Source organism: Natrix helvetica (assembly GCF_964273705.1).
Source record: "Natrix helvetica genome assembly, chromosome: 13".
NCBI lineage: Eukaryota > Metazoa > Chordata > Lepidosauria > Squamata > Natricidae > Natrix > Natrix helvetica.
Window position 1 is genome coordinate 5,624,259 of NC_138557.1, and position 127,194 is coordinate 5,751,452.

General features: G+C 45.9%; 8 protein-coding genes across 15 annotated transcripts in view; 3 read left to right on the forward strand and 5 right to left on the reverse strand.

Moving 5' to 3' along the window:
- Positions 1 to 1,355: 1,355 nt before the first annotated feature.
- VWA3A (von Willebrand factor A domain containing 3A) lies at positions 1,356 to 33,877 on the reverse strand. Of its 3 annotated transcripts, XM_081965690.1 has the most exons (33): positions 33,710 to 33,877; positions 32,460 to 32,586; positions 31,209 to 31,333; positions 29,981 to 30,046; positions 29,671 to 29,725; positions 28,941 to 29,039; positions 28,464 to 28,570; positions 28,096 to 28,221; positions 27,031 to 27,139; positions 26,283 to 26,348; positions 25,117 to 25,242; positions 24,865 to 25,003; positions 24,344 to 24,447; positions 23,894 to 23,974; positions 23,201 to 23,295; positions 22,294 to 22,413; positions 22,011 to 22,085; positions 20,874 to 21,018; positions 16,995 to 17,190; positions 16,255 to 16,325; positions 15,207 to 15,371; positions 14,472 to 14,550; positions 12,658 to 12,759; positions 11,715 to 11,797; positions 11,435 to 11,587; positions 10,318 to 10,426; positions 9,105 to 9,249; positions 8,469 to 8,613; positions 7,406 to 7,557; positions 6,723 to 6,849; positions 4,705 to 4,802; positions 3,616 to 3,679; positions 1,356 to 2,534 (listed from the first exon to the last, which is right to left on the reverse strand). In XM_081965690.1, the coding sequence occupies exons 1-32, from the start codon at positions 33,742 to 33,744 to the stop codon at positions 3,631 to 3,633; spliced, it is 3,474 nt and encodes a 1,157-aa protein (XP_081821816.1). In that variant the 5' UTR covers positions 33,745 to 33,877; the 3' UTR covers positions 1,356 to 2,534; positions 3,616 to 3,630. The 3 variants fall into 3 exon arrangements, 1 of the variants encoding a protein (XP_081821816.1); XR_014176423.1 differs by lacking the exons at positions 1,356 to 2,534; positions 3,616 to 3,679; positions 4,705 to 4,802; positions 8,469 to 8,613; XR_014176424.1 differs by lacking the exons at positions 1,356 to 2,534; positions 3,616 to 3,679; positions 4,705 to 4,802; positions 6,723 to 6,849; positions 7,406 to 7,557 and having other exon boundaries at positions 8,479 to 8,613; positions 9,046 to 9,249.
- A 1,661-nt stretch (positions 33,878 to 35,538) lies between these two features.
- On the reverse strand, positions 35,539 to 62,066 carry MOSMO (modulator of smoothened). Of its 4 annotated transcripts, none has more exons than XR_014176426.1 (4): positions 61,640 to 62,066; positions 44,490 to 44,702; positions 40,291 to 42,667; positions 35,539 to 39,296 (listed from the first exon to the last, which is right to left on the reverse strand). XR_014176426.1 is itself a non-coding variant. In XM_081965729.1 (3 exons), exons 1-3 carry the CDS (start codon positions 61,743 to 61,745, stop codon positions 42,483 to 42,485), a joined length of 504 nt encoding a protein of 167 aa, XP_081821855.1. In that variant the 5' UTR covers positions 61,746 to 62,066; the 3' UTR covers positions 35,539 to 42,482. The 4 variants fall into 4 exon arrangements, 1 of the variants encoding a protein (XP_081821855.1); XR_014176427.1 differs by having other exon boundaries at positions 35,539 to 39,824; XR_014176428.1 differs by having other exon boundaries at positions 39,701 to 42,667.
- A 2,001-nt stretch (positions 62,067 to 64,067) lies between these two features.
- Positions 64,068 to 69,413, forward strand: PDZD9 (PDZ domain containing 9; the record flags this gene model as incomplete). The annotated part of the gene is made up of 5 exons (XM_081965496.1): positions 64,068 to 64,143; positions 65,589 to 65,642; positions 66,251 to 66,466; positions 68,152 to 68,341; positions 68,430 to 69,413. 5 exons carry the CDS (start codon positions 64,068 to 64,070, stop codon positions 69,007 to 69,009), a joined length of 1,116 nt encoding a protein of 371 aa, XP_081821622.1. The 3' UTR covers positions 69,010 to 69,413.
- Positions 69,414 to 69,553: 140 nt separating this feature from the next.
- On the reverse strand, positions 69,554 to 82,529 carry UQCRC2 (ubiquinol-cytochrome c reductase core protein 2). The gene is made up of 14 exons (XM_081965569.1): positions 82,383 to 82,529; positions 80,654 to 80,737; positions 80,402 to 80,551; positions 79,027 to 79,091; positions 78,469 to 78,525; positions 78,193 to 78,317; positions 76,789 to 76,886; positions 76,109 to 76,166; positions 75,913 to 76,008; positions 74,875 to 75,074; positions 73,847 to 73,927; positions 73,561 to 73,637; positions 70,934 to 71,087; positions 69,554 to 69,775 (listed from the first exon to the last, which is right to left on the reverse strand). The coding sequence occupies exons 1-14, from the start codon at positions 82,416 to 82,418 to the stop codon at positions 69,692 to 69,694; spliced, it is 1,365 nt and encodes a 454-aa protein (XP_081821695.1). The 5' UTR covers positions 82,419 to 82,529; the 3' UTR covers positions 69,554 to 69,691.
- A 1,009-nt stretch (positions 82,530 to 83,538) lies between these two features.
- Positions 83,539 to 90,055, forward strand: CRYM (crystallin mu). Its single transcript, XM_081966166.1, has 8 exons — positions 83,539 to 83,998; positions 85,093 to 85,231; positions 85,442 to 85,504; positions 86,728 to 86,829; positions 87,056 to 87,239; positions 88,250 to 88,371; positions 89,044 to 89,128; positions 89,652 to 90,055. The coding sequence occupies exons 1-8, from the start codon at positions 83,562 to 83,564 to the stop codon at positions 89,714 to 89,716; spliced, it is 1,197 nt and encodes a 398-aa protein (XP_081822292.1). The 5' UTR covers positions 83,539 to 83,561; the 3' UTR covers positions 89,717 to 90,055.
- Positions 90,056 to 92,403: 2,348 nt separating this feature from the next.
- Positions 92,404 to 96,831, reverse strand: ANKS4B (ankyrin repeat and sterile alpha motif domain containing 4B). The gene is made up of 2 exons (XM_081965336.1): positions 96,614 to 96,831; positions 92,404 to 93,584 (listed from the first exon to the last, which is right to left on the reverse strand). Exons 1-2 carry the CDS (start codon positions 96,775 to 96,777, stop codon positions 92,534 to 92,536), a joined length of 1,215 nt encoding a protein of 404 aa, XP_081821462.1. The 5' UTR covers positions 96,778 to 96,831; the 3' UTR covers positions 92,404 to 92,533.
- Positions 96,832 to 99,726: 2,895 nt separating this feature from the next.
- Positions 99,727 to 118,565, forward strand: ZP2 (zona pellucida glycoprotein 2). The gene is made up of 18 exons (XM_081965706.1): positions 99,727 to 99,845; positions 99,940 to 99,998; positions 101,617 to 101,703; positions 102,395 to 102,489; positions 103,759 to 103,926; positions 105,043 to 105,087; positions 106,226 to 106,414; positions 107,849 to 107,945; positions 108,477 to 108,658; positions 109,680 to 109,812; positions 110,036 to 110,217; positions 110,849 to 110,940; positions 112,891 to 113,015; positions 113,848 to 114,037; positions 115,161 to 115,299; positions 116,633 to 116,729; positions 118,009 to 118,089; positions 118,411 to 118,565. Exons 1-18 carry the CDS (start codon positions 99,808 to 99,810, stop codon positions 118,539 to 118,541), a joined length of 2,130 nt encoding a protein of 709 aa, XP_081821832.1. The 5' UTR covers positions 99,727 to 99,807; the 3' UTR covers positions 118,542 to 118,565.
- Positions 118,566 to 120,753: 2,188 nt separating this feature from the next.
- Positions 120,754 to 127,194, reverse strand: part of LOC309398865 (melanin-concentrating hormone receptor 1-like) — an 8,195-nt gene continuing 1,754 nt past the window's right edge. Inside the window, exons 1-2 of one of the 3 annotated variants that reach the window (XM_081966119.1) lie at positions 124,587 to 125,077; positions 120,754 to 122,933 (exon numbers count right to left, since the gene is read on the reverse strand). In XM_081966119.1, coding sequence (XP_081822245.1) covers positions 121,942 to 122,933; positions 124,587 to 124,671 — 1,077 coding nt within the window. In that variant the 5' untranslated portion in view covers positions 124,672 to 125,077 and the 3' untranslated portion in view covers positions 120,754 to 121,941. Of the gene's footprint in view, positions 122,934 to 124,262; positions 124,357 to 124,586; positions 125,078 to 127,194 lie in introns of those variants that run through there. The other 2 variants (XM_081966121.1, XM_081966120.1) reach the window with 2 other exon arrangements.

Here is a 127,194-nt window from a genome sequence, read left to right on the forward strand (position 1 = left end):
CAAACACAATCGAGTTTGACAGCTGTGATTGTGAGGATAGAATTCCTTCCCCTTTTTATATACGGATAGTGCAATGTATATAGAAAATGGATGTGGCCACAGTTGCTATCTTAGTCATCCCTGCGTTTGGACGTCATCCCTCTTCCCTGGATTGCAACTACTAGCACAGGTGGCCATTTCGAGCGTGACGAGCTTTTCTTTATCGTGATTGTTAATTGAGTAACTTTCCTATAGCAATGCACAACAGGGCTACCTGGACAAAATGGTGGAGAACTCAAACGGGTGTGTGTGTGTGTTAGAATGTTATTTATTTATTTATTATGACATTTATATTGCCGCCTTTTGGCCCATGGCGACTCAAGGCAGCTTACTGAATGTTAAAACGACTTCTAAAAACAGTAAAACTAATTTAAAAAATCAAATAAATTAACATAATAAAATCACACGCACCCCAACCTCCCGCCCCAGCCGATCACACAAGCCATTTCATGGGTTCCATCCCACTCTGGGCTCCCCAGGTCTGCTGGCAGAATCAGATGTTCAGCACCCTCCGGAAGAGTGTCAGAGTGGGGGCCGTTCTAATCCCTGGGGGAGGGGGATGATGTTCCAGAGAGAGGGAGCCACAATGGAGAAGGCCCTTCTTCTGGATCCCACCAGGGGTATTTCCCTTGGAGATGGGACCCACAGCATTCCCTGCCTCCCCGCTCTGATGGGTCAGGTAGTTGTGACCGGCAAGAGACGCTTCCTCAGATCACCTGGTCCCAAGCCATGAAGGGCTTTAAAGGTGACAACCAGAACCTAGAATTACACCCGGAAGCAAATTGGCAACCAATGCAGCAGGAGAGGTGAAACGTGCACACCAGGGTATGGACAAAACCCCGAATTCAATGCGGGTTGCTTTTCGAAAGGAAGGAAGATGAGAAGAAGATGAAAATGTTCGTTTATGGTTTAAATATTTATGATTTTGGTCCTGGGGTGAGTTCCGGCTGCTGGTACTGCTGGTTTGCTCAGGGACGTGCTTTTCGCGTGCTTGATGCATTCGATGCACGGATGCACAGTACCATAAAAAATTCTGCGTATGCAGATAATACAATACAATACAATAGTAGAGTTGGAAGGGACCTTGGAGGCCTTCTAGTCCAACATTTTCATTCATTTCATTTATTCGATTTATAAACCACCCCCTCCCCCTGCCTAGGCAGGAAACCCTATACCGTTTCAGACAGATGGCTATCCAACATCTTCTTAAAGACTTCCAGTGTTGGGGCATTCACAACTTCTGGAGGCAAGCTGTTCCACTGATTAATTGTTCTATAATAAGATAAGAAAAAAACAGTACTACCTACTCGTCGGCCAAACCGGTCCGAATCGGTAGGAACCCACCTCTGTTTTGGTCTCTTGGGCACGGCTATGTCGAAGGATTGACCCTGGGGCACCAATTTTTAAAGCTAGGTTAATCTAACCATAGGCCAGTTGGTGGTGACGGGAGCTAGGAGAGGGATGAAGAGAAGAGGCACACACGAAGGGGGAAAAAAGGATTAAATCAAAATTATTTGCCAGCAGAACTCTTCTGCAACGTTTATTGGCACCGAAAGGGTCATGGCATTTGAAATGTTATCTCCTCTTGCCAAAAGAAAAGTGGTGATGGAGCAGTTGATTTATTCTTCCCTTTTAATCAAGGAGATTTATAATTGTAGGGTGTCACACCAGCAGAATGTCAAAACATGCATTTTTTTGTTTCTTGAAGGTAAAGGTTCGCCTCGCACATATGTGTGTCATTCCCGACTCTAGGGGGCGGTGCTCATCTCTGTTTCAAAGCCGAAGAGCCAGCGCTGTCCAAAGACGTCTCTGGGGTTATGTGGCCGGCGTAACTCAACACCGAAGGCGCAAGGAACGCTGTTACCTTCCCAACAAAGGTGGTTCCTTTTTTTCTACTTGCATTTTTCACGTGCTTTCGAACTGCTAGGTTGGCAGAAGCTGGCACAAGTCACGGGAGCTCACTCCGTTATGCGGCGCTAGGGATTCGAACCGCCGAACTACCGATCTTTCTGATCGACAAGCTCAGCATCTTAGCCGCTGAGCCACCACGAGCAAGCCCCAAATACAGAAGATGATGGGAATTGTGGGAAATGAAGTTCCACCCCCCAAAAAAAACAGCTTCTGTTGACAACCTCTTTCACCTTCTAAAAGTGTTGACTCCATAAACAAGCTTATAAAAGTATAGTGATGTGAGCACCTTATTTTTATTGCGCTTGGCAAAGCTGGAAAGATTGTAAATCGATCCCAGATGAATAAGATCACCTAGGATCCATCATTTGGGGGGGTGGGGCGGTGAAGAAGAGAAGAGATGCTGTTGCGAGTTTGGGAGCGATGAGATTATTTTCCTGGTCACATAAAGAACGAGAAAAGTCTAAAGATCATTTACGTTTCTTTGTTTTCATTCTTGAATTCCCCTGGGATTGGAGGAAGATTTGCCAACCGGGATATTACAGCAGCGGCTTATGAAAAAATAAAATCAAACTTGTTTGCCGGGTCTGTTGAAAGAATGACAAGAGAGTAAGGTTTTAATAAAAAGACAATCGCTGGTGTAATTCACCCATATGATAATTCCACTTGATTCTGTCCAGGTGAGAATGAGGCACAGATAATCTTCAACTGACCCCACCCCAACCAACCCAGCCCACCCCATTATGTTCCAGGGAACTAAAGATAATCAGTTCTGAAATACTCAAATTTTTATTTCATGTCTGGATCCAGATTTTATTCATCAAGCCATTGTTTAAGCCAGGGATCCCCAACTTTTTGGACCTCAGGGATCACTAAATTCATAATTTTAAATCCCGCGGGCCACTAATATGAATCCAGCATGCCGCCCAGACTCCCAGTGACGGAATGGGTCGGTCCTTCAGGCACTTAGGTTGGCCGCCTGTTTCTGCAACTTTAAACACTTAAAGAGCCATTTGGACCCATTTCCCACAAAAAAACAAAACACCCCCCCCTCTCTCATCTCATCTCTTTTTCTCTCGCTCTCATCTCTCTCTCATCTCTTTCTATCTCTCTTTCTTTCTCTCTCTCATCTCTCCCTTTCTCTCTTTCTTTCTCTCTCTTATCTCTCTCTTCTCATCTCTCTTTATCTCTCTCTTCTCATCTTTCTCTCATCTCTTTCTCTCTCATTTCTCTCTCTTTCATCCCTCCCTCTTTCTCTTTCTTTCTCTCGCTCATCTCTCTCATCTTTCTTTCTCTCTCTCTCTCTCATCTCATCTCTCTTTCTCTCGCTCTCATCTTTCTCTCATCTCTCTCTCTCTCTTTCTCTCTCATCTCTCTTTCTCTCTCTCATCTCTCCCTTTCTCTCTCTCTCTCTCTCTCTCTCTCTCTCTCTCATCTCTCTCTCTCTCATCTCATCTCTCTCCTTCTCATCTCTCTCTCATCTCTTTCTCTCTCTCATCATTCTCTCTCTCATCTCTCTCTTCTGGTCGTAAGTCGAGGACTACTTGCATATATGGCCACGGTTGGTGTTTTTTGAAACTTTTCACAGATTTGGAGTCGATACCTTGCTGAAAAGTGCGCAACTGTTTAGCACGAAAGATCAACAAGCAAAACATATGTACATTCTACCTGGAAGCAATTGTATTAAGGGAGCCGGTTCTTCTCGTTTATGTTCTTTTTTTCTAAAAGCGATCTAGTAAAAAGGAAGATACAAAAAAAGATATGATTTGTGTTGATCTCCTCATTTTATCTTTACGGCATCGGACTTTCCTTTCACCACCAGATACATCCACAGCCAAGCATGCTTTTGGCTTTGGCCCAGCTGCTACACTCTTCCTGGTGCAACTACTAGCCCTCTGCTCTTCCCCATTAGCATACTGGACAACCTCCGACCTCAGGGACTCATCTTCCAGCATCATATCTTTCTGCCTTTTGGTATTGTCCATGGGGCTTTCATGGTGAAGATACTGGGGTGGGTTGCCATCTCCTTCTCCAGTGGATCACGTTTTGTCAGAGTTCTCTGTTATGACCTGTCCGTCTTGGGTGGCCCTGCATGTCATAGCTCATAGCTTCGTTGCAATGGATGGCTGTGAAAGTTGGACCATAAGGAAGGTTGAGCGCCAAAGAATGGAAGCACTCCATTGAACTCTGGTGCTGGAGAAGACTCCGAGTCCCTTGGATTGCAAGGCCACCCAACCGGTCAGTCCTAGAGGAGATCAACCCTGACTGCTCTGTAGAAGGCCAGATCCTGAAGAGTCCCTACGGGGAGAGGGGGCGGTCTATAAATTTAATAAACCTTAAACCTTAAGACTTTGGCCAACTAATGAGAAGGAAGAAGGACTCCCTGGAGAAGAGCCTCATGCTGGGAAAGATGGAGGGCAGAAGAAGAAGGGGACGGCAGAGAAGGAGGTGGCTGGATGGAGTCACCGAAGCAGTCGGCGTGAGCTTAAATGGACTCCGGGAGATGGTAGAGGACAGGAAGGCCTGGAGAAACGTTGTCCATGGGGTCGCGATGGGTCGGACAAGACTTCTAGACTAACAACAACCTAATTTTATGCAGCAGCAGTTACCCTGTGACCTTTCCCCCCCTCAAAATATAATTAAAGGAAGGCGAAAACCACTCCCCAAAGAACAAGCAACAAGCCACCAAACCCTTCAAATGAAGAAATAAGAATGAGGGAAATCAACAAGTCCAGAACCCAAATATTAGACATTCACCTAAATAGCTTCGCTTGCGTTAAATATTTCCTAGCTTTGTCTATTTCTTCAATAAGCTTCTTCAAATCATCACCTTCAAACAAAGGGAAAACAGGATCCTGGAGGGGAAAAAAAAAGCAAATGAACCAAGAATGCAAGTTTTGTTTCATTTGTTTAAGCACAGATCAATTGATCATTAAAGGAAAAAAAAGGTCGAAGTTCAAGCAACGTCCCTCTTCCCAGGAAGCAAGAAATCTGTCCTGTTAAATGTCCTTCGGCCCACGTGATTGGGAAAATATTAGACTATGCAGAATAGGTGAACCCTTGAAATCAAAGAGTAGGAACAATCTGATTATTACAATATATGGGAATTATTGTATCCATGGTTAGAGAATAAATATGAGAAAAGCTGAAGAGTGAAACAGAGAAAACTGTTTTAAGAAAGTTAAATAAGTTAAGAAGAGGATTGTTGTAGTATTAGGTATGGTATATATCAGGGGTGTCCAAACTTGGGAACTTTAAGACTTGTGGACTTCAACTCCCAGAATTCCCTAGCCATGCTGGCTGGGGAATTCTGGGAGTTGAAGTCCACAAGTCTTAAAGTTCCCAAGTCTGGACACCCCTGGTATATATTAATATTAGTATTAAGTGAAGAATAGATAAAATAGTAAATATGGCTGTAGTCTGTAATTGCTATTGTATAAAATATTTGCACAAAATATATGTCCACAAATAACACACCGTTTAATAGAAGGGGTTTGAATTAAAATTAAAATAAAAAATTTCTATTTAAAAAAATGTCCTTCTGCCCATATACAGGTAATCCTTGATTTATGACCTTACTACTTTATTTATTTACAGTCACAGACCAAAACACGACCACTACAAAAGAGACACAGCAGCCAGTCACCAAAAGCCCAACTAAGGGAGGTTACAGCTCTCTCCTCTAATGGTCACAGCTCTCAAGAAAAACCTGGAAACCTGAGAGGTGATGTACGAGGAGACATCCCCAAGGCAATGCACAAGCAAATCACAGCCATCAGGTCCAGGAGGGACGATTTCAGGAAGAGACAGTAACCTAGATCTGTCCGCGCTATACATAGGGCAAAATAGAAGGACATGCTCCGCTGTCTCAGCCTCGGCTCTGTCACAAGGGCACAGCTGCTTATTAATCAGGAGCCTCTTTTAACGACCATCCAGAAGTGCTGAGGGCAAGACATTGAAGCGAGCTAGGGAAAAAGCTCTTCTATACTTGGGAATGGTTAGGGTATAAAAATAGGAAGCCATCCTCAATCCATAGTTATTAACTTGGTTGAGAGTCAGGGGGGAGCAAGTTTTATTGGCTCTGGCTCGTAGATATTGTAAATCAATGCCCACAAGCCGTTGGACTATCCTAAATTGGGCATCCTTGAGGTCGTAGTTTCCCAAGGCATCCTCCGTGAAACCTAGCAGATGAAGTTTCTTCAGCGGCTCTTTCTCCCAGCGAGAAATATAGATAGACCTTACTTAATAATAATGACATTACTTAATAATCCGTTGACATTACATCAACATAAAGCACTTCCAGCCATCATAAAATATTGTCCTGCCCCCTGTTGGTCACATTTCAGGCCTCGACGATTGGCTCATACCTGCTTCTGGTTGCAGCATCATACGGTCATCGAAATTCTTTTTCTTTTTTTGCCAATTTTGGGTTAAAAAAAAAAACCCTTTGATTTGGGAGAATGGACTTCGCCACTACGACCATGTGATTCACACTTACGATGTGTGATTCGCTCAACGACTGCCATAAAGACGGTTGTAAAACCAGGGTCCAGTTAACATGGGTGCAATAACTTACAACCGTCATGGCTTACAAGGGAAATGCTGGCCCTGATTGCATCATAACTCGAGGACTACCTGTGAAGCTCTTATATCAGTGTTTCTCAACCTTGAAGTTGTGTGGACTTCAACTCCCACAATTTCCCAATCAGCAGGCCATCAAGATTGATAAACACAGATTGCAGTGACCTCATTGTAAAATTATTGGTTCCGAGTACCTCCTCATCTTTAAAACCTTGCGAAAGCAATTGGTACGCGGCCAACTGTCCGTCCGCATCGCCATGGCAACGATGGTAGCGTCCGCCGGTCTGGAAGGCGAGTTTCTTGAGAAAGTTGTTGGCCACTCTGTCGGAGACAACAAGGAGAACGTCCCAAACTGGGAGTCATTTCAGTTCGTTCCTCAACGTTAAGTTCTAAGGGCAGTGGTGGGATTCAGACGGTTCGCACCTATTCGGGAGAACCGGTTGTTAACTTTCTAAGCAGTTGGGAGAACCGGTTGTTGGAAGAAATCTCCTTTTGTTTTTTTCCCCCACTTTACAGGGCTAATCCTGTAAGAAAGGCAGGAAGGAAGGAAACATTCTGGTGTTGTTTCTAGCCTCATCTTTATCGCCCTGCTTACAGAAACTGCCTCTCCGGTTAACCCTCGTGACATTGTCACCGCTAAGGCGAAGCGCCCGTCGACCTGAGTGACGTTGAGTTGGCCACGCCCATACAGTCACATGACCACCGAGCCACGTCATTAGGGCAGAGAAAATGGTTGTTAAATTATTTGAAACCCACCACTGTCTAAAGGTCAGGAAGACTCAAGAGAAGTTGGCCACTTGCTAAATTGGCCATGGTGCAGAACCTTGCTCTCATGTTGACCCGGGGTTCAATTTTTGAAAAATCAAGTGTGAGTTACCCGTCCGTGCAATTGAAAGAAATGGTGTGGATGGTAACGGCTTGATTCTTCGTAACTGCTTCGATTTCTTGGAGAATTAAGCTGCAACTGGTGTCAGGTTTTCCATCGGTCAAAACGTACAGGGCTTCCACATTTTCCAGACTAAGTGCTCTCTGAAAAACGACAAGAAACACACCTTGAATTAAATCAGAGCTTAGGCACGGCAATCATCATCTTTTAAGGACTCCATAATCCCTGGAGGGATGGAGTCTGGGCAATTGAATGGAGCTAAGGTAAAAATAAAGGTTCCCCTCGCACATATGTGCTAGTCTTTCCTGACTCTAGGGGGCGGTGCTCATCTCTGTTTCAAAGCTGAAAAACCAGCGCAGTCCAAAGACATCTCCGTGGTCATGTGGCCGGCATGACTCGACACCGAAGGCGCACGGAACGCTGTTCCCTTCCCACCAAAGGTGGTTCCTATTTTTCTACTCGCATTTTTTACGTGCTTTCGAACTGCTAGGTTGGCAGAAGCTGGGACAAGTCACGGGAGCTCACTCTGTTATGCAGCGCTAGGGATTCGAACTGCCAACCTTTCTGATCGACATGCTCAGCTTCTTAGCCACTGAGCCACCTAGAGGTGGAGCTCTTATCTCACAATCAGGAGTCTGTGAGTTTGATCCTAGGTACAGGCAGATATTTCTCTCTCTGGGCACACTGAGAATATATCTGCTGAACAAAACTCCGCATTGACGACAGGAAGGGCAATCAGCCATTAAATCACTCTGCTAGCTCTATTCAAAAAACTCCCACTAAATATTCCCGCAAGATAGGATTGGAATCCAGAAAATCAATAGGAGATTATACGGTTTTGAAGGGGAAACCCATTCCCTATGCTGGGACCTTCAAACATGGCAGCTTTAAGACTTGTGGACTTCAACTCATCAAGGGTGGCTGAGGAACTCTGGGAGTTGAAGTCCACAAGTCTTAACGATGCCAAGGTTGGAGACCCCTGCTCTAGGCCATTGGCTCCAGGATTAACGGCAACACTACTCAACCGCAAAGCTTTCCGTTCAACTAAACCAACCCGTAAAGCCTTCAGAATGGATGTGCTCCCATGAGCCTGAAAGAGAGACACCCACTGGGCAGCGTCATGGCACGTCTCATCGCTGGCCTCCACAAGGCACTCCTGCCAAAGTTGGACCTCTTCTGCAAAGGCGATGAGGTTGAACCTGGAGAGAAAGCGAGATATCTATCAGCAAGCCACAATCAACATTGGCGAGGATCATATTGAGATGCTGCCGCACCACCCAGTTAGAGCTCTTATATCATCATCTTCTTCTTTTAACGATCCCATAATCCCTTGCGGGGTGGAGTCTGGGCACCTGAATGGAGCGGAGTGTTTACTGGCCAGATGCCGTCCCTGTCGCCAATGGGGAGTTTTCTTTCCAGCAGATATATTCTCATCGTGCCCAGAGAGAGAAATATCTGCCTCTACCTAGGATCAAACTCACAGCCTCCTGATTGTGAGGCAAGAGCTCTCCCTCTAGGCCACCGCACCACCCAGTAAGAGCTCTTATAGATCAACACAAAACAGAGAGCTGAATTCTGATCCCTTGGGAGAAATTTTTTGGGGGGGGAGCCTGCTTATGAGGACAACTTACCAGTCTGAGACTGGTTGTCCCTGGAATGAGGTAAGCTACTATCCCTGCAGCTTCCTTACTTGGTGGCCTTCTTCCTCAGCTGTTCCCAGATCAGGGAGGTGAGCTCTTTGGCAATCAGACTCAAGGAGTGCCCCATGGAACCAGACGTGTCGATGAGAATGCAAATGTTCGCTTCCAAGATGACCCCAAAGAATCGGCGGCTGCCTAAGGAAGAGAATTGTTTGCCCGTTGACACCCTTTCATCTTACTTAGCACGGGGTTTAATCTAAAGAATCGGGATAAAAGGGAGATGGTGGCCAGGAATCCCATCAAACCGAGCTTCTCCAGGCTGCTACCTTTGGGATATATGATGCCATCGTCTAGAACAGGGGTCGGCAACAGGCATGAAATGCGCACACATGCACAGAACCTTCTGCACATGCATAGAGCATCCGTGATGACGTTTGGACGGGTTCAATTCTGGAGCCAACCAGAAGTCCGGTTCCCCCACCATAGAGTCTCCTCCTGGTGCGGCGTCCTTTTTCCTCTACCTGTCCTAAACGAAATCCCTATCACTTGTGGAGCCGATTGGCGACAGGGAGCCACAGCCGAAGGATGAAAGAGCCACATGCAATTCCAGAGCTGTGGGTTGCTGACGCCTGATCTAGAATTCTCCATGCATGGTCAGGCCAAGGGTTAGGGAGGAGGGGAATAGACATAGTTGAGGTATTATGGTCAAAACAAAACACTTTCTCTTGGGAACCAAGGTCATTTCTGCAGGTGCTCGGAAGGAGGGGGACTGATGTCACCTGGCAACTGTACTGTATCCTGATTGGGCCATGTGGCTGGCTGTTTCGGGAAAGTGACAAACGTTCACTTTTAACTACGTGAAAACCGCAGGAATATTCAGAGTCGGTTTTCGCCCGCCTGTGCCAATATGACATATCCAATAAAGTTATTCTTTGAGGAATCTACCTGCCTCGGAGTTTTGCTTGCTATGGGTATGTTACTTGGAACCCTGACATGGAGCAAGTTTCTTGGACAGTGTCTGGAGCAAGGTGGGGTTATGGCATGACCCAAACCCCATCCTTATATTTTTGCCTCATGACGTGAGTTTCATCATAACGCCCCCCCCCTTCCCGCGCACTTGTTATGGGGCCTGAACTGATTCAAAGGAATTTGTTTCCCTCCCAACTTTGGGACCACGGGGGTCCAATTCTGAAAGCAAAGAGCATAGATAGCTCTAGCCAAGATGGTTAATCGTGGGGCTAGTCCTCAGTCGGATAGACAGACCCGAGAGAAGCCACTGTAGTCTTCGGACGTAGCATCGCAACACTCTCTCCATCTGCTCGATGTAGTCGTCCAAATCTTTGGGTTGAATCTGCAGGTGCTTCACCAACCCCTGGGAGACAAGATCACAAGATCTCAAGATGTCACTCTAAGAGTGGCCATGGCCAATGTAAGCTAGGCTAAGTAACCGAAGCCCTGTAGGTCTAAGACTATTTTTACTAGAAGGGCTGTTTGGGGCAGAATCTTGTACATATGAATGTGTCTCCGCCTCCCTCGTTTTATCTTTATGCAAATTAGGCTCATTTTCTCTTGTCTCTTTCTATCTATCATCTATGTTTGTTTCTATCTAGTCTATCTAGCTATTTCTGTCTATCTACCTAACTATGTAGTTACTATGTGTCTATCTAATTTGTCTATCATTTTTATCTGTCTGTCTTTCTGTCTGACTTTCTGTCCGTCTATTTCTCTATTTCTCTATCTATCTATCCATCCATCCATCCATCCATTTCACTTATCTATTTATCCACCCATCTCTCAGTCTTCTGCCTGCCTGCCTGTCTGTCTGTCTACCTGTCTCTATCTATCCCATCCCATCCCATCCATCCATCCATCCATCCATCCATTTCACTTATCTATCTATCCACCCATCTGTCAGTCTTCTGTCTGTCCATCCAACCATCCATCCATCCATCCATCCATCCATCCATCCATCCATCCATCCATCTATTCACTTATCTGTCTAGCTATTCACCCATCTGTAGTCTTCTATCTATCTATCTATCTATCTATCTATCTATCTATCTATCTATCTATCTATCATCTATCTATCTATCATCTGCCAGTTTTGGAAAAAACCATGACCCTTAAAAGCAGCCTATAAATAATAACAACGGCAAACAAAACAAAAAACAAAACCAAGAATGAACATCGAAGGCTAGTTACAGGTTGCCGAAATATTGCTATGATTACTTATATCGCAATCTTGGCTTGGGACCTCTGGGAATTGAAGTCCACACATCTTCAAGGGGCCAAGGCTGGGAAACACCACCGTGCACAATCAGGATTACCGAAGACACATGTCAGGTTCCCTCCAAAAGCACCAAAGAGGGTGGGGACTTACTTGCATTTCTACACTTGGGAAAATGTCGCAATATTTCGCCGAAACTTTCTTGTGCAACGATTCCACCCTCTCCTTCCGATGGACGCTGCCCGGTCCAAAAACGACAGTGGGCAAATCTAGCTTCAGCTTTTTCAGGCTCCATTTCCCGAGCCACTGTTGGGAGAGGAGACAAAAACTGGGAGGATTGTTGTGTGAATGGGGAAACGCACCGCAACTGAAGAAGCATTCAATGATTTAACCATCGTTCTGTTCAGGCAGCGTTTTTACGGACAATACATACTGTCTTGGTGGAGCAGATTTCTTCCTCGTTTGGCAATACCACCGAAGGAATCAAGCTTTTCCAGCTCTTTTTGAAAAGTGCCTCTGGAGGGGAAGAAAGTCAGGTTATTCTTGCTTCTGAAATACACCTGGTTGTTGTTGTTGTTGTTTTTGAAATCATCTCTTTAAATAGTCCTTCTTGGAAGGAGGGAAATATGAATTTACAAACGGCACATCTAGATTAGACGAACAGAGTTGGAAGGGACCTTGGAGGTCATCTACTCCAACCCCCTGCCCAAGCAGGAAACCCTACAGCATTTCTGACAGGTGGCAGTCCAGTCTCTTCTTGAAAGCTTCCAGTGATGAGCTCGCACAACTTTTGAAGGCAAGCTTTAACAGATGAACAGTGTTGGAAGGGATCTTGTGCCGGTATAACAGAGTTGGAAGCAAGGGACCTTGTAGGTCATCTAATCCAACCCCCTGTTTAAGCAGGAGACCCTATGCCATTTCTGACAGATGGCAGTCCAGTCTCTTCTTGAAAGCTTCCAGTGATGAAGCTCCTGAAGGCAACTTCTGTTCCATGGCTTCATTGTTCTCACCGTCAGAAAATTCCTCATTTCCAGGTTGAATCTCTCCTTGGTCAGTTTCCATCCATTATTCCTTGTCTGGCCTTCAGGTGCTTTGGAAAACAGCTTGACCCCCTCTCCTCTCTGTGGCAAATATTGGAAGACTGCTATCATGTCTCCCCTGGTCCTTCTCTTCACTAGACTAGCCATGCCCAGTTCCTGCAACCAACATCTAAATCTAAATCCAACCTAAATCTCTCAGACAGAAAAAAATACACCAATTCTGTAACCAAAGGGAAGGGAAAACAACCTGTTACGCACCTTAGGATGCTAAAAAGTTTTCAAACATCTCTGTGGGGGGAATAAAGAGTAATTTCCCCATTACCTGAAGACACTCACCTACGTTTTTGCGATCCAGCAAAGAGACTGATGTCACTGGCTGTTTCTTTGCCTTGGAGTTCAGTTTCCTTCTGGCCAGGAAAATCTCTTTTATGGGCTGAACTGTACAATAAATCAAATCATCATCAACTTCTTCATATAGAATCAGATTACCCCATCCCTTATGAAAAGAAGCACTAGGGATGACATGATAGCAAGATTCCAATATTTAAGGGGCTGCCACAAAGAAGGGGGAGTCAACCTATTCTCCAAAGCACCTGAGGGTAGAACAAGAAGCAATGGGTGGAAACTAATCAAGGAGAGAAGCAACTTAGAACTGAGGAGAAATTTCCTGACAGTTAGAATAATTAATCAGTGGAACAACTTGCCTCCAGAAGTTGTGAATGCCCCAACACTGGAAGTCTTTAAGAAGAGATTGGATAAACATTTGTCTGAAGTGGTGTAGGCTTTCCTGCCTAAGCAGGGGGTTGGACTAGAAGACCTCCAAGGTCCCTTCCAACTATTCTCTTCTCTTCCATTCTAATTCAACTCTACTCTACTCGCTGGACACGGCTGGCATCCCGAATAGGATTAATTCATCCTTTTTCTTCTTTTGTTCCCCTCTGTATTTATTTTTTTTTCTTTTAGCCTGCCAGCCAGATGTGTGTATAATCTGTTGCTATTTTAAGACTCTGATAAGATCATTTGGGTGAGTCCCATCCTATAAAAGGAAAAGGGAGGGATATCAGATCGCTTAGCAGCCCTCCCAGTCCCAATCCTGAAAGGGGTCTGGAGACTATGTTACGTTGCGGAGGGGGGGGGAGTATTAAACACATGACTGTATTTTAACTACTGGCAAACAGACGGATAGGTAAATAGAGAACACACGCTCTTGTTCACCTGATCCTGTAAAGTTGGAGTCATCCAGTCCTCTAAGCCAGGTGAGTCCAACTTTGCCAACTTTAAGATGCAGGGACTTCAAGTCCCAGAATGCTCCAGCCAACATGAACCCTAACTTTAAAATACAGTTGATTTATATCAGGTGTATGTATCCAAGCTTGGCCACTTTAAGGCTCATGGATTTCAACTTCCAGAATTCCCCAGCCAGCAAGTATTCTGGAAGCTGAAGCCTACAGATCTTGAAGTTGACAAGCATGGACATCCAAGCTACTCCAAGGTATAGTGTAAATTCTAAAGTGCGTATTCTAAAGTGGGTATAATCAAGGCTACGGTTTTCCCAGTTGCAATGAGTGGCTCTGAAAGTTGGACCATAAAGGAAGGCTGAGTGCCAAAGAACGGAGGCCTTTGAACGATGGTGCTGGAGAAGACTCCTGCATTGAGTCCCTTGGACTGCAAGGCGATCCAACCGGTCAGTCCTAGAGGAGATCAACCCTGACTGCTCTTTAGAAGGCCAGATCCTGAAGAGGAAACTCAAAGACTTTGGCCACCTGATGAGAAGGAAGAAGGACTCCCTGGAGAAGAGCCTCATGCTGGGAACGATGGAGGGCAAAAGAAGAAGAAGGGGACGGCAGAGAAGGAGGTGGCTGGATGGAGTCACTGAAGCAGTCGGCGTGAGCTTAAATGGACTCCAGAGGATGACAGAGGACAGGAAGGCCTGGAGGAACGTTGTCCATGGGGTTGCGATGGGTCAGACACGACTTTGCAACTAACAACAACAATTCTAAGGCAAATCGAAGCAAGTCGTATTATGACTTAAATTAACCATGGCAACTTCAACGTAGATGGGCATCAGCTGACTGTGGGGCTTAAATATGACTTGAGTTATGGAAACACCCTTCTTTATCCCATGTAGTGGTCAGTTCACTTCTACACACCTGGTGGGATTTCCGCCTTGCTACTCGGAGGTCGCCACGAAAGGGCTTTGGGGCTACCGATCCTCTCGCCATCTTGGTGCTGTCCTCGGAAACCATAAAGAGAAGGAGGACAGATAAGAAAACCTCTTGTTTATGGAGTTTCTCATTCATCCAGGTCACGGCTCTCCCGAAGGTCAATTGCATCATTAATCATCATCCCCTTTTAATGACCCCATAATCCCTTACGGGGTGGGGTCTCCCCCTCTAGGCTACCGCACCACCCAATTAGAAGCTCTTATATCATCATCTTCTTCTTTTAACAAGGCCATAATCCCTTGCAGGGTGGAGTCTGGGCACCTGAATGGAGCGGAGTGTTTACTGGCCGGATGCCCTTCCCTGTTGCCAATGGGGAGGTTTTTTTCCAGCAGATATATTCCCATCATGACCAGAGAGAGAAATATCTGCCTCTACCTAGCATGGAACTCCCAGCCTCCTGATTGCGAGGTGAGAGCTCCATCTCTAGGCCATTACACCACTCAATTACATTACTATTAATAATTTTTTTTTAAAAAAAATCTTGCATATTTTGGTTTCATCTTGTTCCTGCTCCAGCAATTTTCCTTCTCCGGCAATTTTACCAAAGGTTTTTTTTTTTTTTACTCAAAGACCAGAATTGGTAATTGGAAAATATCAAACAAAGGAAGGAATTTGATAATGTAGGATAGAGATCATTTCAAAATATCAGCACCAACTTACCATCCTGGCAAGGGTGAGGGCCGTCGGCTTTGGAAATGGTACTTTGGAAGATCTGGTCTTATTTTCCCCCTTCTTTAGGGATGAGAGGTCATCTGCTGTGGAAGATGACTGGTTCCTTGAAAGGTTTCCTGACTTCTGCCTTAAAGACTCCACTAACATGGCACACTAGAAACAAACCCACAATCCCAAAAACCATGGAGGTTTGCTTTAGAGTTCAGATTTCGTGGCAGAACCTTAACCCGTAGCTCCTAACGGGAACAAATTCAAAAGGAAATCAGTAGCAAATCTTTCCCATTTAAAGGGAGATTCGTAAAGTGTGTCCCTCTAACATCAAGGGCCGTGGGGGCGCAGTGGTTAGAATGCAGTACTGCAAGCTACTTTGCGTGCTGCCTGCCTGCAATTTGGCAGTTTGAATCTCACCAGGCTCAAAATTGACTCAGCTTTCCATCCTTCCGAGGTGGGTAAAATGAGGACCCAGATTGCTGGGGGCAAATAAGCAGACTCTGTAAACCGCTTAGAGAGGGCTGTAAAGCACTGTGAAGCGGTATATAAGTCTAAGGGCTATTGCTATTGCTAACCTGGGAACAGACCAGAGCAAAATTCGTAAATGAATTCCTGTTCTCCACACCAAAACCACCCATATAGACATTGGTACATTATCTCTCGGAGTATGAATTGTTGCTCTTCTTTAAATCTATTTCCATGGATGGGAAAGAATTGAGATTAAATAAATTAATGGGTTCTGAAGTCTGGGTCTACTGTAAATTGGGAAACATGCTTCTTGATCTTACTTTGGTATTTTATCACCCATTATGATAACCAGATTTCTGCGGCAAAAATCCCAACCACCACTAGAGGGCCACAAGGAGTGAGAGATTTCACGGTGCCTTTGCTGCCATCTTGTGGTCGTTTATATTTACCTAGCTCAAATCTAGTAAATCCTAGAAACTGACATGGGGAATGCAAGTTGACCTCAATGGTTGTGCAAAATGCTACATCCAGGTGATCAAACCACTGCATCCTCCTCGTGGTAAAGAGACATAGCTACCTTGTGTGAGTAATGAACTGCTTTCTCCATTTCTGATAGGATAAGGCTGATGTCATCACTTTCGTTGATACCTCGGTATCCGCAAGGCAAGGAGGAATTAAAAAAACAAAATATAAACTCCTAAGTTTTGAAATTTGATGCAATCCAATTTTTACAAAAATGGTTAAGAACACACAACCACACAGATACACATACACACAACACCTTTTGGGACATTTTAGAAGGCTACAATTTTTTTTGATGGAGGCTAAGAGAGATCAAATTCATGTAATCCTTGATATTTTACGAGAAATATTCGGACAGTGAGGAGGTCGGGGAGGAAGATGGGCCAGTCCTGGAGTCTGGGGAAGGCTCTGATGAGGGCTCTGTGTTGGAGGCAGAGAGGAGGGCTTGGCCATATGCCAGTTATCAGCTGCCTTCAGAGTCAGACATCAGTGAGGCAGACGAACAGCTGGAGCCTGTTCCCAGTGTGCGCATGTGCAGAGTTGCCAGATGAAGGGAAGAGCTAAAGAACAGGGGTCGACTTGGGAGTAAGGCCACAGGTGGATGATAAATGGCCCCTCCCAGAGGAAGGGCCACAAGAAACAGGAAGAAAGAGATCAACCCTTGAAGAAGGAAAGGTCTACCTCAGCAAGATTAAAGAGGTGACTATCTCCTCAAGAGGTCCAGAGACCACTTGAGAGGATTCCCAGGTGGCACCTTGAAGCGCCTTAAAAATACCCCCAGAAATTCTACCACACCTGTTTCTCCAAACCAATGAAAACGTCCGTGGGCGGCCTGCACCATGTCTTTGTAAGCGGCGGCGGTTTCTTCGGGACTTGCGTAGCGCGGGGGCAGGTCGTCTTCAAACGAAAAAGTGCCTACACTGAAGAGGCAAACATGGAGTTGCAAATCGCAGCCCCCACAGACTTCAACCAGGTAAGAAGAGATGAGGTGCTGAAAGTGAAGGAGGCAGGAAAGCCAACAAAACGGACAGCATCATTTGACACGAATTGCATTGGACGCTTAGACCACATTGCTTGAGTCCTTGCTTGAAAACAGGGTTTCACGTCCATTGAAAGAACCAATTTTTATAAAATTCATGGGGCGATAGGTGGATTTGCCCTCCAAGGGGATTTCCCCATGTATTTTGCCAGGGAAGATACATAGGGCCGGCTGGAAAAGTCGGCACCCTCCTAACCATAACAATGTTCTCCGAATCCATTGGCGATGTCCATTTTGCTCCCCAAATTCATGGGGAGCTAACCCTAACCCTAAGTGGGTTTTCCCCCCAGTGAGATTTCCCCATGTATTTTGCCAGGGAAGATACATAGGGCAGGCTGAAAACGTCGGCACCCTCCTAACCATAACAATGTTCTCCAAATCCATTGGCGATGTCCATTTTGCTCCCCAAATTCATGGGGAGCTAACCCTAACCCTAAGTGGGTTTTCCCCCCAGTGAGATTTTCCCATGTATTTTGCCAGGGAAGGTAGATAGGGTGGGCTGGAAAAGTCGGCACCCTCCTAACCATAACAATGTTCTCCGAATCCATTGGCAATGTCCATTTTGCTCCCCAAATTCATGGGGAGCTAACCCTAACCCTAAGTGGGTTTTCCCCCCAGTGAGATTTTCCCATGTATTTTGCCAGGGAAGATACATAGGGCCGGCTGGAAAAGTCAGCACCCTCCTAACCATAACAATGTTCTCCGAATCCATTGGCGATGTCCATTTTGCTCCCCAAATTCATGGGGAGCTAACCCTAACCCTAAGTGGGTTTTCCCCCCAGTGAGATTTTCCCATGTATTTTGCCAGGGAAGGTAGATAGGGCGGGCTGGAAAAGTCAGCACCCTCCTAACCATAACAATGTTCTCCGAATCCATTGGCGATGTCCATTTTGCTCCCCAAATTCATGGGGAGCTAACCCTAACCCTAAGTGGGTTTTCCCCCCAGTGAGATTTTCCCATGTATTTTGCCAGGGAAGGTAGATAGGGCCGGCTGGAAAAGTCGGCACCCTCCTAACCATAACAATGTTCTCCGAATCCATTTGCGATGGCTATTTTGCTCCCCAAATTCATGGAGAGCTAACCCTAACCCTAAGTGGGTTTTCCCCCCAGTGAGATTTTCCCATGTATTTTGCCAGGGAAGGTAGATAGGGCGGGCTGGAAAAGTCAGCACCCTCCTAACCATAACAATGTTTTCCGAATCCATTGGCAATATCCATTTTGCTCCCCAAATTCATGGGGAGCTAACCCTAACCCTAAGTGGGTTTTCCCCCCAGTGAGATTTTCCCATGTATTTTGCCAGGGAAGGTAGATAGGGCGGGCTGGAAAAGTCAGCACCCTCCTAACCATAACAATGTTCTCCGAATCCATTGGCGATGTCCATTTTGCTCCCCAAATTCATGGGGAGCTAACCCTAACCCTAAGTGGGTTTTCCCCCCAGTGAGATTTTCCCATGTATTTTGCCAGGGAAGGTAGATAGGGCGGGCTGGAAAAGTCAGCACCCTCCTAACCATAACAATGTTCTCCGAATCCATTGGCGATGTCCATTTTGCTCCCCAAATTCATGGGGAGCTAACCCTAACCCTAAGTGGGTTTTCCCCCCAGTGAGATTTTCCCATGTATTTTGCCAGGGAAGGTAGATAGGGCGGGCTGGAAAAGTCAGCACCCTCCTAACCATAACAATGTTCTCCGAATCCATTGGCGATGTCCATTTTGCTCCCCAAATTCATGGGGAGCTAACCCTAACCCTAAGTGGGTTTTCCCCCCAGTGAGATTTTCCCATGTATTTTGCCAGGGAAGGTAGATTCGGCGGGCTGGAAAAGTCAGCACCCTCCTAACCATAACAATGTTCTCCGAATCCATTGGCGATGTCCATTTTGCTCCCCAAATTCATGGGGAGCTAACCCTAACCCTAAGTGGGTTTTCCCCCCAGTGAGATTTTCCCATGTATTTTGCCAGGGAAGGTAGATAGGGCGGGCTGGAAAAGTCAGCACCCTCCTAACCATAACAATGTTCTCCGAATCCATTGGCGATGTCCATTTTGCTCCCCAAATTCATGGGGAGCTAACCCTAACCCTAAGTGGGTTTTCCCCCCAGTGAGATTTTCCCATGTATTTTGCCAGGGAAGGTAGATTCGGCGGGCTGGAAAAGTCAGCACCCTCCTAACCATAACAATGTTCTCCGAATCCATTGGCGATGTCCATTTTGCTCCCCAAATTCATGGGGAGCTAACCCTAACCCTAAGTGGGTTTTCCCCCCAGTGAGATTTTCCCATGTATTTTGCCAGGGAAGATACATAGGGCCGGCTGGAAAAGTCAGCACCCTCCTAACCATAACAATGTTCTCCGAATCCATTGGCGATGTCCATTTTGCTCCCCAAATTCATGGGGAGCTAACCCTAACCCTAAGTGGGTTTTCCCCCCAGTGAGATTTTCCCATGTATTTTGCCAGGGAAGGTAGATAGGGCGGGCTGGAAAAGTCAGCACCCTCCTAACCATAACAATGTTCTCCGAATCCATTGGCGATGTCCATTTTGCTCCCCAAATGCATGGGGAGCTAACCCTAACCCTAAGTGGGTTTCCCCCCCAGTGAGATTTTCCCATGTATTTTGCCAGGGAAGGTAGATAGGGCCGGCTGGAAAAGTCAGCACCCTCCTAACCATAACAATGTGCTTTGAATCCATGGGCGATGTCCATTTTGCCCCCCAAATTCATGGGGAGCTAACCCTAACCCTAAGTGGGTTTTCCCCCCAGTGAGATTTTCCCATGTATTTTGCCAGGGAAGGTAGATAGGGCGGGCTGGAAAAGTCAGCACCCTCCTAACCATAACAATGTTCTCCGAATCCATTGGCGATGTCCATTTTGCTCCCCAAATTCATGGGGAGCTAACCCTAACCCTAAGTGGGTTTTCCCCCCAGTGAGATTTTCCCATGTATTTTGCCAGGGAAGGTAGATAGGGTGGGCTGGAAAAGTCAGCACCCTCCTAACCATAACAATGTTCTCCGAATCCATTGGCGATGTCCATTTTGCTCCCCAAATGCATGGGGAGCTAACCCTAACCCTAAGTGGGTTTCCCCCCCAGTGAGATTTTCCCATGTATTTTGCCAGGGAAGGTAGATAGGGCCGGCTGGAAAAGTCAGCACTCTCCTAACCATAACAATGTTCTCCGAATCCATTGGCGATGTCCATTTTGCTCCCCAAATTCATGGGGAGCTAACCCTAACCCAGGGGTGTCCAAACTTGGGAACTTTAAGACTTGTGGACTTCAACTCCCAGAATTCCCCTGGCTGGGGAATTCTGGGAGTTGAAGTCCACAAGTCTTAAAGTTCCCATGTTTGGACACCCCTGCCCTAACCCTAAGTGGGATTTCCCTCCTATGGGATTTTCCCATGTATTTTACTGGGTGGTACTGAATGAGGGCGAAAGAAAAAGTGGACGACAGAGAATGAGGTGGCTGGATGGAGTCACGGAAGCAGTTGGCGTGAGCTTAAATGGGCTTCAGGAGGCCTGGAGGAACGTTGTCCATGGAACCCGATGGGTCAGACACGACTTCGCAGCTAACAACAACAACAAAGTCTTTTGACGTTTCTTATTAAGAGTTCCGCACATTGCCTGAACTGATTTGGGAAGTCCACTTACCGTCTCCTGATCAGGCACTCCAGCTGCCAATAGATATAGGCCCTGAGACTTGTGCTTGTCTTTATCTTTAAAGTTCACCTCCACAGCTCTTTTCAGGGCCTTAAGAACATTTCTGGAGCCCTTGCAGCGTAGACACAACACCCATCTAGAAAAAAACAACCACACATCAGCCGTGCGTTCCTTGGATATTCCACATCTGTTTAGTGGCACACAACGGTTGAAGAGTGGGACATCAAGAACCAGCGGCACCATTCAAAGGATGGAGGAGGTCAAAATGGTGGCTTTGATTGGACCGTTGAGGACAAGTTGCCAAAGGTTGGACATCCCAAGTTTTGCTCATTGATTTGGACTGAAGAAAGTAGAAAAATATATAGATGTAGCAATAGCACTTAGACTTATATGCAGCTTTTCCAGTGCTTCACAGCCCTCTCTAAGCGGTTTACAGAGTCAGCCTATTTGCCCCCAACAATTTGGGATGCAAGGCTGACTCAACCATGAGACCAGCAGGATCGAATTGCTGGCAGTCGGCAGAGTTAGCCTGTAATACTGCATTCTAACCACTGTGAACCATGGATGGATGGATGGATGGATGGATGGATGGATGGATGGATGGAAGGAAGGAAGGAGAAAAAGAAGAGAAATAGCAATAGCACTTAGACTTATATGTCGCTTGAGAGTGCTTTTACAGGCCTCTCTAAGCGGTTGACAAAGTCAGCCTCTTGCCCCAACAATCTGGGTCCTCATTTTACCCACCTCGGAAGGACGGAAGGCTGAGTCAACCTTGAGCCTGGTGAGATTCGAACTGCCAAATTGTAGGCAGCTGGCAGTCAGAAGAAGTAGCCTGCAGTACTGCACTCTAACCACTGCGCCACCACGGCTCATCAGTCTAGTCCCAAAGATGCTTTTTTTTTTGTCAAGAGGCAACTGGACTTCCTTGTGTTTCTTTGAAGACGTTTTGCTTCTCATCCAAGAAGCTTCTCCACAACCTCCAGAAGCTTCTTGGATGAGAAGCGAAACGTCTTCAAAGAAAAACGAGAAAGTCCAGTTGCCTCTTGACAAAAAAAAAAGCATCTTTGGGGCAACCGTGACCTTGGATGATAAGAGAATCTGCGCAGACATACAGGCGTAGTCCTTTACCTCCAAGCACTCTGTAAATTGTCTGGATGAGGTGGGACCATTTCAGGTTGCCAAGCCATAACTTCGCTTCCAAAGCTGCAAAAGAAATACAGAATCAACCAACAGCTATGACTTGTTGGAAGAATAAATCCGTTACCCCAAGTTCTCCTGCGTGAGCGGGGGGCTGGACTAGAAGACCTCTGAGGTCCCTTCCAGCTCTATTCCCTTCTAGGGAATATTTATTTCCTGAAAAATATGATCTAGTTAAAAATAAATGATCAAAGCGGGGAGGGAAGCCACTTACGCCAGGATGTTGAATAGTTCCTTGCTTGCCATTTGCTCTTCCAGCAAAAGGCGTAAAGAATGTTGGATATGAAAGATGTAAGAGGAATTCGTTTTGGAGATGTCTACCAAGACCACCACCCTAAAAGGAAAAACCTGTTAACGTTTCCTCGCTCTTCTTTTCTTCTTTCCAAAACCTGTTAACGTTTCCTTCGCTCTTCTTCTTTTTAATCATGTTAATTTTCCTGTGTTTCGTTTCCCTTTTCTGCTTTAAGCAGCCTTGTGAGACCAAGGAAGGTGGAAGATAAACCCTGATATGTTCCCCTCGCACATATGTGCTAGTCGTTCCCGACTCTAGGGGGGTGTCTGTTCATCTCCGTTTCAAAGCCGAAGAGCCAGCGCTGTCCAAAGACGTCTCCGTGGTCATGTGGCCGGCATGACTCAATGCTGAAGGCGCACGGAACGCTGTTACCTTCCCACCAAAGGTGGTTCCTCTTTTTCTACTTGCATTTTTATGTGCTTTCGAACTGCTAGGTTGGCAGAAGCTGGGACAAGTCACGGGAGCTCCTTCTGTTACACGGCACTGGGGATTTGAACAGCCGAACTGCCGACCTTTCTGATCGACAAGCTCAGCGTCTTAGCCACTGAGCCACCCTTTGGATGTGTTATACATTATAATAAATAATTACTGTATTTCCTCAAAAGTAAGCCCTAATGCATCTTTTGGATTTAAAAAATGAATATAAGACCTGTTGTTCTTATTTTGAGGGAAACATGGTATTATTTTAGCACATGCGCCGGGAAGTTTCCCTCCTATTAAACCAGGGTGTGAAGTATTGAAAAGGGATTGATCAAGAGGAACAGATAGATGTAGAAATAAAAGGCAAGATGGCCTTTGAAGTGGATGGAAGGAAGTCCAATCTTGGTACCTGTTTTCACAAACTGTTCCCCAAATTCTTCTGCTGGAAACAGACAGCCAATCAATGCGTCTCTCGTACATCTTCACCGTGTGCCTGAGTTGCTTCTGTGAAGCCAAGGAGAAAAGATATCAACTGAAGCTATGGGCTCGTGAGGATGCAAACGTTTCCGGCAGCAAATAGTAGTAACTGTGAGAGGGATCTTGGAGTCCTAAATATGAGCCAGCCGTGTGCAGCAGCTGCCAAAAAAGCCAACACAGTCCTAGGCTGCATCAACAGAGGGATAGAATCAAGATCACGTGAAGGGTTAATTCCACTTTATAAGCCCTTGGTGAGGCCATACTTGGAATACAACATTCAGTTTTGGTCACCACGGTGTAGAAAAGATGTGGAGACTCTAGAAAGAGTGCAGAGAAGAGCAACAAAGATGATTAGAGGACTATTCTATTCTATTCTATTCTATTCTATCCTATCCTTCATTCCATTATTCTATTCTATTCTATCCTATCCTATCCTATCCTATCCTTCATTTCATTATTCTATTCTATCCTACCCTATTCTTCATACCATTATTCTATTCTATTCTATTCTATTCTATTCTATCCTTCATACCATTATTCTATTCTATTCTATTCTATTCTATCCTATCCTTCATACCATTATTCTATTCTATTCTATTCTATTTATGACATGCAGTTTATTCACCTGGTAATTGTATAATATCGGGGGATCGACGTGAATGTTTTTCACGCTCCCATCGTGCCATTCAAACTGCATCATGGCTTTCTGCAAAGAAGAGGAGAGCACAAAATCACAAAAGAGATTGCGGGTATCCTCCCCCAGACTCCAGGACTGGCCCAGGTCCCTCCCCAACCTCCTCACTGTCCAAATCTGCTGCCAGCTCCCCCGGCCACTGGCAGGCCACAAGAATGAACTGTTGAAAGTTGAACTGTAGACTTTGGAAGGGAGCTTCCCACTAGCTGGATTCATGGGGGCTAAACCCATTGGTTCTGGACGAGAAATTTAAGATCGAACCTGCCAACCTGTTTACCGGATGGGGTTTCCTTGGTTTCCCCGCTGAGTCATCGCAGGAACGAGCGATTCCCACAATTCCCCCGACAAGCAACCCAGATCAGTTCCACGTAAGGCGCCTACCCCGTGCAGAGTGGACGAGACTGTTTTGCAAAGGACCGGCACAAATTCTTCCACGGGCGAGAAAGCGTTGGGGGCTAAGACTTGGTACAGGCTGAGCTTCTTGGCTGCAGGAAGGTAAAGAAGACAACCGAGTCCAGCAACTGGTCTGAATTGGTACCGTTTCGGAGGGAAGCCTTGGGGTTCTGCCCAGGGGTGGGTTCCGTCAGGCACTACTGCTGGTTCGCTCATGTGCACACTTCATGCGCGGCGGATGCATGCTGCGCCTCGCATGCGCAGTGCAATTAAAATTGTTCTGTGCATGTGCAGAACTGAAAAACAAGACCGGTTTCTACCGTACTGCTGTAAAATGGCTTCTACTGTGCAGCAGCAGTGAGTCGCCATAGGCGCCGCCCGGAGAACCGGTTCGGTGGCGTGGCAGGCCTGGGTCACTGCCAGTTCCAGCGACCCAGGCTGCCAAACCACTACCGGTTCAGACCAAATCTATCTGAACCGGAAGGAATCCACCCCTGGTTCTGCCTTACCTCGCAATCCATTGGTTTTCAACCACTCCGCGGAAGATTTGGCCAGGAGGTTGGGGATCTGGATTGTAAGAAGGCGTTCGTGCTGGAAGGGTTTGGACAGTTGCACCAGAGATGACGACCTCATGCGCTCCGCTGAACTCTGAGCAGAGACAGAGCCAACATGTCCTCCGTCAAGAACAGGGCGTTCTTGTCCGGCTGTTGTATGGGCTGCAGGCAGGCAAGCGAAGGCACTGAAAGGAACCAGGGACTTACGTCTGTCACTAAATTGAAGAGCGAGTCGCCCATCTTGCCCTCGTAGATCTCGTTCACGATCTCGAGCAGGCTCTCGGCTTTCTGCCGCTCAGAAAGAACTAGGTGAATATCCGTGCCGTTGCAACTCTGCTTAGGCGGTGTCAAATGGAGAGACAGAGAAGGGGGGGAAGGGAGGGAGAGAGGGAGGGAGGGAGAGAGGGAGAAGGAGAGAGGGGAGAGAGGGGAAAGAAGGGAGGGAGAGAGGGAGGGAGGAAGGGAAGGAGGAAGGAAAGGGAGGGAGGGGGAAGAGAGGGAGAGGGAGAGGTAGAGAGAGGGGGAGGGGAAGGAGGGGGAGGGGAAGGAGGGGGAGAGGGGGGAGGGAGAGAGAGGGAAGGGAGGGAGGAAGAAAGGGAGGGGGATGGGAGGAGGAAGAGAGCAAGAGAGAAAGGGAGGGAGGGGAAGGAGGGGGAGAGGGAGGGAGGGGAAGGAGGGGGAGATGAAGGAAGGAAGGGAGGGAGGGAGAAAGGGAGGGAGGGGAAGGAGGGGGGAGGGAGAGAGGGAAGGGAGAGGAAGAGAGAGGGAGTGAGGGAGTGGGGGAGGGAGACACACACACACACACACACACACACACACACACACACACACAGATTACAGGTAGTCCTCAATTTACGACCACAACTGAGCCCAAAAGTTATGCCAAGTCATCTTAAGTGAGTTTTGTCCCATTTTACGACTTTTCTTGCCACAGTTGTTAAGTGAATCCCTGCCCTTGAAAAATTACTAACACAATTACTAGTCGTGGCTTCCCCAGGGACTTTGCTTGCCCAAAGGTCGCAAAAGGGGATCACGTGACCTTCCGGATGTTGCAACCGTCGTAAATATGAACCAGTTGCCAAGCATCTGAATTTTGACTGTATTGGTCATGGGGTCCATGCTACAACGGTCCTAAGTGTCAAAAGTGGTTCATCATAAGCCACTTTTTTCAGTGCTGTTGTGACTTTGAACCGTCATTAAATGAACCATCATAAGTCAAGGACTACCTTGATTGTCTTTCCTTCCGATCACTTTAAAAAACAAAAACCACAATTCAAGCATATTTGGGAAACTTGAGAGACCATAGGCAGTCCTCGGGGTTAAGACGGCACATCCCTGCTTTAAAGTACCGCGCCGTAAGTCGAAAAGCCTACCTCCATTTTCCCTGAGTAGCAATGGTAGCGGCCTCTCACCTCTTCCGCCAAGCTTTTGAGGATGGCCTAAAGGAAGGAAATGAATGGAAATCTGTGGCTGTTCCCTCTGACATCTGGTCATTTGCATCCTTTTAAAGAGCCATTGAGGCCACTTGGAGGTTTGTCTGTATCCTCAGGGCCACCTGAGTGGTGCAAATGGACGTGGAGCCTTCTTGGAACTCAAGGATAAATCTCCAAGTGGCCTCAACGACTCTCTTAAAAGGATGCAAATGACCAGCTGTCTGCAAGGGAAACAAATCCTCCCATTCCCCATCATCCAGCCTGAAGAGCTGAAGAAGCAGTGGTGAAATCTAATACCACCATCCCCCCCCCACCAGTTGTGTGGGTATGACTTGACATGTATGCGTGATGTGACAGGGTGAGCATGACCAACTTTTTTTTCAGCTATTTTTTTTTTTTAAGCTTTTTTAGCTTTTTAAACCTGCCGGTTTGCCTTTTAAAAACTTTTTTAAAAAAAGCTCGGCGGCTCAGCGATCGTCGGAAGCTTTTTTCTTTTTTCTTTACTACCGTTTCGCGGAACCGAGGACAATTGACCCTACTGGTTCAGCTGAACCGGGAGGATTTCACCCCTGCGAAGAAGTTTCTTGAACGAGAAGTGAAACAAGGAAGTCCAGTTGCCTCCTGAAAAAAAAGCACCTTTGGGGACTTCCGAGCCAGGGACTTCCCTTCCCACAACCCGGAGACTCACAGGAGGCGCCTCGCTGCCGCAGTTGTAAGCCACAGCGTGTACCAGCAAACGTCTTCCAGCCAAGTACTGTTGGATGTAATCCGACAAAATTTCTGGAGCCTGGTCTGGGCTGGTTTGGAAAACAAGAAAGGAGAAAGGGTTGAGAGTTGGGAGAGAAGGACGAGCTATAAGAATGAGATAGGAAAGAGAAAACTGTCATCAAATACTAGAGCAGCGATGGTTAACCTTATCCGGACCAAGTGGGCAAAGTACGCACGCACCCAAACCCACAAAATACAAAAAGCTGAGATTGGAGTGTGTTTATCTTATACTGGGCTAGGAAGAGTTTTGGAAGTCAATAGCCCCTTTTCCTTCTTCTTCTCTTCCCCCTTGTATTTCACACCTCCTTTCTCCCCGTTCCCTTTCCTTCTCTTAATTTCCTAATTCCTTTTCTTTCTTCTTTTCGTATTGGATACAATCAAAAATGGACAAAAAGAACAATCCTGTTACTAACTGAACAACCGCAATGATTCGTTTAGCAACCGTAGCCAGAAAGGTGGTAAAAGGAGGCAAAATCCATTTAACAACCATCTCGCACAGCAGCAAACATTCGTGCGGTGGTGAAATTCTAATTTTTTTTTTACTACCGGTTCTGTGAGCGTGGCAGGGGAAGGATACTGCAAAATCTCCATTCTCCATTCCCATTCTTGGGCACACGTGCCATAGGTTTGCCATCACGGATATAGATCTTAGAAGGATATTAGCAGTGGTGGGATTCAACATTTTTTACTACTGGTTCTGCGGGCATGGCTCGGTGGGCGTGGCAGGGGAAGGTTACTGCAAAATCCCCATTCCCTCCCAATCAGCTGGGACTCGGGAGGCAGAGAATAGATGGAGACGGGGCCAGCCAGAGGTGGCATTTGCCGGTTCTCCAAACTACTCAAAATGTCCGCTACCGGCTCTCCAGAACCTGTCAGAACCTGCTGAATTTGACTCCTGCATTTGGGGCTCAATTGTGATCATAAGTCAAGGACTACCTGTACATTTAACCCAAAGCCAACACCTGCCTTTCAACAGGGGACCTACCAGGTTCCAACTATGATCGCCAGCGAATCCAATTCTTTCATCTGCAGAACTTTCTTTAAAGCTTTTAGCAAATTGCAGCCTCTGGTAGGCTCCAGCTCCTGGACCCACTGCCTGGCTTCATTTAATCTAGGGGAGGGGGGGAATAAAGAAAGTAAGGAGGACAAAAACTTACTTACTTTCCTCTTCAAAATCTTGGTGCATCTTATACACCGGTGCATCTTACAATCCGAAAAATACAGTATTATTTTGTAGTGTATATTGGAGGTGGCCACCCATTGAGAGCTGTATGCAATGGAATTTCATGATAATGTACATATGTGCTGATTAGTGTACGTTCAAAGTCACAATAAAGCAGTTCTAAACCTTACCGATCCCCATTGACGGTGATTGGTTCCTCCCACAGTGCTGAGGTCTCACTTCCGAACGAAATAAAGTAGAGTTTTTTCATGTAATGCAGCTGTTCGTTAATTAATGCCTGGGAGGAAAATAATCAGAGTTCAGCTTAATCTGAGTCGACCGCATCAGAGACAAGAAGAACCGACTCTTATAATATACGCATTATTCCAGTGGTGAAATCTAAACATTTTTCCTACCGGTTCTGTGAGCATGGCTTGGTGGTGGGGGTCACGTGACTGGGTGGGAGTGGCTAGGTAGTCACGTGACTGGGGGGGTGTCAAGTCCACGGATTCACTGAACAACCGTGTGACTAATCGAATAATTTCAGTGATTCGCTGAAGAAATGTGGCAAGGTAGGTCGTAAAACGGGGCAACGTTCACCGAACAACCGCCATGCGTAGCAATGGCTCGACTGCCGCCGTAAGCCGAGGACTGCCTGTAATACTTACCAAGAGATCCATTTGGAGTCCTTGCAGTCCTGATCCATAATCTACACTGGATGTTTCGATCAGGACTCCAAGTTTGTTTCCTTGAATGACGCCAAACAACTGGAGTTGGGAGGATGAAAAAAGAAAAAAAGAAAGAAATGGAAAGACCTTACAACATCATGTATGTATGTGTGTATGTATTCCTTCCTTCCTTCCTTCCTTCCTTCCTTCCTTCCTTCCTTCATTCATTCATTCATTCATTCATTTCATATGGAATTAGAATCTTTATGATGTTGCAGTAAACCACTTTGTTCTGACCTAGGCTTCCCAAAAGGACCAATAAAACCCCTTTTATTTAGGCAAAATCCCGGCCAACAGTCTTTCAAGAGATTTCACAACCACAGACCTTGATCAGACTTGGAGAGCTGCCAGGCCGATATCTTCCAAACGCCATGCTGTAGCAGCAATTACTTGGCAAGAAGTCAGGAACAGATCTTCACCCGAATGAATTGAACTAATTGTCTCCTGCAAACTCCACTCCCCTTTCGCTCCTCTTTTATTCCCCTGTGGGAGGGGCCATTCACCGTCCACCTGTGCCTTTACTCCCGAATCGGCCCTGGTTCCTTAGCTGTTTCCTTCTCCTGGCAGCTCTGCGCATGCGCACCCTGGGAACAGGCTCCAACTGTTCTTCTGCCCCACTCTTCCTCTAATACTAGAACTATCATTGAACCGGTTTTTTTAAAAATGTTACCTTCTTGGAACCTCGGAGAAGCCAACGCATCCTCTTGTCATAGAGATTGATAGCCCTGAAGATAAAACATAAGACACCCCCCCACACACACACGCAAATATAAGCAATGCATTATAAATATAGTCACCTCGTGGTTCAGTTGGGTGGCAAACAAATCGGAAAAATATATAAAATATGCTTATGCTAACTTACTTATTTCGGACTTCCCTGAATCAGTTTGGCAAGAATTCTGTCTTTCGGTGGGGGACTATAAAATAAACGGCTCTCCATATCTTTCTTGGGGTTCTTTTTTTTTAAGTGGGATACTCACATTTGCAATTGAGATTCAAAACTGTTGACCTCTTCTTCAGTAAACTCCACCGTATTCTTCGCATCCCTAAAGGAAAACATCCCACGGTGAGCCAGGAGGTGGCACCGTCACGCCCCGTCGGAGCCTGAATCCGTGGAGGAGGAGGAGGAGAAGGAGGAGGAGGAGGAGGAGGAGGAGGAGGAGGAGGAGGAGGAGGAGGAGGAGGAGGAGGAGGAGTTGAGGCGGATGGAGGTCGAGGGGTTGGCCTCGTTGACTTTGGAGAAACGCTGGGAAGAGCAAGGCGAGGCAGCCCCAAGCCTCTTGGGCTTGGGACGGCTTGCCGGCAGGGAGGAATAGGGGCAGGATGACCGAGAGAGGGCAGGCAGTGGAAATGAGGAGCGATGGGGCTCAGGCGAAGAGCAAGGATTGCCCCCTCCTGATTCCCATGCTTTGAAGACATGGTGCTCACAGCATTTTGCTGGACTACTCACAGCCAAAGGCTGGTGTGTGTGTGTGTGTAAGAGAGACAGAGAGACAGAGAGACAGACACAGAGTGTTTGGGGAACAATTGGAGCAATAAAGGGGAGTTTGAACTATCAGCTGACTGTGTTTCCTCTGTGCCTTGCCCCAGGTCATCAGAGGGGCAAGCAACTGTAAATGAATGGGACTGCTTTGACCGAGGCTTCCCAAGAGCAGGAACAAAACTCCTTGTCCCGACAAAAACCCCTTTTATTCATTGACTGTGAATTCCTCTCCTTCACATCCAGCAAAGTCTTTCAAGGGAGGATTTACAGTCACAGACCTTATCTGGCTTGGAGAGCTGCCAGGACGATATCTGCAAAACTTGGCAAGGAGTCTCAGAGAGTCACAAACCAATTAAGGGAACTAATTGTCTCCTGCAAACTCCACTCCCCTGTCGCTCCTCTTTTATTCCCTCTGGGAGGGGCCATTCATCCTCCACCTGTGGCCTTACTTGTTCTTTAGCTGCTCCCTTCATCTGGCAACTCTGCGCATGTGCACACTGGGAACAGGCTCCAGCTGTTATTCTGCTTCACTGATGTCTGACTCTGAAGGCAGCTGATAACTGTCAGATGGCCCTGGCCCCCTCTCTGCCTCCAACACAGAGCCCTCATCCGAGCCTTCCCCAGACTCCAGGACTGGCCCATCTTCCTCCCCAACCTCCTCACTGTCCGACTCTGCTGCCAGCTCCCCTGGCCACTGGCGGGCCACAATAGGGACTCACACTTACGTGGTAGCAGTGCCTTTCTTCATCAAATCCTCAAGGGAGAGTTGCAAGTTTGCCAAGCTGTACACCTGAATCCAATCATCGGTGGCTTTTAAATTAGCAAACATCACCTCCGTGTCCTTCAGCCGCTGTGGGCAAACCAGGAACAAGTAAAAATAAGCTCAGGTGGTGATTTTTTTGTGGTTCCCGGGGCGGAGTAAGAGAGCGTGCACTTTTGATTGTGAGATTACAGGAAGTCCTCGACTTACAACCGCCGTTGAGCCCCAAAGTTGTGCTGCTAACTGAGATGCTAAGTGAGTTTTTCTGCCATTTTAGGACCTCTCTTGCCACGCTGGTCACGTGGATCACCGCAGTTGTTAAGTTAGCCACGCGGTTGTTAAGTGAATCCAGCTTCCCCGTCGACTTGGCTTGTCGGAAGGTTGCCAAAGGGGAATTGCGTGATGCGGCAACCGTGATGAGTCAGTTGCCGAGGGTCTGCATTTTGACCACGGGACCATGAGGATGCCGGTTGTTAAGCGTGGAAGGCTGAGTCAACCTTGAGCTGGTGAGAATCGAACTGCTGGCAGTTGGCAGAATTAGCCTGCAATTCTGCATTCGAACTACTGTGCACCATGGATGCATGCATGGATGCATGGAGAAGGAAGGAAGGAAGGAAGGAAGGAAGGAAGGAAGGAAGGAAGGAAGGAAGGAAGGAAGGAAGGAAAGAAAGAAGGAAGGAAGCAAGGAAGGAAGCAAGGAAGGAGGAAGGAAGAAAGGAAAGGAAGAAAGAGGAAGGAAGGAAGGAAGGAAGGAAGGAAGGAAGGAAGGAAGGAAGGAAAATAGCAATAGCACTTAGACCGCTTCACTGTGCTTTACAGCTCTCTCTAAGCGGTTTACAGAGTCAGCCTATTTGACCCCAACAATTTGGCTCCACATTTGACCCACCTCGGAAGGGTGGAAGGCTGAGTCAACCTGCAGCCTGGTGAGATTCGAACTTCAAAACTGCAGTCAGCTGGCAGTCAGCCGAAATTGCCTGCAGTACTGCATTCTAACCACTGCACCAGCGCGGCTCTTCAAATGTGGCAAAATCAGTCATTAAAATGGGGCAAAAACTCACTTAACAACAGCCTGGCTTAGCAACAGAAATTTTGGGCTCCCTCACGGTCGTACGTCGAGGGCTACCTGTAGAGTTTGACAGCGCAAGTCTGCTTCTAACCGGTTTCTAGTTTCACCCATGTGGTACGGCCTTCCTCACGGACAGGAGTGTCCACTTACCATTAAATCATGTGTTTGGTTAACATGGGTGACTAACAATCCATGGTCATCCACAGGATCGGTGAGAAGGACGTCCTGCCATGATTTCTGCTTTTTGGGTGACCGGGCCGTTGAGTCTGGGTTTGCGCTGCAAAAAATGAACCATCATCATCTTGCACTACAAGTGGTGGAGAGTATAGTGTAGTATAGTATAGAAAATAAAATAGAAAATAATAGAGAATAGAATAGAATAGAATGGAATAGAAAATAGGAAATAATAGAAAATAGAAAATTCCTTCCTTCCATTTTCATTCTTTCTTCTTCCTTCCTTCCATATAAATTCCTTCTTTCCTGCCTTATAGCTAAATTAATTCCTTCCTTCCCTCTTCAATCTACTTTCTTCTTCCTTCCTATACCTTTCCTTCCTTCCTTCGATATAACTAAATTCCTTCTTTGCGGTCTTATAGCTAAATTCCTTCCTTCCTTCCTTCCTTCCTTCCCTCTTCCTTCTCCTTTCTTCTTCCTTCCCCTTTCCTTATCTTTCCTTCCTTGCTCTCTTGCAATCTTTCCTTCTTTTTCTTTCCTCTTTTCCTTTGTCCTTTCCTTGCATGCTCAAATGCAAAAGGGGAAGAAACCTTTCTTCCTTTTATTTTGTTTTTCGTTTGTTTCGCTAGACCTCTGCCAGCAAAAACAGAGCTCTGTTTTCATTGACAAGAGAGCTGTACGCCTTCGCGGCTGAAAACTGACATACGTCCCTCCCGACCTCTATTTCGGCTGGCAGAGGCACGGCGGGCCGGTCCTTTGCTGTTTCCAGGACAGACGCATAGGAGAGATGACAGACCACGAGCCCTGAGTTTGACACCCCTGATCTAGAGGGCACTCAATCCGTCTATTTAGTCTAAATTGACCAGATCGACAGAAGTTTGATTGCAGTTGTTGATCGATGCAAGCACCTTCCATAAAACGAATTTTGCAACTTTCCCCCAAACTTGGCAACTTTTAAGAAGTATGGACTGCCATTCCCAGGATGCCCAAAACTTTTGAGTTGCAATATTTTTTTTTAGTTGCTAGGACTCTGCAGACGCAGTTTTGCAACCAACTCTGGTGCAAGGCTGCATCGGTGCTTGTAGGATTCTCCTCCACTTTCTAAGTGTTGAAAGTCAATAAAAGTCACCCCCCCTTTTTTTTTTCATAGCCCTGAAGCCAACGGCAAGCTGGCTTCTTCCCACTCATCGTCCCCAAGCTGAGGTTCTCCAAGACATGGGACTCACCGGGCGTCTGCCATGCTCTTGCACACCTCTTCCATGTGCAACTGATGCTCCTCGGGCCTTTGGGTCTAGTAGTCTCTGGCTGGCCCTGTGTTTTCTATCTCCAATAGCAACGGAAGCAACCATTCTCATCAGGAAGGGAGGGGGGAAAGGAAGAGAAAGGAAGGGAGGGAGGGAGGAAAGAGGTGCAAAGGGGATAGGAGAAATGAAAGGGATGAAAAGGAGGGAAGGGAAGGATAGGAAGAAAAGGAGGGAAGGGAAAGGAAAGGAAGGAGGGAAGAGAGTGAGGTGGAAGAGGTGAAGGAGAAAGGGAAGAGAAAGGAAGGAGGGAGGGAGGAGAAATGTGCAAAAGGGGTAGGAGAAACAAAAGGGATAAAAAGAAGGGAAGGGAAAGGAAAGAGGGAGGAAGGAGAAAGAGGTGGAAGAGGGTTAGGAAAAAGGGAAGGGAGAGGAAAGGAAGGAGGGAGGGAGGAGAAAGAGGTAGAACAGGGGTAGGAGAAAGGGACGGAAAGGATGAAGAGGCAAGGGAAGGATAGGGAGGAGGAGGGAAGGAAAGGGAAAGGAAGGAAGGATGGAGGAGAAAGAAGTGGAAGAGGAGAAGGAGAAAGGGAAGGGAAAGGAGGAAGGGAGGGAGGAAGGAAGGAAGGAGAAAGAGGTGGAAGAGGGGAAGGAGAAAGGGAAGGGAAGGGAAAGGAAAAAAGGAAAGGAAAGGAAGACTGGGCAAGGACTGGCCCACCGAAAAAGCTCCAGGAAATATTTTCATAAATTGTAAACAGAGCGTGGAAAATCCTTTTTTCTGCCCTCCCTGCACGATGTAATCCTTTGCGTACAGTATTAGTACTGATTTATTTATTTTTTAAAGGAAGTCCATTCCAAGCAAGAGTTTGAAACCTCGGGCAGTGTTTGCAACTAGGACACACGGTGACACAAGGGCCAACTTTTGTGCAAAATGAGGAAGGAGTGGGGGGGTGTCACAGGGCCTGGGGTAAAGAACTCACGTATGTCTCCCTTTGCTTTGAAATGTGTGTTTCATTGAAGAGAATGAATAGCACCTTCCAGGTATCTGCTTCAGGTTGCTGTGGCCTCATGAAGGATGACTGCACAGGTAAGTCCAAAAAGGAGATCACGTGACCTCAGAACATGTTGACTGCCATAAATACGAGTTGGCTGGTGAAGGGCCTGAATTTTGATGATGTGATTGTGGGGATACGGCAACGATCAGAGAAAGTCTGTGACAAATGGTGACAACTGGTGGCTATCTATCCATTTATCTATCTATCCCTCCATCCATCCATCTATCCCTCCATCCATCCATCCCTCCATCCTCCGTCCATCCCTCCATCCATCTATCCCTCCCTCCATCCATCCATCCATCCCTACATCCATCCATCCATCCATCCCTACATCCATCCATCTCTACACCCATCCATCCATCCATCCATCCATCTATCCCTACATCCATCCATCTATCCCTACATCCATCCATCTATCCCTACATCCATCTATCCCTCCCTACATCCATCCCTCCATCTATGTTGGGGAAAGAGGAGGGAAGCTTTGAGTTCTGTTTTCATTAAAAACCGGAAATCCACTTTAAAACAACATCAACAACCTACCAGATATGTATATAATTGGAAGTTTCGTGCGCTGCTGCTCCATTTTGTCAGAAAGCTCTTAGCGTGTCTGTTTTAAAGCTTTTCGCCCTCCAAAAGCACCTCAGCCCCGAGGATGGGTTTGTCACAGGCAACCGTCGGTGTTTTAAAAAATAAATAAATAAATGGTGTAGGTGGGTGTGTAAAAAGCAAAGCAAACCAAGCCGGGTGGATTTCTTTCAGTAGAGAATTTATTTTGATAAACTTGCTCGATAACAAAAATACAAGTGAGGAAAATCATGTCCGTTTTATACAGTCTGTATTAACAATTTGTTGGGACGTTAAACCGCAAAAGAAAAGAAAAAACAAACAAACAAAAGGTATGCAACCCTCTCCCACCCACCCCCACCCCCAAACCGATTAGAAAACAATTGTTTTGGAGTTGGCAGGATGGGAAGCAGTGGAAGGCGGAGGGAGGAGGGACCACTGCAAAGCCCACGAATTTTGAAATCGCCCAGGGAAGCAAATCTCTCAGTGAAATGCCATTTTCCTTCAGGTTTGGGGTCCTTCACAACGTTTTCAGACTTCTAACAAACAGCACACCGAACAGCAGCCGACAGGGTGGGGAAAAGTTTTGGCTTTCTCCAAAATGCCCCCAGAAAGTGAAATTTGCAACAAAAAGGCCTAGAGGAGACTTAACTGCTGCAAATTTATATTGGATGCACGTTAGCGTGGCTAAATTGGTCAAATAAGGGAATTTAAAAATTGGCTTTCCGAAATCTCGGAACTACAACTCCCGTCACCTGGTCCAGCCGCCAAACTTTTGTTTTAAGGATGGTTGGAAGCTTGATATCAATTCTCCAGAACGGGGGTCGCAGCAGAGGGATGAAAGTTGCTGACCCCTGCTCTAGAAAAAGCCACCTGGGAGAAGGTTGGCTGGAACTTGCTCCCCGAAAGGGGATATTAAATAATTTGAGAGCAAATTCTGATTATTATTTTTTCCCAGGCGTTGTTGAACAACAATTCTCAAGCGGCCTTCACTGACTGGAGTGAATGGGGAGATGCTGTTTCAGCCACTTCTGGATAGATGCCAGTCTTCTTACACAAACACCCCCCCCCCCCCCCAAAAAAAAGTCTTGAATGCCGCTAGGATTAGAGACCGCGAGAAAAACTCAGGTTTGTTTTTGCAGACTAATCCAATTTGAGACACTTCGATGGGAGACACACACAAAAATAATGCTTTAAAAAACCAACAACCCTTGGCTGCATAGATAAGAATCACACAAGCTTGTCAAAAAGTGAACGGACAAAAAGAACATCTGATTGCACCATAGCTGGGAAGTGTGTGTGTGTGTGTGTGTTTTAAAATAAACATTTGATTCCCCCTGCGAAGACGTTAGATGTTGAGGCATCAACGAAACAGCTAACTCTTCCCCAAGGTTAATAAATTCCCTTTATCAAATCAATCTGGCAGTTTTCAAAAGACTTGGTAGTAACCTTTTCCCCCTGTTCATATGAATTGCTTGGGACCAGAAAGTTAACAGATAGCAAACAGAGCCAAAATGAAAGGGGCAAGACGTTTAAAATCCAAATAAGACCTGTTGTTTTTATTTTTATTTTTAAAAGGAAAACATATCCCAGAGTTTCAGAGGAACGGGGCATTAATTCATAGCACATTTGACTCCAAAGCTTTTACACGCTGCCTTCTCATACCTGGTGCTCTGCACAAGCTGGGGTGGGGGAAGGCTGAGAGCAGTGAAAAGAAATGCACACGCACGCACGCACACACGGGGGGATCAGAGGTCCCCCATCCCACCCCTCCCCGAAACACCCAATGCAACAGACAGAAAAACCGACAGGACGTTTGCACTATTTTTTTTTATAAAAAAAAAACAAAAACAAAACTGCTTTATATACAGTTTTACAAGATATGGCCTTTCCGCTATAAATTAATACTGCACACTTTTGAAATTCTATTTAAAGCGAGAGTTGATTCCCACCCACCCTTAAACTCCCCGCCTGTCCTGTCCTCCCCCCCTTTTTTTGGGGGGGAAAATAATCACGGGGGTTTATTTATTTTCCCTTCCCTTCTGAGAAATGGCTTGGTGTCACACGAAAGCCAAAAGGTTTGAGGCCTTCTGCCTGATGCAGCTCTGGCTTGAGACATCCCTTCGGCTAACAAGGATGCGATCCAGGATCGGGGCGGGCAAGCAAGCGTCGCGTGGATTCCTTAGGATTACGGGCATGGTCTGAGCGCTGCATGGTTTCCAGCCAATCTGCTTCTCCGGTTTTATAGGCAGGGTTGTGGAAAAGTCACACACACACACACACACACCGTAATAAATAGTATTTTTTTAGGGCGTAAAAGAAGTCATCTTTTATCGCGGTTCTCGGTTACTGCAGCAATGTGTTATTTCTCAAACTCGACAAGACGAGCTTTCTTAAGAGCCATACAAGGAGCTTCAGGTGAATTGAGTGGCGGGGAGTCCATCCACTCTGGCCCCCTACTCTGCAGAGGATACAAATCCACAAATATTTGTGTGTGTGTGTGTGTGTGGATAGCGTCCTAATGTTAGCTCAACCGCTGTTTGTCAAAGACAACTAAGGCCCTTCCCCTGGCTAAAATTCTCTACAAGGCCCGCTTGTAGGATATTGTAGGTTAGCTGGTTCTCCCCTTTTCTTAGGCATTTCTAAAAGCAGGGTTGGGGGAAAAAATGGGTGGCTTTCTTTCTCGAGACCCATCCTGGTTGAAAATGGTTTCGGGAGTTGGGTTTTTGCCCCACTGCTCTTCGTTTTACGGAAGTGGGGCACGAGAGTTGGATAACGCCTAAGGGAATGGACCGAAAGATTAGATTCCCTTTGTTGTGCCTCGCCGGCTGCCAGCAGAACTGGCAGCAAAGTCGGACAGTGGGGAGGTTGGGGAGGAAGATACAATACAATAGTAGAGTTGGAAGGGACCTTGGAGGTCTTCTAGTCCAACCCCCTGCCTAGGCAGGAAATCCTATACCGTTTCAGACAAATAGCGATCCAACATCTGTGTGATTTCAGCATGGGGGGGGGGGAGGAACATACGAAAACGACGGCACAAATGCTAAAAGCAGCACGAAGACCTCATGTCCATCCAACAAAACCGAGCAAGACTCACATATACACACAAACCTACAGAGAGAAAAATCCCAGCCTCGTCCACCCGTGCAACCTATTTTGTGCTGTGTCTCGACCGCCGTAGCCCTTATCCTCCCCCTAAATGTTAGCCCTAACTCTTGACCTGCAAAAGGTAACCTGCTCTTGTTTGCAGCCATTATTTTAACTTAAAGAGTTCATTTTTGTTGTTGTTAAAAAAAAAAAAACAATCCGGCATCTACAGAACCTGTTCTGTCTGCAGAGATAAATGTCTTCAGGACTCCCTGCTAACGCCTGGCGGAAATCAAGATGCTTCACCTTAAACTGAACGTGATTTCACAAAAACGTTTTTTTTTAAAAATATATATATTAAAACTCGCCCGTTTTGCGAGAGGAGGGGGAAGGGGAGGAATTCTTCCGCCCAACTGAAGGGACTGAGAATACGCTCCAACAACGAAAGAAAACTCAAAGTCTATACCTATATTCCAGTTTTGAAATGGAATTGTCATCCACAAACTCAGTTAAGGAGAAGCGCTTGCAAAGATTAGATTAGATTAGATTTATTAGATTTATAGATTTATAGACCGCCCCCTCTCCCCAAAGGGACTCGGGGCGGTGGAAGCAAGTGGTGGGAGTCAAGTAATTTAACAACCATTTTCTCTGCCCTCATGACCAGCTGGGTAGGCGGGGCTCGGTGGCCATGTGACCGTGTGGCCAACTCAACGTTGCTCAGGTCGACGGGCGCTTCGCCTTAGCGGTGACAATGTCATAAGGGTTAACCGGGGAGGCAGTTTCTGTAAGCAGGGCGATAAAGTTGAGGCTAGAAGCAACACCAGAATGTTTCCTTCCTTCCTGCCTTCCTTACAGGATTAGCCCTGTAAAGTGGGGAAAAAAACAAAAGGAGATTTCTTCCAACAACCGGTTCTCCCAATTGCTTAGAAAGTTAACAATTGGTTCTCCCGAATAGGTGCGAACCGGCTGAATCCCACCACTGCTTGGAAGTGCTTCCTTTTAGCACTTCCTGTAGCTATCCACAAGATAGGATCCTCAGTGTAGCAGCCAGGATGCCACTGCCAGTATACACACACCCCCTTTAGCTGCCAGTTGCCCTACCACGTCCCTTTACCGCTTTTTTCAACATCAAACTGAACAGAGCTAAAACGGACGCAAACAACGGATGGATTCATGGATTCCAGGCAAGGCCCGTTGACCCTTTGGGGAGAAGAATCGATGGGAGTGGGGCCCTAGCCCCGCTTTTTTACGGAGTCAAAGGACCCACCTGCCCTGAAAAAATGGGGATTGCCGACGAGGGTCCCTGCAGGGCATGGAGAAGGTAGGGACCCATCCAGTACAAGGGTCAAGCCAACTTTGGTAAGCCATTTCCTTCGACCACAATAGGCTTCCTAAAAAATAAAAATCTGCATTATCGAAGTGAGATTCCTTTGGTCTGCAGGCATTCCTTGATTTGTTTGCAACAGGGAATTTTTTCCCCACTGTGTGGCAGGGGAAGTCCTCAGCGGTTCCTTCAACCATGGGCATTGGCCTGCAAGCAATGAGGAAGAGGTCCTCAACTAGGGTCTGCTTGGGGGGGGGTGGGGTTGGATTAGATGACCTACAAGGTCCCTTCCAACTCTGTTAATCTGTATCTTTGATGATCAGATGCAGGATTTCTAAGGCAGGACCCTTGCATCCAGCACAACAGATTCGTAATGTTGCTTAGCATGTTTTGCGTGATGGGTGTTCCCCCCTTCCCCTGCACCCCATGCTGCAGTATGCCCAGTTTTGGTTTACGTGGGTCAAGTGGCAGAGTATTGGACATAAACCGAGGAGGGCAGGCCTGTCTCTGAATCAGGGGTGAATTCAACTGACCTTCGCTACCGGTTCACAAAAGTAAGCACCTCCGTGCATGCGCAGAGCATCAAAATAACGTCCGGGCGGGTGGGCGGAGCCTGCTACCGAGCGTGCCTGCAAAGGTAAGTATAACAGTGGGGTGGGGATATTCTCTGTGCCACGCGATTTAGATTTAGCTAGAAAACAGGAAATCCGACAATTCTAGCTAATATAAATCGCGCGTCACAGCTGATCGTCGGAAAAACTGGTTCACCGAACCGCTAGCATTTCACCCCTGATCTGAATGTTAGCGATACTATTTCCTGAGAGAATCTGTCGAGAAAGAGAAAGACGTTACCTGCAAAACAGACAGGCCATTAAAAAAAAAAACCTACACCCTTCGTTATCCAATAATCAGCTTGTTCTTTTGTGGAACGACAACAGAAGAGTTAATACTTTCAAAGTGGGGAGGGGGAGGGAAAGGCCTGGGCTTCCTTTGCTGTAGCTTTTGGGCGCTGTTTGGGGTCTACTGTACCAGAGATGCTTGTGGCCGATTATCTGGGCCAAAAGATGTAAAAGTGATGTAAAAGAACACAACCTCTAAAAGAGGAGAGGCTGCCACGATTTACACAGCTTAAATTAGGCGTTCGATTGCTGGGCGGAATTTCCCATCGCTTGGGGCTTTCAAAAAGAAGACATGATTTCATCTTTGACCATCAAGACTCAGATCAAGGAGGCTGAGGAGGGGGAGGAAGAGGAGGAGGAAGAGAAGCAGAAGGAAGAGGAGGAGGAGGAGGAAGGGGGAAGAAGAGAAGCAGAAAGAGGAGGAAGAGGAACAAGAAAAGCAGAAGAAGGAAGAGGAGAAGAAAGAGGAGCAGAAGGAAGAGGAAGACGAGGAGGAAGCAGAAGGAAGAGGAGAAGCAGAAGGAGGATGAGGAAGAGGAGGACGAGGATGAGGAGGAAGAAAAGCAGAAGGAGAAGGAAGAGGAGGAGCAACCCTCTTAGCTTAACTTAAAATTGCACCTAGGAAGGCATGGAGTTATTGGTTCCTATCATAAAAACCTATCAAAAGCAAAGGGCTGCTACAGCGAATGAGGTATACTGAAGACTTTCTCACTTTAAAGAAATGGCTTTCTTTCTTTTTCTTTCTTTCTTTCTTTCTTTCTTTCTTTCTTTCTTTCTTTCTTTCTTTCTTCTTTCTTTCTTTCTTTCCTTCTTCCTTCCTTCCCCTTTGCAAGCCCTAGTGTTGCACACCGCAGTGTCTCGCTTGTGTCGGTCGGCATGTACAGATAGGCGCATGCTTGCGTGTGAATGCACATACATAGACATTCGGTGTACTGCATCATACATATAAATACACACACGCACACACACGGATGCACTCACACAGGCACACGCATATAAATACATCTGGAAGAAATGCTCAGCCCCCCACCTGGAGTCCCCGGGAGGAGGTCACCGTGAGCGAGCAGACGGATCTTCGTAACAGATTCCCCCCAAAAACGTCTTTTTGATCTAACCGGCTTCAGGATGCAGCTAACGTGAGACCGATGACTTGTGTGCATGGAGGGGGTGTCGGGGGGGGGGGAGGAGGGAGGAGGGAGGCAGAGGGAAGGGTTGATGGCAAATGCTTCTTGCCTATCATAGAAGGAAGATGCTAAATCTCTAAAGGTCGGGTGAGGCCCAGCCCCACCCTTGGCAAACGCCGGTCCAAAGTGCATAAATACTTTTTTGAGACTTTCGATATTGTCAGATCATTTCGAAGGGGGGTACAGTACGGTGATGCAGGAAGGGATGGGGGGGGGGGAGAAGAGGTGATTTAAAAAATGGGGGGGGGGATAATGCTGTAGAGTGCAGAAAAAAAAACAAACCACCTTTTCTTCCACACGAGGTCCGATCACAGTGCACACCTGACCACGTCCAGATGCTGACGAGATGAGCCGTGGCTGTTTGGTTTTGGTTATGGGTGGGGGGGAAAGACTCTCCGTAAAAAGGAAATAATTATAATAATAATAATAATAAAAGTTTTTCTTCTTAAAAAAAAAATCCAAAGTGCATAGTGAGAACAGAAGAAACCTCCTCATTTCTCGGTGAGACGCCAACGGCGGACTGACCGTGGCATCTTCCCGCAGATGCGCCGGGCGACGTCCTATTTCTCCTTTGTGACCGTTAACGCCCACCCTTACCACCCCAACAACGACGGGAAAAAAAAAGGGGTACGGAGACGGCCGTCAGCCCGGTAGACACACTTTGCCAGCAAACAGAAGTCCCACTATCGTAAAGAAAATAGATAGAACAAAGAGTACGTAAGATGAGCCGACCACGGTGTTGTTTGGAAGTTTATACGGTTGGCCTCCCACTTCGTTGATGTAAAATCCTATGGGGAATATTAAGGCTGCCATACAGAAAAGGATCACTGGAGAAAGGAAGGAAGGAGAGGGAGGGAGGAGGAGAAAGCGAGAGGGAGAGGGAGGGAGGGAGAGAGGGTGGAAGGGAGGGAGGGAGGGGGGAGAGGGAGGGAGGGGAAAAGGGAGGGAGGGAGGAGGAGAGAGAGAGAGGGAGGGAGAGAGAGCAGGAGGGAGGGAGGGGGAGAAAGAGAGAGAGGGAGGGAGGGGAGGGGAGAGACAGAGGGAGGGAGGAAGGGGGAGAGAGAGGGGGGGAAGGAGGGAGGGAAGGGGGAGAGGGAGGAAGAGAGAGGGAGAGTGGGTAGGAGGGATGGAGGGAGGGGGAAAGAGTGTGGGGAAAGTGAGGAGCGGAGGGAGAGGGAGGGAGAGAGAGAGAGAGAGAAAAAAATCAGATTAATGGAAAAAATTGTGCCCATGGCTGAAATTTCAGGTAATTCTCGACTTACAATCATTCATTCAGCGACCGTTTGAAGTTGCAATGGCAGTGGAAAAAGTGACTCACGACAGTTTTCCACACTTACGACCATTGCAGCATCCCCATAGTTATGTGATCAAAATTCAGATGCTTGGATATAAATTCTGGCTCGTATTTATGACGGGCGCAGTGTTCCGGAGTCGTGAGATCCCCTTTTTACAACCTTCTGACCCGCAAAGTCAATTTGTGGAGGGGGGGGGGGAAGAGCCAGGTTCACGTCACAACCGTGTGGCTAATAAATGCGGCAAGAAAAGGTCGTGAAATGGGGCGCTTCGCCACTGTCTTGCTTAGCAACAGAAATGTTGGGCTCCATTGTGGTCGTAAGTCGAGAACTACCTGTATTTGTTTTTAAACATTTTCTTTCACAGTTAACGACCTCTGTTTCTCAACATTAGCCACTCCTACGATGTCAGGACTTCAGCTCCCACAACTGACTTGTTTAGCAACAGAAATTCTAATCCCCAATGTGGCCATAAATTGAGGACTACCTATATTTCCCCATCCAACTCTAAAAGCAAACAAACTTTGCTTTCATGGGATGTCAAACAGCCGCTAGAGGGCGTTTAGAGCTCGCTGTTAGCCTTCAGGACGTAACTCTGCCAACCCAGAGGTGTCCAGTTGGGGATTATGGGAGTTGGGAGTCCAGCGTTTGAAGGGGAACATGGGCCAGGGGAAAGCAGCAGTCAAAGACTTCAAATGAAGTCAGGAACAATCGTGATAAAGAAAAGCTCGTCACGCTCGAAATGGTCACCTGTGCTAGTAAGTGCAATCCAGGGAAGAGGGATGACGTCCAAATGCAGGGACGACTAAGATAGCAACTAAGATAGCATGCCTTGAGTCGCCATGGGCGAATAGGCGGCAATATAAATTGAATAATAAATAAATAAATAAAATTCTAACCCCCGTTTGAGTTCTCCACCATTTTGTCCAGGTAGCCCTGTTGTGTATTGCTATAGGAAAGTTACTCAATTAACAATCACGATAAAGAAAAGCTCGTCACGCTCGAAATGGTCACCTGTGCTAGTAGGTGCAATCCAGGGAAGAGGGATGATGTCCAAACGCAGGGATGACTAAGATAGCAACTAAGATAGCATGCCTTGAGTCGCCATGGGCGAATAGGTGGCAATATAAATTGAATAATAAGTAAAATAAAATAAAGCCACTAGTCCTGTCACTGGGGAGTAGCCTGGGCGTCTCCGCAGGCTTTTGGGAGAAAGATAAAGGGCTGAGGTTTTCTGAAAGGGCGGGGAAGGTCTCTGTGGGCTTTTGGAAAGCCAGGGAGATCTTGGGATGGAGGGGCCGATTTTCCACAAACGCAGCTTGCCCTCTTTGGCCTGATGAGTGGGGAAGGGACTTACTTCCAGTGAAGGCTATCCAGCGTGCATATTTCGTCGCTTCCCGTCGCCAGTGAGAAGCCACCAGCAAGCCGCAGGTGACAGTCAGTGAAATGATTCCCATGATGATAAAAAACAACGTCGTGATCCACTCCGGAGGCAGCCGTGGCGGAATGCAGGTCCTGTCACGTCCATGGATGGTTTGACACTGTCGCACAAGGCCAACGGTGAGAGCACCTGAAATGACACACAAACACACACACACACAGAAAGGTAGATGACATGAGCATTAATTAACATATGTTCTGGAAGCAGGGGACTTACTATTAACACCGGCCTGTCTCAATTTGGCTTCCTCCATCTTCTGGACAGGATGGATCTGATTTAAATTGAGTCAGTTTGAATCACATTTTTAAATCACGATCACCAGTAAAAAGGCTTGCTTTAAATCAACTCGATTTAAATCAGTTTTTTTTAAAAAAAATAGTATTTATTACATTTCCCAACATTTAAAAGACAAGACACAAATTTAGACTTGTAGCAGCTCTTCCATATCGGTATTCATATTTTTCGTAACAATCCTCTTTACAAAAAATTCTATTTCTATATCATTATCCTAAGTTATACCCTTACTTAGATACTCTCTACACATTTATACGTTTATCCTTTAGGTCTTAAGTTTACTCTCAAGCCAGGAATGCCATGTATTTCAAATTTGATAGTCCTCGGTTTCTTCCCTCTCCTTCATTCCCATAGACAGTCTATCCATTTCTGCACATTCATAGATTTTCCTTCTTATAATCGGGTCTGGGGGGGAAATCTGCTTGTTTCCAATTCTGTGCTAGTATAAATCTACTTGTGGTTAATATGTGTAACATTATGCATTGTAACTTTTTCTCCATTTTCCCATCAAAGATTCCCAGAAGGAACAATTCCGGCTTCAGTTCTATCTTTTGCTCAGTTATCTCTTCCGGCCATTTCCTCATCTTACGCCAATATTTTCCAACTTCGGGGCAGGTCCACCACATGTGGTAGAACGTTCCCTGTTTATACCTGCATTTCCAACACTCCAGCGATCGGTCTGGGAACAGTCTTTAAGAAGATGTTGGATAGCCATTTGTCTGAAACGGTATAGGGTTTCCTGCCTAGGCAGGGGGTTGGAGTAGAAGACCTCCAAGGTCCCTTCCAACTCTGTTATTGTATATTGTAATATTATATTTATAAGCTGCTTAGAAGGTTTCACTTTCATTTTTACTGCTTGCCCTTCCTCCTCACACTTAAGAGCCTGGTGGTACAGATGTATTTCTCTTCAAACAATCATGGAGCTTGTAGTATACATAGATTTGCAAAACAGGAGGATAAAGGAGTATTCCTGTCTGTGAATTTCACTTCATACCTGAAAAAAACAAAATTAGGTAATTGACTTAAATACCCAAACACCCAAACATTGAGCCAGATGGCTGGTCGGGTCAGTTTAAGGACAAAGAGCTTCTTAGCTTAAGCCGTCAAAGCCAAACTGGCCTCATCTTAAGCAGTAGTAAGGTATTAGCCATGGTATTTGAGCACGTAAATATTTAAATAGCTTGGAGAGAGAGAGAGAGAGGCTTCCTGGAAATACTTTGGAGTGGAAAGAGGTTTGAGCTTGCTGCTCTGAGGTTTTCCAGAAAGGAAACTATTTCAGCTCCCCAAAGCAAAGACATGGACCCGAGAGACGCTGCCTGGGGTTTGTTTGGCAAAGGACCAAGTTGGGGAGAAGACCTTGTTCTTTAGCTGTTCCTTTCGTCTGGCAATTCTCATCAGAGCCTTCCCCAGACCCATCTTCCTCCCCAACCTCCTCACCGCTGGTGGGCCACAACCCCAGGGATGTCCGACCTCAGCCGCTTTAAGACCTGTGGACTTCCAACAAAGCCATGCGTAGTTAAGAGAACGGCCGAAGGCAGAATCTGAAGTTGAATTATGAACGACAAATGACAAAAGTGTAATTGCTAAAAGGTACAGGCTTTTCTTGAAATTTGAAACAGAAGAAGTAAACAAGGAAGAAGAACATATGTCTTGCTCAACTTGCCAGGGACAACAAATATTTATTTTGTTCCTAGACAGCATTAGATAACACAACACTGGAAAACAAAGTAGCCATAACAATCTAAACAGCACAGCACAAGCGAATACAAACAGCTAGTATCGTGAAATATTAAAGCTAAGTAGATTAAAAAGAGGTAGATTTTCTCTCTCTCTCTCTCTCTCTCTCTTTCCGTTTCTCTCTCTCTTTCCCTCCCTCCCACCCTCTTTCTCTCCCTCCCTCTCTCCCCCTCACCTTCTCTCTCTCTCCTCCCTCCCTCTTTGTCCTTCTCTCCCACCCTCTCTCCCCACCCTCCCTCCCTTTTTTCCTCCCTCCCTCTCTCTGTCTCTGTCCCATTCTCCATCGTTCTCTCTCTCCCTCTCCCTCTCTCTCCACGCATACACAAACACACCCGCTATTGTGTATTAATAGATGCACAGTAACAAATAGATCTTTTTTTTTAAAAAAAGAACCCTCCTGTTCATCTTAAGTGAACAAAACTGTGCCTCTTCCAAGATAATTCCCTTCCCTAGCTGCCTAGCGTCTCCTCCTCAAATTAACCTACCGAACAGAATTCAATTAGCAGCCGTGTTCCACGTTAATATGCGCGTTTAAGGAAGCACATTAAAATTTAAATTCAATGGAACTGAACACACACAGAGACACCCCTCCCCCCAAAAAAAACCACATACCCATTAACATTTTAAAAGCCCCTTTTGGATTTTTAAAGTGAGATTTTAAAATAAAGATTTCTCTCCGGCTGTTTTTCAAACGAGGGGATCCAAAGCTATCTGGATTCTGCAATGACTTATATGCCTTTGGTTTGGGGTGGGTTACACCAGGGAGTGCATCTTCAGAGTAAACAGACTGGCACCCGCTGAAAGGGAAGGCTTGTGCAAACACAAGGGAGACTTTGTTCAGCCCTGGCATACCGCAACAGAAGGACCTGGTTCAAGTTGGAGGGTGCTTTTCACCCAGCACAGAAAGTTTAATTCAGTGCCAGCCCCGTTTCCCCCATGGCCAAATCGTTTTGGACACGTGTCGCACGGTACTGAAGAGAGACGAGCGAGACACGGAGGGTTCAGCGACGTCTAGAACTTTTTGCCTTGGAACAAGAGCAAGAGCCTGTAAGTGGGCATATGCGCACAGGCACAGATGTGTCAAGGAAACCCAGAGAGCTTTGACTAGAGCGAGAGCCTACAAACACGGCAACTTTTAAGACTGGTGGACTTCCAAATCCCAGAATTGCCCAGCCAGCCACGGGGAACATGAACTATCCTCCTGGGATGGCCAGTGAGGAGGTTGGGGAGGAACATGGGCCAGTCCTGGAGGCTGGGGAAGGCTCGGACGAGGGCTCTGTGTCGGAGGTAGAGATGGGGCTGAGGTCGTCTGGCAGTGATCAGGTGCCTACAGAGCTGGACAGCAGTGAGGCAGAGGAACAGCTGGAGCCTGTTCCCAGGGTGCGCATGCGCAGAGCTGCCAGAAGAAAAGAACAGCTCAAAAATCAGGGTCGACTTGGGAGTAAAGTCACAGGTGGAAGGTGAATGGCCCCTCTCATAGGAAACAGAAGAGGAGCGAAAGGGGAGTGGGCTTTTGCAGGAAACAATTCGTTCGTTCAGATTCATTCCAGGAGTGTGAAGATCTGTCCGTGAATCCCAGAGACTCTGTGCCCAGTCTTTCCTTGCACAGCCCCTCATTGGGAAAATATTGACCTGGCAGCTTTCCAAGATAGATAAGGTCTGTAGTCATAAATATAAATTTCAATATTCTTCCTTCCTTCTTTCACTCTCAATATTCTTCCTTCCTTCCTTCTTTTCCCGCAAGAGGAACACCAAAGTTCTCAGCAGCTTCCATTCAGCCGGCTTCGGCAAGAACAGGTGTTGGCTTGCTCATTCTCAAGCATACCTGCGTGCAGAGATACACACACCCTGCCGGGCCTGTCGGAGTCAGGAGGGGGGGGGAGGAAACATCAAAGCTTGGTTTGAAAAACAAGGCTTGTTGTGCTCTGAAAATGACAGCGTAGCTTTAAAGACCTATCCCGAAACAAGAGGGAGTTTTTAATCTCTGTTATCATCACCAAGGCTGTGTGTGATGTGTGTGTGTGTGTGTTTTGTGTAAAGCAGCCGTCGTATTGAGAATAAATCTGATGGAACCTGTCAGGTGTGCATTCCCAGATGGCTCTTTTGCAAAGAGAAAAGCTAGCTGGGTTTTGACGGACAAGAGAGGTTAAAGGAAGGCTTATTATCGAGCATACGAGGGGAACGTGACCCAACAGAGGTAAGCACATAGAGAGACAGTCCTCGGCTTACAACAGTTGGCTTAGCGACCGTTCGAAGTTTACAACAGCACTGCAAAACATGACGCGGGGCCGTTTTTCAGGCTGAGGACCGTTGCGACATCCTCGGTGGCCACGCGATTTGCATTCGAGTGCCTGACAACTGATTCATATTTACAGTATATCACAGAAGTGAGTACACTCACATTTTGCAAATATTGACTGTATTTTTCAGCGTATAAGATGCACCTTTCCCCCCCCCCACACAAAAGAGGGTGAAAATCTGGGTGCGTCTTATACGCTGAATACAGCATTTTTGCTCCCTCCCCCCCAAAAAACCCGCCCCCTTCACAAAAATGAACGTGCAGAGGGGTTTGGGAGGCCTGCAAAGTCCTCCTGGGGGCTGGGGAGGGCAAAAAGAGTGAAAAACAGGCCGCTATTTGCTCATTTCTGCCCCACCAGCCCCCAGGAGCACTCTACAAGCCTCCTAAAGGCTATGCATGCTTATTTTTTGCTCGTTTTTGCCCCCCTCCCCGCAGCCCCCAGCGGCACTTTGCTGGCCTCTCAAACTCTCTGCATGCCCCGTTTTTCACGAAAAATGAGGTGTGCAGAAGATTTGGGAGGCCTGCAGAGTACAAAAACATTTTTTTTTAAAAAATGTACCTCTTCAAAACCTGGGTGCGTCTTATACTCCGAAAAATACGGTAAGTGTATCTTTTCATGTGACAACACTGAAGAAATGACCCTTGGCTACAATGTAAAGTAGTTGCGTATGCAGCTTGCATAGCAGGGTAGATGTGCTGCCCCCCCTCAAAATAAGTACACCCCTATCCCTTAGGGGTGCACTCACTTTTGTCGCCGGAAGTTCAGACATTAAAGGCTGTGTGTTGCGTCATTTTGAGGGGACGGCACATTCACACCGTTATACAAGCTGTATACTCACTACTTTACATTGCAGCCAAGGGTCACTTCTTCAGTGTTCTCACATGAAAAGATATACTTAAATATTTACAAAAGGTGAGGGGGGGGGGGTTGTACACACTTCTGTGATATACTGTATGACGGTTACAGTGCCCCCCTCCCCAAAGTCCTGCGATCCCCTTTTGCAACCTTCTGACAAGCAAAGTCAGATTCACTTAACAAACGTGTTACTAAGTTAACAATGATTCACATAGCAACCGTGGCAAGGAAAGTCATCAAATGGGACAAGACAACTGTCTTAGCAACAGAAATTTGGGGGTCAACTGTGGTCATAAGTCGAGGATTACCTGTACGTGAAGGTAGGACTCCTCGAAAGGATGATGGACCCCAAAAAGGGACTAGATCTGAAGTTCTGGATGTCTGCCTATCCTACAGCCAACATGGCCTTATTTTGGGGCACTTGGCTGATATTTTTGGCTACCTGCAGCATCCCAGAGTCAAATAACCACATTTGGGGGGGGGGGCTTGGATTATGGGTGTCGGCGCCTTTGGCACCCAAGGGAAAAAAAGGTTCCCCCATCAGTGCCTTTAGAATTTAGTCACACGCTCCAAACAGCATGCAAATTTCCATATTTCTGTACGGAGATCCCTGTTGCTCTGTTTCTGAAAACAGCTAAATTAAACCACTTAAAAATACGACGAGAGCGCAAACACATAATTGCCAAGATCGAGCTAATTCGAGAGCGAATGTCAGCGTGCGGATTGAAAGCTATTAAGCGATTGGGAATTGGAATGGAAAATTTACTGGATGCAATTTGGGGTCTCAACACAGCTCTCCGCCACTTCCATTTGCTCATAAACGAAAGCTTTCATATTATAATGAAAAAGACATCTGTGGCTAATATTTCCTCCGGCTGAATTTGGTGTGATATTTTTTTTTCCCCTTCCCCGAATTAATTTTAGCAGAACAACAAATTACGGGAGGCAAATTGGTACCAACAAGAATTGCTAGCATGGCTCTGTTTGGAGGGCTTAGAAAGAGGGGAGGGGAGTTTGCAAAAGGTAGGTGTGTCATCCCTATATTGGGCGATGTCAAAAATTATATGGACAGAAAAGACACACAGGGAGCCCTTAGCTTACAATGGTTCTTTTAGTTGCCTTTCAGAGTTTCAACGGGGCTGATTTTATGATTGGCTAGAGAAATGAGCCACTGCTGGCTCATATTTAAATATGAGCCAGCCGTGTGCAGCAGCTGCCAAAAAAGCCAACACAGTCCTAGGCTGCATCAAGGGAGAGGAAGAGAAGGAGAGAGGGTGGGAAGGGGAAGAGGAAGAGTAGGGGAGAGGTAAGGGAAGAAGGAAGGGGAAGGAGAGGAGGAAGGAGGAAAGTAGAGAAGGGAGGGAGAGAGAAAAGAAAGGGAAAATAAGGTGGTGTTACAACAGGAGGAAGGGATGGTAAATAAAGCAACCCAAACTGCATATTATAACCTATCAAATGAAATAATAAATGTATAAGAATGATAAATGTAAAGAAGAAAAATAATTATGTGAATGTATACTTAAAACGGTATGTAAGAGAATAAAAGAAAATAAAGAGTTAAAGTTTCAACGGCGCTGAAAAAAGTGACTCATGGACGTTTTTCACACTTACGACCATTGCCGCATCCCCATGGTCACGGGATTTACCTTCGGATGCTTGACAACTGACTCACATTTATGACGATTGTTGCAGTGTCCCGGGGTCATGCGATCCCCTTTTACGACCATCTGACAAGCAAAGTCCAAAGGGAAGCTAGAGGCACTCAACAACGGTCTTACTAATTTTAACAACTACGGGGATTTCACTTAACAAGCGTGGCGAAAAACATCGTAAAAAGGGGCGAAGCTCACTTAACCAATTTCTCACTTAGCAACATAAATTCTGGACTCAATTGTGGTCGTACGTTGAGGACTACCTGCCTTTGTTGGCAACAAAGATAAGCAAGCTGGGAATCTGAAGATGTGTTGTGGCCCGCCAGTGGCCAGTGGAGCTGGCAGCAGATTCGGACAGTGAGGAGGACAGTGAAGACTTTGCTGGATGTGAAGGAGCAGAATTCACAGTCAATTAATAAAAGGGGTTTTTGTCGGGACCAGGAGTTTGCTTCATGCTCTTGGAAAGCCCCGGTCAGAACAAGATGTTATTTTGGTGGTCCTCTTCAGAATCCTCTCCTGCTGTCATAGCTGGGGGGAAACACGGGAGAACAAAATATCTGAGCCAGATAAAGTCTCATTGAGAGCAACAGAGAAATGACACATGTCCTGGATATGTTCCATGGCATATGTGAAAAGGATGCTTCTCCTTGTGTGGATGTACCCAGAAAAATCACCACTAAAAAGCCAATGTTTCTTTGACCTTGTAATGCATGACCAACCATACCCTTCCTTTTCTACACCTAGTTGTTGAGAAGATCACTCAGTTTCTTGCATCAATTTCCTACAGAACGCCTACAAACTGCTATAAAAAAAACCAACACTGATTCTAGTTTAAAGGCAATACTTAAAATCATTAGGGAGGCGGTGGCGTCAGTGGCTAAGATGCTCAGCTTGTCGATTGAAAGGACAGCAGTTTGAATCCCTAGCGCTGTGCAACAGAGTGAGCTCCCGTGACTTGTCCCAGCTTCTGCCAACCTAGCAGTTCGAAAGCACGTACAAAATGCAAGTAGAAAAATAGGAACCACCTTTGGTGGGAAGGGAACAGCGTTCCGTGCGCCTTTGGCATTTAGTCATGCCGGCCACATGACCACGGAGACGTCTTCGGACAGCGCTGGCTCTTTGGCTTTGAAACAGAGATGAGCACCGCCTCCTAGAGTCGGGAATGAGTAGCACATATGTGCGAGGGGAACCTTTACCTTACTTAAAATCATTGTTATCCTGCTTGGATATCATTGGTGTTCTTTGCAATCAGATGCATGAGAGGGAAAACGAGAGGAGGGGTCCTTGATCCTTTCTGAGTTTGGTTGTTTTCTTGCAGACGTTTCATTACCTCAATAGGTAACATCATCAGTGCTAGCCTCCGTTATGGGTACCACAAAAGGAGAGGATTCAGAAGTTGGTGTAGCAAAGACTGGTTGGTTGACGATGCCTGTAATATGTGACTATTTCCATCTTATATTTTTTTTATCTGTCGCCAAATTAGCCCAAGACATGGCTATTCTATTCCTTCCAAAACAATTAAGATTATAGGAGCCGTTTGTGCCATTTCTTCACGTCCTTGGGCTAATTGTTTCTCTCTTCTGGCCCAGAGCCTGGTCTTCCTTCCAATCATCTAAACTTGCTTGTCACAGCTTCTCTTTTTAGTAATGCAGCAATGGATGCTGCTAGTTCCTTGGTTGCAAGTTATTAATCTATCTGTACATTTTCCTCTTCATGTCTGTGAGCTGAAGACCACCTGGAGAGAGAGAGAGAAAGATCAAAGCAAAACTTTTAGGAAAGGAATTGTTTTCTCAGATGCCAGCAGGGGCATGCACAAATGAATGAATCGCCCTGAAAACGTACGTGGGGTGACATTAGCACAAAACTATTTCCTTTTAGACGAGTGTCCGATTTGGAGCCCCAGGGATAATCCTTTATTTGACTATGACAATAATCTGGTCTTGGAAAGTACATGAATGGGACTGTTGCCAGATCTGAAATTAAAATAAGGCACCGTTTGGAGGTAATAATGGAGAAGCACTCCTGATTGCTTGCGGAAGAGAACAACTGGATGTCCTCCAGGTACCAGATATTTATCTACAGAGATTATGGCCAACCTCAATGAAATCCCATGGGTATAAATTTGCAAATTAGCGGGCGTGTGCCACCACATGGAATGACACCAAAGGGAACTGAAATACATAAGGAAGCGTGACACAGTAGTAACAAAAAGGAGCCATCAAAAGAGCTCACCTGTCCTTTCGGAGATGTCAGGTGTTGGTTGCTACGCAGGGTTGAAGTATCCTGGTGAAGTTGGGAGATTCCACAGAAGAGGAAAGATTTTTCAGGTGGCCTTTTCTTCAGCCAACACAAAAGCTGCCCGTTTTCATGGACGTTCGCCAGAGGTCTTCTATTTTTGACTCCGTTATTATCAATATCGGTCAGGCATGAAAGATCTGGTCTAATTAAACTAATTTACGGCTAATCGTGCCTAGGAGTCCTCCCAGCTAATGGTTAGCATCTGTTTGGAGTTAAGATAAGGGTCAACGGAATTGAAGGGAAGAAACCTTAAGTTTGGTTGTGGCTACGGAAGGATTCTAGGCTATTCCCTCTTTTGACTGCCCACAATATCGGAGATAAATCCCCCCCCCATTATAATTTATGCACGCATAATAAATCAAACACATTGAATACATTACGTCAATTAAGCCGTTCCATTCTGGTCTTCTGCCCCTTTATTGGGTTCCTTCAAGGTGGTGGTGAATCTTAGTGATCACACAACTAAGACTTTCTCCAAGATGATCTAAACTGGACACTTAGGTCCCCAATGATGCCCTGATCCCGACGGTAATTGATTGCTAATTATATACAGGTTTCTATATTTAATATAGAATACATGTAATAAGAAGGGACGCGGTGGCTCAGTGGCTAAGATGCTGATCTTGTCGATCAGAAAGGTCGGCAGTTCAGCAGTTCGAATCCCTAGTGGCACGTAAGCTCCCGTTACTTGTCGCAGCTTTTGTCAACCTAGCAGTTCGAAAAGATGTAAAAATGCAAGTAGAAAAATAGAGATCACCTTTGGTGGGAAGGTAACAGTACTCTTTGCGCCTTGGGCATTTAGTCTTGCCCTTCCAGCTCATTCTATTCTAAATAAATAAGATATAATACAATACAATACAATAGCAGAGTTGGAAGGGACCTTGGAGGCTTCTAGTCCAACCCCCTGCTTAGGCAGGAAACCCTATACCGTTTCAGACAAATGGCTATCCAACATCTTCTTAAAGACTTCCAGTGTTGGGGCATTCACAACTTCTGGAGGCAAGTTGTTCCACTGATTAATTGTTCTAACTGTCAGGAAACTTCTCCTCAGTTCTATGTTGCTTCTCTCCTTCATTAGTTTCCACCCATGGAAACTATATAGCACAACACTGGTGTTGGGCAAAAAACAGATTTAGTCCCTTGACCAGTGAGAGAGATAATTTATCTAATATAAACTGAAAAGTGTCAACCGTCTCCTATAGAAGGGTTAAGACCAATTCTATTGCCCAAGGTATCGAAGTTACAGATTGATGTTGCTGACTTAATTGTATGGCACCCACGTTTATTTTATCACCAGGGTTAATTTTCCTTCATTTATATTGCCGCCAAGAAACTAAGAATTAAGCCCTAATCAACACAGCGCTAGTTAATTAAAAGCTCGAGTCTTGCCTTCAAGGAATGCCAGTGCAGGACGGAAAACCCGCTCCACTGCTGAAAATTTTGCAGCTTGCCACGCAGAGGCCAAGGCAAAGAAAATCAGCACAAGAACCCAACCCAACACAGAGTGGAAGCATTTGAGGAGGAATGAGAAGTCAAACGTAGAAGGTTGACATGCGTTCTTTCTCTGGCCAAAATTTTAAAAAACAAAACATTGCTTGGATTACAGACAGTCCTCGCCTTGTGACCGCACAATCGAGCCCAAAATTTCTGTTGCTAAAGCGAGAAGTAAGTTTTGCTCCATTGGACTACCTTGCTTGCCACCGTTGTTAAGTGAATGATTGCAATTGTTAAGTTAGCAACAAGGTTGTTAAATAAATCTGGCTTCCCGGTAGAGTTTGCTGGTCAGGAGGTCGCAAAAGGAGATCCCCTGACCCCTGGACACTGCAACGGTCATAAATATGAGTCAGTTGCCAAGCGGCCAATTTTTTTATTTCTTTATTCGTTTCTTATGAAGATATTGGACGTAGTGCAACCATTCTGGCATTATCTCCCCCGTACATACTAAAGCAGGGGTGTCCAAACTTGGGAACTTTAAGACTTGTGGACTTCAACTCCCAGAATTCTCCAGCCAGCTATGCTCAAGTCTTAAAGTTCCCAAGTTTGGACACCCCTGTACTAAAGTATAAAACTATAACATACAAAAATTTTACAATATAAAAAGATAAACTACAAATGACATTGTCTTCTTACATGACATTACTAGATTTATAGACACAGACAGACACCCTCAATATATTCATTTATGTGTTCCTATAAGCACATATATTACATCACATTCCAAATTCACAGATCGTTCATTATTTCTTGTTCCAACTTCTGCCAAGCGGCCCAATTTTGATCACGGGACCAGGGGACGCTGTAACGATCGTGTGAAAAACGGTCATGAGTCACTCTTTTCAGTGGTGCGGTAACTTTGAACCGTCACTAAATGAGCTGCTGTACGTCGTGGACTACCTGTAGTCCAATGCAGAGGAGGGAATCAACGAGCTAGGGAGGCCTTTGGGGATTCCGCACATTTCTTATGCAGCTAAGATGAGGAAGATTGGATTGGCCTCATCTTGGCACGTTCCCTTAAGTGATTTATAGCCAGGCCTGAAAAGCATTTCCAGGTCTTCTCGAGGCTTGGAACAAGCAATTGCTCTACACCTTCTGGCAGCAACGCAACTGAACAATGCCTGCCAGAGAGATGACATACGGTTCCTCCTATGAGTTGGGCAATTGAGGCTGCCCTGCCCTGCTCCTCACCCCGTAAGTCAATGACTAGGATACGTTCTTTGCACAAAACAGTCAGGTCACTTTGATGGAGGGGAGGAGGAGGAGGAAGAGGGGAGGGAAGAGGGGAAGAAGAAGGGTGGAGGAGAAGGAGGGGGAAGAGAAGGAGGGGGAGAGGAAGGAGTGGGAGAGGAAGGGGAGAAAGAGGGGGAGGATGGGGAAGAAGAGGGGGGAGTGGAGCAAAATATGTAACTGGAATAAGCATCAAACATTTCCCATGATTGCAACGATCCATTCCATCAAAAACAAACCTCTAGGGGTCCCCCCCCCCCCCACCTTTTAACAATGTGCATAAAGAGGCGGCAAATAAATTTTAAGCCTCCCTCACTACTCGCTTCTAGCAACCTCGGATAATGCTGAGGTTGCAGAACTTCCAGGCAAGACAACTTCTTGGCATCTGGAATCTTATCCTACATTCCTCCGCGTCACAGAAAACTCACTGAGATATTCTCAAACAGATACAGAAATAAAAATCTATACCTATCAAGATATATATGGCCTGCTGGACCAATCGCAAGCCCCCGTGAAGATCTACCAAGAGGACTTGGGAGCCTGGAGACCCACCAGCCAAAAATAATAATAAAATCGGTATAGGGTTTCCTGAAACGGTATAGGGTTTCCTGCCTAGGCAGGGGGTTGGACTAGAAGACCTCCAAGGTCCCTTCCAACTCTACTATTGTATTGTATTGTATTGTATTGTAAATCAAAATAAATAATAAGTTATTAGAAGCCACTTTGGGCTAACCCAAAAGACAATGACAATGACAGAAGATTAAGACAATCTTACAAATTGTCTTAATCACAGAGAGGGAGGGAGGGATATCAAGACAGAGCAATTATGTTTCAGATGAGTTTAAAAGGGAACAAAACCAAAACAAACAATGCAACTGAGTAGCTTTTACTAATTCATCTCTGCAAAAAGAAAAAGAAAAAAACAACACCTGCTTAATTTTTGCACGGGGATGAGCCACGAAATAAAATAGTCTCTAAGGCAAATCGGAAGACAAGCAACACAGAGGTAAATTACCTACAGTATCAAAATTACACTCAACCTTGCTGTATATCAGGGGTGTCCAAACTTGGGAACTTTAAGACTTGTGGACTTCAACTCCCAGAATTCCCCAGCCAGCCTGGGGAATTCTGGGAGTTGAAGTCCACAAGTCTTAAAGTTCCCAAGTTTGGACACCCCTGCTGTATATAAATAAACTCTATTGCAGGGGTGTCAAACTCAAGGCATGGCCCATGGGGTGCTTAGATCTGGCCCGGGGGGACTGTCTTTGAAACAGCAAAGGAAAGGCCCGCGGTGCCTCTGCCAGCGAAAACAGAACTGGGGAGCCTATTTCCACTGGCAGACTGCACGGGCTACCACGGGTGCCCCCAACATGAGTAACAGTGAACTGGTCATGCCCACCCTGGCCACGTCCACTCCCCCCCCCCACAGGTCAAACACAACCCTGATGTGGCCCTCAATGAAATTGAGTTTGACACCCCTGCTCTATTGCATGTCAACTTTATTAATGTCTTGTTATTAGCTGCAAAGTCAACTCATTAATGTCTGACTCATTACAACCCCATGGACCACGTTCCTCCAAGCCTTCCTGTCCTCTACCATCCTCTGGAGTCCATTGAAGCTCACGCCGACTGCTTCGGTGACTCCATCCAGCCACCTCATTCTCTGCCATCCCCTTCTTCTTCTTTTGCCCTCCATCGTTCCCAGCATGAGGCTCTTCTCCAGGGAGTCCTTCTTCCTTCTCATTAGGTGGCCAAAGTCTTTGAGTTTCCTCTTCAGGATCTGGCCTTCTAAAGAGCATCCAGGGTTGATCTCCTCTAGGACTGACCAATTGGATGGCCTTGCAGTCCTTCTTCTTTCACCCTCCATCTTTCCCAGCATGAGGCTCTTCTCCAAGGAGTCCTTCCTTCTCATTAGGTGGCCAAAGGATATGAGTTTCCTCTTCAGGATCTGGCCTTCTAAAGAGCAGTCAGGGTTGATCTCCTCTAGGACTGGCTGGTTGGACGGCCTTGCAGTCCAAGGGACTCGCAGGAGTCTTGCTATGCACATGCATAATGTCTACTGCATTAATAAAGTCTATGCTGGTTGATTGTTCCCTCTGGCACTGGAATTTAAATCCTTATTTCAAGGAAACTCATTACACACACACCGTTTATATTTGCTACAAACACACCCACCAATCAAAGTCCTGCAGGCATTCAAGTCTCTTCTCTCAGCGGCTATTATCACATTTGCAAAACAAACGGCGCTGCCGTTTGAATTGTATTGCACAGGAATATAAATCAATTCCTTGAGCAGCCTCTCCCATCGCACATACAAAGCCTCAGGACAATGAAGAGAGTAAGCCCTCTTTTCCCGAGAAGCACAGGGTACACGCGTGCTCCAAGAACGACCAACGATGGACAAAAACAAGATTGGTTATTTCTAACCCAAACTTTTCAAAACTCACTCTTTTATATTCCAGAGAGAGAGAGAGGGAGAGGGAGAGAGAGAGCAGTGTTTCTCTAAAGCTGGCAAATTTATCAGCATGGCAGGTTGGGAGCTGGTCCACATATCTTCAAAGTTGCCAAGTTGGAGAAACACCGATATAGAACAATTCGATTAAATTCGATCTCCGGCCCAAATTTACTCTCTACCTTCTGCATTTTCTTTTCATATGCTCCTCATTCTTCTGCTGGTCTTGCCCTTCCCCCCCCTCAAACCCAGGCAAAATAGGGGCTTTGGAAGGCTGCAAAATGAGGATTAAAGAAAGGAAAAGATTTATTGCTCTTACTTTTAGCAACGTTAATTCCAAGTCATTTTTCCCCACTTTGTTTGCTGCTTTTTTTTGTTTTCCTCCTTCCTAAAACAACTAGCTGGAATGTACTTTGCTGACCGAGCACAACTTGTTCTTTTCACCTGAGGTGAACCAAGCTCACAAACTCCTTCCCTCGTTTCTTTTAAAGTTAGATATTTATAAACACAATTCATGTGCCCCAAAGGTCATACGGCCTTCTTATTGGCAGCCTCTCCACCAAGACGAGGCTTAGCCTGATTAATGAAGAATAAAGTGACGTTTTAAAGTTTGGTTTATGGACGGGTGTATGCTATGATTCGAACCCGTTGGTGCAAGGCAAATAAGCCGCATCAAAACCAGAGTTCAAACAAAGTTTCATTACATTTTGCAAATGCAGCTATTATACCTGAAACGGTTTTAGGTGAACAATAGCCACATGGGATCCATGCCAATTTCCTAAAATAATTCTGCTTTTCCATTGGCCTGCAAGTTGGACTAGACGTTCATTTCTCAAGCTTGTAAACAAGATGGTTCTTTCGAAACAATGAACAATAGGCAGAAGGAAAAACAGAAGTAAATTAGTACACAATTCTTTCAGTAATGTTACCTGTGTATCACCATGCACAAGATATACTTTACTTCTTATGAAAACTAGCTTCCCAAATGATTTTCCTTTAGAACAAAAGCATCAGACAACAGTAGATTGATGCTGAAGGTTACTGAAGGTGGCATTTAATTTCATGGTACGAAGTGCAATGACAATAAAGTAAACTAACTAAACTAAAAGTAGATGGGGATTTATTTCTATCCCTTTATTATTTTGACAAATAACTCAAGACAACAGACATATTCAACAACACACCTTCCTCCTCCTATTTTCCTGACAACTGCCACTCTAAGAATGAGTTGGGCTGAGAGGGAGAGCGGGGGACTGGGCCAAAGTCACCCAGCCGGCTTTCATGGCTAAGGTGAGATAAGAATGCAAGTCTCCCCATTTTTTGCCGGGACGTCTTAAGCACTAGACCAAACCATCTCTCTTCCAAAGCTCCTCTCAAAACTGCATTTAACGGACTGAAAATCTAAAGTGCAGGAGGTAAGGATATAGGACAGAGGCCCCCAAACTTGTCAACCTTAAGACTTGTGGACTTCAACTCCCAGAATATCCCCAGGCAGAATAGTATACTAAGTGATTAGGAAATTCTGGGAGTTGAAATCCACAGGTCTTTAAAATTGCCACAGTTGGCCACCCGTGGCCCACACCATCATGAAGAGGATTTTAGGGCAGGTTTAGACAGCTCAACACCCTTTTCCTGACAGCAGCAAAGGAGAAACTCACTCTCACAAAACAAAAGGCAACAATCCTGGCAATATTGAGCCCCAAGCATCCCATATAAAGCAGCCTTCTGCCATTGAACTCAGAGGTGGCATTTAACATCCCTTCTCCCCCCCCCTCCCCAATTCTCCTGGCTTCTCTTCCACGACTTCTTTTTTGACTGGGATTATTTATCCAGGTTAATTTTCAGCTTCTCCCCCCCCCCAAAAAAAAAGAAATAGTCAATATAAACCAGACACAAGAACAGTTTTTTTCCAGAATGCCATCACTCTGCTAAACAAATAACTCCCTCAATACTGTCAAACCATTCACTAAGGCTGTATTACTATTAGTCTTCTCATCGATCCTATCACCCATCTCCTCCCACTTACGACTGTAGGACTGTAACTTTGTGGCTTGTATCCTTACAATTTATGTTGATTGTTTGCTAGTATGATTTGATTGCTTATTTGTACCCTATGACCATCATTTAAGTGCTGTACCTTCTGATTCGTGATGAATGTATCTTGTCGTTTTATGTACACTGAGAGCATCTGCACCAAAGACAAATTGCCTGCGTGTCCAATCACACTTGGCCAATAAAGAATTCAATTCAATTCAAATGCTCTTCCATCCATTCCAAACAAGAACAATTGGGGATTCAACTCACAAAGCAACTATGCAACCCATCCTGGGAAGAAAAACCCTAGCAGGGCTGGACTCCCACGTTCCACCTTCCTCTCCTCCATCTCCTCTTCTCTCTCTCTCTCGTCCCCTCCCCACAAATCCACCTTTGTCCCCCCACAAAGGGCCTCCCCAGACCCCAATATTCCCTGCAGCCCAAATCTTTAAAAGCCGCCAGTCTCTCCACTGCCTCGAACCCCATTATTTCCCCTTCCCCGAAAAGCCCCCTCCCCCAAGCTTTAGGGGATTTGGGGAGGGGCTCGTCAACCACCCCCCACGCGCGCCCTTGGGGAGTGGGGGGGGGTTAAAGGCTGCGGCATAGCCAGGGGCGGCAGATCCCCCTCGGCCGTCCCTTCCTTCCCGGGCAAGGCTTTCTCCCTCCCTCCCACCCCCGCCCTCGTCCAGCCCCAGGCGACCCCCGTCCCCGCCGACCCACCCGCGGACTCGCCGGTGTTGATCCAGTCCGGGTTGGCGAGGCTGGCGATGGCGAAGATATCGGCGGCCAGAAAGAGGCATCCTGAGATGATGGTCAATTTGTCCATGTCCTCCGGCTCCGGCCACGGCCCGGTTTCCCACAGGCGGGGCCCGGGCCGGGGGCTCCTCACAGCCGCGGCTCCATGGCTCGGCGCGGCCTCCGACCCCCTCGCGCCGCCGCCTGGCCTGGCCTGGCCTGGCCTGACCGGGGCCGCCGCCGCCGCCGCCGCCGCCGCCCCCTTCGTCCCTCACCGCCGTCCTCAGGTAGCCGCTGCGCAGGGGCGGCCCCTCCCCGCCGCCGCCGGGCCCCCGACTCGGGACGGCGCCGGAAGCAAAACCCAAGCGGGCGCCGCCGCGGTCGCGTCACCCGGAAGCGAAAGCGGGGGGGGTCTCTCGCTCTCTCTGGCGCGCGCGCGCGCTCTCCCTCCCTCCCTCCCCTCGCAGTGGGCACCAGACGGGGCGGGGCTTCTGGAGGAGACGGCGACGCCACCGAGCGTCGCCAGGACAGCTTGGGTGGGCGGGGCTTGGAGGGCGTGACAGCCGAAACGGGGCGGGGCTTCGGAAATGGAGGGGAAAAAGGTACCTCGTGCTGGTTTTTTTGGCGCCATTGGAGGGAAGAGGTCGAAGGTTTCTTCTTGGTTGTGAGGGGTGGAAAAAACCCACTTCATGCTAACTGACAGAGGGAGGAGAAAGCCAAGCCTTCCCAATGTTATTTTTAATTTTATTTATTTAAAAAATAAAATAGCTAGCCCTTATTATTTATTGATTCCCCTAGCTCAGTGTTTCTCAACCTTGGCAACTTGAAGATGTCCGGACTTCAACTCCCAGAATTCTCCAGCCAGCAATTTGAAGATGTCTGGACTTCAACTCCCAGAATTCCCCAGCCAGCTGGCTGGGGAATTCTGGGAGTTGAAGTCCAGACATCTTCAAGTTGCCAAGGTTGAGAAACAGTGCTGTAGCTCAAAGGACTTTTGGAGGCATTAAATAATGGAACCCAAAGAAAAATAAAATATAATTGCTAAGAATAAAAGGGTTGGACTAGACTAGAGGATCTCCAACAATTCTTCTCTGGCCTTGCTATTTAAATCTTGATATCCATTTTAGCAGATTTCTTGGCTAGGTAGCATTATTCCGTCACTCATATATCATATATCACGCATGGTCTTATTACACAGACACACACCTGGCACTTACCAACAGCAGTGTTGGGGAACACAATTACCCAAAATTATACAACCTGGGTTCATCCCTGGGGCAATTGGCTTAGAAGAGGATAATTTTTTGGATTTCTATATCCAATTCTCCCTTTTTTTAAATTTCAAACTTCTTTTTTTCCCCTACTTGTTTACTATGCAAAGTAAATAGGATTTCTATGAGCATATTTTAAAAAGGTTCTTGGGTGCATGACTTCTAAGGAGCTATCGCATTTGAAAAGTTTTTGTTTTACCAATGCTAAACATCTCTTCCACAAACGACCCCCAAATCAAAATGCGATTTATTTGCATCCAGTAGTATCAAACGCTTGACTGATAACTGGTTTGTTAGACTGCCAACTTTAACAGTTCGAAAGCCACAGACTTGTGAAAAAAATATCTATCATCTATCTATCTATCTATCTATCTATCTATCTATCTATCTATCTATCTATCCATCCATCCATCCATCCATCCATCCATCCATCCATCCAAGCCATAGCAACACCCCTTCCTTTCAAGGGTTATCTTGATAGGACAGGCCCATAACACTGCCACTACCCTAATCTAATTGCCATGTGACATTTACACAGCGGATAGTCCATCGACTGTATTTTTAAACCCATCTGTGCAAATTACAGAGTCTCTGAGAAAGGAGTACTTAACTCTGGCGTTTATTCAAAACCCTTAAAAACGGCTCTTTAGGATATTATTTCCACAGCTTGCTCTGCAAAAAAAAATTACAGTATTTCAGAGCCTCATTTTAGGAAAGAAATAAGGTTTGTGCATTGTTTGCAACAGGCTACCTTCATTCATGATATTCAGTTAAGTTCTGCTATCTAAACTACATTGCCCCCATATAATAGTTCAGTGATGGGTGTGAGCCCATCAATTGAATGATCATTATTTTCACAATTCCACTTTTGCAACAACGCCAGATATTTCAGAAGCTTGTGAAGGCACCTTAAATCTTTCCAGTACATTTTTAAAATTATCTTTATTCATCCTTGAAAATTCCAAAATCCATGGAATTCAAATAACATCAAGATTCTAAACTGTTGCTAGGCATCGCCATCACCTTGCCTACCACAGTATTCTTCCTTAATGTGATATTTTCAGGTTGGTGGTCCTTTCCACTTTCCATGTAGTCTCCGTGTATGTTGGGTTCCAGATAGATTCTGCTCAGGATTGATCACCATGGATCCCCAAAAGCCAACTTTTAAGAAAGAGCTAACTTTCAAGACATCGTCTTTCCTCAAGCCTGCTGTCAGTGGTTCTTCAGCTAGATTATCTGACAGCAAAAGGGGATTTGACCAAGGGAGGCCATTTGACAGGAGGAGATCTTCTGACAGAAGGAGATCCTCCACCAGAGAGAGATCATTTGACAGAAGGCCCTCTACAAGAGAACCGTATTTCAGGAGGAGGTCATCAGCTGACCGAGAGAGGCCATTTGACAGGAGGAGATCTTCTGACAGAAGGAGATCCTCCACCAGAGAGAGATCATTTGACAGAAGGCCCTCTACAAGAGAACCATATTTCAGGAGGAGGTCAACAGCTGACCGAGAGAGGCCATTTGACAGGAGGAGATCTTCTGACAGAAGGCGGTCCTCCACCAGAGAGAGATCATCTGAGAGAAGGCCCTCTACAAGAGAACCATATTTCAGGAGGAGGTCAACAGCTGACCGAGAGAGGCCATTTGACAGGAGGAGATCTTCTGACAGAAGGAGATCCTCCACCAGAGAGAGATCATCTGACAGAAGGCCCTCTACAAGAGAACCATATTTCAGGAGGAGGTCATCAGCTGACCGAGGGAGGACATTTGACAGGAGGAAATCTTCTGACAGAAGGAGATCCTCTGCCAGAGAGAGCTCATCTGACAGAAGACGATCCTCTGCCAGGAGGCCCTCTACAAGAGAACCATATTTCAGTAGGTCATCAGCTGATCGAGGGAGGACATTTGAGAGGAGGAAATCTTCTGACAGAAGGCGGTCCTCCACCAGAGAGAGATCTTTCGAAAGAAGAAAGTCATCTCTAAAGTGGCAATATTTCAGAAGGAGGTCATCAACCAGACCGACCTTCAGAAGATGGTCTGATGTATCATCAGGTATCATTATTGCTAAATCCCTTCTCACTTGCTCTTCTTCCTTTCTCTTTCCATCAATGCGATCAATAATTTGATACGAATTCTTGCAACTGACCTTTCAAGTTTTGGGGTCAACAAATGCTGCTCATTGCGCAGAGATGTTGATATCACCATTACGTTCCTGCATGTACTTACACGATGAATGACTGCTGGCCAACTCTTTCTTTAAGCAGTCATTGTTATTGATCGATGGGCATCTTGGCTGGCATCCAATGAAATACGCATTTGATTCAACTTCAAATTTCTCACAAGGAGGCAGCCACTGATGCTTAGTAACAAATAGCTTTTCAAAGTAGGACTTCCTAAGGACTATATGATATACCGCTAAAGTTTGTTATTAAAGAGCAAATGCCATTAGACATCCTCAGGTTTTGGGACTGTCTTTTTGGATGGATCTCATCTTTGCCAACCTCTCCATGTGTTTCTTTATTTCCTATAAAGATTTGGCTTGAGCAAAAAAAAAAAAAAAACCCATCAAGCGTAGAGCATGTTCTTTGGATTATGATGACCATTCTGTATTCTTTGAGTCAGGATTTACAAGCTTTGCAATTTACTAGTATTCTCATTCTCTGCAGATGAGGAAAGCTATTATTCGGACTTAGAAGATTATGAGAGTGACTGGGGTTCAGGTAAGCACATATTTCTAACTTCGCATCCAACAATTTGTTGTGAGAGGACAGATCAGTTGAATTGGCTAAAGATTTTGCAAATTCAACATTTTCCAAAGGTGTTGGCTCACAATTTTTAAGTCATTACCAGAACCAGGAAAAAATGTGGTAATTGGTGGGGAAGCCATAGTTCAGCACACTTAAGAATGTCAGATTAGGGAAAACAGCTCTAATGTATCATGGATTGGGTTGCTTCAAAATTTCAGATTGTAGAAAAATTGAGCCAATGAGCTCCGGTGGTTAGAATCAGACTTTTTCTCAAGGAAGGCAGGGTTTAACATGGTGCATTGAGTTCAGAATGCAATAAATGTTTGGTTCAAATAAACCAATGTTGGCTTTACACAACACTCTTTAATATAATCCACAGTTTACAGTCGTTTGCATAATATAAAAATCTATTTATGGCTCAGAACAAATCCTGCCAATTATGCTAATCAAAAAAGCAAGATCTAAAGTTGACTTGAGAACAGGATAAAAATGTAGGCACGCACCTTTTGTGCAAAGCAGGCCAGAGGAATTGTGTTATCTTAAGAAACTGGGTGTGATGGAATTCTACACTGATGAGTAAGCAAAGCTCAGCTTTTTGAAGATTCCCTGCGTTTGTCATTTAGATGGGTCTTCGGACAGGGAGGATTCTGAACATACTTTGAGCACAACTATCAAGACAAACATTCAGATGGACCACGAAGGTCTTGGTATCATTCTTATTCAGAATGGGCCTTATCTCCAGGTTTCTGGTCTGGTAGAGAAAGGTGCCTCTGCCAGAGATGGCAAACTCCAAGCAGGTGAGGTGAAACCACAAAACCAATTTGAGACCATGCATTTACAACAATGTAAATGGATTTAAGTTCCTAGGAGTGAAAAAACCCCATCATAAGCTGCAGTTAAACACTTGTCACTATCCAGGAGAGATTACAGGTAGTCCTTGATTTACGACCACAATTGAACCCAATGTTAAGTGAGACATTTGTTAAGTGAGCTTTGCCCCATTTTTACAATCCTTCTTGCCAGTTGTTAAGTGAATCGTTGCAGTTGTTAACTTAGTAACACGGTGCTTAAGTAAATCTGACTTTGCTTGTTGTAAGGTCGCCAATGGGGACCACATGACCTTGGGACACTGCAACCCTCATAAATGAGTTGCCAAGCATCCGAATTTTGATCACATGACCACGGGGATGCTACAAGTGTGAAAAACGGTCCCGAGTCACTTTTGTCAGTGTCGTCGTAACTTCAAATGGTCCCTAAACAAACTGTTGTAAGTTGAGGACTACCAGTACTATTGTGCCTCTTTCACTACCTCCGTAGAGGTTGCCAACCAAACCTTTGGTGGATCATATTTGGTTAGAAGGGCTTCTGGTCCTCCATCAGCATTGCTCCTGGCTTCTCCTGCCACTTCATCTCCTGAACCTCCTCAATAGATACACGAAAGGGGAAGAGACCACTTACCTGCACTTATATTGTCCAAGGGTATTTTTTTTCCTATCAACTCAGTAGAACTGTCCGTCACGACCTCAGGCAAACCTCCAACTCCCCTTTGACAATCCAAAGGATCCACCAGCCTGATCCAAAAGGTCCTTCCTTCCTAGAGGTTGTTTGCATTGGTCAGCTCCATAACAATCTGGAGCAAGAGTGGAAGCTGACAACGACCAATATTCCCCCTCCCCCCCTTCAGATTATGTTGCATCTGTTGCCCAATGAAGACCATGTGTAACATGTGGCCTCCTACAAAAGCTGGACTCCTCGAGAGGTGCTATAAGTACCATTTGATAAAAACCTGTGCTTGTCCTAGCAATGTTCAATCAATCAAATTGCCTGGAGTCGCGGAGATGGGTGGCATAGAAAACTAACCAACCAACCTCCTTGGTAAAAGATTGCTCGATTTTCGAGCAATCCACATTTTGGTGTGTGTTCTCTTTATTAACTTATTTTGCAGACCTTCACAAACACACACAACCATTTTATTGTTATGCTCAAAAGGTAGAGATAAAGATTCCCCTCGCACATGTCCTAGTTGTTTCCAACTCGGGTGTGTGTGTGTGTGTGTGTGTGTGTGTGTGCTCATCTCCATTTCAAAGCTGAAGAGCCAGTGTTGTCCGAAGACTTCTCCATAGTCATGTGGCCGGCATGCCTAAAAGCCCAAGGCGCACGGAACGCTGTTACCTTCTCACCAAAGGTGGTTCCTATTTTTCTACTTGCGTTTTTTTATATGCTTCCGAAGTGCTAGGTTGGCAGAAGCTGGGACAAGTAGCAGGAGCTCATTCCATTACGCGGTGCTAGGGATTCGAACTGCCGACCTTTCTGACTGACAAGCTCAGCGTCTTAGCCACCGAGTCCCTTATTATGCTTATGCTATGCTTAATTGAAGCTCATTTATTTTTGAAGTGTAATTTTCAATTACGTTTCTTCACTACCACTAATTGGCAGGGAAGAGTATCCTTGGCCGATTCCGGTTTTGGTTTGTTTGTTTCAGGCGACATCCTCCTCAAAATCGGACACGCTAACGTCTTAGGCTGGACTTTGCGAGAACTCAGACAGCTCCTGCACACCGTTCCCATAGGGACCGTCCTGCAAATCCAGGTTTATAGGGATTTTATTAAAATCCCAGGTCGGTGGCAGGCTGCTCTCCAGAACATTCCTGAATTAAAAGGGCCTGCAATAGAGTAAGAGTTTTGTTATCTGTCCACATTTTTGAGAAACAATAGTCACTAAAACAGTAGCGACTATTCCCTGCTGAAACTGATTCCCTTCTCTACATTTCAGCACAGAGAGTTACGCCAATGAAGAAAATTGGACGAGCAGCGAAGACTTGGAGAACGAGAGCGAAGAGATGTTTGAAGAGAGCGAGAGTGATAGCGAGGAAAGCTACCAGGAACCGGAACGCGTGAGAGCTTTGTCGGTGGGCAGTGCCCGTAGTGCCCGTAGCGCCCATAGCATCCATAGCGCCCATAGCATCCATAGCGCCCATAGCATCCGTAGTATCCATAGCGCCCATAGCGTTCGTAGTATCCGTAGCATCCCAAACATCAAAACTCTGCACTCGCTTTCCATCAAGCCTCCAATGAAACATCAACCCAAATGGATCTCCAAAGACTGGCACATTTTTGAAAAGAAAACCTACACCTTTACGGTGGGCTCCGACATCGGCTGCGACATTATGATCCACAAGGACTTTGAAACGGAAAGCGAGGTGGATATGTCAACGTTATACTTATCTTCATCCTCTCCATACTGGACTATGCCCAAACACAAAGCCCCGCCTTCCACATCGTCCTCTTCCTCCGTGTCGGATGCGTTTTGGCTCGAAAACGTTTCTTACGAACTCGAGTAGAGAGGCCCCCCTGAATGTATCTTTGCCCCTAGGGGGCCAAGATTGGGGGGGAAGGGGTGCCGCGTTGGACCGACGGGCTGGTTTTCCGCTTACATCCCTTATCCCTGAACTGAAAATCGGTTTCCATCTGTGTGGAGATGTGAAAACCTGGGGTTTTTTTGAAAGTAGAAATGCTCTCCCGCGGAGGAAACCACCTTAGAAGGGAGGAAGAAATCTAGTTTTCTCACGGACAATTTCTGGAAGACAGCCTCTGAAGAATCATGGAAAGAACTGCTGCATTCAGCTGCCCTTCACTTTTAGAGGTAAGGATTTATTTCAAAATGGACCGCATTGATCTAAGTAAGAGCTGCCTCTTATCTGCCATGTAGAGAATTCTCTTGGAAATAGCTAACGCCAAAGCCCAAAGATTCAGCAGCTTTGTTCATACACCTTACGCTAGAACTCACTTTCTTGGTTTGTTTGTTTCTTTACAAGCCTTACAACCCAACCAAAGCTGTCAACGTCTGCGATTTAGTTTTCCAAGACAAACAGGCCGGGCATTCCGTTGTCGTACGAGTTCTGCACTTTATTTGACGTTATGTAAATTGGAACATGGAAATCAGTTAAGCCAAAGCACGGGGAGGAGCACTCGATGCGTTTGCTTTGGGGTTCGCCTTGCAGCCGTACCCTTGTCTCTACTTTCTTACAACTCGTCAGCAAAAGGGGTATTGGATAGATTTCCCCGAGCGGTCATCGACTTCTTCCCACTGACAAACTTCTTGGCCGCCTGACAAAATAAAAGCAGGAGGTTTGGTTGGTAAACATATTGAACAATTAGCAAAGCCTGCTTCTTTTAAAATACACTCTTACTCCCTCCTTTGGGAGTAAGGCCACAGGTGGGCGATGAATGGCCCCTCCCAGAGGGAATAAAAGAGGAGCGACAGGGGAGTGGAGTTTGCAGGAGACAATTAGTTCATTCCTGAATTCTTGCCAAGTATTGCGGCGTCTGAAAGATATCGTCCTGGCCACTCTCCAAGCCTGATAAAAGGTCGGTAATTGTGAAATATCGTGAAAGACGGTGGGAGAGGAAAGACTTTGCTGGAGAGGAATTCACTGTCAATTAATTAAAAGTGGTTTATCAGGACGAGGCAGTCCTGCTTCGTGTTGCTGGGGAAGCCTAGGTCAGAACATGGTAGTCCTTGACTTACACTCACAAGTGAGAATAGAATTTCCTTTGCTAAGCAAGGCAGCTGTTAAACGAGTCACATTCAATTTGCAACCTTTTTTTTTTTTACTGTGGTAAAGCAAACCACAGCAGCTGTTAAGTGAACCATGCAGTCATTAAGTGAATCTGGCTCCCCTCTGTCGGAAGCCAGCTGGGAAAGGTTGCAAATAGTTATCGCATGACCCCAGCCTATGTTGACCATTAAGTGCCAAGACTGCTCAAACCCCGTTTTTTCAGGGCGATTGTAACTTCGTTGTAAGCGAACGGTCGTTAAGTCGAGGACTACTTGTAGAGGGGCAGTCTTTCTGACATAAAAGCGAACCGATGCTAGCTCATTTCTATCCTCTTTTCTATTGAAACAGGCCTCCAAAGACAGTTGACATGCATGAAAACTAGACGCCAATGGAGAACGTGCCCGATTCCAAAGAATGGTTCTTTAATTTACGTTTACTTTGGAGTGTGCCAATTAACCACAGGTATCAGCCTAATATAGCTGCACTGCGGGATCTCAGAGCAAACTTTGCCCCTCTGCACTGACGGTGGGGTACCCGTGACTCAGGATTCAGTCCCAGCTATGATTGTTCATCCTTTGGTGGAGGAAATCATTAAGATCTCAGAGGTGCCCCCGATTCCTGCCTTACTAAAACGCAGAAATAGAAAAACGGCCTAATTTGATTTCCGTATCTTATTATGATGAGGACTGACAGGCGCCAGACTTACATTCACAACATCAGCAGTGGTCACAGAGTCAATCTGTTCAACCACGTGGGCCGGAGAAGTGTATGTCCCCAACGCTAACGCCTGGCTACCAATTTCATTCAGCAAACCTTCTGAAGACTCCACGGACATAAAGAAAGCTGCCTTCATTTGCTGCCTGTCAAGAAAAAGGAAGGAAGGGAAGGTAAGAACAGCAGCCTGATCACCGTTCCTAAAAACGGCACATCTTCAAGGTAAAACAGGGGTGTCTCCAGTCTCGTTCAACGTTAAGACCCGTGGACTTCAACTCCCAGAATCCCCCAGCCAGCGTGGCTGGCTGGGGAATTCTGGGAGTTGAAGTCCACGAGTCTTAACGTTGACGAGGCTGGACACCCCGATACAAAGCCACTGTATGTTTTTTTTTTAAATAATATTTTTATTAATTACATTTCTTAATGCTTAATAAACATCGTGTTCTCCGGGTATTTAATTAGCTAAACAACACTGATTATATTCTTAATCTCCACCACTTTTCCCACCCCAACCACTGGTAAAGCTACTGGGTTTTAATGAGATAGGATTAGGACGATTCCCACGGAAAAGTGACAAAACACTTGTCGATTTTTACAAGCCGGGGTAGGGGTGGGCTTCAAAAAGTTCCCAGCAATGGGTCAACCCATGTTGCTGGGTGGGCGTGGGCATGGTGGGCGTGGCCTAGTCGGCCTCCTGCACCACCGGGGGTGGGTTGGGTTGGGTTGGGTTGGGTTTGCCCTCTCCAGGCTGCAGAAGTTTTCCTCAAGCTTCTGGGGAAGGGCAAAAACTGATTCTCCTGGGCTCTGGAGGACCGTTTTTTTCCGGAAGGACCGTTTTTCACCTTCCCCAGGCTCCGAAGGTTTTCCTTGGGCCTCCAGGAGGGCCAAAACAGCCTCCCCCAGGCCCCAGAGACTCCTGGGAGGGGTAAGGTGGAAGGGGCAGAGCCAACAGGGGTGGCATTTGGGGATTTGCTGAACCGGGCAGAATCCTAGCTAGAGGATCGCCTGAACCTGTTCGAAACCCCCAGCAGCCCACCCTTGGGTTTCTCTTACTAATGTCTAATGGCCCAAAGAATTGGGACCATCCATTAGTTAACAAAGCGTTTATAACCCAGTTTTGCTCTCGTAAGCTTTTTAATGCATTACTCCTACAATGCTGACGTTCTCAAAACTATGGTCCAGGGCTAAGTTAACTTGATCGTGAGATAAATACTGAGAGAGTAGAGGAAAATGTGTGCTAAGGATAAAGCTGGGATATATTTCCAATTATTGTCACTTTGCTTTCGACAAACATTTCCTTTGTATTGCAGTTGAATCCAAGGAGGTGGATTACTCTAGAAAGGCTGCCACTGTGGCATTAAGGAGATTCTCTAAGGAAAGCAACACGAGGAAAGTCATCTGAGAAATTTCACTTATGCAACGGGGAACAAATATACGTTTCAATAAAATATCTCCAAAATTAAAATGCCATAATCATGCACTTTGTAAAATCATGTAATAGATATAATGTAGATGTATGAATACATTTGTAAAATCAGAATAAATAGATTTTGGATAACAGTATTTTTGCTCCTTTTAAAAAAAAAAAACACGATTCGACTGATTGCAAATACAACAAATTAACTGTTCGGCCACTCATCTCATTTACTCTGGACTGACAGAGCAAAAGAATCTCAAACAGACAATGCTCTTGAGACATCAGGAAGTTCTGCATTTAATCAGGTAGGTGAAGTCGTTAAGGTGCCAGCCTAGAAACGCATCCAGAAACATCAAGGCCATTTGCTTCCCAGAGTGGACCTGATGATATTCCAAGGTATCCAGAATTGTCCTTATGTTGTCTCTAATTTGCCTCTTTGGTAAAAAGCCATTTTGGTCCGAGTGAATGAACCCATTTAAGTATTTTTTCAGTCTCTCCGCCAGTATAGAAGCAAATAGCTTATAGTCTGAATTCAACAAAGAAATAGGTCTATAGTTCTTAATTTGGGGTGGGGAGCAAAAGAATCTAAACAGACAATGCTTGAGACATCAGGAAGTTCTGCATTTAATCAGGTGGGTGAAGCCGTTAAGGTGCCGGCCTAGAAACCAGGAGACTGTGAGTTCTAGTCCTGCGTTAGCCTGGGTGATTTTGGCCCATCATGCCAGGAGGTGGCCAGTTTGAGTCCCATCTTAGCCACGAAAGCTGCTGGCTGGACGACTTCGGGCCAGTTCCTCGCTCTCTCTCAGCATAACCCACACCTCACAAGGTGGAAGGAGGAAGATTATATATGTTCACGTTGAATTACTTATGGATCAATAAAGGGATAAAACTCTAACAAACAAATGCATAATAAAGACCATGTGCTCTGTCTCTGTCACAACCTTGCTTCTGAATAGCACTTTGTTGTTCATTTTGGATGACAAACAAATTTCACACATAAAGATGTGACATTTTTTTTAATACTCTAGCTTAATAAAGCCTCAACAGACAGAAAGATTATATTACACACAGCCATAGCTGATAGTCAAAAAAAATAATGTAACAGAAAGGAACCACAATATTTTTGGAAAGTGAACAAATCATTGAATAACCAAACAATCTTGGGGGGACGGGTGGGGGTGGGTGGGGTGATGGACACTTACTTGGCTCTCTTCACTTCTTCCTCAGTAACTCCACCTTCGGAAAGTGCCTTCACTTGGTTCAAAGCAGCTTTGATTACCTTGGCACAACCGTTATGTAGAAAATATGTTACTTTTGGCGGCAGTAACTGGAGGTACCCCATCCTCACAGACCTCCATTTCCCCCCTTAACATCCCTCCCAATGGAGTTGCACATTTTTGGCACGCCCACACTGAAAATGTATTTGAGAGTGCAAGCAATTCACAGGCCCCAAGGGGATCTAGAATTATGCCAACCCTGATAACTTACCTCCCTGGTGACTGAAGCTGGAGAGATGGTGTATATGCCAAAAAGTCCAGAATCAGAGTAATTCGCATTGAATGCTGTTACCTACAATGGAAGGCTGCTTCAGTTAGCATATTCTAGCATATTTTCCCCCCAGTATAACCTAGGCAAACTGCTGGGCGTTCAGATGAAGCATTTGCCTACAGACTTAAGATTCTCACTTAATGAAACCTCGGCAAATTAATTTTATGTACTTTTAGTTGAGGAATCTCTTCCTTTTCCGAAGGAGAAAAACATGTTTCTTTTAGTTGGTGCACTAATCTTTGCAAGGAGTTTAGAAGATGCAGCTATTCCTGTAGGAGAGAAGAAGGAATGCTGCTTCTAATTGGCACTCAGGATTGCAAGGTATCTTAAAAGGCTCACCTAAAAAAAACCTTTAAAAACTGATGATCAATGAATGAAAGTCTATCATTAACCTGACCTTATAATTCAAGATTGTATTGCAGCCAACAAATTAAAAGAGGCTTGCTCCTGGGAAAGAAAGCTATGGCAAATCTAGACAGCAGACTAAAAAGTAGAGACATCACCCTGCCAGCAAAAGTGCGTATAGTCAAGGCTATGGTTTCCCCAGTTGCAATGTATAACTCTGAAGGTTGGACCATAAGGAAGGATGAGCGCCAAAGAATGGAGGCCTTTGAACTCGGGTGCTGGAGAAGACTCCTGCGAGTCCCTTGGACTGCAAGGCCATTCAACCGGTCAATCCTAGAGGAGATCCACCCTGACTGCTCTTTAGAAGGCCAGTTCCTGAAGAGGAAACTCAGACTTTGGCCACCTGATGAGAAGGAAGGACTCCCTGGAGAAGAGCCCCATGCTGGGAACGATGGAGGGCAAAAGAAGAAGGGGACGACAGAGAAGGAGGTGGTTGGATGGAGTCACCGAAGCAGTTGGTGTGAGCTTCAATGGACACCGGGGACACACACACACACATATATGCATACAAGGATTTCTATGCCCTTGATATTAAAAAAAAAGGGATCAGCGTCCGTGCTTACATCAAAGGGTAGGGAAGTTGCCTTTGTAACCTCCTGGACAAGTCTACTGGTAATCCTGCTTCCTCTCTTAATGAGAGGTGCTGCTCCAAGGATATTTTGAAGGACGCTAAATGCATTCACTTCTGCGCTTCCAACAGCTGCTCCCTCTGCTACTACAACCGCGTGGACGAGGTTCTCCCCGTGCTGTTCTCGCATTTCACCTTGAGGGAAGAGGAGACATTCGTCTAGATTTAAGTACGCCGAAGAGATGAAAACACGGATTGCTGGGTGGAGACACTGAATTTCACCCAACTCCTCTCTCTCCCTCCCTCCCTCCGAAGCATTCTAGGAAATGTTCCAGGAAACTATCAGGAAACTTCCCTATTGGTTTTGCTTGTCAGAAGGTCGCAAAAGGGGATCACCCCGGGACAGTGCAACCGTCATAAATACGAGTCAGTTGCCAAGTGTCTGAATTTTGATCACGGGACCATGAGGATGCTGTAATGGACGGAAGTGTGAAAAACTTTCTGCAGCGCCGTTGTCACTTCAAACGGTCGCTAAATGATCTAATGCAAGTCAGGGACTACCTGGATTTGCCAAATACCGTATTTGTCGGACTATAAGATGCACCGGAGTATAAGATGCACCATGGTTTTGAAGAGGTAAATTTAAAGTTTTTGCACTCTGCAAGCCTCCCAAACCCTCTGCAAGCCTCGTTTTTTGCAAAAAGGAAGGGCATGCAGAGGCTTTGGGAGGCTTGTAGAGTGCTCCTGGGGGGCTGGGGGCAAGCAAAAATGGCCTGTTTTGTGCTCGGTATTGCCCTTCCCAACCCCCAAGAGCACTCTGCAAGCCTCTCAAACCCTCTGCACGTCCATTTTTGCAAAGGGGGCAGGGTTTTGGTAGGCCAAAAATGCTGTATTCAGTGTATAAGACACACCCAGATTTTCACCCTTTTTTTGTGTGTGTGTGGGGAGGTGCGTCTTATACTCCGAAAAATATAATATTCCAGGCAATCTCAGAATGCTTAAAAAAAGGCACTTCAAGAGGAAAGCAACTTACCTCCGCGATATTTGGCTTTTTCCCCGGCCAGGCCAGCCCCACTGCGAATGTTAAGGAACTGTTCCCCAACCTGCTTTAGATCGGCGTGGCTGACACCTGCAGGACGACACCCGGGTCAGAAGGAGAACCCCTCCGAAACGATAAAGAGTGTTCTCTCTTCAACATGGCATAAAACAAGAAATGGGAGATTACCTACCGAGTCCCACTAAGGCCATGCGTCCACTGGTGAAGTTGTTCTCGACATATTCGTGCAACTGTGAAAAAAACCGAGATAAAGTCTTCAAAAGAGCTTATCCTCCTCCTCCTCCTCCTCATCTTTTAACGACCCCATAATTCCTTGCAGGGTGGAGTCTGAGCGACTGAATGGAGCTAACAGTGCTTGAATGGCCAGCTGCCCTTTCTGTTGCCAATGCGGAGTTTTGTTCGGCAGATATATTCTCGGTGTGCCCAGAGAGAGAAATATCTGCCTCTAACCTAGGATCGAACTCACGGGCCTCCTGATTAGTCCCTTCGGGGAGAGGGGGCGGTCTAGAAATAAAATAAAATAAATAAATAAAATAAATTATGAGGCGAGAGCTCTACCTCTAGGCCACCGCACCACTCCTCTTCAAAAGAGCTTAATATGTAACTAAAATAATTGTAAGCCACTTTTTTTTCAGGACTGCTGTAACTTGGAAGGGTTGTTGAGAACTGCCTGTACTTTGCTGTCTCATCTAATCCTTCTTAAAAGACTACTGAGCTGATCATCATTACTACATTTTATCCTAGCGAATTCTACAGCTAAACCAATCCTTCCAGATTTGAAGCCCTGCCTTGCCCGAGTCAGATGAGTGTCTCCAGGTATCATCGCTGCAAAAGTACCATTCAGATTCTTGCCTGTTCTGATGTAATTTTGCCAATCCTGAAATCTGGACAGTACAAAGAATTAGCCAGGGCGTTTCGGTAAGCTGCTGCATGCAAATTCTCCAGAACACCTAGGCAAAACAGAAGGCGAGGCTTCAATTGTCTGCGAAGCAGGTGAAAGGACTCTTCCCCCACCCCCACCCCCTCTTATATTAATAATACGGACTGCCCAGAGTCACCAGTGTGAGATGAGCGGCTATGTTAATGTAATCAATAAAAAATAAATAAAATCGGTCTCTAAGCTGTGATCTACCAAAACAAAAATCCTGTTGCTACCTATACCATTTTCTCTCAACTCAGTGACAGAATTTTCTTTGTAATAAAAAAGTAGAAATGAACACCTCCAAGTGCTTAACCAACTAGCAAAGGCATAAATTACTGATACTGACTGGGAGTTAGTGGTAATTAACCTTAAGGTAAAGGTAAAGGTTCCCCTCGCACATATGTGCTAGTCGTTCCCGACTCTAGGGGGCGGTGCTCATCTCCGTTTCAAAGCTGAAGAGCCAGCGCTGTCCAGAGATGTCTCTGTGGTCATGTGGCCGGCATGACTCAACGCCGAAGGTGCACGGAACGCTGTTACCTTCCCACCCAAGGTGGTTCCTATTTTTCTACTTGCATCTTTTACATGCTTTCGAATTGCTAGGCTGGCAGAAGCCGGGACAAGTAACAGGAGCTCACTCCATTACGTGGCGCTAGGGATTCGAACTGCCGACCTTTCTGATTGATAAGCTCAGCATTTTAGCCACCGCGACCCTGTTTGTCCCACTTAACTTTACCTGTAGGTAATTAGTTACAGAGGCCTACCCACATCAAGTGTCTTTATCATAGGAAGGAATAAGAATTGTTGACTGAAAGCAGCTACACTCATAGAGAGCCCAATGATTTTGAATCTAGACTTAGTAGGCCTCTTTCAAAACGTATTTGGAACCCTGTTGTAATTAACGAGCAAGTCATGTAGATTAAAAATAAAATAAGGATTGCAGACCGCCTGCAGCCTAACTCTAAAAAAGAACAATTTGTCAGACTCGTGTGTGAATTCTGCAATGTCCTCTATCAGTCTAAAACGCGGCTCCCCAAACAATGGCAACTTTTAAGACTTGTGGAACTTCAACTCCCAGAATTCCCCTGTTGGCATGGTTTAAAAGTTGTAAATTTAAGGCCCACAAGTCTTAAAAAGCTGCCAAGTTTGGATATCCTTGGTCTAAAAGAGCAGATAAGAGGAAAGCAAAAAATGGAATCGGAAGAATGAGAGGGATGGACTCGTGTTCAACATGCAGCAATTAATCTCTGACAAAACAGACTTGTGGCAGAGAAATTTCCCCACCCATTTTAAAGAACTATAGCCAACTAATTTTTTAAAAAAACAACAACACTTACAGGCCTGGGGGATGTGAAAGGCAATTTCCTTGTCCATTTTTAAACGGGTAGTGAGTTCCGATACTTCCCACGGTCTGAATTCCGGAGCAGTAGTGACATTTATTAAATATTCCAGCACGGTGTCACTAAATAAAGCAAGCAAAGAAAACTCACAATGTTTGTTTTTTTAAACAGAAAATCTATTAGTACAAAAATGTTCCACCAATTGTTATCAGGGAGAATGCTCACTGAATGAATTGAAAAAGGGAATATGTTAAAAAACAGCTAAATGCTTACATGTAATCACGCAGACATTCAACGGAATAAATCATGTTCTCCCGGGTAGCAGTCACACTAGAAAAAGGAAGAACAAAAACACAGAACTTGAAGAACAGAAAATATATTGGAAATATCTGAAATCTAGCATTTGCCACATTGTGGAAAGAATGAATGAATGAATTCATTCATTCACTAGTATTAAAGTGAGATTATCAAACCGTCTAGCTGTTACAAATTGCCCATCTTCCACTACACTTGAGAAAATAGTTGTGCAAAACAAATCACTAAAATTCCCTCTGCAAATCCAGAAAATCTTTATGATAGGCTCAATTTTGATCTTTAAATCTGAAACGCTTCCAGTTTTTCTGTTTGTTTAAAGCCTTGGCTGCTTTCAGTTGCCCTGCCATGAGCTATTCAAATTTCTTAGCAGTTCATTTGATAAAATGCAAAACTCCAATATAGGCCTTTTCATTAAAAAATAAGCACCCTACGAGCAAATCGCTGGTGAGAATCTATTTCCCCAAACCCTTCCAAAAAAAAAAAAAAAAAAAAAGAGGCGAACCTTTGATAACAAACCTGAGATTAGCAGCAACACTATCGATGCCCGTGACAATCTTAAAAGAAGAAGCTCCTTTTGTGGTCTGATGAAAGAAGGGGACAAAAGGTTTAAGATTCTGAGCTGTTAACTATCAAGGCAGAAGGCCGCCATCAAGAAAAGTAGCTCTTGCCATTGTGCATTTTATAACCAGACGCATTGTAGCAATCACATTTCTTCCAGCTATTTAGCTTATAATGGGCAGGATTGAAAAAGATGAGGCAAAGCAAAGGAGAATTGAGCTAAATGATAAAAAAAAAAAATGTCTTTAATGACCCCATAATCCCTTGCACTGGGGTGGAGTCGAGGTAACTGAATGGAGCTATTTACTGGCCGGATGCCCTTCCTGTCACCAATGCAGAGTTCACAGCAGATAGTTTCACACTGTGCCCAGAGAGAGAAATAGCTGCCACTACCTAGGATCAAACTCACAGCCTCCCGATTGTAAGGCGAGAGCTCCACTGCACCACTCCAATTGAGCTAAATGATCAATATCTTGGGGAAATTCCGAAGTTTTAGAGCCTGTCCATCCTAACAGCACTGGGTTTTATTAGAGAGTCACAGCTTCCGAACCCTCTTCACCTCTTGTTCTCCCACTCTGATGACAAAATATGATAAAATGCGAGGGACATAAATATTAGATAAATTCACTGATTGAAAATTGAACCTATCAACAGCCTTAATGCTAACTCTGAAGGAAGGCAAACTTGGGTACCAGTAACATACGATGTTGAAATGTTAAGATTACTTAAATAGCAAAAATGGCCCTGCAACATTTGGTTTTAAGCATTTTAAATTAAGCCATCATTGTAGCTTATTCACGTTATGGTGAAATTAACCCTGGCCTAGTGTGTTATGCGAAAGCATTCATCGTATTGTCAAGGTTTATTTCCAAATTACTACACAGGTAATATTAGCCCACTGGACTTCAAAGCTTCTAATGTTGGAGGCCAATGGCTGAGGAGAATTTGATAGCCATCTCAGGCAACCAATTTGGCTAACTGGACCATTCTATGTCAGGGGTTGCTCAACCCTCGGTCCGTGGACAAGCACTGGGCCGCATGCCCGAAACCAGACGGTGGGATGGAGGTAGTACATGAAACCATACCCCATCCGGTCTGCAAAAAACCCCTCCCTCCATGGAACTGGTCCCTGGTGTAGAAAAGGTTGGGGGCTGCTGTTCTGTATCCTTTCCCTTTTGGCCATTTTTTTTAAACACCGGGAAAAAAACCACCTGTCTGGACTTTTCTCCGCTTGCCTGACTGATTCTCCAACCTCAAATTCCTGTTTGGTGCATTCGACTTTAATAAACTGACAGGTGTTTTCTGAAAATAAATGAAAAACAGAGCGTCTCACCAGGCTGGTTGCAAGACGGAGCAGATGCGACGTTCCCAGATTGCTGGAACTCTCATATCTACTGCCTGCTTTAATGAAGAGGCCAATGCTAGAAACTGGACAATAGTTTTCCAAAGAGGCAATCATCAAGCCACTTGATAATTTTGTAATCTGCATTTAGGGAAAAAGAGATATCAGTCCATGTAAGACTCGCGCGGCTCTCACCATTGACCAAAATGTCAACATGCAAAGCATTTTCAAGTTCAGACTGACCTCGAGTTCCTCAGGGGGTAGCTGCACCCGGGGGGCTGCAGAGCCTTTAACTTTGGCCGCAGCCTGGGCAGAATAAAACCTCTTCTGTAAAGAGAGTATAAAGGTGAGATTAATTTGTGTGTAAAATAATGCTCCATGATGTCATTCTGGCCACATGACCATGGAAATGTCTTCAGACAACACTGGCTCAATGGCCTGGAAATGGAGATGAGCAACACCCACTAAAGTCAGGAACGACGAGCAAGAGTAAAATCTGCAGGGACTCCTTTACCTTTACATATATGTGTGACGGTATTTTCTGTCTATCTACATCTATTCATCCACCTAGTTACCTACTACCGACCTCTATCAATCTACCTGTCAATCTTTATCCATCTATCTAACAAGCTAGCTAGCTACCCATCTATCACCTACATTTATCAACCTACCTCTGTCAATCTACATCTATCTATCCACATCTATCCACCCATCTATCACCTGTCTATCAACCTACCTCTCAATCTACATCTATCTATCCATTTATCACCTACTTCTATCAATCTACCTGTCAATCTTCATCTATCTATCCATCTATCCACATCTATCTACCCATCTATCACCTAAGTCTATCAATATACCTCTGTCAATCGACATCTATCTATCCATCCACATCTATCCACCCATCTATCTACCCATCTATCACCTGTCTATCAACCTGTCAATCTTCATCTATCTATCCATCTATCCACATCTATCTACCCATCTATCACCTACATTTATCAATCTACCTGTCAATCTACATCAATCTATCCACATCTATCTACCCATTTATCTACCCATCTATCACCTACGTCTATCAACCTACCTGTCAATCTACATCTATCTATCCATCCATCTATCCACAACTACGTATCTACCCATCTATCACCTACATCTATCAATCTACCTGTCAATTTACATCAATCTATCCATATCTATCCATCTATCTACCCATCTATCACCTATCAACCTACCTCTGTCAATCTACATCTATCCATCCATCCATCCACCTATACTTACCTGCCTACCTCAATCTACTTCTGTTAATCTACATCTATCCACCCACCCACCAATCAAAATTACCAGGACATCCAATGTGTATGCTATAGTGTACACACACACACACACACACACTTTTGCTTAATTTCTCCTGGCAGAACATCTCTGATTCAAAAAACGCAGGGAGTCTTAAAACACCCATTTCTCCTGCAAGACATTATTCCCTTTCATGGAGAGTTCCAGCAGGGCACAGAACAGTCCATGCGGCAACGCTGACAACATAAAGACCAACACGGGCTTGAAGTGCCAGTCCGCTTGCAGCGCAGTTCCCCCTCCGCTTGCACGTCCTTTGAACGGCGCCCACCCAGCCCTTGACCTCCCTGCCTTGCTAGCTTTCTACCTGCAGGGATCCCTCCTCTCCCCCCCTCCCCCGTGGGCGGAGCCCGACGACCCCTCGACCTCCCTGCAGCCCCAGGCAGGACAGCCTAACCAGGCCTCGGCCTCAGGCGCCCTAAAAGACCTTCGCTTCTCCCTCAACCGCCTCCCGAGAAGAAGCAGCAGCAGCAGCAGCCACGCCGCCCCCTTCGCTGCAAGGACCCGCTCAAGGTCGCTCCCACCACCGGGAAAGGCGGGGAATCCTAGGCCCGGCTCGGGATCCCCGCGGCCTGCCCGGTGTGGCCGCTTTCCCCCGCGGTCTCTTCAACGGACTCACGGGGATGCACCGCGCCAGCACCAGAAGGGGCTTCATCGCCGCCGAAGCCGCCGAGCGCCGACCCTCCCCGGGAAGGAAACCAAGATGGCAGCTTGGCGGAAGCGACGGCGGAAACAAGTCGGCTTTCCCAGCCTGCCCCGCGCGGGTCTTCCTTCTTTCCCCCCCTTTCGTTTCCGGCGCAAAACCATAGAGCTTGGGGACGTTCGAAGGTTACGTGGGGTTTTCTAACGGGGAGTGGGTTTGGGCTAGAGCGTCCCGGTTGGAATGGAGGGGAGCATCGAGTCCAGGCAAGAACGCCCGGTTGTTAGGTGGCAGGCGGCGGACTTCTCCATATGCGGGGAGGTGGGAAGGACTCATGCCCCGCCCCCCTTGGAGCCTCCGCCCCCTTTAAAGCCCCGCCCTCTTCCCCGGGGAGTAAGGATTTGCCTCTTCTCGGTTTTAAAGCGGTGACGATGAGACCCGTTTTAAGAAAGGGGATTTCACGAAGCCTTTTGTGAAATAAATAAAATAAAATCCCCCCCCCCCAAACCGAAATGTAACCCGATGACTTTCAGGCAACAGAAACCAACCGGCGTGAATGGAACAAAAAAATCTCCGCATTTGGGAAATGAGAATATTTAATCCGGATTCAAACATTGGGGAAGGGGGGGGGGGTTTGGCAGCTGAAGGAGGAAGAAAGTCTGCAATGGAATAAAGAAGGAAAAAGTGTGTTTCTCTGTTTGGAGCTTCAGCCTTAGAGGCTCCGGGCAGCGTTACTTACGGTGGCAGGTGCTCTACGACTGCTTGTCCCATCATCCCCAGAGGCCCCAGCCCACATCTCCCATCATCCCCAATCTGCATCTCCCATCATCCCCAGATGCCCGAACCTCATCTCCCATCATCCCCAATCTGCATCTCCCATCATCTCCAGGTGCCCCAGCCTGCATCTCCCATCATCCCCAGACGCCCCAGCCCGCACCTCCCATCATCCCCAGCCCCCACATGCCATCATCCCCAGCCCGCACTTCCCATCATCCCCAGAACCCCCAACCTGCATCTCCCATCATCCCCAGACACCCCAGCCCGCATCTCCCATCATCTCCAGCCCGCACTTCCCAGAATCCCCAACCTGCATCTCCCATCATCCCCAGACCCCCCAGCCCGCATATGCCATCATCTCCCATCAACCCCAGCCCGCATATGCCATCATCCCCATCATTCCCAACCTGCACCTCCCACCCACCCCCCATTTCTCGTGGGAAGAGCCGCTGTTGGACCATCCGGGGCGCCCGCCTCCCTTCCCCAGCGCGGACGGGCAGAGGTGGGCTCCTGGCTCCGCTAGGCGGTGCTGGGCGCTGCGAGAGCCGCGGGGTGGGGGACGGGGGACAGGCGTGGGCGGTGGCCGGGAGGGTGGCCGAGCCGCTTCCCTGCCCGCCCGGCCAGCTCGCCTCCGTCCCCGCCGCCAGCATGAGCTCCGCGCCGGTTTTCCTGGACGCCGGGGCCGTGGAGAAGCACTGGCCCGCCTCCCGCGCCCTCCTCTCGGCTCTGGAAGCCGCCTTGGCCGCCTTCTCCGTCGGAGCCGAGGGCGGCGTGGTGCAGCCGCTGCGCACCGTCCTCCCGATCCAGAAGCACAGCGGGTAAGCCCCGAGGGGAGAGGGGCGTCTGCCCGGGCGAGCTTTCCAATCCGGGGAGGGGGAGATCCCAAGCCGGCTTTGGAGAGAAGAAGCCCCTCCTTTGGGGGGGCTCCCCCACTTTCCTCTGCCCCCCTAAAGCCTTGCCCCAGATCCTAACCCCCGCAGACTGAACTGGGGGCATTTGCTTGATGCTGGTTTGGAAAGGTGAGTGGCATACAGGTAACCCTCGATTTACGACCGCCACTGAGCCCGACATCTCTGTTGTTAAGCGAGACATTTCTTAAGTGAGTTTGGCCTCATTTTACGACTCTGAGAAGAGGAAAACGGGGGTTTGATTATATAGGTCAGTAATGGCTCATCAGAGACACACCCTGAAAGAGAAGCTGCCATGCAGGCATGCACACGCTGGGAAATGAATTCCTGCTTTCTGGTGCACGCATGCACACCAGCCAGCTTGTCTTCTGGTTAGTGGCTCGCATGCGTGCATGACGATCAGCTGGCCAGTGTACATGTGTACAACGGAAACCAGAAGAGCTGGCATTGAGCTTCCGACATTGCCCCGCATACAAAAACCAGCTGATCATCGTGCGCGCATGCACGCCAAAAACCCGGAAGAGGAACGGGCAACTGGCCTTGCATGCCAGCCGATATGGCTTCGCGTGCCACTTCGGGCACCCGTGCCATGGGTTCGCCCTCACAGATATAGGCTTTAGAAGGATAGTAGCAGTGGTGGGATTCCAATTTTGTTTTACTACCAGTTCTGTGGGTGTGGCTTAGTGGGCGTGGCAGGGGGAAGGATATTGCAAAATCCCCATTCCTTCCCGATCAGCTGGGATTTAAGAGGCAGAGAATAGATGGGGCGGGGCCAGCCAGAGGTGGTATTTGCCAGTTCTCCAAACTACTCAAAATTTCCGCTACCAGTTCTCCAAAACTGGTCAGAACCTGCTGAATTTCACCCCTGGTCTTGGGATGAGTTCAGGGCCACTGGCCGTAGCCAGCCTTACGGTCCTCACAGCTTACAGCCATCTTGGCAGGGTTCAAATATGGTCATAACTTGAAGACTAGCTGATACCCCTTCCTTTGTTTCTTGGCTGAAGCTTTTTAGGGGTCATGCCCGCCTACAGTGCCAACGACGACGCGCTGTCGACCAAGCTGGTGACCTTTTATGAGAATGTGTCTCCTTCGCACCAAGCGACGGTCCTGTTGTTTGACCCAAGGAACGGCATCCTCAAAGTGGTACGTTCTGGAGATCTTCCTCCTCAACGGACAGACCAGGCAAGGAGGGATTGAGCAGATGGATTAGCTGGGGAGTTCAAGTTTGGCCTAGTGATTCAAGCCACCAGGCTAGAAACCGGGAGACTGTGAGTTCTAGCCTTGCCTTTTAAGGTGATCATCTCCGATTCTCATGTTCTGGTCCTGCCCTTTGATCTTCTTCTTTCCAAAAAGGTGATGGATGGCAACGTCATCACGGCCAAGCGTACGGCGGCTGCTTCAGCAATAGCCACCAAGGTGAGTTCCTTTAAGTATACAAAATAAGGATCAGAAGCTGCCCAATCGTTATATGTTTGTTTATTTTTTGGGAGAATTTATATGGCCGGCCTCTCGTGCTCATGGACTCTGAGACCTGATTAGCCCAGAGGTCTTCAGCCAATATTTCCCAGGGATGTGGGGGACTATTCAGGTAGTCCTCGACTTTACGACCGTTGACCCATGGTTCAAAATGGCAGCAGCCTTGGAAGAAGTAACTCCATTCCCCCGTACTCGCATTTACAACAAGTTGCAGGTGGTCCTGCGGTCAGGTGATCACGGTTTGTGACGTTTTTTTTCTTTGCCAATTTCCGGCAATAAAATTATTCTAAGTCTAAAGTCTAAGTGATGGGTACCAGACAAAATAAATCTGGCTTACTCCATTGATTTTTGCTCGTCGGAAGCCAGCTTTTGGGGGGGCGGGGGGGGTCAGATGTTGATGGCGTGACCCTGGGGTGCTGCAACCATCATAAATACAGGCCAAGCCACCCAAATTTAACCTTGAGCATTTTGCAACAGGTGGGCGTCCTGCCACGGGTGGGCTTCAAAAATTTTAGCAAGGGATTCTCTGCCGGGTTGCTGGCCCTGGTGGGCGTGGCCCAGGGGTGGGTTCCAGATTCCCTTACTACTGGTTTGCTCAGGGACGTGCATGTGCAGTAATTAAAAAAATGATTCTGCGCATGCACGGAAGCAAAAAACAAAATGGCGGCGGCTACAGCACCGCCGATAGAACTGGTCCAGATGTGAGGGCAGCCAAGTTACTACCTACTCGGTCCAAACTGGTAGGAACCCCACCTCTGGCGTGACCTAGTCTACCTCCTGCACCTTGGCGGGAGGGAGCATTTTTACCCTCCCCAGTCTCTAGAGCCCTCTGGAGGACAGAAATGGGCCCGTTTTTTACCCTCCCAGAGCCTGTGTGCGCGCCCTGCCCTTACTGGCATCCAAAACGGGCCGCGTGGGGACTCCTGGGAGGGGTGGGCGGGGCCAGCCAGGAGTGGGATTTGGGGGGTTCTCCGAACTGCACAGAATCTTAGCTAGAGGTTCTCCCAAACCCCTGCAAGACACCAGCAGCCCATCCCTACGCCATCCTCTACTGAAGAAAAGAAACGAGGCTACCGATTTTAGAGAAAGTCTTAAGTTGAAGAAAGCCGTGTTTTAACAAGAATTCCTTTCTTTCTCTCTCTCCTTAATTTGTGCGTTTTCAGTATTTAATGCCTGCAGTTTCAGAAGTCCTCTGCATTTTAGGAGCTGGCGTCCAGGCCTACAGCCACTATGAACTTTTCACAGAGCTCTTCTCCTTTAAAGAGGTGGGTAATACGATTTACACTAGGAAAGAAAAAAGCTCCATTGACTGTTGTTGGTGGCCTACAACACTCTCTGGAAAATTAGTGAGGGCCCCTCCTTAAAGTTTTTCCTACATCTTCGCTCCCCCTGTGGTTTTAATCTTTCAATATGCCCGTTTTCCCATCTGTGGTTTTCCCTCCTGCCTCCAAGGTCCTTCTCACACACCCTCTGCTCAATTTCCCATGAAAGGTTAGAATCTGGAATCGCACCAGCAAGAATGCAGAAAAGTTTGCTCGCAAAGTGAACAGACCGGTACTGGTCTGTTCCTCGGTCCAGGATGCTGTCAACGGGGCGGATGTGATTGTCACAGTCACCATGGCCACTCAGCCCATCTTGCACGGAGAGTGGGTGAAACCCGGAGCCCATATCAATGGTAAGGGATGCGCCCAGTGGTGGGATCCTCCCGGTTTAACAACCGATTCGGTGAGCGTGTTATTTGCTGCGCGCACATGCGCGGTTTGAAGAAATCTTCACTTCCGGGTTTCTTCGGAGGAGGTAGCACAGCCGATTCGTGCAGCAATCTGCTCTGCTGCCCGAATTAGCTGAGAAGATGATCAGGTTTCCGAAAAATGCCCTAATTGATTCATGAGTCTCCAGCCAAGTTTCAAAAGAAAACTAGTCATTTATTAAGAGCATCATTGGCAAGACCTTTTTGCCGTCAGATCTGAGCCTCATTGGAATTATAGCTGAACTTGACCCTTGTTCCTTCCCTCCCCTCAGTCTGTGTCATAAATCACACACACACACCCAAAAAAAGAGGAAGGAATTTGAACAATCTATTAGACTCAAGAAGGTTGACTCTGCCTTCCATCCTTCCCAGGTGGGTAAAATGGGGACCCAAATTGTTTTGGGAGCAAGAGGCTGACTCTGTAAAACCGTTTAGAGAGGGGTGTAAAAGAACTGTGAAGTGGTATATAAGTCTAAATGCTATTGCTATTAGGTGACAATTGCTATTAACACAAGAAAAAAGCTTGGAAAGCATATCCTCCATTAAAGAAAAAGTTTTGAGGGATGGCCTACCCTTCAAGGATGTTGTTCTTGCAGATTTTATGAGGCTTATCTGGGGCTGAGCTAGGTGACCCACTTTTGTGCTTATTTTCACCAACCCATGAACAGTGACCAGCTGAACTGCAAAAACAGCAGCTCTGTTCGTACCACATGCTAAGTTTGGTTAGCCGTAACTTTGGAGAAGTTAAGGGGTTGAATAAATTCCAGCTATTTGGGGAGTTAATGTAGAACTGGAATCCTGCAATGCAGAAAAAATAAAAAGTGTCTGACCGCGGGCAAATCTGTCTGTCTGTGGCTCTCATCTGCACGAAAGGGACTTAACTGGGCCCGGTTCGTCCAGTTTTTCCAGAAATAACTGACAATTTTATGTTTTAGCTATAGGAGCCAGCCGGCCTGATTGGCGAGAACTAGATGACAATGTAATGAGCAATTCGGTATTGTATGTCGATTCAAAAGAGGCAGCGCTGCGCGAATCCGGAGACGTTATTTTATCGGGGGTAAGGAAATAAATCAGTTCTTTCTTTCTCTTTCTTTCTTTCTTTCTTTCTTTCTTTCTTTCTTTCTTTCTCTTTCTCTCTCTCCCTCCCTCCCTCCCTCCCTCTCCTTCCCTAGCTCTCTCAGAGCATATGCACCAAAGACAAATTCCTTGTGTGTCCAATCACACTTGGCCAATAAAGAATTCTATTCTATTCTATTCTCTCCCTCTCCTTTCTTTCTCTCTCTCTTTCTTTCTCTTTCTCGCTCTCTTTCTTTTTCTTTTTTCTCTTTCTCTCTCTCTTTTTCTCCCTTTCCTTTCTTTCTTTCTTTCTTTCTTTCTTTCTTTCTTTCTTTCTTTCTTTCTTTCTTTCTTTCTTTGCCTTTTACTTGGAGGGGGGCTCTTCAAAGGGTACCCACCCCATGCCAGAGCTTATCTGAAGCTGTTTTGGTGACTTAAGACTGTTAGCAGTCTGGGGTGAAATTCAGAACCTGCTGAAATTTTGAGTAGTTTGAAGAACCAGCCAATACCACCTCTGGCTGGCCCCAGAGTGGGGAGGGAATGGGGATTTTGCAATATCCTTCCCCTGCCACGCCCACCAAGCCACGGCCACAGAACTGGTACTAAAAAAAAAATTACATTTCACCACTGTCTGGAAGGCACCTTCAGTGACTGGGCAATATCTGTTTCTCAGGCCAGCATTTTTGCAGAACTGGGCGAAGTGATCTTGGGAAGCAAACCAGCCCTGCGTGAGAAAACCACGGTGTTCAAATCACTGGGTAAGGATCAACTTCACGGGGCAGTTTGGCCTAGGGGTCAAGAAGCCAGGAGACAGTGAATTCTAGTCCCTCCTTAGGCATGAAAACTGGCTGGTTGACTTTGGACCAATTGCCAGGAGATGGTGAGTTCTAATCCTGCCACTGGGCATGAAAGAAATCTAGACAATCACCAGGAGATGGAGAGTTCTAGTTCCCCTTTCTGTTTTGAGGGAGTGATTTGTTTAATTGAATTTTGCCCCACTCGATGACCTTTCTTGCCATCGCCGTTAAGTGACTCACTGCAGTTGATAAGTTAGTTAACCCGGTCGTTAAGCGAGTCTGGCTTGCCCATTGACTTTGCTTGCCAGAAGATGCTGCAACCAGAAGGTTGTAAGTGTGAAAGGCGGTCAGGAGTCACATTTTTTTCAGTGCTGTTGTAACTTTGGACGGTCACTAAATGAGCTGTTACAAGTCGAGGACTACCTGTCTGAGGGTCGATGGTTTTCATCCTCCAATTTGTCTGTGATTTTTGAATCCTTTTCAGGGATGGCAATTGAAGACACCATTGCAGCAAAAATGGTCTTTGAAGGTTGGTCGGCCAGCGGATGAGTCTGCAACCGTTTGACGCTCTCGAGCCACAGAACAATAAAAGGAAGATAGTTTCTGAGCAAAAATAGCTAATATTGCACAATAAACTAGGTTACAATAGCAAGATAAATAATAACATAACAAAAGAATCAAATTATTTTTTTCTCAGTGTTTCTCAAGCTCAGTGACTTTGAGATATGTGGATTTCAACTCCCAGAATTCCCCAGGCAGAAAACTTTAAGATATGTGGACTTCAACTCCCAGAATTCCCCAGGCAGAAAACTTTAAGATATGTGGACTTCAACTCCCAGAATTCCCCAGGAAGCAAACTTTAAGATATGTGGATTTCAACTCCCAGAATTCCCCAGGCAGCGAACTGTAAGATATGTGGATTTCAACTCCCAGAATTCCCCAGGCAGCAAACTTTAAGATGTGTGGATTTCAACTCCCAGAATTCCCCAGGCAGAAAACTTTAAAATGTGTGAACTTCAACTCCCAGAATTCCCCAGCCAACAAACTAAGATATGTGGTCTCAACTCCCAGAATTCTCCAAACTTTAAGTTATCTGGGGAATTCTGGGAGTTGAAGTCCATACATCTTAAAGTCACCGAGCTTCAGAAACACTGGTTAGTCTAATTATTCTAATGTGAATCAATGTTTTTTCCATGTATTTGGATAGTGACTTAAATTCAAAGTTTACAACATCCTAAGGATAAACGTAGACTGTACTGTCTCATCTCTTGAAGGCTACATTGTTAGTTCTAATAAATCGTTCACTTTATTAGCTGTAATTTCATTTTTATATGTTTAGAGATTCCAAAACTAAACTTTTAGCTATTTGGGTGCCTGTCAATGACCTTCGTCTCAGATTTTCTCTCTGAAATAATAATTTTAGAATTAAGATTCCAGCTCTAGAATCTAAGGATTGCTTCCGGCTTAACTATTTTCACATCAATTTTGCATTTAACGGATAACGTCTGCCTTCCTTTTTATTACTGACAAAAGAGACAATCAACCGTCGTAAGAAAATAATTGGCTGGAACAGGTTTTCAAAGTGGTTAAGAAAATTCTACTGCCTTTTTTTTCCCCAAAAAAATAAAAAAGTAGAAATAATGTTGGGGGTCAATCAATATTGATGCAGAATTGGCGTCAATTGTATTTTCTATACTGCGTGCAGTTTGTAACAAAAATAAAATTAACATTTCAGAACATTAACATTTCCCAAGCAATCATTTTTGTTGTGCCACAAAAACATCAACAGCCCTCAAGGGAGGTTGGACTTAGTTCGCTTGTGACTACGTAGGAATTCTAGGCTGGTCCCTCTTTTAACTCCGCCCCCCATGTTCTGCCACTCCTTCTACAGCAGGGGTGTCAAACTCGATTTCATTGAGGGCCACATCAGGGCTGTGTTTGACCTCAGGGGTGTGTGGGGTGTGGCCAGGGGGCATGTCCAGCTTGACGTCACTAGCGCCAAGGGTGTCTGTGGGGCCCTGAATGCCCTACCAGCAAAAACAGGCTCCCAATCTCCGTTTTCGGCTGGGACAGCCTCCTGCAACCTGCCAGCGAAAACAGAGCTCGGGAGGGCTGGAGATTGGGAACCCATTTTTCCTGGCAGAGGCACTGCAAGCCGGTCCTTCGCTGTTTCCAGGGTGGCCATGCGGGCCAAATCTAAGCACCTCACGGGTCAGACGCGGCCCGCAGAGTGGGCTGCTGGGGTTTCGCAGGGGTTCGGAAGACCCGCTAGCTAAGATTCTGTGCCGTTCGGACAACCCCCCAATCCCACTCCCTGCCCCCCATCCCTCCCCTCCCAGGAGTTTCCATGTGGCCTGTTTTGGATGCAGATAAGTGAAGGACACATGCGGAGGCTCAGGAAGGGTGAAAAACGGGCTGGCTGGAAGTTCGGGAAACTGGCCCGTTTCCAGCTTCTACAGGGCCTTCAGAGCCTGGGAAGGCTATTTCTACCCTCCTGGAGACTCGGAGACTCCAGAGCCCCGGGAGGGCAAAAACGCCCCTCCCTGCCGTGATACAGGAGGCCGACTAGGCTACGCCCACCATGGCCACACCAACCCATTAACCAATACAATACAATACAATAGTAGAGTTGGAAGGGACCTTGGAGGTCTTCTAGTCCAACCCCCTGCCTAGGCAGGAAACCTTATACCGTTTCAGACAGATGGCTATCCAACATCTTCTTAAAGACTTCCAGTGTTGGGGCATTCACAACTTCTGGAGGCAACTTCTGTTCCACTGATTAATTGTTCTCACTGTCAGGAAATTTCTCCTCAGTTCTAAGTTGCTTCTCTCCTTGATTAGTTTCCACCCATTGCTTCTTGTTCTACCCTCAGGTGCCTTGGAGAATAGTTTGACTCCCTCTTCTTTGTGGCAGCCCCTGAGATATTGGAAGACTGCTATCATGTCTCCTCTAGTCCTTCTTTCTCTTAAGCTAAACATACCCAGTTCCTGCAACCGTTCTTCATATGTTTTAGTCTCCAGTCCCCTAATCATCTTTGTTGCTCTTCTCTGCACTCTTTCTAGAGTCTCCACATCTTGGCAGAGAACCCCTTGCTAAAAATGTTGAAGCCCACCCCCTGGGCCTTGAGTTTGACACCCCTGTTCTATGGAGTTTAAACTCAAGGTTTCTTCACCCCGATCTTCTGAATCAATGGCTACTTGGCAGTGTTGAAGCTGAGAGGTTGTGGGGATTGCATAGATGTCACCTTTGGTCCCATCTTGTCCTCTTCCACTTACACACACACACACACACACACACACACACACGAGAAAGAACTGTTTTGTGGAGTGCGTATCAAACCATTGACCGGAGGAATCCTTCTGTGTTTATAATTGGGTATCCCTGACCAAGCCTGGTTTTTCCAAAGCTAGCTTTCTTTTGCTGACGGCGTGGAGAACTTTCTTGCGGGGCCCCAGCTGCATTTGGATGCTTTGCAGATCTTCGTCGGAACAAAGCATCAGACTCTCCAAATCGAGGTTTTCCCTCATCAGGATAGGGAGGAATTCATGGAGGTGATGAGCGACCAGGAACACTTCCAGGAGAGGCGCCTCTTCTTTGTCCTCGTCCGACCCAATGGCTTCTTCCATCCAGGAGGCTTCAGGGTCGTCTTCGTGGTCTGAAGCACCAAGTGTCTCCTTCAGCTGAAAGAGCTCTGGAATCTGAAAGGCCCTGCCTTCTTTCTCAGGAAGCAAGGCCTCCGTCTTCTGACTTCGAAAGACGAGATTGCCAAGACCTGGACGGTTGAAAATAGACCTCTGTCCCAAGTCCTCGTCTTCTTCAGAAAAGCTGATCTTCTTCTGAAAGCCACACATCAGATCTTCTACCTCCTTCTCGGACGACGAATCCATCGCGGTGGTTTCTCCAGAGAAGCCTTCCTTCTCCGCTCCGCGGCTCCCGGTTGGGCTATTCTCCTCTTTCTTCTTGGACTTCAGCTTGAAGGTGTCCTTCAACTGCTTGGGGACGTCGCTGAGCGAGCCGGTGGCGAAGAACTGAGACACTTTCGTCCTGGCGGCGGAGCCGTGACTCGGCTGGAGGGATCCCTTGTGGAACTGCTTGGTCATCTCAAGCTGATGCTTGTCCTGGCGCTTTTCACACCGGCGGATTTGCCGTTGCACCTCGCGTTGGGCCTGTGCCTTCAGGCGGGCCACCCGCTTGGGGTTTTTGACGCTCTGCTCGGTGGCTGCCTTGTCAAGGATCTGGACGCACTGATACTGGTTCCGACTGGCCGCCGCGTCGAGGGGCGAGCGCATGTCGTTGTCGAGGGCGAAAACATTGGCGCCGAAGTTGATCAGGAAGGAGACGCAGGGTGTGTGGCCGTTGGAAGCCGCATGGTGCAGCGGTGTGTTTCCCCAAATGTCGCACGCGTTGGGATCGCCTCTGAAAAGGACACAACAAACACAAATGACTCAAATGGCTCTCTCGTTTTTCCTTGGGAGCAGCTTTTTTCCCCCCAAATAGGAGTCCTCTGGATGTACAGGACTCCCACTCCCATAATCCCTAGGCTACTTGGCTGGGGATTGTAGGAGCTGAAGTGCAACACATATAGACAAGTGGTTAGTCCCCCACGAACTAGCCACGGTTGTGCCCAACACGTCCATGGCTAAACAAGGCAACTGTCTTGCCCCGTTTTATGACCTGAATCACTGCAGTTGTTGAATGAATCAGTCGTTAAGGGAATCTGGCTTTCCCCCATTGCCAGAAATCAGCTGGGAAGGTTACAAATAGTGATCTTGTGACCCCGGGACAGTGCAACTGTCGTAAGTACATACCAGTTGCCAACACCTGATCACATGACCATGGGGATGTTGTAACCACGGGTCATAAGGGTGAAAAACAGTCATAAGTCACTTCTTTGTTGTCGCTGTAACTCTGAACGGTCACTAAACTAGTAGTTGTAAGTCGAGGCCACGAGATTGGGGACGCTGACACGAAGACCAATTTGCAAAGTTTGTAAGAAAGGACAGAAGCTGATGTGATATAATGGATATTCCAGACTGCCATTTTTAAAAAGAGAATGGACCACCATTTGTCTGAAATTATATAGTCTCTTGCTTGAGCAGGGGGTTGGACTAGAAGACCTCCCAAGGTCCCTTCCCACTCAATTATTCTGTGTTCTAGAACTGCACCCTAATTCAACCCAATTTGCTTTTGAGAAAGATTCCATTTTTTTAACCAATGACCCGGAAGGAGCTGAAGCCAGTCTGTCTTCAACACTAGCTATAACCCAGTTGCCAAAACAACTGAACGTTTAAAGGTCGCATTTATTAGCTGCTGCATGCAATAAGTAGGCAATAAAAAATAAAGCACACCCTATGAAAAAGAGAGAGGGGAATGGTGCGTTTCCTCTTTCTGTTCGGTGAGGTTCTCCCCTCCCGCTTTGAACCCTGCGCTGTTTCCACAAATCCTCGAAGGCTTTTTAACGCCGGACTCTTACACACAACCATGCAACCAGCCTTCGAGCCATGAATATGGAAGCTATCGAAATAGAGAAACACCCCCACAACATGAATAAACGTGACGATACCTCCCGCCTGCCAGATATATGGAAACCAGCCCTAGTCAATAAACGAGTCCCAGACACAAAAACCGACACAGTGAACAACACAGGACACCATCACCAATCACCCTCACCAAACATCAATTCCATCAACCAATCAAGATGTGACAACACAGCCAACCAATCCATTTAAAGCTACAAAGCCAACATTCCACACGCAGCCACCTATATTTATAGAAAAACGGCAGCTCCGATCACGCTTTGCTCGCACAAGCACAAAGCCAAAGGCACCAGCCTGAAGATGATGAGGGTGATCTCGTCGAAACATTGTCAGGATACTGTCAATCTTACACGGGAAAAGACCTAAATACGCCAAGACCTGCATATCTATACCCGTGAAAATCTACGAATATATATATTTTAAATATATATATTTTATAAAATATTTTATAATCAAGCTAATTCTACTTTATAGCTGCAATAGCCAAATCTTGCAAGGCTGAAAGCACAATTCTCCGGCTGCCACCTTTACAGAAGGAGAAACGAGGGCGGGGGGTCGCTCCAAAATCTCTTTCCCTACCCATTACAGGTAGTCCTTGACTTACAACCCTTTGTTTAATGACCGTTCCAAGTTGCCACGGCCCTGAAAAAAGTGACTTATGACCGTTTTTTCATTTATGACCCTTGCTGCACGGGGAAGCCACATTCACTGCACAACTGTGTGACTAACTTTACAACTGCATGGGGGGCACGACACAACTCCATTTAAAGACATGACACACCTGCCCGCCTTCTGCCATCCTCCCCCCCACCTTCCCAGCTCAATCCTCAAACCAGAAAACTAACTAGGTGGATTAGGACAGGGGGGTCTCTCCAAATTCGGCAACTTTTAAGACTTGTGGACTCAGACTCCCAGAATTCCCCCAGCACGGAGGGAATTGTGAAACTCCCAGAATTCCCCCAGCACGGAGACCTTTATAAGCACAGGGAATTCTGGGAGTTGAAGTCCACAAAGTCTTAAAGTTGGCAAGGTTTGAACATAAAAAAACAGTGTTGGAAGGGATCTTGAAGGTCTTCTAGTGCAATACCTTGCTTGAATAGGAGGCTCTAGACCAGTGATGGAGCATGTGCTCCATCTGGGATGCGACCTGGAAGTGGAGATGCCCAGTGGGCACATGGGCACTAGAAAATGAAACATGGCACTAGAAAATGAACTTTTGGTCTCCGGTGTGCCTGGGGTGGGTTGCTACTGGCATTACTGCCGGTTCGGTGCGCAATTTATTTTTTTGTGCATGCCGAACTGGCAGTATTTACACCTAAAAAGGTCTGCGCATGCGCATAATGTTAGAAAAAGGGAAAAAAATTTACATTTCTGCAATGGAGATTGTTCTGCGCATTGCGTAGAACCAAAAATCAAAATGGCGCCGCTGACAATAGAATCAGTTTGGGTGCGTGTCCAGCCGACTTACTACCTACTCGGCTGAACTGGTCCGAACCGGTAGGAAATAACTTCTACGGCATGCACATGACCACCGACAGTTGCTGGCATGCAAGTGTGCATAACGATCGGCTGTCCAGCGCACATGCTCCCACTGGAAAACGGAAGACCAGTTCTTCCAGTTTCCAGTACGGCCGCACACACGAAGTCCAGCTGATCGGCGTGCACGCATGTCCGCCAGAAACCCGAAAGAGGAACGGGAGACGCCACGCAGTGCCAGGCGAAATGTGTTACTTCGGGCATGTGTGCCCTGGGTTCGCCATCACGGCTCTATACCATTTTAAACAATTAGTTCCCGATTTCTTCTTGGCAACTTCCAGTAATGGAAGTAAGATTCCCTCAATTTGGACCTCTTCTTCTTCTTCCCCGAAGACTATTTGGGTCCGGGAAGCCCAAGCCTGCCCCACTCACCCCCGCCTGCAGACGATTTCCAGAGCTTCGACGTTGCCGTGGTATGCCACTAGCAGAGTGGGGGTCATGCCATCCACATCGGCGGTGTTGAGGTCCTTGCGGGTAGCTTCTTTCAGTAATGCCAGGTTGCTGTCGGCAGCTGCTCGGTGGAAGCGAGAGGACATGATTCCCGTCACCGGTTGGCGTTTCTTGTGGGTCGTGAGACGAGGAGGAGGAAGCCTGCTCAGCTCCCCCGGTCCTGCCCAAGGCAGTGGCTGCTTAATCCCAGCAGACGGGATACTTTTGATGACACAGCAGATGACGAGGAAAGCAAAGGTCATTTTCCCTGCGATTTATTTGCATGGGAGATTTCATACTCCAGAGAGCAGGAGGAGGAGGGTGGAAAAATCTTACAGCCTTGGCGGTTGTTTAAAAATAATAATAATAATAATAATAATAATAATAATAATAATAATAATGAAGGGAGATGCACTTTAGAAGACTTTTACTTATTTCTTAAATTGATAAGATAGGTAGACTTCAGCTCCCAGAATCCCCCATCCAGCAGTCTCAAATAATCCCAGGTAGGTTTAAAAAGGCATTTTCCTTTCATTACTGGCAGCTCAATTCGCACACAGGTGACTTAACTAGGTGTATGAGGTTAGCTGTGAGAGCCAGAAACCAGGAGACTGCAAGTTCTAGTCCAACCTTAGAAGCCAGGAGACTGTGAGTTCTAGTCCTACCTTAGAAACCAGGAGACTGCGAGTTTTAGTCTTACCTTAGAAACCAGGAGACTGCGAGTTCTAGTCTTACCTTAGAAACCAGGAGACTGCGAGTTCTAGTCCTACCTTAGAAACCAGGAGACTGCGAGTTCTAGTCCTACCTTAGAAACCAGGAGATTGTTAGTTCTAGTCCTACCTTAGAAACCAGGAGACTGCGAATTCTAGTCCTACCTTAGAGACCAGGAGACTGCGAATTCTAGTCGTACCTTAGAAACCAGGAGACTGCGAGTTCTAGTCCTACCTTAGAGACCAGGAGACTGCGAATTCTAGTCGTACCTTAGAAACCAGGAGACTGCGAGTTCTAGTCCTACCTTAGAAACCAGGAGACTGCGAATTCTAGTCCTACCTTAGAGACCAGGAGACTGCGAATTCTAGTCCTACCTTAGAGACCAGGAGACTGCGAATTCTAGTCCTACCTTAGAGACCAGGAGACTGCGAATTCTGGTCGTACCTTAGAAACCAGGAGACTGTGAGTTCTAGTCCTACCTTAGAGACCAGAAGACTGTGAGTTCTAGTTCTATCTTAAGAGACCAGGAGACTGTGAGTTCTTGTCCTACTTTAGCCAGGGAGCTGCCAGTGATGGAAGGAAAATACATTTTTAAACCTCCTATGGGATTATATGAGAATGCTGGATGGGGGATTCTGGGAGATGAAGTCCACTTATCTTAAAGTTGCCCAAATCTGGAAAACATTGTATGGGGAGGAGAAAAGTTTGTTTTTTCTTCTTCTTCTTTTCATCACCGAGAAAACCCGGCCAGATGAGGCCAAGTTTAGGACTGAAACCGAGAGGTGAAGGCAGGCGATCTGCAAAGCCTCTAAGCCTCGCTCCGTGGATCCACCTCGGTTGACATGGGCTACGCCGGGGACAGCCTGGCCCGCCGTACGATTCCTCGCGAGTAAGTCGGTCGGCCTGCCCGAGTCAGGGAAGACGCCACCTCCGTGGGGGGTTTCATGGCAACCCCCACCTCTACAGCCGGTGGCTCTGAGCGCGCAATTCGGGGAAGGGTTTCGACTGAAGTGTGAACGGGTTTGCAAGCATGCCTGAGGATCGGTAGTAGCGTGCTTGCCAAGAAGTGGCAGATAATCCAAACCTCGAGGGAGGGAGGGAAGGAAGGAGAAAGAAAGAAAGAAAAAGGGAGAAGGAACGAGAGGGAAAGAGAAAGAGAGAGGAAGAGAGAGGGAGAGAGGAAGGAAGGAAGGAAGGAAGGAAGGAAGGAAGGAAGGAAGGAAAGGGGAGAGGAGGGGACGGAGAAAGAGACAGATGAAAAGAGAGAAGGAAAGAGAAAGAGAGATGGAGGGAGGAAGAAAGAAAAAGAAAGAAAGAGAAGGAAGGAGGGAGGGAGAGAGAAAGAAGAAAGAAAGAAAGAAAGAAAGAGAAAGAGAGGAAGGAAGGGGGAGAGGAGGGGAGGGAGAAAGAGAGAAAGAAAGAGAGAGAGGAAGGAAGGAAGGGGAGAGGAGGGGGGAGGGAGAAAGAAAGAGAGAAAGAGAGAGAGGGAAAGAGAGGAAAGAGAAAGAGAAAGAGAGAAAGAGGGAGAGAGAAAGAAGAAAGAAAGAAAGAAAGAAGAAAGAAAGAGAAAGAAAGAAAGAAAGAAAGAAAGAGAAAGAGAGAGAGGAAGGAAGGGGGAGAGGAGGGGAGGGAGAAAGAGAGAAAGAAAGAGAGAGAGAGGAAGGAAGGAAGGGGAGAGGAGGGGAGGGAGGGAGAAAGAAAGAGAGAAAGAGAGAGAGGGAAAGAGAGGAAAGAGAAAGAGAGAGAAAGAGGGAGAGAGGGAGAAAGAAAGAAAGAAAGAGAGGAAGGGAGGGAGGGGGAGAGAGAGAAAGAAGAAAGAAAGAGAGTGAGAGAGAGGGAAGGGAGGAGAAAGAAAGAAAGAAAGAAAGAAAGAAAGAGAAAAAGAGAGAGGAAGGAAGGGGGAGAGGAGGGGAGGGAGAAAGAGAGAAAGAAAGAGAGAGAGAGGAAGGAAGGAAGGGGAGAGGAGGGGAGGGAGGGAGAAAGAAAGAGAGAAAGAGAGAGAGAGGGAAAGAGAAAGACAGAGAAAGAGGGAGAGAGGGAGGAAGAAAGAAAGAGAGGAAGGGAGGGAGGGGGAGAGAGAGAAAGAAGAAAGAAAGAAAGAAAGAAGAAAGAAAGAAAGAAAGAAAGAAAGAAAGAAAGAAAGAAAGAAAGAAAGAAAGAAAGAAAGAAAGAAAGAAAGAAAGAAAGAAAGAAAGAAAGAAAGAAAGAAAGAAAGAAAGAAAGAAAGAAAGAAAGAAAGAACGTAGCCGAGCGCTCGGGCGAGAGAGCCTTCCCCGCCCAGCTGAATAGAACGTGGGAACATAGTGAGTTGGTGACCGGCGTTGCGCATGCGCTTTGAAAGCTCGTGCAGGCTATAAAAACCGAATCGCGCGTTTAAGGTGCCAGGCTAAAAGTTAATACGGTCTGCTTTGCGCCGGGCGGCTAGGATGGGGATGCGTCTGGGTTGGGCGTCTTGCAATGCGTGGTAAAAGTTTGATTAATTTCCTTAGGCGTGGGAGAAGGGGCAGCCGGTCGTATGAATGCAGCCAAGCTGAGTTTCTTTTTTCCCCCTGCTTTAGGCTCTTCTTTGGCTACTTTCTAAGCAGTGTTTTTACCTCCGGAGCTCTTCATTTCCCAGGTAACGGGAATTTCTCTTGGTTTGCAATGGGATATTCCGGGAAGTATCTTGCTTTCCCTCTGAACAATGTTGGGAACAAACTAGGTTTTCTCCTAAAATTCAGGCTCCACAGCATACTCTTTTCCCCAAGCAAGCATTCAAAGCAAAGTGCCAAACCATCAATTCTGGTTTATAAACCATGACTAATCCCTAACAGAACAAACTACAATTGCTCTGAACACCTTGGGGGAAGCTAGGTTCCTAAGCCATAGTTTAGTCTCCTTCCTTGGGCTTAATGTGGGGTGAAAACTTGGACTTGGTGATGTTAACCTGGTTTGACGGATTGAGTGAGTGCTGTTGGTGATAATCTCCTATTGCAACCTAACCAGGATGCAAGAGGGATGGGGTTAAACTGTCAACGTTTGTCTTAAATTCCCCTATATTGGTTTAATATTATTGTGAGTTTGCTTCCCAGCTGCTGTGGTGATAAACCAGAGATGAGTGCTTAGCCTGTGATTTAAAGGCAATAGGTGTGGTTTAACGCAGTAAGCTAAAATCAAGTAATTCAATTAGGTGTGGTTTAGTGTGGTATCAATCCAGCCCTATTATGTTTTCTCTGCTGTATTACTCTGGGCCTTTAAAATGACCAACAACAATCCTGTGAGGTGGGTGGGGCCCAAAGTCACCCAGTTGGCTTTCATGCCCAAGGTGAGACTAGAACTCCCCATCTCTTGGTTATTCGCTCAAACTCACCCAGTTGGCTTTCATATCTAAGATGAGACTAGAGCGTCTGGGTTAACCCATCTCCTGGTTATTGGCCCAAACTCACCCAGTTGGCTTTCATGCCTAAGGTGAGACTAGAACTCATGGACTCCTGCTATTTAGCCTAGTACCTGAACCACCAGGCCAAACTGGTATAGTATAGATGGCAAACCTATGGCACAACTGCCAGAGGTGGTACGCAGAGCCCTCTCTGCATGCATGCCGGTCTGTCGCCCCAGCCCAGCTCCGCCATGCATGTGGGAATGCCTCCTGCTGGCCAGCTGGTCTACGGGTCTCTGCTGTCCATGCGCGGGGAAGAGGGGCGCATGTGGGGGGATGCATGCGTGGGGAACGCATGCATTGCATTTTAGGGGTTCATGCCCCCCCCCCCAGTTTTGGGCCTGGAAAGCTGCCTGCACTAACCTGGAAGCTAAAACCGGATGTAGGGGGTCTGCCTGAGGCCCCCCCCCCCCATGCCCCACTTTGGGCCTGGAAGTTCTCCTGCACCAAGCTAAAAACGGGTGAGGGAGGGCGCTAACATTGCATTTTGCGGCTTTGGACGTGCGCTTTGGGCACTCGGCACCAAAAAGATGAACCATCACTAGTATAGAGCTTCCTGCTTGAGCAGGAGGTTGGACTAGAAGACCTCCAAGGTCCCTTCCAGCTCTGGTAACAGAATAACAACAAAGCAACCGAATAGTAGAACAACGGCTCTTGGTACTATAGGTAATATAGAGCAGAAATTAGCCACAGCTTCATGTCCTGTCAATCCAGCCCATGATGTTGCTATAGGTACGGCTCAAATGCTGTGGTCCTATCTTGATCCGTTTTCTGGACATGGGGGATCAAGAAAAGGTGGGCTTATCTTTTATGACAGGTACAGTGTCTTGCCATGATGACCCGTGGCAAATTCGGCTGCCAAAGGAAGTTGCCAACTTGAGCTCCTGGGACATAGACATTCTCGGTACGTTTGATCCAGTGGTGAAATTCATTTATTTTTTTTACTATCGGTTCTGTGGGTGTGGTGTGGCTTGGTGGGCGTGGCAGGGGAAGGATACTGCAAAATCCCCATTCCCTTCCCCACTCCAGGGGAAGGATACTGCAAAATCCTCATTCCCTCCTCACTCCAGGGGAAGGATACTGCAAAATCCTCATTCCCTCCCCATTCCAGGGGAAGGATACTGCAATATCTCCATTCCCTCCTCACTCCAGGGGAAGGATACTGCAATATCTCCATTCCCTTCCCCACTCCAGGGGAAGGATACTGCAAAATCCCCATTCCCACCCCACTCTGGGGCCAGCCAGAAGTGGCATTGGCTGGTTCTCCGAACTACTCAAAATTTCTGCTACCGGTTCTCCAAACTACTCAAAATCCCCACTACCGGTTCTCCAGAATCTCCTGGATTTCACCCCTGGATTGATCCTTCTTCAATTATTGGGACTCTTCAGTTTGAAATAACGCTTTTGGGCAATGGGTTGCGTGTAACTCAATGGCCTTCAAACTTGGCAAGTTTTAAGACTCGTGGACTTCCAACTCCCAGAATTCCTGAGCTAAGATGACTGGAGGAGGAATTCTGGGAGTTGAAGTCCACAAGTCTTAAAGCTGTCAAGTTTGAAGACCCCCCGGTCTAACCCTCTGGCTGGTTTTTTGACAGATGGCAGCGGAGATGATATGGAAGACTGCCGTTACCAAATTGACTACGGGAAGCAGGTGTTGATGGTTGGGCACCAGAACTGTACCGAAATGGAGGTATGCCATCGAGGTGCTGTGAATAATGTGGACTGGGGAATTGTGGAAACTGAAGTCCCCACATCTTAAAACTGCCAAGTTGGAAAATCACCTGATCTAAAGCAAGGGGGTCTCCAAACTTGGCAACTTTTAAGACTTGTGGACTTCGACTCCCAGAATTCCCCAGCCAGCAAGGGGAATTGAATGGCGTTGAAGTCCACAAATCTTAATATTACCAAGTTTGGAGACCTCTGGTCTAAAGGATAAAGGGGTTGAACTAATCAAGGAGAGAAGCAACGTGGAAATAAGGAGAAATTTCCTGACAGAGAGAAGAATTAAACAGCAGAACCACTTGCTTCCTGAAGTTGTGAGTCCTCCATCACTGGAGGCTTTCAAGAAGAGATTGGACGCCATTTGTCTGAAATGATAGACTCTCCTGCCTGAGCAAGGGGTTGGACTAGAAGACCTCCACGGTCCTGCCCAACTCTGTTAGCCTGTTATTCTATTAAAATGCAGAAAAATGTTGCATTTTTAAAAAGGAAAAAATATGGGCTAATTTTCAGAGCTTAGAAAAAATTTGAACAAGCTGAAGCAACGGTGTCACATTTTTTATTTAATTTTTTTTCATTTTCATGACAAAACCACATGCATACTGTTACATAACCAATATTATTTTGCATTATTAAATATTTACATCAATTTGTCTTACCGTCAACCCCACAAGAACGATTATTGGCTCTTCCGCTCTCCATATGCCATATTTGTACCCTATCCATCACTTTCTTCTCCCTCTCTCCTCCTCCTCCTCCCTACCTTCTTTCTTCCCTCTGTCATCCTTCTCTTCTCAACTTCCCCTTCCTCCTCTTTCTCCTCTCTCCTCTTTCCACTCCTCCTTTCTCTCCTCCTCTTCCCCCCTCTCTCCTATCACTCTCTTCTTACCTTTACCTCTCTCCCCTCTTGCACACTCTTCATCTCATTTACTGGGTGTATTTCAGCCTCTGAGCAAGCTCCATTTTATGTGGATGGTATTTATAATTTCATTTCAATAAACATCTTTAATTTTAACATATGTGCTGCTCTTTTTTTTTTTTGAAAAAATCAGGCACCGTCCAAAACTGGAGATGCCTCCCAGTCACACCACTCCAGGTGCAGGGCAAGATGTCCTTGACGCTCTGAGAAAGGAATGTTATTTTGACTATATATAAGGAATGGATCAGTTCCCGAAGTTGCTCCTCAGGAATTCACGGCTTCGTTAAAATATGTTTTTTTTTTTGTGGTTTCTATTCCCAGGATAACAAGCCACGCCTGAGATTCAGGTTGCAGTTCAACGATACGGAGGGGGTTCGACCCCAGAATGAAACTTACAGTGTAGACTGTGATGCCACCCAGGCCGATGAAGCGCTTTCCGACAATGGCTTCGCCAGTGCTACTACAAACTGCACCAAAAACAACATGGCGGTAAGAGTTGAGGGCAGGGTTGGCTGCCATTGCTCTGCTGAACACCTAAGCACCAAGCACAGTCTTATGTATATTTACCCATACCCATAGTATGGCTTTTCCTTTTATCCTTCTCATATTAGTGTCAAACTGAGAGCTTCTGCGCCGGAGACAAATTCCTTGTGTGTCTAATCCCACTTGGCCATATAAAGCATTCTATTCTTTATATTCTCTATTCTATTCTATTCTCTCTTATTCTCTCCTATTCTTATTCCATTCTATTTTCTGTTCTATTCTTCTATTCTCTATTCTCTTCCATATTCTCTTCTATATTCTCTTCTATTCTATATTACCCAGAATAGAATGTAGAATTCTATAGAATATATAGAATTCTTTTATATATTCTATCCTATATTCTATCCTATATTCTATATTCCTATATTCTCTCCTATTCTATATTCTACCCTCCATTCTGTTCTCTCTTCTTTTCTCTCTTCTATTCTATATTCTCATAATATAATATAGAATTCTATACAATATATAGAATTATTTTATATATTCTACCCTATATTCTATCCTATATTCTCTCCTATTCTATAATCTATCCTATTCTATATTCTCTCCTATTCTATAATCTATCCTATCCTATATTCTATCTTATTCTATTCTATCCTTTCTATTCTCTTCTCTATTCTCTATTCTCTTCTATATTCTCATAATAGGATATAGAATTCTATACAATATATAGAATTCTTTTATATATTCTATCCTATATTCTATTCTATTCTATTCTATTCTATATTCTATCCTATATCCTATATTCTATCCTATTCTATATTCCATCCTATATTCTATATTCTATCCTATATTCTATTTTCTATATTCTATTCTATAATCTATCCTATCCCTATTCTTATTCCTCTACTCTACTCTCTATTCTTTACTCTTACTCTGTTCTCATCTATCCCTCCTCTTCCCTCTTCTAATCTCTTTTGTGTTTCTTGCATGGCTTATGTCTCTTGTTGTAGTAGTCCTTGACTTCCAACAGTTAATTTCATGGCCATTCAACTCGATTCTTTTCAAAGCATTGCACCGTTTTGCTGTTCATGCTCATATCCAAATATCTTCCCCTTATAGGTTACATTCCCAAGGCTGATTCCCAGTTTTCGGGATGAACTCACGGTATGTAATCCAACTTGCTCGTTGAATCGCATTTACCAATAAAATAACACTAGGGGGGGAAAAAATCTATAATCTGCCCACGTGACTTGGCTCACATTATAACAGTGATTTATTTGATTGCGGTTGAGCTTGTGGTTTAATCACAGCTATTGACACAAAGTGCGATTTAGTTGGAGGAAATCTGAATCTGTCTCCACGGTTTTAATTAGACTTGCTGATTCCCCCACCACCACCAAGCCTCTGAAATGTATGCGTTGGCTGATAATGAAAGCACACAAATTAAGTCTGTGGTGTTTTTTTTTTAAGATTGCTGTTTGGAGATTTAAGAGGTGCCCTTCTGCAGAGAGATTTTTTAATATCTCCGAGGTCTTCTCCAATAAATATCTGAATGTCAACATCCAGCTTGAGCAGCCAAATAAAAGTCCAGCGCCATTTTGCTTCTGAAAAACTGTTTTATTGAATACATTGCATAGTAATCTCAAGGCAAAACTAACTCCGAGATTCCCAGGCACAGGTTCATAGTATTAAACAATGATTTTCCCAGCCAAACCTCCAGGCTTCCATGTAAACAAGTCCTTTTTGTTATGGGAACTATCTGCCTCAACTTCGCACCTGTTAAGATGTCCTTGAAAAGTTTCCAGAGTCTCTCAAGCTTCAGTGAAGCTGCAGAAGTTTCATTTGCTGAGCTTGCCTATCAGAAAGGTTGGCAGTTCGGCGGTTCGAATCCCTAGCCCCACGTAAGAGTGAGCTCCCGTTACTTGTCCCAGCTTCTGCCAACCTAGCAGTTCGAAAGCACATAAAAAATGCAAGTAGAAAAATAGGAACCACCTTTGGTGGGAAGGTAATAGCATCCCATGCGACTTTGGGGTTTAATCATGCCGGCCACATGACCACGGAGTCGTCTTCGGACAGCGCTAGCTCTTAGGCTTTGAAATGGAGAGGAGCACCACCCCCTAGAGTCGGGAACAACTAGCACATACAGTATATGCGAGGGGAACCTTTACCTTTTAAGCAACATCAGAACGGAATGCTTTTAAAAGTAGTGTCTGAAACTGGAGAGCTTTCGGATTCTGAAATGTGGTTATTACAAACCTGTCTTGATCCAAGATCTTTTCTTAATGTTGTGGCCTTTTTTTAGGGTGTCCGGCCTGGAATGGGATCCCATGTAGCATCTGGAATGGAGTGGGTCGTATCGATTGAGGATAATGGCCGGATCCATTATTTGAGTTTCAGGCAGGCGAATCAAGAGGGCTACGCTTTCTTTTCCGATGCCACTGATATCATTATCCAAGTCCCGTTTAATGCTAGAGGAGTTGCAGTTTACAAGGTACAAGAAATGGGAAGTAGAGCTGTAGGTGCCAGGATACAGGTAGTCCTCGACTTACGACAGTTTGTTTAGTGACTGTTTAGTGAAGTTGCGACATCATTGAAAATCGTGATCAATGACCATTTTTCACACTTATGACCGTTGCATCACACACACACACACACACACACACACACACACACACACACACACACACCATGATCACCTGATCAACATTGAGATACTTGGCAACTGGCTCATATTTATGATGAGTTCAGTACCTGGGATCAAGTGATCCCCATTTTTGATCTTCTGACAATTAAAGTCAATGGGGAAGTGAGATTCATTTCACACCCATGTGACTCACTTAACAACTGCAGTGACTCACTTAACAATGGCAGGAAGAACAATCGTAAAATGCAGCCAAACTCACTTAACAACAGTGTTACCTGTTTACACAATTGAGCGCAAAATTTCTATTGCTAAGTCAAGGGCTGCCTATAGAAATTCCCCATGTTTGGTATTACTTCTCCAAGACTGAGTTTTGGAGAAATTTTTTTATTGTTAACGATTGTGGGATTTATGGTTATGATTTTTTTCTTATTTTACTAAGATTTTTAGAATAGGTGGCCTCTACATGGATTGGTTTTTATTTTGTTGTGTTTTTATCCTGCCTTTATTATTTTATAGGTAACGCAAGGTAGCAAACATTAGCTAATGTTCCTTCCTCTTGCTATTTTCTCCAAGACAACAATCCTGTGAGGTGGGTTGGGATGAGGGAGAGGGACTCGCCCAAGGTCATCTAGCCAGGGTTCATGCTTAAAGTGGAACTAGAACTCTCAGTCTCCTGGTGATTGGCCCAAAGTCACCCAGCTGGCTTTCATACTAACTAAAGGTGGGACTAGAACTTACCATCTCCTGGTAAGTTTGCTCAAAGTCTCCCAGTTGGCTTTCATGGCTAAGGTGGGACTAGAGCTCATGGCCACCTGGTGATTGGCCCAAAGTCACCCAACCGACTTTCATGCTTAAGGTCGGACTAGAACTTTCCATCTCCTAGTAAGTTTGCTCAAAGTCTCCCAGTTGGCTTTCATGGCTAAGGTGGGACTAGAGCTCATGGCCACCTGGTGATTGGCCCAAAGTCACCCAACCGACTTTCATGCTTAAGGTCGGACTAGAACTTACCATCTCCTGGTAAGTTCGCTCAAAGTCGCCCAGTTGGCTTTCATGGCTAAGGTGGGACGAGCTCATGGCCACCTGGTGATTGGCCTGAACTCACCTGACATCCATGCCTAATGGTAAGGATGTGCTATGAGATAATGGTGATGATGTAATGATGGGCATCCTTCCACTTTAACGGTTTGGGGGAAGTGTCAAGACCTGCTTTGGGATTGGATATTGGCATAAAAAATGTTTCTAGAATGTTAAAAGCATGAAACATCACTGTATGTTTTTCAGCAAGATGACCACGTGTTATATACAGTAGCCATCAAGCTAACTTATGGGCCACCTGAGCAGCGCCTGACTCTGGAATCAAGAATGATCTGCGCCCCAGGTGAAAACTTTTGTTTCCAACATTCTGCTTCTAAATCAGACATGGAGATGTTGGCTTCCAACTGGGTGTTCCATCTGTAACTTTTCCATCTTCTTCCTCATAAGTTGATTCCTTCTATCCTTTCCTTTAACTTACACATTTTTATTTCATGAAAAAAGACCCATATTTTTTTCCCTTCCCTTCCTTTCATTGATCCAACTTTGTTTTTTCTCACAGGGTGGGAAAGTGGGTGAATTGAATTCTACATATACAAAACCTGGATATGATTTGTGGCTTAACATGTTGCGTGTAAATGCACTTATTATGGTTTGTAAATCATGGTTTATGATTAAACATTAGGCCTGAACATAGCAATGGGGTTATTGAACTAACCAGATTAACATAACGAGGTTGGTCCCATATGACAGCCCATGTTTTGGGGAGGAGGTATATTATGCAAGCTTCTTGTCAGGATTGAAGTTTTTTCCTTGAAGAAATTGGAGAAGAAAAATTAGTTTGGTAAATCTTCAATCTTTTCCCCCAACTTTTCAGGCCCAGCCATCTGTAATTCAACCCACATGATGGTGATTCTCCCAGCTTTCCCAGGAAAATTGACAGCTGTCAGCCTGAATGAGAAGAACATTCCGGTACACCAACTTCAAGCCAATGACATTGGTGTGGATACCAGGAAAGGTGTGAAGTTGTATATTCCCAAAAGTCTTCTGAAAATTCGGGTAAGTTCCTTGAGTTTGCGGACATATTTCTTGAGGGAAATGTTGGGGGTGGTTTGGTGGCTGGGGAATTCTGGGAGTTGAAGTCCACTCTGAAAAGATTCCTGGTTTCAGTAACAGTATCCTAGATTGTACCACAATAGGATCATCAGTTGATTAACCATCAGTTCTTTTTTATTTTTATTTTTAACTAGTTGATAACCCGGCATTGCCCGTTTATTTATTGATAGCGGGAAAATGTCCGGACCAAACATAATTTCTAATGTTGTATTTTCCCCCTTAACAGAGAGTGCCCCCTTGTGGAGTACTGTGAAGCTGTTACCATGGCAACTCCACTGCGCTGTACAGTAGAAGCCATTTTACGGCAGTACAGTAGAAGCCATTTTAAGGCACAACAGGTTGTATCTTAACAGAACACACACTCCGAGGGGTGTTAGGGGTGTCTCACCCCCACAGTATTTGTTTCCAGAGAGTAAGTCACCTGTGTACCAAGTTTGGTTGAAATTGCTCGAGGCGTTCCAGAGTTATGCTGGAACACACACACACATTTTTATATAGATAGATCTACATCAGTGCTTAATGGACATTGCGTTGTCTGAGTCATTTTGCTTATACAGTCCAATATTATTGATACTAATTATAGTAATAACAGTATATTATTTACTGATACTATATATAATAATAATAATCTTTCATTATTTACTTCTATATAGTAATAATTTTTTATCTTCTAATTTCTACTTCTATTCTCTGGCGGTTGATAAAACAAATCCCATGTTAAAAAGTATTCTGTTTCTTCCTTGTCCTTTATGTTTAGTGTCAATCTATCCATCTCTGCACAGTTTAATACCTTTTTGACTGTATTCTCATCTGTAGGAATATCCTCATTCTTCCAATATTGTACAATTCTCGCCGCTGTGAGCACATGTAATATTACATGATTAACCATCAGTTCTAATCATTCCTTAAAAGTTTGAAACCCTGATGAAAAGCAGTGGAATAATTTTCTCTCTGACTTTTCCAGGCCTACAGAGATTATGATTGTTCCGGTTTTCAGATGTATATCGCACCCTTGACGTTGATTTTTGACTATCGTGGGGAAATATCCACCATGGTGAGCTATCCAGAATGTCCTTGTGAACAAAATGCACCAATAGGTAAGGATTTTAACAACACTTTTAAAAATAGAACTTCAAAATCAGACAGACATTGTTGATGTTCCTTAGTTGGGTAATGAAATGTTTGCAACCAACTGACCAACTTCTCCCTCAAAGAGGACCAGAAACTTCCCGATTCCACCCTAAGTGACAGAGGTTCTCTTCAGTTGCATTCATTGTGGCTTCCCACGGTGTGTGACGTGATTCCCCAACTTCCTTACAGTCACCATTTGCACTCAAGACGGACACATGGATTTTGAGATAGCAAGCAGCAGTACGAAACCGGACTTAAACCTGGATACCCTCCGGCTTAGAGACCCAACCTGTGGACCCATCTCCTGGTCGGCTTCGAAAGACCGAGTCCACTTCCGTGTGCCGCTGAACGATTGCGGGACCACGCTGAAGGTGAGTTCCTTCTTCTGTTGGACCCAGTTTGTTCACCGATGCAACTTGTCCTTGAATTACGACCGCAATTGAACCCCAAAGGTTTGTTGCTAAGCAAGACAGCTGTTAAGTGCATTTTGCCTTCCTTGCCACAGTTGTTAAGTTAGTAACACGGTTCTTAAGTGAATCTGGCTTTCCCATGTTGATTTGGCAAAAGGGGATCCCAAGACCCCAGGATATTGGCAACCGTCATTAAAATGAGTCGGCAAGTGTCTGAATTTTGCTCGCTTGAACACAAGGGTGTTGCAGAGTGGCGCAGTGGCCTAGAGGTGGAGCTCTCACCTCACAATCGGGAAGCTGTGAGTTCGATCCTAGGTAGAGGCAGATATTTCTCTCTCTGCCGAATATAACTCCGCATTGGTGACAGGAAGGGCATCTGGCCAGTAAACACCCTGCTAGCTCCATTCAGTTGCCCAGACTCCAGCCCACAAAGGATTATAGGGTCGTTAAACGACAATGATGACCACAGGGGTGTTGCAATGGCTGTAAGTGTGAAAAACGGTCATCGGTCACTTTTTCAATGCCATTGTAATTTTGAAGGATCACTAAACAAATGGTTGTAATCCGAGGACTTATTTGGACCCTTTTGCAGGTTGTTGGCGAGAAGATGGTTTATGAAAACGAAGTGAGTTCCTTTTGGCCAGATCAGCCCCCACGCTGGATCTCCAGAGACAGTGATTTCAGGTGAATCTGGCTTGGCTTTTAGGTGGAGATCAAGATCCCTTAATTTTCTGTGGGTATTTGTGCTTTTTCCATTCGGGCGCAATTCCAGAAAAATTGGAGTTGCAAAGTGTTGCTCGAGACTGCTATGGTTAGGATTTTTAATGCTTTCTTTTTGCCCTAGGCGTGGATGATCAATGCAATGAAAATTTGATTTTGCCAATCGGCCCAGCTGCCATTCAGTAACTTTGGAAGCGACGAATCAAATTTAAATTCCGGGTTTATCACTCCGTGCAAAGCTCATTGTTTTGAAATTTGCGCAGACAATATTAATAAGAGTTTATGCTGTTGACCTAAATTATGTAACTGTATAATCCTGGATTGAATGAATATCTTCTCCCTGCTCTTGGTTGCCTCAGGATGGAAAGCCAGATAACAAAAGACATTTCAGAAAAACCCAACTCCTGATTTAAAACAATCATCACTGGATAAGATAGTATGACACCCTGCTTTGTACGTGGCAATTTCTTCAATCCATCCTTCTGCATTTTCAGTTAGGATGATCGTTTAAAGCCGAAGTTTTCCTGCTATTGTGTAAATCATGCATTTGAATGCACGCTAATCTTTAGGCTGTGATTGATTGGCACGCCGGGCGGCTGGCTTTTTATTTAACCCACGAAGCCGAAATTCACATTACGAATGAGGGTGATGTGTAAACCCAGTCACGTAAGAAATAGGCTACAGTTCTTCAAATAGGAAAGGGCAAGACTAATAGAATTTGAAGCAGGGGAAGTTTTTGTTCTTTTCCCATCCCTCAATTGACTATGAAATGAGATTCTGCAGATCTGAGCGGGTCGGGTGGATTAAGATGAGACCTTTTGACTAAAACAATATTAGAAGACATGAAACTCTGGCTGAATCTTGGCAGGGAAAAAATACATCTTTGAATGCAGATCAATTGGCAATAGCAATAGCATTTACCGTACTTATTTACCGCTTCGTAGTGCTTTTTCAGGCCTCTTTAAGTGGTTTGCAGAGTCAGCCTCTTGCCCCCAACAATCTGGGTCCTCATTTTACTCACCTTGGAAGGATAGAAGGCTGAGTCGACCTTGAGCTGGTTCTTCAACTTTGAAGAAGAGCTGATGAAGCTTCTTGGATGAGAAGCAAAACGTCTTCTAAAAAAAACCCCAAAGTCCTCTTTCCTCTTGAAAAAAAAAATCACCTCTGAAGCGGTATATAAGTCTAAGTGCTTCTTCTGCTCTGGAGCCCAGGCATCTGGAACAAGATTTGTGCAGGAGCAGAGAAGCAGACGGAGTGTTTGTTTCGGAGGAAGATTAGCCAATGTAAGAGAAAACAAATTTTGGAGCTTAAAAGTTTTCCGGAGCTAAGCTAGCGGCTAAACGGAATACGGAGGACGGAAAGAATGGAGGGGAAAGCTATCGGTGTGAGAGTACTGAGACCAAGAAGAATTTTGTAAATAAATTTGGAATTGGAAAAAGCTAAAACTAAAAAAAAAAAGGGGGGGGGAATGAGGAAAATTAGAATATGGACTTCGAACTTTTGGTTCGACTACCGACAAGATTTGACAAATTAATGATCCGATTACATAAAGGAACAATAAAAGCCACCTATGGGGGAAAGGAGACATAACACCATCTTGAAACGAAGGAATAGAAGAGGGTGTGGTCCGTCTTTTTACTTGACTTTATTTTGTTCACCCTGGAAGAAAATATAGAACCATATTTGATAAGTGATGTCGAGAGGAAAGCAGGAATGGAGGGAGGGAGGGAGGGGGTGGAGAAACCATCTCAAAGGGGACCCTCCCTAGTTCTTTGGTAAGTAAAGGCAAGGGAGGGGAAAGGTGCGTTCAGGTGTTCAAGATAACCTCACCCTAACAGTAGCATTAGTACTCGGGTTTTTGGTTACCTGTCCAGACTACCTCAAAGGGCTGAAATTACTCAACTTTTCTTCCAGGTTGACCGTGGTTTGCTCATATGAGAGTGCCGATACTTCCTTGAATGTCAGGATAAACACCCTTCCACCCCCTGAGTCTGCAATCAACCAAGGTCCGCTTTCTCTTCTTCTTCTCATTTATCCAGGTGAGCAATTTTAATTCATGGTGCTGTGGTGGGAGATATTTCTTCAATGCAGTTTTACACTTTATTGTTTCCAGTATCTAGAGCAGTGTTTCTCATCCTTCGCAATCTTACAAGATAAGTGGACTTCAACTCCCAGAATTCCCAGCATGGCTGACTGGGAGAATTCTGGGAGTTGAAGTCCACATCCTTTAAGGTTGCTAAGATTAAGAAACACTGATTTTAGAGAACTGGATTCTTTGTTTAGGAAACTACTTGCCATGGTGGCGCAGTGGTTAGGGTGCAGTACTGCAGGCTAATTCTGCTGACTACCGGCTGCCTGCAATTCGGCAGTTCGAATTTTGACGTGATGCAGATTAACAGAGTTGGAAGGGACCTTGTAGGTCATCTAGTCCAACCCCCGCCCAAGCAGGAGACCCTACACCATTTCTGACAGATGACAGTCCAGGCTCTTCTTGAAAGCTTCCGGTGATGAAGCTCCCGCAACTTCTGTTCCATTGGTTGATTGTTCTCACAGTCAGAAAATGTCTCCTTATTTCCAGGTTGAATCTCTCCTTGTTCAGTTTCCATCTATTGTTTCTTGTCTGGCCCGCAGGGGCTTTGGAAAATAGCTTCCCCCCACTCCTCCTCTCTGTGGCAGCCCCTAAAATATTGGAATGCTGCTATCCTGTCTCCCCTGGTCCTTCTCTTCACTAGACTTAACCATGCCAGTTCCTGCAACTGTTCTTCATATGTTTTAGCCTCCAGTCCTTTGATCATCTTAGATAGAATGCCACCAGATTTGGCAAACCTGAGCAGGAAGGAGCAGCCGCAGATACGCTTCCTTGTTTTGCAGATGAGTCCTACTCGATTCCTTACGATGAGGACCAATATCCACTTGTGAAATACCTGCGACAGCCCATTTTCCTGGAGGTTCAAGTACTTCACCGAAATGACCCAAACATCCACTTAATGCTGGAGAATTGCTGGGCTACTCTAGCTTTAGAGCCTGCTTCTTTGCCACGCTGGAACATTGTGGTTGATGGGTAAAGGGCCTTTGTTTCCTATCTTTTTATTCGTGTGCTTCACTTGTATGCTGCCTTTATGGTTTTTACAAATCACTTGTATTTATAAACCGATCCAACACGCTTTCCCCCTCCGGTTTTCCCCACAACAACCTTGTGAGGTGGGTTGGACTGAAAGAGAGGGACTTGCCTAAAGTCATCCAACTCATTTTCATGCCTAAGGCGGGACTAGAACTCACCGTCTCCTGGTGATTGGCCTAAAGTCATCCAACTGGTTTTCATGCCTAAAACGGGACTAGAACTCACTGTCTCCTGGTGATTGGCCCAAAGTCACCCAACTGTTTTTTATGTCTAATTGTGGGACTAGAACTCACCGTCTCCTGGTGATTGGCCCAAAGTCATCCAACTGGTTTTCATGCCTAAGGCGGGATTGAACTCAAGGCCTCCCACTTTGGTACTTTAACCACTCGATCAACTTTTCATGCTGGAAAAGGTCCAGGGGAAAGAGTCTTGAGCCTCTCACCAAACCAACCAAGATAAAACCCTGACCGAGTTGAACATGCAACCAGGTTTATGTTGCCTAAAGGCAGGCGTTTCTACCTGACCCAATTAAGGAACGCCAGTATGAATGCAGCTGGAGAACTGTCCACTAGCAGGGCATGCATTCACACTGAGTGTGTGGCAGAAACCTTGTGCAAAAAAGGTGGTGTGAATTGCAGAACCGTGAATTACGCCGCACGTTGTCCAATGATCCACAGCCATGTTGGCAGCTTCCACCCATCCAGTTCTGGTCAGGTGCAGAGGTGCAGAGACAAAAGATGACCTTGGCTTTCTAGAAAGAATATTGTTATGGCTGCATATCATCTAACTCCATACAATCCCCCCTCCCATTTTCCCACAATGATTGTAATAATACAGCCACTCCTGGAAGATGATGATGATATTATTATTATTATTATTATCATCATCATCATCATCATCACATTATTATTATTATTATTATTATTATTATTATTATTATTATTATTATTGAAAATATATAGTACAGCTCTGCTGGTCGCTTCTAACCCATCCCTGTAGCTTTTCCAACAAGAGGGAAAAAAACCTGAACATTTTATTAACGCTAATTTGTTTCTTTTCATAGATGCGAATACGAACTTGACAATTACAAAACCATCTTCCATCCAGTCGGCCCGGCGGTCAGTTACGCGAATTTCCGCCAAAGATTTGAAGTGAAGGCATTTGCTTTTGTCTCCGACGGTGGCAAAGCTCTGTCCAACCTTGTGAGTTGCCGCTGAAAACCCTTGCCAGATTCAGTTCTTCCTGCTGGAACTGAAGCAGTAATTGGAAAATTGCTTCTGTAATTTGACCAGCCCATTTAGAAACTCCCCCTGCTCCCATTATTTTTGGTGTAGGTCCCCAGAATTCTCTCCCTCATTACTAACAGGTTTATTCGCATGATTGCTGAAAATTGCTGGTGGAATTTGCTATGCTTTTACTGCAGAAAATTGAACACGGGTAGTCCTCAAACTTATGATCGTTCATTTAATGGCCAAAGTTACAAGGGCACTAAAAAAAGTAACTTATAGCTGTTTTTGGCCAGAGGAGCTGGCATCAGATTCGGACAGTGAGGAGGTTGGGGAGGAAGATGGGCCAGTCCTGGAGTCTGGGGAAGGCTCTGATGAGGGCTCTGTGTTGGAGGCAGAGAGGAGGGCTTGGCCGTATGCCAGTTATCAGCTGCCTTCAGAGTCAGACATCAGTGAGGCAGAAGAACAGCTGGAGCCTGTTCCCAGTGTACGCATGTGCAGAGTTGCAAGTTCAGGAAACAGCTAAGGAACAGGGGTAGACTTGGGAGTAAGGCCACAGGTGGAGGATGAATGGCCCCTCCCAGGGGAAATAAAAGAGGAGCGAAAGGGGAGTGGAGTTTGCAGGAGACAATTAGTTCGCTTAATTGGTTCATGACTCTCCGAGACTCCTGGCCAAGTTCTGCAGATATCAGCCTGGCAGCTCTCCAAGCCAGAGAAGGTCTGTGACTGTAAATCCTCCCTTGAAAGACTTTGCTGGATGCGAATGAGCAGAATTGACAGTCAATTAATAAAAGGGGTGTTTTATCAGGACAAGGAGTTGACTTCCTGCTCTCGGGAAGCCTCGGTTAGAACATGTTGCAGCATCTCCACAGTCGCATGATCAAAATTTGGACACAACTGACTCATATTTATGACGGTCGTAGTGTCCCGGGGTCACGGTATCCCCTTTTGTGACCTTCTGACAAGCAAAGTTCATGGGGCTACTAAGCCAGATTCGCTTAACAACCGCATTACTAACTGAACAACTGCAGCGAGTCACTTAACAAGTTTGTTAAGAACAGTTGTAAAATGGGGCAGGACTCCCTTATCAGCTACCTCACTTAGAAGCTTAGGAATTTGGGGCTCAATTGTGGTCATTAAGTTGAGGACTACCTGTATAGCAGTTAATGAATTATTTGTTCAGCTTTGTTCTTGGGAGGAAGCTGAATGAATTCATTGTAAATGTGGAATAGCTCTATTGTGTCATTTGCCTTTTAGTTGATCTTAGTTGACAGGGGCTGGTGGGCTGACAACTCTCCTCTTCTCTTAGGTTTATTTTCACTGCAGCGTTATCATCTGTGATAGACAAAATCCAGATTCACCCTTGTGTTCTTCCCGATGTCCTCGTTTTTCCAGGAAACGACGAGGTAAGGGGTTCCTCCTGAAAGTCCTCCGTTGAGATAAAGACCAAAAGGGGACATAAGAAGAATCAAATCTATGGCTAAGCTAGCTAGCGCGTCCTTCAAATTTGTTTTCCGCATTTAACTCCAACCTGATTTCTTAAATGTTTCTCAACCTTGACAACTTTTTAAGATAGGCGGACTTCAACTCCCATGATTCCCCAGCCAGCATTGAAGTCCACACATCTTAAAATAGCCAAGGTTGAGAAAGACTTTTCTAGATGGATTAATATTCTAAGCCACCCAGATTTACCCTGTGGCCGATAAATCAGACAGACGGACAGATAGATGAGAGCAGTGTGGTGGCCTAGAGGTGAAGACGCTCGTCTCCCATTCAGGAAGGTTGAGAGTTCGATCCTAGGTAGCAACAAATATTTCTTTCTTGTGTTCAAAGAAAAAACATCTGCTGTAAACTCTTATGTGGTGTCAGGAAGGGCATCCGGCCAGTAAATGCTCAGTTCCATCCAGTAGCCCTAGCTCTACCCTAAATTAAGGGATTACAGGGTCATAAAAAGGGATAGATAGATGGGTAGGTGGCTGGCTGGCTGGATAGATGGAAAGATAGATGATAGAAAGATAGATAAGATAGATAAGATAGATAAGATAGATAAGATAGATAAGATAGATAACAGATAGATAACAGATAGATAACAGATAGATAACAGATAGATAATAGATAATAGATAGATAGATAATAGAGGGATGGATGGCTGGATAGATAGAAAGATAGATAAGATAGATGATAGATAGATAGATGATAGATAGATGGATAGATAGGATAGATGGATAGATAAAATAGATTAGATAGATTAGATTAGATAGATAAGATAGATTAGATAGATTAGATAGATAGATAGATAGATAGATAGATAGATAGATAGATAGATGATAGATTAGTTAGATAGATAGATAGACAGATAGATAGATAGATAGATTAGATGATAGATGATAGATAGATGATAGATGATAGATAGATGATAGATAGATAGATAGATAGATAGATGTTAGATAGATAGATAGATAGATTAGTTAGTTAGATAGATAGACAGATAGATAGATAGATTAGATGATAGATGATAGATAGATGATAGATAGATAGATAGATAGATAGATAGATAGATAGATAGATAGATAGATAGATGTGCTGAATCCCTAAGAATTCTGGGAGATGAAATCCCATCGTACTAAATGTTGGCTTTTGGGGTGAGTAGTCTTATGGCAACAAAACACAATTTTCTGCCTACAGCAGAGGCAACGGAAAAGACCGCAGTTGTGACTCTGCCGCATGGTATCATTTTGGTACCGGAGGAGGAATTTAAGATGCAAGGTACGTCGTCCTTAATTATTGCAGCAAAAGTGTCTGTTAGGCTTGGGAGCCCAGTTATTCGAATACAGCAGAGGGTGGAAGCAGCCCTTTGCTTTGAAAGTCGAGAAAGGGTGAATGAGACATGGAATTCCATCGCTGGCGGCCTTTTTTTTTAAAGAAGAGGCTGGACAACCGTTGTTCCGGAATGGGGTAAGGTATCTCCTTGCCTGGAGCAAGGGGGTTGGGCTAGATGACCTCAAAGGCCCCTTCCAGCTCTGTTCCTCTGTTAGTCACAGGTCTCTTTGCCGTTCATGTTCTCACCTTGTGGTATCCTTTCCGCAGGCCAGCAGAATTTGAGCATCAAGGTGTGGATCGCTGTTTCTTCGATAACCCTGTTTGGCCTTTTGGCTACCATTGTGGTGGTCCTGGTTTTGTTAATCCGACGGCGGAAAGGATCTGGCTTGATCAATTAAATAAAAAGATCCCTCAGTTCCCAAGAGGTGTGGGTGAAATGATTGCACTAATGAGCCGTGGTGGCGCAGTGGTTAGAGTGCAGTATTGCAGGCTGCTTCTGCTGACTGCCGGCTGCCTACAATTTGGCAGTTCAAATCTCACCAGGTTCAAGACTGACTCGGCCTTCCATCCTTCTGAGGTGGGTAAAATGAGGACCCAGATTGTTGGGGGCAAGACGCTGACTCTGTAAACCGCTTAGAGAGGGCTGTAAAGCACCGTGAAGTGGTATATAAGTCTGCTAAGAAGGAAGGGAAGGAAGGGAGGAAAGGAAGGAAGGAAGGAAGGAAGGAAGGAAGGAAGGAAGGAAGGAAGGAAGGAAGCCGTAGTGGTGCAGTGGTTAGAATGCCGTATTGGAGGCTGACTGTGCCCACAACCAGCAGTTCGATCCTGAGAAGCTCCAGGTAGACTCAGCCTTCCATCCTTCCAAGGTGGGTAAAACGAGGACCCAGATTGTTGGGGGGCAATGTGCTGACTCTGTAAACCGCTTAGAGAGGGCTGTAAAGCACTGTAAAGCGGTATATAAGTTGGTATATAATGCTGTTGCTAAGCCATGACATAATGGCTTGCTTGCTGGCCACTTTTTATGCTGTGTGAGAGAACCCATCCAGTTACGGCTTCCCTAATCAAGGAACGTAAGAAACAACATGGGTAAGATCCGGGCCCACCAGGCGTTCAAAATTTGGGGGACTGCATGCTAGGCTTTTCTTCTTCTTTGGCAGTTTAATTCTCTTGTAACACTCTTAATTCTCGGAGATAAATTCCGGCTTAATCATCCCTCTTAAATTAGTTCTTCAAAGGGTTGAGCTTTTCCTCCTTCCTGCGTTTGCCAAAAAGCAACTATTTGATCCTGCGCCAAAGAGAGATGCTTTTCTGGAGCTTACGAGGAGGGATTGGAGTGATCTTAGGCCTCGGGGGAATTTCCCCCCTGCTCTCGCTGCTTTGTGCTTCTGCATAATTTGGTGGATCAGTTGCTTCTTAGCAGTCCTATTTTTCACCCAGCAGGCAGGAATTTCTTTCTCAGCAGACAATATGATTTTTAAGTGACCTTTATCATCAGGAATGCACCCATTTACTCTTAGGGCCCCGGATCGTTGCTAGAAATGCCTCGTATCTAAAATAGAAAATGATGCTGCATTTTCTTGCTCCTCTCCTCTCTGCTGTCTGGAATGCAGCTCCTGTTGCATCCTTTGTGAGATACAACTGACTCGTGTCAGGTGCAAAATCCTGAACTCATCCTCGTCTTTCCCAGTTCCCTCTATTCAAGGAACAGATTTACTGATATAATATTTGTAGCTCAGGGATGAACCGTGGAATCAATACAATAGTAGAGTTGGAAGGGACCTTGGAGGTCTTCTAGTCCAACCCCCTGCCTAGGCAGGAAACCCTGTACCGTTTCAGACAAATGGCTATCCAACATCTTCTTAAAGACTTCCAGTGTTGGGGCATTCACAACTTCTGGAGGCAAGCTGTTCCACTGGTTAATTGTCCCACTGTCAGGAAATTTCTCCTCAGTTCTAAGTTGCTTTTCTCCTTGATTAGTTTCCACCCATTGCTTCTTGTCCTGCCCTCGGGTGCTTTGGAGAATAGTTTGACTCCCTCTTCTTTGTGGCAACCTCTGAGATATTGGAACAATGCTATCATGTCTCCCCTAGTCCTTCTTTCTCTTAAGCTAAACAATCCTTGATGCTTGTTGGTTTTCTAGCAGACGTTTCATGACCCAACTAGGTAACATCATCAGTGCTATGTGTAGGGTTGGTGGAAAGGAGGAGAAGGGGAGGACGGAGGGTGAAGGAAGAGACTGAGGGGTTCTTGGTGCTCTCTGAGCTTGGTGGTTTTCTTGCAGGCGTTTCATTACCAAACTTGGCAACACCATCAGTGCTGTGATGTTCCTTAGCTTGGTCATGAAATGTTTGCAAGCTCAAGAGAGCACCAAGGGCCACAAAATAGATTTACTAGATCAATTTCCAGCAAAAGGTGATACTGGGTCAAATCTAAACCAATGGAAATTGGATCCAACAATTTTTGGTGATTCGATTTTCAGCCAATCGTGGTCATTAAAATGAATCTACCTTCCTACAATGAAAGGAGTCTAGAAGGAGAGTTAAAATAGGTGTGAATTGGCTGTTTTGTCACCACAGCAATCCATTTCTCTAAAAGGAAGATTCTCTTTATTCAAGACTTTGGACTGTACAATACAGTTCACAAACACACAAGGTCGAAACTCCAGGCGAAAAACTAAACCAAAACACAAAATAAAGCAATACTGTATTTGCAATTTAGTCAGCGTTAGGCACGCCCATACACAATATTAGATGGAGTTAAACTGATTTTAAATGACACTATCAAGCAACATCTCTGAGGAATGTTTTTATGGGACTTGTCCCAAAATGATTTGTGCCCCACCAACAATAATATGGGTAAAAGTAAAGGTTTCCCTTGCACATATGGGCTAGTCGTTCCCGACTCTAGGGGGCGATGCTCATCTCTCTTTCAAAGCCGAAGAGCCAGCGCTGTCCGAAGACGTCTCCGTGGTCATGTGGCCCGCATGACTAGACACTAAAGGCGCACGGAACGCTGTTCCCTTCCCACCAAAGGGGGTCCCTGTTTTTCTCCTTGCATTTTTGACGTGCTTTTGAACTGCTAGGTTGGCAGAAGCTGCGACAAGTAACGGGAGCTCACTCCGTTACGCGGCACTAGGGATTCGAACCGCCAAAGTGCCGACCTTTCTAATCGACAAGCTCGGCGTCTTAGCCACTGAGCCACCACGTATGGGTACGGATATCATTTAAAAAGTTTCTTGATTGATCAGTTTGGGGTGTTTGGAGAAACAATACTCAAAAAAGAAGCAGACAAGGTCTATGACCCCTTCAGCTGCCTTTGATTTGGGTCCCACCCACCCCCCAAATTTGGCCACTTTTATGATGTATGGACTTCAACTCCCAGAATTCCACAGCCAGTATACTTAAAAAGTCCACACCTCTTAAAGCTGCCAGATTTGCAAAACACTGATTTATTGAATGACCCTGCTCCTGCAGGTTAAGCCATAGATCAGTTTACAAAGGCCCCAGTTCTCAAAAATCGTGGATGAGCATGTATCATCTCCACTTAACCACCCCGTAATCCCTTGCAGGGTGGAGTCTGGGTAACTGAATGGAGCTGGGTGTTTACTGGCCGGATGCTGTGCCTATTGCCAATGCGGAGTTCTATTCAGCAGATATATTCTCAATGTGCCCAGAAAGAGAAACATCTGCCTCTACCTAGGATCGAACTCACAGCCTCCTGATTGTGAGGCAAGAGCCTGGCTAGATGAACACAAATCCCTGGAATTTAATTCACCCAAATAAATCCATTTCTCATCTCTTATCTGGCCAAGACGGAGACCAAATGTAGCAAAGGCTGCCCAGATTCACTGGGGTCTCCGGGGCCGCTTTTGACGTGATGCTGGAAAAGTCCCTCCACATCTGCAGGTTGGTCGGATACCGTGATTCTCCGACGGAAATTCTGCCCCAGCAAGATGTAGATGAAAGGGTTAAGGCAGCTGTTGGCATAACCCAGGCTGATGGCCACATTGTAGGCGTAGTAGAAGGGCAAGGTGGGCTCCACGGCCAGTTGGATGAACTGTAGGGCGTGGAAGGGAGCCCAACACAAGAAGAAGGCCAGGCAGATGGCAATGGCGACACGCGTCACTCGTTTGATCCGGAGCTGGGTGCCTCTTTGCCTGGTCAGGGCTTCAGAAGACCTGGCCATCTTCAGGAGGATTCTCTGGTAGGCCACCGTGATGACCGTGAAGGGGATGGCGAAAGCGAGGAAGAACTGGTAGAGTGTATACCAGTAGATGTCCCTCTGGGGATCTGGCAGGCGTATCCCGCACCCCAGGAGCTCACCTGGCAAGGGAATGAGCTGGGCGTACATCCAGACGGGAGTGATGCTGAGAAAGGAGAGGGCCCAGACGATGCCGATGGCCGTGATCGCCGTAGAGGGCTTCCTGAAGCGGGTGGAGGAGAAAGGATAGACGGTCGCCAAGTAGCGGTCAATGGACATGGCGGTGAGGATGTAAGTGCTGGTGAACTGGCTGTTGGCATCCAAGGCGGTGATGATGGTGCACATGGTCCCTCCGAATTTCCAGCTTCCTTGGCCCAAGAGCTGGTGGATGAGGAAGGGCATCCCCAGGAGGAAGAGGAGGTCCACCAAGGAAAGATTGACGATGAAGATATCGGGTACGGTGCTGCTGGGGCTGGATTTCTTTAAGACGGCGCAGATCACCAGGCTGTTGCCAACGATGCCCACCAGGCAGATGATACCAAAGAGGGTGGACATGATAATGGTCGAGTAACTCGTGGAGCCAAGGTCGCCTGTGAAGGAAGAGGAGAGAAAGAGGGTCCTTGAAAGTGCCACGTTCAAGAGTCCTCAGCTAAAAGCTGGATCGCCAGAGCTGGAGATGACTACTGATTGTCCCAGAATCAGATTCCTGGAACTTTGGAGATCTCATTCCACGTCCAGATCATCACAAGAGAGTGAAAGCATCACAGGGTCAGGCCCGCAGCCATATTTGCCTGTGGATCTTAGGTCTGCCACACTTTCTATTATTCTACTAGGCATTTTCTATTGTGGGAAAATGGGACGGGGGGATTGTACGGAGCTAGATGAGATGTAGCCATAACAAAATTCTTTCCAGAAAGCCAAGGTCATCCTTTGTCTTTGCACCTCTGCACCTGACCGGAACTGGATGGGTGGAACTGCCAGCATGGCAACGGGAGATTGGACCATGTGCTGGGCTTGTGGGTGTGGGGGCAAGACGTTGAACTTTCAACTAGGTGGGGAAACCGGGAAGCCTTCAGATTCGGGTTTCCCCAGATGTGCCAACATGGCTCTCTTAATAAATTGGAACTTTGAGCAATACTTTGCCTCAGACTCTGATTTAATTTTGGATGCTGTTTGGAACCCTGAAACGCGGAGGACAGAAGGAAAGGAGGGACATGATTGAAACCTTTAACTACGTTAAGAGAGTGATTAAGATTTTAAAACAAGGATCTCCAAATTTGGCAATTTTATGACTTGTGGACTTCAACTCTCAAAATGGCTGACTAAGGAATGCTGGGAGTTGAAGCCTTGTGGACCCAGAATCCCTCAGTATGAAATTTAAGGAATTATGAGCAAAACAAGCACAGTGTTTTCGAATTATTAGCTCAGAATTCTGGGAGTTGAACGCCGCAGGTCTTAAGGGGGGGGGTCATTATTATATCCTATTTTGGAGCAGAGCTCTGAAGACCCCCACTGATTTCAAGATACTTAAATCCAATCTCCCCTTTAAAGCCAAACTCCATAGCTGCTGCCTTTTGGTGTAAAAGAGCTTTCTGTGTGTGCCCAGAAACTCTTTCCCATCGGCTTTTAACCGACCGCTCCATCAGCTTGACTTCTTTTGATGCTTAGAGAGATCAGATGCTTTCGGTCCAGGGATCGCCTTGAATTCAATTGCACCAACCGGCTAGATTAAAGGGCCAAGCGGAATAATTTCGCAATAGCCAGATGGGGATCCAATTCTCCACATTACAAGGACAAGCAAGCATTTATCTTGGCTGGGTTTGAAAAGCAGATTAAACGGAAACCAAATCGGAGTTTGCCAAAGGCTAACATGCAAACCTCATCGACGCTGGTTTAGTCAACAAGGGGGAAACGATTACCTTAGCTGGATAGGTGAAGTCTTGTCACCCCCTGATTTTGCCTGTAATACACAAACGCACAGAGCCACAACATTTTGGGCATTTAACAAACGTGAAAATGAACACAATCTGTGCAGCCAAAGGAAATCACCAGGATCAATTGAAAGACCAAAACGCACCACCTTTTGAGATATTTCCCCTAACTGGCTATAAAACATTCCTGGGCTAGCTTCTATCTTTATCTCCCTCTCATCCTTCCCTTTCAGGTTTAAGGATCAGAGAAAGTTTGGGGTCAACCCCATCCCCTCTTTCCTGATTCCCCTGCATTTTTCTGCTTCAGCTTACCGTCGGGAGGGAAGCCTGGTCCCAGCTGTGAGATGTTTAGAATGGAATCGGAATCATTTGAGGTCTGGTTGGCTTGGAAATCCATTCTTGGAGGGAGCGTAGGAAAGCAATTAGGTCCCCGGGCTGGTAGGGAAGAAGGTAAGGTGGGATCATGTGGCGATGGATTCCCCAGGAGATGCTCTCTCTCTCATGCCTTCCACATTTTTCTGATTCTTCGAGACGAGCAGTGTTGCTTGTGGCAGGAAAGGAGAAACGCACAGACACACTCTCGACTTTGCTCGCTTTCGTGCACCGCCTTCTGCACACACCAATGCCAGCCCATTTTTGTGCATTTTTGGGGAGGACTTTTAGCTTGGAAACGAGCTGTGGGGTTTAAGACCATATCATGTTTATCGTAGACCTGGAAGGGGGGGGGGAGGAAGGCCTGCAGGCGTGATCCAGGGCCAACCAAATGCTGGTTTAACGAGTTATCCCCAGGATACTTTTTAAAGAGTGGTGGGTTGAATGAAGCCAGCAAAGCGAATGAGCTGGAAATTAGCCAGGCATATTTTTACTAGAGGGTGTTGTGTAAATTGGGAGGAGGGGGGTGGGGAAACTGGGCAAAAACGGGGTTGGGAAGCTGCCCCACCTCCCAGGGTCTTTCTTCCTCTTTGCAGGATGGTTGCATGGTGACTCTTCCAGCTAATGGGATCAAATAGGGGAGGTTAAGAAAGCTTCTCCTGTAGAGCTGAGTTGCTTCCTGCTGCTCATAAGCCGGTGATTGCATTCAGAAGGTACACAGAGCACAAACTACATCACAGTGTGGCTTTGTCGGTTGTGTGTGTTAAATTGGCTATTTTCCTTTTGAAGTTGGCACTGCTGGAGTGTGATTTGTCAAGAGTGGGCTACAGACATCGCTCAGTAGGGCTAAAGGGCAAATTGAAGAGTGCATTTCTAATTGTCATTCATTTATTCGGTCACCCATTTTCTTTCGCTCCCTCCTAACCTCACCCGATGTCAACTCCCAGAATTCAATGGCTGTCCTAAGTGGAGGACTACCTGTATATATTTTTTTGATGTTGGGTGGGGAAAATGTGGCTACAGCCATCTTTAAGCTTAGTCTTTGGATAGATTCTTATCCAAATATCCACCTTGTGTGTATCCAGAATCTCCCAGGGAGAGATTTAATCCAGAATACGGGTGGGAAAATCCTACGACTTAGCTCTACTCTAGGGGTACAAAAGTAATGCTAAAAGGTGGCATGCCCATTATATTTTTTGTATTTCTACACAAAGTCCTTGTTTGCTGAACAATCTGCATTTAGCTAAATTCACACAACATGCTATGCCCAAAGTAACTGAATTATTGCTTAGCCCTTAAAATCACCGTCTGAGGCTCCGGATCACACACCCCTAATGAAGTCTCAGGGCCAGAAATGTAGGACCTCTGAAAGTTGCCATCTTAGTTTTTAATGTAATAAAAGAGGAAAATGATTAAAAGTGTACCTAATCAATCCAGCCTGTATTCAACTGTAATCAAAAGTGAAATGGAACCGAACTGAAATTCTATTTAATTTTTGACATTCTCCACTTGGCAGCTTTCTGGAATAGGTTGTCGCAACAAGAATGTAATGTAGCTCTCAGGCCAGAAAGAAAGAAAGAAAGAGAGAGAGAGAAAGAGAGAGAGAGAAAAAGAAAGAAATTTTAGATAGATTAGATAGATAGATGATAGATAGATGATAGATAGATAGATAGATAGATAGATAGATAGATGATAGATAGATTAGATAGATAGGTAAAGAAAGAGAAAGAGAGAAAGAAAAAAAGAGAGAAAGAGGGCTAAAGATGAAGTGCCAGGGCTTCACACATTCACACCGTTGTTGCAAACTGAGAAATGGGACAGAGACAGCTTGGATGAAAAATAACAGTTTAGTGTATATGTCACGGCAGCTTTAGCAACGAAGCAGAAGAAAACAAATGAAAATATTCAAACTAGGACTAGAGTGACCAAGACATCAGCATAAGAGAAAAGCCACTGTGGTTAATCAACCAGCTTTCTGCAAAGCTGCTAAATATAACAACAACAACAAAAAAGCAAATGGTAAAACACAATTCCCCAATACCCTCGAGACAAAGAATAAAAAATGTTTGACCTATCCCTAACTGAAACGCAATAATGAAGAGATGCACCGGCTTTAATTTGGGGTCTCCATCATCACCCGTATCTCTGTTCCGTTTGCAGTCGGGCTTAAAGAGATTCCCCTGTCCCGCTTCTCATGATAAAACCGACCCTGTTGTTGGGTCCTGGGCTCCAGGAGCAACCGTGCGTGAAAGTCCTGGCTAAAAGCTGCCGAGAAGGTCTCCGAAATAATTGGTGCAAGAGCTCGGCTATCTCCCCTGGAGAAATCCCTCTCCGATTCCCGTCATAAGGAGCTGAACCCTGATCCTCTCAGCGGGTAAACAATTCTACAGAATACAGTAACAAGGATGTTTTTCCCAGCTACATTTTTTTTTAAAGTGCCACTGCTGGAGACATTTCGAGCCGCTATCCAATTTATTCACTCCTTGTTAGTCGTTTCTGGTTCCTCGTCAAAAAGGTTCTTGGAGACAAAACCGCTTCCGTTGGTACT

Coding starts and splice junctions, on each gene's coding strand:
- VWA3A (XM_081965690.1), bottom strand. CDS start 33,744: ATGGAAGAGGTGTGCAAGAGCATGGCAGACGCCCG. Junction 16,326..16,994: donor TCATTGGTTTGGAGAAACAG/GTGTGGTAGAAT, acceptor GCGGATACCGAG/GTATCAACGAAAGTGATGAC. Junction 9,250..10,317: donor ACTACAGTGGCTTCTCTCGG/GTCTGTCTATCC, acceptor TCTCTTCCTTAG/GCAGCCGCCGATTCTTTGGG.
- MOSMO (XM_081965729.1), bottom strand. CDS start 61,745: ATGGACAAATTGACCATCATCTCAGGATGCCTCTTTCTGGCCGCCGAT. Junction 44,703..61,639: donor CAACACCGGCGAGTCCGCGG/GTGGGTCGGCGG, acceptor GTGTCATTTCAG/GTGCTCTCACCGTTGGCCTT. Junction 42,668..44,489: donor CTGGATAGCCTTCACTGGAA/GTAAGTCCCTTC, acceptor TCCTTTCTCCAG/TGATCCTTTTCTGTATGGCA.
- UQCRC2 (XM_081965569.1), bottom strand. CDS start 82,418: ATGAAGCCCCTTCTGGTGCTGGCGCGGTGCATCCCC. Junction 78,318..78,468: donor GAATGTCTGCGTGATTACAT/GTAAGCATTTAG, acceptor TGCTTTATTTAG/TGACACCGTGCTGGAATATT. Junction 76,009..76,108: donor CATGGCCTTAGTGGGACTCG/GTAGGTAATCTC, acceptor GTCGTCCTGCAG/GTGTCAGCCACGCCGATCTA.
- CRYM (XM_081966166.1), top strand. CDS start 83,562: ATGCCATCATCCCCATCATTCCCAACCTGCACCTCCCACCCACCCCCC. Junction 83,999..85,092: donor CCGATCCAGAAGCACAGCGG/GTAAGCCCCGAG, acceptor TCTTGGCTGAAG/CTTTTTAGGGGTCATGCCCG. Junction 86,830..87,055: donor AGCTCTTCTCCTTTAAAGAG/GTGGGTAATACG, acceptor TTCCCATGAAAG/GTTAGAATCTGGAATCGCAC.
- ANKS4B (XM_081965336.1), bottom strand. CDS start 96,777: ATGTCCTCTCGCTTCCACCGAGCAGCTGCCGACAGCAACCTGGCATTA. Junction 93,585..96,613: donor GAAATCGTCTGCAGGCGGGG/GTGAGTGGGGCA, acceptor TGTCCTTTTCAG/AGGCGATCCCAACGCGTGCG.
- ZP2 (XM_081965706.1), top strand. CDS start 99,808: ATGGGGATGCGTCTGGGTTGGGCGTCTTGCAATGCGTG. Junction 103,927..105,042: donor GCACCAAAAACAACATGGCG/GTAAGAGTTGAG, acceptor TTCCCCTTATAG/GTTACATTCCCAAGGCTGAT. Junction 105,088..106,225: donor GTTTTCGGGATGAACTCACG/GTATGTAATCCA, acceptor GCCTTTTTTTAG/GGTGTCCGGCCTGGAATGGG.